This window comes from Neopsephotus bourkii, unplaced genomic scaffold, assembly GCF_033783945.1.
Source record: "Neopsephotus bourkii isolate Nb327-2 ecotype Australia unplaced genomic scaffold, CSIRO-AGI_Nbou_v1 NB_168, whole genome shotgun sequence".
NCBI lineage: Eukaryota > Metazoa > Chordata > Aves > Psittaciformes > Psittacidae > Neopsephotus > Neopsephotus bourkii.
The window spans coordinates 16,064,377-16,208,555 of NW_026900684.1; the positions used below are offsets into that span (position 1 = coordinate 16,064,377).

The following is a 144,179-nucleotide window of genomic DNA, read 5'->3' on the forward strand; positions in this document are numbered from 1 at the left end:
CTCCTTAGTAACTGAAGGCTTGAGAGGTCTTAGGTTAACTTAGAGAGATTTTTGCTCCGTTCTTTTTTATTAGTAATATCTGCTGGGACTTTCCCCCCCCATCACTATCACCAAATACACACACACTTGGAACAGCAGCTGTACAAAAAGGTCTATCTAACCCACTGTCATCCAAGACATATTTTTGCCAATGCAGAGGAAGAATGGAAAGAACACAGCAAACAAACTGCAATACTTCCTTAAAGATTTCTCCCAGCTTCAACAGTTTATAGCCGTGGATTTCTTAAATCAGAAGAAATTACGGGTTTGGAAGCTGGAATCAGGTATTATCTGGCTTGTGGATAAAAAGAAAAGCAGAGGAAAGATTAAACACAGTAATCCAGCATCCCTTGTATTTTAGAGATCAAAGTGGTTTGTGGCTATCAATCACAACAAGTTTTTTTCTTTTCTTCTACTAATAAAGACCACAAAAAAGAAAATTAGTATCATAAGGACTAAACGAAAGAAAGCTGGCGTCTACTCTGCTGTGTCAAAAGTTCAAGTGAAATGAAGCACAGAACATGCTAAAGAATGAGCAAAAAGACCCCAACAAGCCAAGAGTTCTCTGAAAGAGAAGGAACTTGCATCTTTACTTAGTTTAACAAGACTAAAATTACTTTTGCTTATTCCACTGACTTTAGACAAGGACAGCTGAAATCGCTGCTTGGTTACAGATTCTGCTAACATACATGGCAAAAGTAGCTCTGAAGAAAGCAGAACAAAGGCTGGTGTTCTGCCCAAGGTCAAGTGACAGACTCAGATGGCTTTTTTGCAACAATGGCTTGTGATGAGATTATATAAAGCAATTGATTCCCCAGCACAGCTAAATTTAGAAGTGTGCTGTGCAGCAGAGCAGAAGTAAGGGTGCTTTTGTACTTTGATGTATGACTGCTGCTCTATTAAGGCAACAGGATTTTTTAAAGTTTTCGGAAAATGTTCGGCGTTACTGTCTATGCAAAGATGACATACCTATAAGGACAGCAGAAGCAAGGTGTTTTAACAGTTCGATCAGATCATCTCCCAGCTTAGCATTACTTTGCTGTTTGTTTCCTTTTCCTTTTCACAAGTGCATGCCCAAGTAGAGATATCAGCAAGCTTTTTGCATCTTTATTGTTTGATTCTAAAATGTTAGTCCCAACAATGAAATTAGTGACATGATTTGGAAAGCCCCCCAGGCTCCTTCCAAATCCTTGTCTAATGTGCACAAAGAGATGAAACACGGAATTCTGTAGCTAGAAACGCGCCAGCCTGACGATGACACCCTCCGACTGGTCCAAAGTAGTGTTGCACAATAAAAATAAAATTGGGACATTTTAAAACGCATTCTGCAGAAGTTGTTAAATTTTATTTAATACTGTACAGAATACCATGCTGTTGCATACAACATTTTCTGAAGAACAGAGGAAGGTGTTTTTAGGTTGTGTGGATAATTACCTGTGTTTGGTTGCTCTGTATTTTATGATTGTATTGTTGCATTCTTTTATGCATTGTATTCATTTCCACATCCTTGGGCAGCATATCAGAGTATCACAAGTAGATCCTGGTACAAGGAAGACAGCTTTATGATCTACCAGACAGAGAACTTGTCCTGGTAGATTGGGATTGAGGGAAATTGGAGATTGTTAAAGACTTGCATCACATTTTTTGACAAGTTCCTTTAGCTCATTTCCTTTCTTCTTCTAACTAAGATATTTCACAAGTCTACTATTGCAATTTATGTGTCAGACATCTCTAAAGGAGTGCCAAAAAGTAAGGATTTATTCAAGGAGAAATTCATATTTTGGCCAAAGAGCTCAGGAAACAGGCTTGGCACTTGCTTATTTGGCAAAACAAAATGAACACAGAACAGCCTGTACAGGAGAAGTATTTGGATCAGACTTTTATGCTGTAGATTAATTCATTGCAGCAAATCGCCAGTAGATGCCCCACTAACTTTAGACTTCTGTTCCCCAGCCTTCTCATGGGTGGAGTTGATTTCTCAACAGCTTTTATGGAATTACTCAGTATAACTTCAAACCTTCTGATTAATGATCCATGAGTGAGGTAAATATTTCAAAAGGAGTGCTGGCAAACCTGACATTATTTAGCCTGAACTGACAACATCTTTGCTGCACAACGTTTAGATTCATTTCCAAGGTAAAACAGCAAAAATATACAGCCACCCCCATTCTGCATCAAAATAAGCTGATCAAAGTATCTCTCAAGGAGCTTATAGAAACCACCTGATCTACTGTTGCTTAAGAAATACTGCTTAGGTTAAAATAAGATTTCCACAAAATAATTTAAGCTGAAATTATACAGGAAAGCAGGAATTTCCCTATACACTCACTCAAGTTTGAAGGTAGCTAGCGGTGTCTACCCTCTCACCCTGATACAAGTGGTCACACCACGTGTGAATCTGTGCTAGCGAAACTTCAGGAAAGCAGTCTTCCTCAGCAGAGTAATACCCCATGGCAGCATGTTATAAGGCCTGGGTTTCTTATGGCTCCTTTCCACTTTAGCACTGCTCTGGGGTTTCTCTGTATTTTGGAAATCCAAGGGTAATCATGCGATTCTAAAAAATCCCAGACCTAGATAAACTATAATGGATCACTCATACTGCCTGTCAAAGTACATATCCCTTATTAAACTATAAACATTAGTACATCTAGTCACTGTAACTGTATCCCAAGTTAAACACATTCTCAGACTGAGACTTGATGTGCTATTAAACTTAGGATACAGGAAATATTGCCAAGCTCATATTGTAGCAATTGTTTACTGCAATGTTGAAACATGACAGGGTTATTAACAATAAGCTCTGCATGAATGGGGCAGAATGGGATACTGCTGTAGATCCACAGCTAGTATCGCATCTTGCTGATGCTGCTTATGACCATCCCTTGTCCTGTCAACCCACTGGCACTGTATGTCCCTCTATGCACCAGAAGCAGCTCAACTTCTGCTGACTCCTCACTAGAAACGAAGTGTCCACAAGAAGAAGGGAAGCTTTTTTAGAAGATAAAAAATCCCAAATGCCCTTCCCACTGCACACACAACCAGTGTCCAAACAGGGGCTTCCCTCCCTACCCATCTCCTATGCTCACAGTGATGATTTTTTGTTTGGTATTTTTTAAGCTGTTTTGGGGATCAGGAGTGCTTCTACAAAACTTCAGGAGTGCTTCTACAAAAGAGAGATAGAGATCCACATGTGTACCTTTTCTTTCCAGACTCAAATACTAAAACCCTTCTACCTCTAGCAAAGCATGTAATTTTGCTGTATGAAGCCTAATTAAATGCATATCTTGCTTTTGCCTTCATAATTGTGGGATTTTCAATTCGAAAAATGACCCTGAGCCTAGAAAATTTAGTAATACTTCCAGTACACTGCAGGGTCCTTGATGAAAAGAAGGTTTGTAGTCCACATTGTAATTGTTAGGATTCCTGCTTACTTTGCAACACTTTCAAAGCCACTCTCAAGTACCCAGAGTTAAAGTGACTAACACCTAGATTAACACAGGTTGTGGCCTTCCTGGGTCTCAATCTAAGCACAGCATTGGGTTTCTTTACCTACTTCTACCTATTTAAGATTTGGCAAGTAGGCATTCAAGGCAGGATTCATACGTATATATTTGACCATTGTGACGCATCATCACATAGTTAAAGGCTTCATTTAAGACTGTGAATGAACTAAAGATCAGAAATAGAGTTACAAGGAGGAAGACTTTTGTACACAAGCTGTGAAAAGCGTGGGCTTCGGAGCTGCACATGTGCCATGGAATACACAAAACGTGTTCATTAAAAAACAAAATTTGCTTCTGGTGTTGTTCAGCTCAACCCATGCCTCCCACCACAATGACTCAATTGTTAGTGCAGTTTCCATAACTGATACTCTCAACAACTTTAGCTAAGAATTTTAATATAACCTCTTTTCCTGGGGTAACCAACAGGTCTTCATATACAGTAGTTGCCGAAGAAAACATATTTAGAAAGACTATGACTCCTGGCTAATGGGACTAGCCCTGGTGCCCTGGAATATTTTCCTGTTGGTCACCTGGCCTGCTACATTTGTAAGCCTGAATGAATCCTTAATGCTTCCAGCCACCATCTGCAGGAACGGTATTATTTATCACAGACTTGATCCAGACTTCAATGGAAACTTTTCAATCCAAAACTGCCAAACAACTTCAGCCCATGCCCATGTAAACTCACAGTTCACTTACCGCTTATGCTCTAGTCTGGACGTATTACATCACACCTTGATCTTTTCCTGCAGCCTGAATAAATGGAATGGTTTTGAGCTGTTTTACTTCAAACTTCTGAGCAATGTAGGAATGAAAAAGGCAAATAATGCCCCACATGAAACAAACCAGGCTTGAGAAAAAACCCAACCATTTAACTGGAGAAACATCACAAAAAGAAGAGAAAGGGTTAGTTTTCAAAAGAACAGAGTATTTCTTGTGACACTTCCGATGAGAGGTATGGTCTGTATCTCTGAGCAAAATGAGGAGGGCTGAAGGTCCAAGCAGTTCCTGTGCTAAGGAAAACCATACACATTTGCCTTCTTTCCTAACCTCTGTGTCTTTTGTAACACCGAATAGGAAATATGCCTTCTAAACACAGAACCTGCTACTGAGTTTGCACTCAGCAATGGAGTTAGGCTTCGCTAATTAACCCTTACAGCAGCTTTCATCACACTCTCACAGTTTAAAGTCAATAAATATATTTCGGAACTCAACTGCATAATTCTGACATTGTTCCTTTCAACAGAGGAAAGAACATAAACACATTCACAAACTGATCAGTCATTTACATGATTTTAAGACCAGCCGCAGGGTGCCCTGTAAGGAAAACCTTCAACGTTCACTTATCAATGTGGATTTCATTTACAACAAAATCCTGTGCAACAGTGGTTAGAACTAGCCAGATTCTGGAGGGTTACATCAAGAATAAAATTTGGCTACTATTTTTCAGTCTCCCTATCTGCATTTATAAACACTAGGTTACCAAAGGCTCTCTACCTTCTAATAATCAGCTGAAAAAGGTTGGGAGTTTTTGAGACTGGTCAGCAATCAGCCATCAGGATGGCTGTCCTGCTGAGAAAGCTACAAGAGGAATGGATTTATAGCATGTATTCTGACTGCGTGACTTTGGCTATGTATTACTAACCACAGGTTAATGAAATAAAGCATATACAGGGCTTATTAATTAAAATAAACACATAGTTTACATGCATCAACAGATGAACTTTTGTGCTAAGAGTGTGAAGGATAACAGAACAGATACCAGATACCAGGCAGTACCCAGCCTCATAAAAACAATTCTTTTAGCCATACTTACAGAATCAGTGCCCAACATCCGACCCTTTCTTTCCTTGTTAAAAGTGAAAAAGCATCAATGTTTCTTCAGGTGCTGATGGGAAGAAAGTCCTCAGTAGGGACCAGAGCCTCCAGCACCTTACATACCAATCTTCCTTCCCCCAGTCCCTTGCAGCCAGAGCCATACCCCTGCTGCTACAGTCCAAGGCAGGTGCTGCTCAAGCAAATGCCCAGAAAATGAGAAGGACCCAAATGTGGCCTAATTCTCAGAAAACATCAGTTCTCCTTTGTCCTACAGATTTCCGATTATCTGTTCCACCTGCCTCTGTAGGGTCGAAATGGGCATCAATGAAAAAGCCACATAGTGCTTAAAGCTGTTCCCTGATGCAGCTGTGTGTCAGTGGGTGGGGGTTGTTCCTTTCATCACCTGATTTCCTGCTTAGGTCCCTATTCTCTGATTACTGAATTTTTTTCATCAAGCCATGCACTGGCAGAATTCACCCATACTCTTGCATATAAGGCAGAAGAAAGGTGGTTTTGTTTTTCCACAGGCAGGGAGTTTCCCAGGATGTGCTCCTTCGGAAGCAGGAGACATTCCATCCTGACCCAGCTACTGTGGTTAGTACCACTAGAGCCTTACAGATGTTCGCAAGTACACTGAGCAAGTAGAACTATTCTGATAAATACAACCCAAAGTTTCTATCTCCCCTATTGAGACACATGGCAGGGAAAAGGGATTGTTACAGAAACAGCTGAGGAAAGGAAACAAAGTCTCTAGCATCAGTCCATCGGGTTTATCCAGGTCCTCACAAATAAAGACTGTGCAGTAGTTTGAAGGTGGTAGAACTGTAGAACAAAAGCATCAGACTTAGGTGCTTTTGGCATACTCCAGTGTGAGCAACAGCCTGGAAATAATATGCCTTTTTTTCTTACAAGTGTTTTCAATCCTGTCTCCAAATCAGTAACGCTTAATGAAACTCTTTGTATATTCACCAGAGGACTGTGGTCAAAATGAACATAAGACGGAACAAATCAATGTGCAAAATCATAGAATGATAGAATCATAGAATAGTTAGGGTTGGAAAGGACCTTAAGATCATCAAGTTCCAAGCCCCCTGCCATGGGCAGGGACACCTCGCTCTAAATCATATCACCCAAGGCCCCGTCCAGCCTGGCCTTGAACCCTGCCAGGGATGGAGCATTCACAACCTCCTTGGGCAACCTATTCCCGTGCCTCACCAAAATGGACTACCCTGCATTGGGAGTAATACTGTTGGTCAGTAGAAACTGGAAACTCCTAGTAGAGAAGTGAGGACTTCACAAGAGAAGCCACTGCTGAGGTGCTGACAAGCTCTTTCAAACAACTAATTAAATTGACAGACTAGTTAAATGCATTGCAGTAATGCCCTAACATATGTTGTCTTGCAGCAATGTTGCAGTTGCTACAAGTCTCCAGGTTAAAAAGACAAAGAGGGCAATAAAATTGACAGTTATACAAGCAGAAATAACACAAAAAATCTTCTTTGAGGAACTGTCCATGAAATATGAAATGGAAAGTTTAGAAAGATGTGGCATTAAGTATCTTTGGCTTAGAAGTCTTAATTAAAACAAGCAATTGCCTCTTCAAATAGGATCTGTTTTGTAACAAGTTTTTGTTGTTTTTAGGACACTGCTAAAAGCTTCCTGTAAAGGGAGTTCTGGGAATGTTGTCTGCCGCTTGGGAAAAGTTTAACTCATTTATCTTGAACTGGGGTTGTTATGTAGCACTGCTGTTACATAATCCTTGCCAAAAAAGTTACCAAAAATGAATAGAATTTTAACCATCTCTTATGCAAATACTGGAATAATTTACCTTCATTCAGAACAGTAGGTTATACATCCTCTTACATGTGACAGCTGTTACAATGCAAAGTATTAACACATCCATCAGAATCAAAACATCTGGTTTGTATATTCCTGAAGTGAAATGTAATGAACCGCATGATGTATGTTTTTTAAATATCATTAACACCACCAGTATCAGATGAATAAACCACAAACATTAAACTGACGTCTGAAGTCCAAAGCAGTTATTAGTCAGTTAGAACTCAAGAAGGGAAAAACTTGCGATTTTCTTGGGGGGGGGGCAGTGAACCAAAAGGATGGACAATGTCCCTTGATAAGGGTACAGCATGGTTTGGGGCCCATTCCCCCAGGAAATAAGGTTGAAGTGAAAATTGAGGTTGAGCCTATCACAGAGGTAGAGATCTGATTCTTAAGCCAGCACTTTTGTCCACATAGCCTCTCTTTCAGGCGTTATAAAAGGAATGATGGAAATGAAGATAACAAATTTGACAAATCTTGGTGTGTTGAAGGAAGCAGTTGCTTTCAAAATTAAATACTTTCCTGCATAACAAAACTGACCTTTTCTCCCAGCAATTAAAGCAAAGCAGCTGTTATTTCCATGGTCTTCCTTAGGAGAACTGAGGATCTCAAAGAAGATAGATCTTCCAACATCTGTTGACTTCAGATTTTGCACTCTGTATGCGACTCTTACTATGAGCAAGGGTGTACAGGACACAAACAGGTGCAGTTCAAGGCACCTATTTGGTCAGGGATTAATTCCTCATCTTTCAAACAGGAATACTGCAGGCACAGCAAAGAGCTAATCGCCTGCTAGTCAGGAGAAAGCCAACAACTAGGAAAGTGGCCCTCTGCTGCTTCCCTAATACCTGCAAGATTCTGCTTGCTCTAACCAAAAGCAAGCCTCCAGCAGCCAAGGTAAGCACATTGTCTCCAGGCTATGGGCCAGCTGCTTCTCTGTACCCTTTTGCCAAGATGGCCATAGCAGGGGAGGTTGACAAGAACCTGGAGGTGCACAGTCCTGCACACACAGCGGGCTCTTTGCCCCTTCCCTGTCTGGCAGCAGGCTTGGGATTGCTCATCAGACTTCTGGGTGTCCCTTCTGGGTATCTTACACAGTGCTGGAACAAAACCACCCACCAGCACCAGGTCACCTCTTGAGGCCTTAGTCAACATCTGCTCATGAATCCACACCTCCAGAGGCACTGTCCTCATTCAGAAAGGGAAGAGATGTAGTGTGCCATCTGTGCTCGCCACTGATCCTATAGGGATCAACATATTTAAGTTGCGCACCTAGTAGGTATGTAGGTACAATCTCCTGCACCTCCTTTCTCCTTTTTCCAAGTGAGGGTATATCAAGGTTAGGCCATTTGGAATGTGAGAGGAAGGGTAATAGAACATTTGCAGCCAAAGCTACACTGTGTGCAGGTTCTCTGATGAATTTTGCCTTTTCTTCCTCCTCATTCCTGCAAAACATCTGCAACCTTATGAATCATCTCCAGCCATGCTCCATCTGTGGAAGTGAATTATTCTTGCAGCCTGTGTGTTTGTTTAATCCAGAATTTAGTGGCTGCCTTCACTAAGAGTTTTGCCTGGGTATTTGTTGCAAACTCTTACATGCTGTAACAGAGCTAATGAGGCTACAGTCCCCTCTCTTGGCAGATGTGATGGCCCAACACAGTGTCAGCCAGCCAGAAGGACACAGGAAAGTCAACCTCCACTCTACAGGAACATGGTGCAATGTTTGTACTCATGTCACAGCATAACAAACATAAAGTAACTCAGCACCAAACACACAGCTCATCAATTAGGTGCTCGTTTACAGGGAAAGCTTTATCTTCTAATTGTGTATAAACAGATAATAAACATCAAAACATGACAGGGTAAAACTATTCAGTTCACAGTAGCTTCTCCTACAGACTTCAATTTAAAAAAAAACACCCCACAAACAAAGGCATTTTTTCTTCAGGCAGCTTCTCTTCCACCCTTGTATGACCTTTTGGAGAGCATTGTCTTTTCTGTTGCGTCAGGGCAAAGCAAGGCCCTTCTGTTACATCTTCCCCAATGTTTTATAGCATATGATACTTTCCCTTTAGACAGTTTTGAGTTGCTGCCCCAGAAAAATGACTCTTCCCTGCTCTAACAAACCACCTCTACTAACTTCACTGCCACTACCTCAGGATGGCGCTGAAAGTCAGGTCTGAATCTGAGAGCTATAGGCAAGATCACACACAAAACAATCATGGCTTTGCCAGCCTTGCAGAGCTCTCAGAACCTGATACCGGTGTCTGTGATATCCATTTTGTTGGCTTCATGACTGTTGTAATGTTCGACACACAGATTGCCTGGTATTATTGGAGCAACAGGGAAGAAAATACTAGCACCCAGAAGCATTTAATTAGAAAACATGACATCATCGACACAGGCCAGGCTCCTCCATTAGCCAAGAAGGAACATAAAACTGGGACTGGCAGCTGCTCCAGTGGAGAGCAACCCCAACAGATTTATTGTTTGGCTACTGTGCAATCCCCCATGTTCCAGCAGCTCTTACTTTTGCAGGTTCTTTCTGAACAATTTATTGGAGACATTTTAGCCTGTTGGGGCCAGAAATGAAGATTATGAAAATAATGAAGATAATGAAAGATAATGAAAATAATGAAAAATGAATGAAGATAATGAAAAAAGGAATTAGTGGCTTTTTGAAGTGTTGGCTGAAGTGAAGGTTCATTTTGGGTTTTTTTAATAGTCTATGGCACTCAGTCAGAAAGCAGTGTTTCCTACTGCTGCAGTGCCATAGTGCCAGAAATATGTGGTCCTAAGATAAGTTAGTACTGCAGTTAAAATGTGACATACCTGGGAATGCAAGAGACAATGGAGGCTGTCTCCAGCTGTAGTAGTGTTTTCCAACATTTACCAAAGATACCACACCTGGAAAATGAATCATGTCCAGTAAGGAGACTGAGCAAAAAACCTAGGACAAGTATTTCTTAAACAAGATGATTTTTTCTTGGCATCTATATTATAAAACAACAATTAATCACAGCTTAAGAAAATATTGACATCTCCATTTTAGTGTACATAACCTTAAATTTACACTGTAGGAGGTGCAGACGAGAAAAAGTTTGCTAGCAATCTGAGACACTTTCTGGTCATTATAGTTGGAGCTCAGGTGTTCCCCTCCTGTGCCTAGCTGAACCCTTCCCCGACAATAATTATGCAATAAAACATGTTTTATGTTAAACAGAAGAAGGACTGCAAGGACAGGGACCTTGAAAGTAATTATAAAGCCGTTTGATTTTCCACACGGTGCATTACAACACTGTGCTCATACTGGTGTAGGATTCGAAACCATCAATACTGAACTCAGAGTTTTATTTCTCATCTGAAAACCATGGCCATGTAGTTTTTGTGTGCTGGTGCTTGTTTTTTTTCAAACGAAGGTCCAAGGACTACTGATCTAATTGGTCTTCACTTCTGCTTATGATTAACACCAGCTAGGAACTATGAACACTTCGTCTGCACTCAGCTAAGTTGTGTCATTTTAATCACAAGTCGGCTGTTTCAGCACTGGACAGGTTTACCACACTTATCAAAGTGTAAAATTAATTTTGGAAGGCTAAAATGACCCTGGGAACCTGCAATAGAAATAAACCACACAGGCTTCGAGCCAAAGGTGTCCAGCATATGAACAGCTGAAAACAAATGTGTGCTAGCACTAGGTGACTGCTGTGACTTCATAGACCCTCACCACATAAAATCACCTTCCTTGAAAGTACAACTGTACTGTAGCATAAAGTTTGCACTAGGTGCTTTTATATGTATTGAAATACCCATGATCATCTCCACAAAAAGGAAAAAAAACATTAACAAAGGCACAATAACAAAGGCAATGCTAACTTGACTGTTGGGTATTTGGAACAGTCTGGAACAAAACCTTTTATAACAGAGAACACACATCTTCATCCCAGAATAATAATCACAAAATTGTTCTTACATTCTCTGATTGTTATCTCCAAAATAGTCACACTGGCAGAAAGACCCATTGACCATTATGATGAAAACGAACATTAGCCTTTTCCTGCTCATAACAAACAAAGAGTGAATTAGTGGAGACAGCACGTATTGTTACAGTTTTTCCACAACTGTCTTCCAAAACAAGCCAGAAGACTCAGGGACAGTAGAGAAGAAAATAAATAACACCTTGTATGTGCTGCTCTGGATTGGGAAATGGAAACAACTGGGTTTTTTTTTATAGTTAAATTATCACAGCTCTGCTTACTGGCATATTATTTGCTTCCCCCTCCTTGCCAAATAGGTGCATAAAATGACACCATTTTCAGACTCTCCCCCAGTAAAAAAGAATCTTATTAAATGAAAAATAATAACACAGATCCTCTGTGTGTCTCTGGCAGTCAAACAAAATAGGGCTGTAAGTCCAGTAACATCACTTTACTTGGAGATGACACGCCAACACAGTAACTGACAGAATTCATATACAGTAGCCTATACGCTCCTATTTGTATCACTATGATGACTGCCTGCTGACTGGAGAGGATGAGTACCAAATTCTCTTCAAGTTCTCATCCTGCTAGAACATGATAAACCAACTTTTTTCTTCTTTTAAGCTCTGAAAATGCACTGAATAACCATTTTACAGTTTGTGACAATATACATATAGTATTGACCTATCTACATAGCGAATGAGAACCACATTAAGATACAGATGACTCAGGCCTTCCTCTGGCTCCATGGAGATAGGTGTTACTGACACAGCTATCAAAGCTTCAGAGTGCAAGTGTGTCTGTTGCACTACACAGCTTGGCTGCAACACAGTCAAATATTTATTAGCTTTAGGTTTTACTGGAGTTTTCTTCAATGAAAAGATTCAGAGCCTCAAGTTCCACCCAGCTCTTATTCATATCAGATGCCAGCATATCATTTCCTATCTCCTTGTGCATGTGATTGTCTTTCAAATGTGAGCTTATAACCATTATTAAGAAGGTGAAATATAAAGGCAAAGTGTTCTTTGAGCGTTCTTCCAGAGCTGGGAGTATTATACAGAAACTTCAGTTACTTCACAGCCATTTGCATGAATTATGTCAATGCACAAGCACAGCTGACACAAATCCTGTGTCTTTAGCAGTCACCATTAATGTTTTGGCAGCCTTGATTAACTTTAAGGGCAAATTGCTGTTGTGTAACTATGAGAACAAGGGCAATCTCTCACAGAGTGCTGGGATGCACTGCTGACAGTGAGATGATGGAAAGGAATGTATGTGGCTTTCTCTTCATTTCCCGTTCCTAAAACTTTGGTTGGTAATGTACATCCTGCTCAAAGTGGATGGCTAATAATTTTTCCTTGTTAAACATTGTCCAAGTTTCAAAGGAGTGTATGCATTTTTGTGACCTCATCTACTACTTTTGGAGCACTAATCTGCACATTTTGAACACTAATTTGAGGACGCAGACCATTAACCTGAATGTGGGAGAACCTTGGACATTGCAAACATTGGAACGATGACGTGATAAATTATTTACACTTGGACTTAAATTATAGGATGGAGATCATACTTCTTTTGTACAATCAACAAACCATCAACAAATGATCAACAACAATGAAATACAGCTTGCACCAAAAAGAAAGTCTCCAGATTTCTGTAAGTCAGTGGAAAAAATAATTTATTGCAATTTCTTTTGCACATTAACATGAAACATTTATACATATATATTCTGTGCTGATAAGGTATACTAGATATAGACAAATTTATACACAAAATAATTGCACTATTCTATTTTATAATGCAAATATTCAGAAATTATCAGTCAGATAAGAACAGGTACTATTCACATAAAAATGCACTGTATATTGAAGTTATGGAAGGTTCACGCATCTGAAACTGCCCACTTTTACTAAGCTGATAAAAGACACTATTTCCCCTTAGAAGATTTGCATCCTTTGATTATCCATGATGCCTAGAATATTATCAGGTCCTCCCAAGGTATAAAATAAGTTCTAAAAATGAGAGAGAACGAATCAAAGGGCAACCATGACTACCACAACCGGACAGCACACCTTTCGATTCTGAGGGCTCCATCAGAAAAGAATGAAAGCACTACAGGTGGTCTAAAATTGTCCAGCAATCTATTATTAACTTGACAACTTAATTAGTTAATAAAAATCAATGACAAATACATTGCAAGTGAACAGCATTTCAATAGAAGTACACTGGCACATGCTTCAAACGGCAATATCAGACAAACAACTGCCCCCTTTCAATACAGAAAATGTTTACATAGTGTAGACACAGGGAAAATATGAAGGATGATATCGAAAGGGGAACCTTTTTCTAACCAGGAACACGTCAAGTGTTACTCACAAAATGACCAGGAAGCATGGTAATAATAGAACTAAGTCTGAATAAACAATATTTATACAACAATTTTCATAATGCTGCTTTAGGTATTATTCTTTAAGATAGTTCTTCAGGTTCATTGTTCTGCCCAACAACTGAAATACGTATCTTTCCAGAAATGTCACTGACTGACGTAACCACAACACTTCAGAGATGAAGATGAAGATGTGAAGCATCACACTGAAGTGGTTAGTTGTAGCGTGCATACTACAAAATTGTATTCAATATTACTTGGCAGTAGGAAGGGCCACATGACTGACGTGCAAAAATGCATGTTAAAAAAAATAAAAGCTTGAAATACATGCTCATAGCAGAGATATAACAATACCAAACATCAAGGGAAAAAAAAAATCCATAGCAAGCAAGCCTGGAGAAAAATGGTATGATTCGGGAGGAGGGAAAAGACAGTGGTACTGCACATGGCAATGGGAGATATGATGTGAAATAACATCCATGACAATCTTACTGCCTGGCACCCTATCTGGAGACAGCATTGTACCCTATCCAGCGTCCTCTTCCTCTTCCCTCAGCTTAGAGAGCATCTTGATTTGTTTCCTTGAATGCATGCAAGTAGAATTTGAGAAGTAAGGGTTTTTTTTTGAAGCAACAACATGTTGGCTCAGTGCAGTGACAAAACATAGTTTACAACTTGCAATCAATAACAGTAAATAAAAAAAATAAAACACAGAATAGATAATACACATTTCTTTTGTATGTGTTGTAGCTCGGAATGTAATTATTTCCTGCGTTCCCTGATGAATTACCTGTTCTAACTGAGATACTTTAAACTTGTTCCCATCAGTAATGTAGGGACAGAGCAGAAGAGAGATATTTGCAAGTGAGGAATGATGGAAACTGCAGTCAAACAAGGGGAGCTTTCTGCAAGCTTTATTTTTCACAACAAATCTGTTTCTCAAGAGAGAAGCTGCAGCTGAACTTCTGTTAAAATAATAATGATAGTAATAATCTTATAACATGCAAACAAGTGGATGAAAAATTAACAATTGGTCACAGTTACTTTTGTTCTATGTGTATTTCTGATGCAAACCTAATTTTTGCTGTAACAGTATTATGGAAGAGATAAGTGGAAAAAAGTAAAGAAGCAGCAGTCCAAATCAACACTGATTCTTGTAAATTAGGTGTTTCTCAGAATTAACTACTGCTCATGGTGACTGATATTAGAGATGTCAATTTAGCAATCAAGTTTGAGCTATGCTGCGCTGCTCCAACCTTACTGTTTTCTAAAGGTTTAGCAGAAAGACACCATATTGTAAGCCTTGGTTTCACATCTCTATGCCAGCTCTAAGTATTTTATCCTCTTTCCTCACCATGTATTAATTACTAGGCTTAAGCATAAAATATTATGCTGATAGATCTGCAAATGCTGAGGTAATTACTCTCTAAGGGATATAATGGAGAATATATCACTAATGTGAATCTATTGTAGATTTAAAGACATTGGAGGTAGGAAGTGTCACAGTAAAAGAATGATTAGCAGAAATATCTTCAGGACAATTAAAGAAATATTTTCATGTTTACTACTATAAGCCACTTGCAATATTCTGGAGTGACTTTTCAGGAAATTTACCATATGGTTTCTGAATGTATGTTAGCAGGCCATATTTGTTGTTATGAACAGTCCCCCTGAAATTAATGGCACTACACATGATACATTAGCATGTGCATGTATTTGAAAAGTCAAGAGAGAATAAGGTTCTGAAAAGAAAAACAAGACTAGACCCTTGCCTAAAGAAAAGCAATTACTCTAAGGTAACCAAACATAAAAAATTGGTTAGCTGATTTCTGGTTTTGGATTACAACTATCATGTACAACCTATAAAGTGCCTGAAATAACATGGAGAGTACCTTCACAAGACAAACTGCAAACAGTTCAGAAAAACTTAAAGGATAAAACTCAGTGCATCTTTTTGTGTATGGACAGATGAAGTCGTGCAAGTGAAAAGAATTAAAATATGATAAGAGGATTACATTCTTTCACTTTTCAAACATGCATGAGGCTTAAACTAGGAAAATACCCATCTGACTTAGTACCCCTCTGAAAGTTTACATTTAAAATTACAATGTGCCCTGCTACAAATGATATGACATAATTTATAATGCAGAAAAAGTGAAAGGTATTTAATTAAAATATATTTTAAGCACAACTATAGACTTGAAAGAACAGGAGCCATGTGAGATTAGTTAATCTTGATTTAGAATAAAAAATGGAAATTATTATCAAAAGCAGCACTCAGAATATTACTGTAAGCAATATGTACTAAAATCCAGACTTCAGCAGTGTTAAAGTACAGGCTCTCCCCTGAAGTATGATACTGACAGTTACCATTAAAAAGTCAGCATTCAAATACTTGTGTATCAGTGGTAGTAAGTCTGGATTAGATCTACTGAAGAGCTCAAACACTTTAACAGCATAAATTTCATTTTCAGAAGCACATCATTACTCAGATGTGTAACTGATTCCCGTGACTTCACGAATTATTTCAGCCAAGGTAACTGATGACTTTCATTATTTTAGTAAAGTGTATTTTTAAGATTAAATACATTATCTTACAACTCTGCATTAATTTAGGGCAAAATTCAAGCTATGTAAATAACTTTTACCCCTTTTTTCTCCCTGTTGACAATGGGTAGGAATGTATGCACCTGCTCAGCTATGGTAAATCAGCTAGAATACTGTAACCTGATTAAATGTCTAAGTTTGTAGCACACTTATGAGTTTAGATCTCATTGGCTTTCATTGAGATTTTGGTTAATACATGCCCAGACTTCTGAAACTGAGGGATAAGCTTGAAGACCACTCAGTGCTTGAAGGGCTTTATCTTACATCATTTTGAGAAGATTTAGGCTCCTATGTAATTTAGAAGAAATAGTTTTCACCCTGTGTATTTCTAAAGCAAGACCTCTACTATGCAACAGTCTGAACAAGCAGATCCATCTGGAGTTAAATGACCACCATACTCATTAGGTGTGAACCTGCCTGCAAGCAGTTGCTGGACTATTGTCTAAATATTTGAAGGCAAATTTATTCACTCACTGTAAGAAAGCAAATGGTGAATTTTGAACTGCTGATAACCAGACATGTTAGCTAAACAGAAATTGACATTATACTGCAAAATCTAGTACAGTGAAGAAATACGTAAGAAAACGGAGATATAAATACTTGAACACTTGGCATTCTCTCAAGGAGTTTTTAAAGTACGAGAATATTTTTTCAGGGACTGCATAAACTGCAAAGACAAATAATCAAGAACTTTTATGTGCTGTCAAGATAGTAAACACATTAATGATACAGTGTTGTACAAAACATTTTTTCTAGGGAACATTTAGTTTTGTGAATGCAAATGGATCTCAGTGGTTTGGATTAAATTTGTCATGTTTATGGCTTGTTTAAAAAAAAAATAAAATTACATGGTGGTTAGTCATACCTCTGTCTCTGTACTTTTTCTGGACAAAAACCAAACCTGCATTGGTTCTTTTTTACCCTTCATAGAAACTGGACCCCTGTACTCCAGGTGGAACTGAGGATCTGAATTTTCTGGTGCCATAAGACACCTGAAATTAAGAGAAAACATGTAAATGCACGCACTCTGCATGCATGCCACGTACTATATAAAATATTAAACATGATACAGACATGTGAGCAACAGATTCAAAGCTATCTCCAGACCATTATTATATTTGCATACCAATAAAAATATACAGCAGTCTGCCATACAGTTTCATGAGAATTGATATGTTTAAATAACGTGTTGTAGGACTCCTATCACTTTCAATTTCAGAGACACTTTGATGTTATGCTGTCAAAGTGATTTCTTTTAAGACGTCAACACCAATAGAAATACTGCATTACTCACCTGTAAGTATATTCAGAGACATTGATCTTTCCCTTTTCTCCAGTAGTTTCTGTTCTGCTTGTTAGATTCACTGTATTTCCAAAGAGACAGTAACGTGGCATCCTTTGGCCTATGACACCTGTGACTACCTCCCCAGTATGGATACCTATTGTTATCTTTAGAGAGAAAAAAATAAAGTTTGAATATTCAAAATCAAAGCATCTAATCTGATACTTCTTACTAAATACAGGTATTATGCTATTTCTATCTACTACAGGGTTTTTTTCAAAGTGCTCCTCCTGCTTCTTCAAAGCCTTGCATTCCATGTTTTGTGTCACTTTTTTTTTTACTGGTGCAGTGTCATGGCTCTGCCTCCAACATGAAAGAACAAACAGTATTTTTCCAGCATGCAACAGCCCATCCTGCAATTATGCACTGTGAAAGCTAAAAAGTGGAAAAGAGGCATACTCTGCAGGTCTGTGTTTAATGAGTACTCAGAAGGTGCAGAAGTGGATGGTTTAGGTCAAGAAAAAAAGATGCTTCTCAGATGAAAACATCATAGTATTTTTTCAGTTAAAAGCTCAAGAGATAGGAGAGGGGTTTGAGGAAACTCATTCTTATAGCATGTTACAGTTATTGTAGGGCCCCAAATCAAACCTCGTTGCTTCTTTGCACGGTGACAAAGTGAAGCGCGCACAGATCTAAGCTAGGTGTTAAACCAGTAACATTCATGGAACTAGAAATAGGCATCACACTTATATTGCTCTCACAGCCTTCTGATGAGAATAGGTCAATGCAGCCTTCCCACTTCTGCATTAAGGCCACAGTATCTCCATAAAATCCCACAAGAAGTGAACTGCCACTAATATACATTGCTGCCACTAATCAGTGCCATAACTGCCTATGGAACTGTACTTTTTAATGCAGTATTTTCTCATACTGACATGAGAATCTGAAGCATGATCAAAAACACCACTGAAAGAATACTATAGTTCTGCTCATTGAGATGAAGAAGACTCAATGAATTGTACTTGATGCGTAATGGGAATTTCCTGATTGGGTTGAAATGATGGGAAAACAGATACAAATCATGCAAACCCAATTTAGTTCTTTAAAAGTTTAAGCACAATAATTCGATTTTAAGGTCTGGGAAACGAACGTGTCACATCTATGAGTAACTCTTCATAGTATTCGTAGATATCAGCCTCAAATTTTAACAATATCAAAGTTTGCATGAACTGAGACTTGAGCATTACCATATTTCAAAGCATTACCATTATATAAAAGAATGGGCTCTCATTCAAGCCCTCACATTTACTAACCTGTACAGGCTCACCATCTACTTGAACTTGGCCTGCTATTTCCATCATGTCCAATGCAAGGTGACAGATAGATCGAGCATGATGAATGCAAGGCTCTGGTAAACCACTCACTGTCATATACTTGTCCCCAACTGTTTCCACCTATCAAGATACATATTTTTCAATTACTTTATAATCATGAACTTGAGAGTATTAGAATGGAAGTAGTGCTTCCTGTAAGACTGCTTGTTCTTTCAAAAAGCTTCCCTTCACTTTCATTCAAATTACCCTAATCCTTGTCATCTCTCTCTACTTGTTATTGAAGAAAATGTAATGTCTGCCCACAGTGCAACCAGTTAAAATGACACTGTGACTGTGACTTGAGCCTCTCTTGGTTGACTTGGTACACAACAAAAAGCTGATTTCTAGTAAAAGCTAGGAATGAACCTTACATGTATAAAAACACAAGCATACACAGGTACATACACAATATATGTATTTCTTCCTCTACCTATCTACCTGCTACCAGCTGCATCTGCAACTACAACTCATTCCCAATGAAATTCACATTATGAATAGCTGAATAGTAAGTTATAATTTACAACCAGGAGGCTCAGGTATATGACTGAAAAATTTAAAAGCACGGGGTCAGCAGAACCACAAATTGCTTGTTCACATCTGCTAAATGTGGAAGATTTGCATATCCACCTACTGTGTGAGTGTCCAGAAATCCTGCTGGGAACTAAGCCCTTAATGTTCCTTCACACATTTAAACAACATATTCTTCTTTAGCTATGTAACAGCAATTTACACAGTTCAAAGACTGCAAACACAATTTCTTTTTTTCTTTTTTTAAAGCCTAAAATCCAAAGGATGGAAAAGAGTAGCATAATCATGAATTATTGAAAAGTCACAGATTAAAGACTCTGAAAATTTTCTGCTTACCTTATAAACAAATGGATTCCTTCGTGAGTCAGTCAGAATATCAAATCTCGTGTAAAGATCATTTAAAAGGTTAACAATCTTCATGGCTCCTTCTCCAGAGGCATGTTTACTACAGAAGGCATTGAACCCAACAATGCCACTGAACAGAATAGTCACATTGTCATATCGCTTAGCTGGAACAGGACGCTTGTGTCTCAGCTCATTTGCCACTGATGGTGGTAGAACAGAGTACAGTAATCTAAATGTATAAGAAGTGAAAGACACAAGCAAAACAGAATATAAAGGAAGGTCTTTACATCAGCATTCTTCAAATATTAACTTAGTATCTTTCACAGAGTTTATAAGACACATCAAAGAGCAACAGATGAGCAAAAGATGCTCACTAAATAATATGTTATTTGGGAAACAGGAACTGATATACAGCATACCTACAGCCATGCATTTCAAACACAAATTAATACATCTAAATTGCTAACAAAATGAGGCACATATTACTAATTCTGACATTATCTATTAATAGTGTCTTGCATCATTTCTGCTTATTGCTTACGCATTTCTGCTATATCCTCAGCTCATGTAATCTGGTTTTGCTCACAGAACCACAAAAATGGCAAAAAAAGGCCATGAAGAGATCAGTTTTCCACCTTTGATCAACTCCTGCATTGCTAAATGCTTCCTCTTCTGTTGAGAATGCCGCTTTTAGGGTTTATTGCATGCTTTTTTTAATTAATAGTCTACACGACCTATTAACACTTGTTTCAATTTCCAAATTATGCAAATAAAATCCAAATCACACACAAAGAGCTTTGCGCTACTCTCGTGTATTCCTTCAACTTTCTAACTGCCAAATGAAGGTGTATTTCCCTCCTTACACAGCTAAGTGGACAAGCTGAAGATTTCTGACTCTTTCGCATTGCTTTGTACACAGCCTCCTGCACAAAACCTCATCAGATTTTTTGGCAAGTTCACTACTGTATGCGTCATAGGTAGTGAATACTTTTGACACTGTCTGTTCCAGCAGCTGCCAAGAAGGCTAGAATTCCTTAAGATAAAATTACTTTATAAAGCAAAGCAACAGAAATGAATCTAAAAAATATTTTTTAGGCTTCTTTTATGACTTTTCTGTCCATCCCTTTCAGATCTTTTTACAATAATTTCCATGACTACAGAAAAAAAAAATCTGTCCATAGGATTCATAGCACAATGAATGTTAATTCTACTACTAAACAAGTATAATGCACAAGAAATTCTTCTATTACAGAGATGGGAGCTATATTTTAACAACAAGAGTCAACCATCAACGCCACAGTGCTTGCAACACAAACTTTCAACTTACCTGCCAGTAGTCCTTAAAATGAGCTGCCACAGACTAATAGTATGAATTTGATTTTGCAGTTACCTGTAGAAATGGATTTCGGGCCAAATGCATAAACTTTATTATTGTTATATACTTATATCTAGACAGTTGTGTTACCTAGATAGCCCCAAACTCACTTTTACAGGTAACTATAAAATAAAATTCACAGCATTAGCCTACTGCAAAACTTCACCTTTACGCAGACTATTTTTAAGGCTTCCAAAATGTGTTTTCCTCCTTTATTAACCTGTAAGCATGGCAGTTTAGATAGACAAAGTGGTCTACAGCAGATTTATTCTGCCAAATAATAGCGTATGGCCACTCACCAAATTCATTTTGGCTACAAGGACTGCATGTACACAAGTTTGTAAAACTACTGGTTTAGGTAACTCACAAAGCAAGAAGGATTGTCAGTTCATTTCTCATAGCTTTCCTTATCAGGGAGGGAGCACCTATGCATGTAACAGCCTAGACTGCAGATGACATTTGACAATCTAAATGAAGAAATACCCTATGAAGCGTTAAAGTAAAATGTTCTTTCTTGACTCCAAAATTAACAGCACTGAGTACCTCTTACTCCTTCCAAGATTCTGTTATTTTTTTAAGAAGACAGCTATAAATAATATATTGCTGTGACAGTTTCAGCTCAGAATCAGGATTTGGTTCTTACGTGTCTGTCTTTTTCTTTTCATCTTCCAGTGCACGCAGTGTGTGCTGCAGTCTGTCGGTGAGGATCTCAAGCTCTTGAGTCAGTTTATATTCCTCTCTGAACTGCTCTCCCAAAAGTACCAGATCACGGGTAGCATCATGCAATGGAATATCACTCAGATATAAACCTCTCCTGGTTAAATCATCCAAGTTCATCACACTGCAAAGTGAAGAAACATATAATACTATGGGTAAAATTTAACTTGCCAAAGGAGCATTTAAAAACCACATGAACAGCAGAGGCTGCTGAATAACAGAAGATGATGCTTCTGAACTTGTGATGAGGTGTGCAACATGTCTCTTCTATGAAATACCTTATTTATGTTCATCCATGTTAACAGATGGCTCCTGATTGTTCCATTTAAATACAGAATTCTCATGGGTAAGTTTCATGAATGTATCAAATGTACATACTTCAGTTCACAAATAAAACCAAGATTACACCAAAGTAGCCTCTTCCTCTTCTGTCTTCATCCACCCCCTCCCTTTCACACAGGAGATTAACATATCGTAACTGTAATCTGATGTGTTAGCTCAAGATGCTCTTAACTAAAGATGCCCTTCATTCAATCCCCCATTTCAACCACTTCTTTATAATTATCAAGGATCCATTACACTAGAACTACTGCAAAAATATATGAATCCACATAAGACATCAAATCATTGTGACACTTCTTAGCACTCTCAGAGTAAGAACCAGAGGACAAAATTTACCAAAAATCCTGGAACCATGAAAAATTCACATTTCTACAAACTGGACCAGGGCATCCCAATGTTTATACTGAATTATCTAATAATCAGTCAAGTTCTAGTATTTAAATTTTCCTCCCTCTTTTAGTATAAACACATTGAAATCAATGAAATCAATACCTGAAACAATTAATCTCTGTAGCACTTCTCTTGTAAATGTTCTTAAAATTAGTAACTGTAAAATGAAAATCAATATTGTAGAACTCTTAAGGTTTAAAGTACCTTGGCGAACAAAGAAAGAGAATGCTGTCTGCTTCAGGCAAGTAGATCATTTGCCCTTTCAGACGTAAACAGCTGATTTCTGTGCCAGTCAGTTCATCTTCACACTCCAGCTTTTCCACATCCAACAGCCCCTCCTGGTGATGAAAAGTCACAATTATATAAGGGCAATGGTACATGTGTTACACACCAGGCCACATATGCAAGTGGCTTTCACTATGAAGGCAGTCAGAATGTTTGGAATTGAGTTACACCCTACATTAAAACCCAATTAATTTCTCATTTGAAAACCATACACTACCTGTATTTCAATACTGTGATTTGCTACCTCAAAGATACAAAGCATGGTATCTTTCTTTACATTCATGCTTGTATCTTCTTTTCTTCTCTGTCATGTCTTCACAACAGCTTGACAAAAGTATTGTCTGTTCTATGAAGTTCTGTCTGTGCCTGGGAGCAATTCTAAGAAATCTTGTTGTGTTTCTCTCAGGTACATTTTTCTATAAATAAATAGGCTCCTTGACATAGTATACGCTACACTACAAGCTCTACATCAGCCACTTGCTCTCCTGCCCTCTCTAGGGAAAAGGACACACAACTGTGTATGAACATATGTATCCAAGCAAGAACACATTTCATATTTGTCTCTCATATTGTTATGAAGCAACAGTAAATGTAATTAGATTTCTACGTATACTTCAGTACAATGTCATATTATGGGTTGGCCCCTTGTAAAAAGAAAGCATCAGACATGACGTATACGTACTCCACCATGCCTATAAAGTGCTCTACTTGACATCCACACATGAATTCAGACCTGTGACTTTTTCTTGGCTTCCAACTCAAAAGGGATTACTACTGTGCAAAGAATTTTCTCTAAAGACTTCTGATCTTTCAGCACCTTTATGTATCTTTCAAAAGTATATTTACTTAAAGAAAAGCCACGTGAATATTCTCTAGTTACCTTGGTCCTCAGTACGAAGACTGTATTGATATGTGAGAGGATCCCATGGAAACTAATATCAATATGAGGCCGGACCAAGGAGAACACTGACAACAAACTGCAATTTCCTGGTTGCAGCTAGAATTGGGAAAAAAAAAAAAAAAAAGAAGGTTGTTATGTTTTATAATAAAACCAAACATGAAGTAATTATGTTCAATCTGCTTAGATGACAATACTGAATGGAAGAGAATATATTCTTTATGCATTTCTCCATTAAAATACAAGGGGTTTGAACTAAGGATTTTACATCAGAAATATATCAATTTCAAAGCACAATTCTAGTCAGCAAGATGGCTTTGTAAAATTGTGTTAGACTATCACATTCATTACCTGTCAAAACGTTTACATTCTACAGTAAAAGCTTTCCAGTGTTTTATTCCTAACTCACCTCCTTCAAACTACCTTTTCAATAAGCCATGTTCGCTAAAGCATCACCTCTGATAATAAGGATACTGACAGCTATCCTCAGTAGGCTGAACAGCTGTTCTGTGAATGACCCTGGGAAGAATCTGGCAAAGCTACTTATAAAGCTCTTCTTTAAAATTTTTCTGCACAATTCAGAGACAAATTATCGAAAAATTGCAGGAAAAAGCAAATAACATAAAATCACATTTAAAAGTATGTGCATTAGCCCACAAAATTGTAAAGATCATTTGACATTTTCATCATCCTACCTTTTGCTTTTCTCATATTATTCCTTTCACCTATTACTTATATTTTGAAACCTAGTCAGCTCTTTCAGGCAAGAACTGAGGTATCCTATCATATACAGAATACACAACATTACATGGACATAAACGGACCTCTGAGTACTCTTTTACTGTAAAAAACCGTACGAAATTGCAGTAGCTGCATTCAGTTCAGAACACACACATGTGCATATATATACATATATATATATATATATACACACACACACCTCACAGTTTGGCTCATCTTAGTTAATACTGATGCACAAGCCAAGAAAATTTCTGTTATTTTGCTCTGCAGTTATTGTGCACCTGACAGTTTACATATTTAAAGGCATTACTATCAAGTTAACATATATAGACTATGTTATCTGCTGCTACACTACACAGTAGCATGGGCAAGACCATGTCCTGAACCCCAGGCCAAGTTGCACTGACTGTATCATATCCACTTTAAAGAGTTATCTACCACTTTCACAGCAAATGTATCTTGGAGTGAGCTACAAGAAAGAACAGGGTATCAAGCTAACGTTTGACTTGTGGGGGTGACCAAATTTTCTCTGCTCAAGCTTATTCTCTTAACTGCATATGGATATGATCATAAGAGACAAGAGCTCTTGCAGAATTAGGGCTATTTTCACAGTCCTTTTTTCAAACAAGAGGAACACAACGTAGTAAATATTATACAGTTACACAGAAATGCAATTTAGACAGATAATCCTAAATCTGTTTCATTAATCTTTAAAATAAACCCTTGAAGCATCTACTATCAAGAATTTCTGCAACTATTCATGCATGAGAATCAGTCTAACCTGTGGAAGGACTCTGTATATAGCATTGCCACACTGCGTGACCACCAGATCTCTGTCAAATATTATGTGGAAAGGGAAGGCTTTGCAGAAAGTATAGGGACTGATGCGAGATTCTTGGGTACCATTTTCTTCAAATCTATCAAGGTCTTCATAGTAGTCCTCTTCTTTAGACTCTTTCTCTTCAATTAAAAATTGAATGTGGTCACACTCCTCATTTCTCTGTTGAATAACCTAGAAAATGAAGGAGAAAAAATGAAAAAATGAAAACTGCTACTCATTAATAATTGGAATGCTATCTTAAAGACATGAACACATTTAGAGCAAAAAATATTAATTCAAGAATGGGATTTGCATCTTGGAAGATATTGTTTTCAAGTAAGCATTTCTGGTTTTAGAGAGTCTTTATAATTTCAGGTGAATAATTATGCCTTTGTTTAGTCTAGTTGCTCTTTGCATTAACAATATATTGAATAGCACCCAAATATGATTTGTAAAGCCTAAGTAAAATGCACATCCTGAAATCAGGGGTCAAGGCTAAGGCTATGCTTGCTTTAACTGGCACTTGCTGGAAAACAGGACTCTCCCCTCCCGTTCTGGCAAATCTTGAATTACACAGGCCACTTGAATTCTTATTTTGATGAAATCTGTTTGCAAGGTCTATGTCACAACAGCAAGTAGTGCTGACCAGAGGATGGGCATGTCACAGTCAGCCAGAAGAAAGGTGGATGGAGTAGATACTTGAATATACAGTCCCTACACATTCAAGCTGATTGTTAGATGATCAACAGATAAAACTGAAAGCAATGACAATCTTCTCCAAGCTGCAATCCATATAAAATGAAATTACAGCAAAGCCTTAGTCATCTCTGTCAGTAGAATTTCAAATAACTGTGTTGAATATAGCATCTCACACTTCAGTAATTTTACTCAAAGTTAGTAAAAACCAGGAAATTAATAGGGATTATTTTGTCTGCAGTGAGAGTCATGTATTGCAGTATAATTACAGCTATTAACTAATAGAATAACATAATTTACCTTGAGAGGCCAAATTCACCTCTTCTGAAGCTTAATTAGATTTAATGACTGGAACAGAACAATTCTATTTACACAGTATTGTTTAGCGGCAACTTTCTGGAACATGTTGCACCTGATTCTACTTTCATGTAGAATTTGATCCTGAAGCCACTGAAGCAAAATAGACTTCTTAAAAGCACAAACACTGCACTGATCCCTCAGATGTTTAGTTTATTAAATATTTCTCCTCCACAACTGTCAGCCATGCCACTGATGGGTTGAGAAATTATGATACCTTTCTTTGTTCCTATAAAAATGGAGGAGTGGAAAACAACAAAACTGTAATTTTTTGCTAAATGATGCTTACTTAAGAAGGCAGTGTTGCCTGATCTCCTATTTGACTATTCATTTAAAGGAAAGAATGGCTTTTCTGGAAAACGGAGCAGGAACCTTGTTTATGTGCTCTATACCATATGCTGCATTAGTCTTCTCTTTCTATTGCATATGTAACTAAAAGAGAAAGACTGGGCTACTAAATTTACTCGTCCAAGTAGGCACCTAAGGCTGGATGTATGAACAAGTTCAAATGCTAATGTTGATTAAACCTAACTTCCTCAAGAAACTGTGCTGGTAAACCTATATGGCACTGCGTGGCAAAGACAATTGGGAAATTATAGCTAATAAAAGGTAAACCTCAGAAAAATTAAGTGGTGGTCATTTGAGGAAAACAAGTTATGTGGGTTTGTCTAGGAAAATGGAATATAGTAGATGGAGACCTAGTTTCCCTCTGAACTTAGGGTTTAAAGGTTCTCCATGTTCTTCCTCTTGTTTTAAATCATTATCCCTGAAATTGTGAGAGACTGTGGCCATACTGAGGATTGACAGAACATACTTAGAGTCTCAGTTCTTACTTTCTACCACTTGTGCATACTCCCGTACATTTTATTCTATACCTAATATTATTGTGGCCAAGGACAGCTGAGACACAGTAACCTTTCTCAAATTGTGTAGAATTATCACTAGAATTGATCTACGCTTCCAGATTATTTCCAGTCTTGGATCTTACTTCAAAGAGCTGCTGCTGCCACAGCTGAAAAAAACCAAAATGCTTATTTTGAATGAAAAGCTTCTTAATTCAGCAAAGCAGTCCTAAAATTAATTTTTTAGTATCTAATAATTATTATGGAAATGTTCATATTAACAGCACATCACCTTCCAGAAACAGTAATATTATAACCTACTGACCAGATAGTTACTGCTGCAAATTTCTCAGGCATCTTCAAGTTCATCTGCAACACTACTTTTGACCAGACTCCAGGGCATCAAGAAATGCCTGCTGTACTAGTGTATTAGTGCAGCAAATGAACAACAGGCCAAACACATGAAATGTGTCAGATCTAGAAGATAGCCACAGTGCCAGCTGCACACTCCTGGTAAACCTGATATGCTGTGGATATGGCTGGTTTACTGAATTTGATTCTGGTCATCCATTCACAGACCCTTCTTAACAAACACTACAATTATACCTCTCTCCAGGCTAAGAAAAATACTGATTCATAACATCCCATTGGGTATGCAATTTCATGATGTTTTTTCTGCTCACATCATTTATACACTATCTAACCTTAGACAGAATCTATCTCACCATGTCACCCACCTTATCAGCAAATTTAAAATGAGCATTTCTTGACATTAACAGAGTATGTTAAATTCTGTCCCTTTACCCTTGCACCTAAAGATCCAATCTAATTTGCCAAAGACCTGCCCTACATACTCTGCAGTAAGTTTAACTAGGATAGAACTTACCATTGTTTCATTCTCCAAGCAAAGTTTGTAAGCCATGGAATTTCACTGTCACTTAAATACTGTTGAAGAAGCCTCTGTTAAATGCTAGACAAATGAAAGTTCAGTGACAGAAGCAACAAAGCCAGGAATCAAATCTAATTCTTCCTCCTCTGCAGTCTTAGGTGGTGAAGTGACATCAGTTCACCATGTCGAAGAGCTCAATCACCATAGTAACTGCAGTTAAAAACTGAAGCGGAAAATCACTCTCCTGGTTTCAAAGAGAACATATAACAACTGCTACCACGCCTGTGCTTTCCAGAGGGTGTATCTTCAGCGTTTGTCCCTTCTTAGCCAAGTGAAAAGTCAAACCAACATTACAGAGAAGGACAATTAAAAGAACAGTTATTTTAAAACGATATTGTGGTTTAATCTATTTGGTGAGCTACACACAAGACATTAAACCCAGCAGTATCACTGTGATACAGCAGGTATAATGAACACGTGCTATCTCTTAAACTTCCATTGATGTACCTACAGGACAAAACTCAATTTTATAGATATGAGCACATCCCTGAGATACACTCATATCTCGGGACAGAGAGAAGGACAGACTGTCCTTCAACAGGGTCTTTTTCCATCAGATTGTGAAGATTAATATGAAGTAAGGAGTTTGCCATTTAAAGGTCAGTATAGGATGAAATTCTTGATGTCTTCTGATCAAAGCCAAGTGCGCAATGTTACCTGACAAATTTCACTGCAGCTGATTTGGGGTGATCCTGAGGCAAAGCAGTTCACTGTGTAAATGGTACCACCCTTAGCTTTGTACACCCAACATTAAAACTGTGGGAATGCCTCTAAGTTTCCAGCTGCACTTGTGTCAGAATTACAAATTGACCATGCTCCGTGACTGACATCTTCACACACAGCTAGCATTTTAACATGTGGTCAGTACTGCTTACTCTCCATAATTATCAAAGTAGTTTTTAGTCAGCTCTCCAGCTGATCACATCTTGGGTTCGATTTTTATATTGCCATTAGTAATGAGACAGTCTGAAATTACCATCTGGTCAAGGACTTCCCCTGATCTTTTTTCATTTTACATTGTAAACCATCTTCCCTGTCTAAAAGAAAGACACTGATAGTCTGCCCTCAGATAACAACAGAACTGCAAAAGTCTGTCTTGCCAACAGATTTCTGGGCTTTGCAGGATTATACAACATTCTTCGTTGACCCATCCCATTTGTAGCCTTGAGGGAATCCCTGTCCTGACTTCACCCTCCCAGGTTACCCTCATTTATATACAAACAACCTCTGACAAGTGAAGCAAGAGAAGACATAGCCAGAAGGCTTCTAAAAGAGATCTCATGCCAAAGCTGGTCACCAGCATCATGAAGATTTTTAGCTCTCATACTGATACTAGTGGAACTTAAATATTCTTAGCACGTTCTCAAAGTCAGCAACAATCCTTGGGACAATACCTGATGCAAACATTACATAGTCTTAGCTTGACTTAGATAAAAGTGAATTACCCTGTCAGGGAAGATAAAGCAAATTGGATCTGAACTAATTAATCAATCCATGTCAACCTGGGCTTTTGTGAACTACACAACTGCAGTTGTGAATCCAAGTGCAAATCAAATGGCCTTCCTTTCAATGCTAACAGCATTCAACAAACAGAGACCTTTTACCTTTTTCTCTTTTTCCTTGCCTTCAGCACACACATTCCCTAGGTGTTAAAAGAAAGGGCACATTTCTTGAGGGACACCATTCTGGAAAAGGAAGCCCTTCTGTATTTTAGAAGAACATGTATGTATTTATGTATATATGTATGTATGCTCCTTCCAACTTCTGCCATTCCGTGATTCTGCATAACCCATGAAACAAAATCTAATCATTTACTGAAATAAAAGCAGAATTACTGTAAACAATTAAGATTGCTACCACTTGCACAGAAGCTGGTAAGAAAAATTTAAGAGAATTCAAGCAGAATTGTATGAAAATAGAGACTTAGAAGCATGCATTCTCTCAAAAGGATTTATGTAAGCATTTGTTCTAAATAGCCAAAAAAGAAAAGTGATTAACAAAGTACTAAACATCAAACTGTAGATATCAACTTCACACTAATCAATATAAAGAGAACTGCAGAACTTACTAAAGCAGTCCTGTGTTGGATTGTTATGTAAATGCTTTGGATAGAGATCTGGAAGGACAACTTGTGAATCTCATCTCTGTTCTTGCACGTTGGTAGGCAACTCCCATAATAACATGAGAAACTTAGGGCTAGGCATTGAGGTTCTTACCAGTTAAAAATAATTCTTCCTTAAGCAAAATTCTAACTAAAGACCAAACCAAAAAATTTAGAGAAGAGGCACTGACTGGTCCACAAAAACAGGGAATGAAAATCAACTCCATTGTTTTTCTGTGCTGTGCTATTTCAAACAAAACATTGCAAACAGTCTGAAACATGAAAGCATTAATTGAATTATGAGGCAAGGGACTGAAATGAGAGAGGTCAGCCAATCTTTTTCTCCTGTTCTCATTTTTTTGAACAGTGTAAAACAAGCCAGGTACCACAATGGCAGGCTTACTCTGCTGTAATACCCCGACTATGTACCATTAATGATTAATAGTTGACCTGTTGAGTAATGGAGGGAGACTTTCATTGTCTGTGGGGATAAGCTGCAAATTTTGGCACTCTGACCTTGCAGAAACAAGTAACGATTATTCTCTGCATAACTACCAGTGGTACTTTGTGAGCACATGTGGAGTTAAGTACTATTTAATGTCATTAAAGGTGTCAAAAGCTAGGATTATTAACCAGCAGAGACAACAAAAGTTCAGGGTTGAGGGCACATGACTTTCTAGTACAGACAAGGGAAAAACCAGGGTAACAGACAAAATAAAATACAGACAATATGCACTTTCTTCAGTTTAGAGGTAACACTAATTTTTAGGCACCTATGTGCTCTCAGCCCAGACAGTCTGTAAGTATAGGCTGGATTTAAACTGAACTTTGTGCTGACTTACAATAGGTTTGACCACAAGTATTACATTTCTTTTTAATTACAGTACAACAATAAAATTTCCAGAAAAGCCTAAGAAAGTCACATGAAAATTAGAAGTAAATTTATAATTCTTATTTAAGCCTCCTCAGAACATATATTATTTCTCCGCTGCCTTGCTGACCACTTCTGTCTTTGCATGACTCCTTGACTATGCTGGCAGAACTCTCTCTGACACAAAGAACACCAGACCACATATAGGAATAGGTGCAATAAACCCAGAAAAAAATAAATGTTATTTAAATAACCCAGAAAAAAGAAAAATGTTATTTTGAACCCAGTTCACTTCCTCAGTCTAGCTTATTTTATAGCTCGACAACAGCTGGAGGGACACAGCTGAAGAAGATGTCATAGGACAAGCTTGAGCAGTAAGAGGAGGAGGACTGAATAAGTTGCCTGTGCTACCAGAAGAAATGCTTGTCAATCAACAGCTTCAACACTCTTGCAGCCAACTTTCCAACATGGCCCTCCTTGTCTGTCTCAACACTTTGAATAAACAGGGACCTAAGAAGAGGATTGTTTTGATTCTGTTGCATCCTTCCGTATTTGAGTACTAACACCTGCTGTAAATGTTTGAACTATGGATTTCTACAAAGTAGAATCTAAGCAAGGACATCAAGCAGATCACCATCACTACACATAACTAGCCATTCAATCTGAGATAACTTCACTTCTGATTTTCTTCATTTGACAGCAGCTTTGATGTGCACATCCCTTCAGACATTACCTTCATATCTATTTCTGTACCATGGATCTGTTGAGCTACTGTTTTGATGATGCCAATGACAATATCCTGGAGACCTTCCCTTTCCGAATAGTAATGCAGAATGAGTCCCTTCCCCTTCTCTGCATCAGTACATCTGAAGGAAGGGGCTCGCATGCCCGGGTAAATAGTAGCAAGGTGGTCATGCAAAGCATCCAGGTTCTGGAAGAAGAAATTAAAAACATGATTATAAGGCATTCACTTATTAGTTCTGAAGAAAGCTTGTACATATTCTGTCTAATTTGAACATCTGCTTTCTCCTGATGCTCACATTCTCTGTGCATTTGCCATACGTCATCATAGAAAGCTTTTCAGGTAGCTTGTGATGTTCTTTCCATCTACTGTGGCAATCAAAATTAACACTATTAAAAATTATTCCAGTTAGTATGAATTCATGCTTGACTATGCTGTATTTGGATACACTCTGATGATTAAAGACTCTGCGTTTCCTAAACCTGTAGCTTATCCATTTTTATGTCTTCTGATTATAGTCCCTATAATTTGCTCTTCAGATGTGAATTTCGGTGTCAAATACAAATAAGCATGTCTGAATAAACATGACTCTTTTTCCTTATTTTCAATGAAAAGCCCTAGTTCTGACATTTGTAACAGTCAACCCAAGTTTACAGGACCTGACAAAGTTTCAAATTTTAATGTAAATATAAAAATGACTGAAAGACCAACATCAAATACTTATTTTCTCTGAGAATAATTGAAAAAAAGCCCCACATAATACACAGCACAAATCACAGCTGCTGTAATCATGTTTCAGAAAAGATTATTCAGGAAAGGGAAGAAGTCCTCTATTTTTCTAGTTATGTCCTGGACATCTTATGCATTTAACTTTAAATCTTGACCAGAAAGAGGAGACCTAAATGATAAACTGATAGGCATACCTAGTAAGGACATTAACAAGAACAATGAGATCAATATCACACTTAGAACAGACTTGTTCTGACTTTGTGAAGGAATTTTCAAGGTTCCAGGTTGCTATTTACTGTATACCTAACACAGTAAGAGCAACTCAGTTTGTTGGATAGCGTTGCAACCCACATAATTATTCACTTATACTGTAAAATTCATACAACTCCTTAACATCTTAAGTTCAGAACATTACTGCATATTTTAAATGTTGCTCTCTTACCCTCCCAAGTAAGTGCTAGAACCAGGCTCTGCATATTGTTTTCTGCCAGCACAAGAAGAGAGGTGAAAATATTTTCAGTGCACTGTCTGGGACGTTCTCCACCTTTCATGAGCATCTGTCAATCATCAAATTTGTGGAAGCATACTGAACTCGATTTCATGTGAGCTGTGAAGTGCCTGGACAGCTGCCTCTCCTGGGAGGCCTCCAGAGGAAATGAGATGCTTAGAAATGAATTCCGTAGGATGTACTCAGCTTGGAACTTCCTCCTTCAGTTTTCTGGTTTGTTTCAAATCCATGTTTTTGTTGCTATATCAACACCTCCAAATTAAAACTTGAAGAGGCAACAATCTGAGAGTCAATTCATTCCAGCTGTTAGTGGGCACTCAATTGCAATTGCCTGAAGGCAAATTCTGCAAGGTCTTCACAGGGTTCAAGACAATGAAATGGGAAGAGACTGCTTTGGAAGTGTGGATGAGAAAAGACCAAGAGATCTGACTGGCTCTGAGGGAGTCCCCCACAATCTCCTTAATCAGGTACAGAAATGCTCTTTCAGTACATATGTCTCAGAAACAGCTGGGATATATTGACCTTTTGGAAAAAAAATGCCTAAGAGATACATGGGAAAAGACAACAATCTTTCAGTTACAGTCATCAACACTTAAAGAACTTCAAAAGCAGTCTGCTATGAGAAATGGCCAATATCAAGGCCAGACTTTTATTAAGATGGTTATGTAATTATTAACATTTAAGTCTGACACAAGCATTGCTAAAATCTGGCACTGGCCCCATTCTGCAAGACCACTTTGCCAGCCTGATACCCCACTTCTGCTTTGTCCAAGAAGTGTCAGGTGAGCCCATATGATATGCCCTTTAGTCTTTACTCTCTAATCATCCAGAGTGTGGACTTCCTCAGGATGTATTGCAGCTGCTTTCTAGTCCCCCATGTGTCTTTTCTCCCTGTGTATACAGATAAAGGGTTGAGCAAAGAGCTTACTGTATTCAGAACCTTGCTCCAACAAGAAACTGTAAGATGTGCTTCAGATCAAGGAGCTGAAATCACTCCCAGACCCTGCCAATTAGACATTGTCATTATGTCACTGTCATTGTTGTCACTCCCACTTTTTTTTGGTGTGTGCATGTTTTATTCATTCTAAATTGATATTGCAGCTTCTGGAAGAACAAATGTGTGTGTTTTTCTAGTTTGTTTCTGCTGTGGGCCAGAGGTGTGATCATGTACAGATAATAGGTTAAGCTCTCTGCATGAATTCTTGGCTCCTAGACTGCTTAGATATATGCCAGAGCTTGTGCTGGGACCAGAGATGCTAGTTCTAGCACTTTGGAGAGCAGTGATCAGCTCCATGGTAAAACACTAAGGGATCTCCAAGCAAGAATAAGCAGTGATACTAAATCAGGCAGATCCTGGCCTGTCTAAAAGCAAAAGAGTTGTCACTGGCATCTGAAATTCAAAGATATGCTGTTCAGTTCTGTGTGGTACAGAGCATCTGGAACCTTTCTATAAGAGGAATTAGTCCCCTGAAATTTATTGCACTGCCATTATGAACAATTAAACAGATATGTAAATGATTCCCTAAATGAGAGAACTAACCACTACTCCAGGGTTTCATTTTTATTCAGTAGAAAGCTACACACTAGGTTTCTTAGGAGGTACCTCTTTTCACACTGCTTCTCTTGGGCATGTATTTCAATATGATTTGCAATTCTTCCACGCCTGTGTTTTTCATAGAAAGTATAAATATTAGGTTTAGTTGCATCTTTTCTTTTTTTTTAACTCTTTCATGAAGTTTGAATTACCTGTGTTTCATCTACGAATAAACTCAATTTTCTCTGAGATGTCACAGCAAACAGAATGTAAAGATGAGACTTATTTTCACAGAAAATACATTTAAGCTGTTCACACTTTTATAAATGTTTGGTGTGCACTTCAAACGTGTCCAGTCTTTTCATCATCGCACATGATTAAGGAATGGAAGGAAGTACACTGTATGGAAAAGGGCATGAGGGAAAGGAATAGAGAAGGACTGGCCCATCCATGTATACCCACAGTGATGAAGCAGCAGGCCAGATACATCTTTTTTTTTCCTCCTTCCCTATTCTTGCTCAACCCTAACTGCAACTTCAGTACATGAGTCATCTTTAGAAATCACATTTACCTGAAAGCTTGCTTTGAGGGCGGCCTGTGAATGAAGCCATGAAATATAAAGGATGTCACACCCCACAGACAGACAATAGTACACAGATCACAAATGGTATGCACATGTTGGAGGCTACACATAAACTATCTGCCCAGCAATTACAGTCCTTGGGATCTGTACAAGAAGTCTGGGTTGACTACATCTAGGATGCTCTGTAATAACCCAAATTTTGGGGTAGGTAGTGAGACACAGAAGTAAGTATTCTGGTAATCCAGCAACCTGTGCACTCTGCTCTTTTCACTTAATATTGCTGGAGCCATTTTAAGGGAACAGATTCCAAAAGGCTGCCAAATTTCCAGTAAAAATCCACAGAGATTTGACACTCAGCTTTTGTGCAATGTCCTGTGAAATCTTAATGAGTGCTTTTAAACTCATTATAACACACAGTTCTCTCAAAAAGTGAAATATATGACAAATCTTGAATCCAAAGTGTTTTTCTGAAGTTAGCAATTTTCAAGTGACAAAAAAAGGAAGCCCATTTTTTTCTACACTTAGAAATCACACTTTAGAGAAGCAACTGTATTTCTTTCACGCCACTGAAAAACTGTTTTCATTTTGTTTTGGTTTACAGCACCGTATCACGCTCTTCTGCAGTCAGGAAAGCATGAAAATTTACTTCAATGCTGCTGCTCTATCCTACTCTTACTTCCAGGATGAAGGATAATGTCTTTGAGATGAGCTGTGTACTACCTCTAGCTCTGTACGTAACGTACAATTAGAAATAACCAGTAGGTATAGTTAGCCCAAGAGAAATTAGAAGAAATACCCTACAAATCTGAAGACTACATTTTCTGTTAGTATAAACAAAGTCTTTTTACTTAATATACATAGACAATGTGGGCTTGTGTTTTTTTCCATGTTACTTCTACTCCATACTTCTGTTATATATAAGAACTCCTGTTCAAAACTTTTCTTTGGAATTTCAAGTAAGATTTCAGACATAATGAATGCCTCTGCAACCCCATGTTACATGCCTTCTCACTCATTTATAAAACTGAACAGTCACAGATGCTATGGGAAAATTACTACTCTATCAGGTAACTGTATTAACTGAGAGGAAAAGAGAACATCACCGCTAAAACTGCTAAGCAGTGGGAAGCTTTATAAGGTACAAATACCAAGGCAGAAGGCTTCCAGACACCTCTTCACAAATAACTGGGAGATCACAGATTGCAACCTATATTTCCAAATCTCAATCTAATCTGCTGACTAGACCATACTTCCATCCGGTATCTGCAATAATTTGTCACAAAATTCTTACCTGCAAAAACTCTCTGACATTTGAGCCCAAGACACGTAGAATTGTATCATAACCAGATTCTTGGCAAAACACAAAAAACATCTTCCCAAACATTTGAAGAATTTCCCCGGCATTTAGATCTAGTTAAAACAGGAAAATACAATTAAGTCCAAACACTGTATTTCATGTGCTTTGTTTACCCCTTCAGTTTCATATTCATAAACAAGAAAGACAGTACCTGAACTTTACCCAGATCCAGTACGTCAAGAGTATGAGAAAAACAAGATTCAGGGTCCACATGGCACATAATAGGTATTAAATACAGGAATTTCATTAGGATTTACCAATTACCACTATAACTTTGTTGCACTGTGCATTTTATGCATTTATAGCATTTTAGATTTTGATTCAGTTTAGTAATCACTACTCGAAAATAAAGTAACTCAGTTGTTAGTAGGGAACACTCCTACCAACTGCTTGCAACACTGACCATGTTCTGTGGATAAGGTATATTACTACAGTTGAAGGTGTTCCTATGACCCGGTATACTTTGGAAGTAATAAAACTCAGTTAAAGGAATAAAAAGAATAAAAATATCTTAAATAGAATAAGTAAACACCTTTCTTTTGAGATTTAAAAAAAAAAAATAATTCTCCTTGACCACCACCCTGTTTTCATTTCCTCTGTGCTAAATCCCATTGCTCTCTGCTACACTGGTTTTTTGTTTTCAGGTTGTTTTTTTTTGGGGGGGGGGCGGACTTATATCTTTTTTTCTGTAATGAATGGGCAAAGAAGATATCCTTATTACTTACTAAGGACCTTGCTTGCAGCTGCAACCAGATCGTAGGTTTTGGAATCATCATAAATGATTCTGACCAGAAACTGTCCTTCTTCATCCAGCTGTGCCTCCTTCCTAAAAAGAAAATAGCATAAAATATTTTTGGCTGAGGGAGAAGCACCGTATTGATAAAACAATTGTATATTGTTTGGTACTAGCCTTTTAAATAAATAAGTTTGTAGGTTCTACCTTTAAGAAGTTACTTGAGATAGAAAATAACAAATAAATCTCTTCATTATCTCAGAGTCATTAAGGTACAACACAAGTATTTCAGACCATGCATGTTCTAAACCAATAATTAGCTGTGGGAAAATAAACATGATTTTTCAGTACAGAGCCTCACAACAACAACAGAATTTGCATTTTAAAGCAGGGGCCTATCCAATAATCCGGGCGAAGACGGGCTCTTCAAACACTTTTTAAATAAGTGTCTTCTTTCCTTCCAGTTTTGATTGTACTTTATTCACAAAAGGCATGGGATGTTTTTAACACCATTTGCACATATCTTCAAAGAGGAATCTAAAATGATGTAGGTACCTAATCAAATACTTTTTGCACATTCCCAGTAGACGGGGGGCTGGGGGGGAAGCATGCTAGGATTTTGTAAGAGCTTGTTCTTACACTGCACGCTATGCAAGCTTTCATGAGCGAAAGCACAATAAAAATACACATTTCTTCACTAAAGGAAACAATTCTCAACCCCAGGTTTAAGACAAGACTCATGCATATATCACATGCACTCTTACTACTGTTGATAAGTAAAAAAATGAAATGACTCCTTCGTTTTTCAGGATCATTTCTTATTCCTTGCAGTTTGAACACTGGGTCAGCAGCTTGGCCAAAAGGCAGCACAACTCTGTAAGCTTTTTTTCTTTTGTCTGAGATAAATGAGTTGCTATCCCTAGGGAACGAACCACTGTGCCTTCCAAGCCTTGCATCTGACAAAAGTGAGTTACTAGGGAGAGTCCACACGTGCTTTCATCCCTGTTTTACTCCCACAGCCCTAACAGAGGAACCAGGCCTCTGGTGCACAGGGGTGGCTGAGTCCCAGCTCTCAGGAGGAGGACAAGGACACCTTCATGGGCAGGCAAGACTCCAGGACACGGCTGTCCTAAGTCCGTGCACAGTGCATGACAACAGACATAGCCCCAACTCTTGTAGGTCATACTTTGTATTTGCTTCTCACCCCATCACATTCTCCTTCAGAAGAGAAATGTGACGTGCAGGGGGGCACACCGTGGTGTGTGATGAAGCCATGCTGTTTGTTAAAGCCCTCATCTGACAAAGAAGCATAGCCTCCTTTCTCAGTAAATTTTTTGTAACAGTTGTTCACCTTTTGTGGTCCACCTACAAGGATTCTCTGGAGAGACAATGCTCTTTGCAGAATAATGACAAAACAGGAGACATTTGTAGATACTCATGCTCTTCTTTATGCACTTAGAATGTATTTTGGCTGAGTAACACTAATATGATCATTGCATTAACAGTAGCTTTTCAGGTAGAGGGTAACAGCAACCTTGTTAAAAAGAAAAGATACCCTTTCATCTAAAGCAGCTTTATGCTGCAGAATACTTCAGAAAAACAAAAGAAAGGCAAAGAGGTAAGAAAGTCTAGAAGAGAATGACCGAATCATACCTCCTTATGTCACACCAAAAAAAACCAAATAGTACCAGGAGCTATAATTCAGAAAAAGCCTCAGAAATAGAAAAATGATCAAAAAGGCAGACAATGAGATAGCTTTTATAAAAGGACTAACTAAGCACATGTCATGCAAATCAGGACATTCATCAACTCAGGACCGGAATAGTTATTTTTCTAAAGTACAAATGAAAGTTTCATGAGTAAAAAACATATTTGCTAGTACCAGAAATGCTCCTTGATATAATGCTCAAACATACAGTTTAAGAGCCAACATTTCTAACTGTTCTAGATTTCTAACAGTCACCAGAGGAATCACAAACATATAAAAAAGTACATTCTAAATCTACTATGTAAAATTCTACAACCACTTTTACATCAAAATCTTTGTCTGTAATCATATCACTGTCAACCATCAAACAAAAAAAAGTCTCCAACTGAAACTCAGTTTTTAATTTTGTAGAGCAGGCATAACTTATTTTAAAAATACAAAATAATAATTCCTGCACAACCATTCAAGCATTTACCGCTGTAGAGAGTTATCCAGCCATACAAACAGAAACATCTTTTGTATTACTCAAAGAAGAGAAAGGTCTGCGAATTAAATACTCTTGTTAATCTTAAAACTGCTAGATGGCAAATGATACTGCTGATAAGGCCTGAATACAATCTCATATAGTAGCATTCTATTTACCTAAATGAAACTCCTTGTCAGTTAACTCTCCAGTTAGTAATCATCAGTCTTTAATAATCTGTTCACTTGTCAATGGAAGTCTAGAACTCACTATTTCCTTTTCATTTTCCTTTAATCTTATCATATTCTTACTGCTGACCAAAAATTATACAGTTTTTATGTCTAAAAAAATGTATCTACTTTTTTTTTAACAAGTTCATGAAGTCTTGGAACTGCTACTTAAAATACATTATTACACTCTATGAATGGGCATAAATTAAAAACAAGCTAAACAATTTTCCTAAATACAGCAAGGTAAGACTACATATTTCTACATAAAAGAAACATTCTCTAATCAATGGGATAAAAAACATTAATAAACGTAATGGGGCTGTTTATTTTCATACTCCAAAGTATTTTCAGACTCCACAATAGTACTTCTGGTCCTCTTCCCAAGCCATTCTCTGAAAACTTTAGATCAACTTGCAGGATATCAAAGTCTCACTGATTCTTGAAAACAGCTTCCATGCCACATATTTCTTCTTTTCCTAAGCATGAGGACAGCTGTAGTTATTAGTAGAAAACACCGTCTTGAAGCATAGGAGATCAGCCAGGGATGAGAGGGAAGCATTTACATATCCTAAGAACTGAACCAAAATTAACATGAGAAGAAAACCATCTTGATTGTTTGATTCTCATAACAGGAGATGTAACTAGAAATCAGATACAGTTTGGAGGGAAGTTTGCAAAGGGTGAACAAACTTTCCCACATCTTTGATACATACTGTGCTTTCTTTTAGTCTCTCTGATCTCAGCCAAACCACAAAGGATAACACACACATCTGGAAAAGCAATGAACATCCTCAAAAATTATGCATACTTGACCAATCCGGTAGACACAGTTTTTGTGTGTGAGAATTTTCTCTCTTAAAAATTGACCCAGTTTTATGACGCCTGGTATCTCCTTCAAAACTTCTTACATTTCTTTCCAATTACATTGACTGGAATTTTTCCTGTTTCCTTCTCTGTGCCAAGCCATGCTTCCTTTTTTTCTTATTTTGTCTTTAGTTTACTTTCTCAGAGCTCTTCTTCAATGCCTGCACTTTTTCAGAGTCACCACTTTTTAAAATAATCAGTGGTTATTTCAATGCCTATTCCATTATTTTAGCTATTTTGTTTTTCTTTTTTTTTTTTCCTAGGTCCTTCGGATCACTCAGCAGCCATCTCCTCTGCAGCCTTAATGCTGTATTTCCCACTAAAACAATTTTATTGATAAAGCTAAACAAAAAATAGTTCAATCAGCAATCATGTCTGCATTCCTTGGATATAATCTTCCACAGTGAAACTCACTGCTTTAAGGATTCACTATCCCCAGTATTAGAAGCCTTATTAGACATTCCTGCAACACAGGAAAAGGACCCAGTGCTTGTACTGCATGCTAATACTCCAAAACAACAACAAAAACATCCTGCTTTTCAGTTATTTTTACTTTAAAAAGACAGAGAAAAATATATATTTTTTAAATGTAATCCAACAAAAGCTAATTCACTTTGTGATTTTTTTTTCTAGAAAATTTGTCAGATTAAATATTTACTCCTGCAGGGGATTATGTTCCTCACTCACAATCATGTGGGCAAAAATCTCTTGCTTGTCCTACAAAGATGGTAAATCCCATGCCAGTGTCTGATCTAAATCTGTGTCAAAAGATAAACTGCCTTTTTAAAGCCTGTACTTAAAATTAATTTTTTCTTCCTTTCCAGGACAACTCCTTCTCCGTACCTCTAAACCCTCCTGTGCTGCTACATCCCAATCACTTAGCTAGCTGCTGAGCTGAAACGTAATTCAGTTATTTTCCTGGGTTATTTTTCTGCTGGATGGACTTCCCTGTCTGCTTCATCACCTGGTCACAGAAGATGCTGTGCATACAGAACAACATGTAGCCAGACGGAGCGGCTGGAGGACAGAACAGAAGATTCACTGAAGTCAGCTAAAGCCTTTGCTCTGCCTCCAGTGAGCTAGGTCTGTGGTTTCTGAGGCCTTTCTGCCTCCATATGTAATCTGACAACAGTGAGAACTTCTGAAAGTTTTTCTCTCTTAAGTATCTGATTAGCTTTAAAACTGAATGTGATGGGGAAATGCTGCTGTAAGCTTATCCAAAACGGTCAATGCAATGTGAAAACACTCCTATCTTTACAGAGGTGCTTGTCCTTCAGCAAGTCCACAAAACTGGTACATGATGTATCAAAGCTTGCCTGTATTTACACTAAGGATCTGGTTCTATAACAAGGATGATATGAAGAAACATATGATAGTGTTGTGAAAAGTGTTATAACCAATATTAAAAGTGAGCATGCTTTGTCAGGTTTCCAGAGCTGCTGTGGTTGGCTGTTCATCAACAGCATTCCTCCAGTGGGAGACAGATGTTTTTATCTCCATCATCTATGAGTACCACATATGAAAACAAACCTGCCTTTGTGGAACAACAAGGAATGGCTACAGACCTGAGTATGTGAACTTTAAAAAACCAGAAGACTGCAACTGTTCTCACCTGAACACTTGCTTCCCCCTCCTGGGTGAGAGATGGTTCATGAGCTGCAATTACAACTGCAACACTATACAGAATTCTTAGGTGCATTTGGCTGACCATATTTCAAAAAAATTTCATAATCCATAGTTTTATGAAAAACTGTGGCATTTCCCCTGAAATATTTTGCTGGTATTCCAGTTTTCGACCAGACAGAATTACGGGAATACATTAGCACTGCTCTAATGTTTTTTGCAGACCACAGTGTTTGATCACAAAGGCATTAACAGCAACAACATGTTGGTGGCTTTCTTAAAGGCTTGACTGGAAATGAGCCAAAAGCAACAAGCTCTGGCAAATTCCCAAACCCTGGTTAATTCTTTAGTGAAGTAGCAGCACTACAGTAGCAAACTTTTAACTTCTATATGGCCTTTCTTTCAAAGTACATTCTAATTCAAATAGAACAGAATTTACAATTAACGTCTCATTTACATTTCTAGAGACAAAGAAGGGTGTGCTTTTCTTCTAAAAAATCCATGATTTTAACACTCTTGCCCAAACTAACTCCTGTTATCAGCAGATGGGATGTGATACTTCATGGTTCAAAACTTACATCCTACGTTAGGCCTGTCCTAACCACTACGGTCTGGCAGCTCTTTTTACTTACTTTAGATTAATTCTGAATGATTGCACAGCTTCCAAAGATTCCAGGCCAGACTCTTCTAAAATGCCCTTTGTTTTCTTCCAGAATGTTTATATTATCCAGGTTAATGTGAGGCAGTTTACGGGGGGGGGGGGGGGGGGGATAAAATTAACCATTGCACCATGGAAAATAACACAGCTATAGAGAGGCATTTCTCATGTACAAGTTTGACCTCGAAATCAATGGAAAAATTCCTATTGAGTAGGTCAAAGCAGGATCAACTCTTAAAGCAGCCTTTCCTCCATCAGTCATGCTAACACCTCCCAAACTGCTGTTGGTCTAACAGCACAGAATAGTGTAACAGGTGATATACTACATGAGTCCAATGGACCCTTTGAAAATCTTTCCTATTGTGAAACCAGTTTAGTATTTGAAAACACACTACCAATGTTTAAAGGTAATGTTAATAATGCTGATTTTTAAATCACAGATTGCACACATTTTTGTTTCACATAGAGGAAGTATCTTCTCTATTTTAACGTAGTAAGGATATTCTTTGTCATCTTTAGAGATTTTACAGACAACACAGTTGAACAAGATGCCATACCAGGCTGGTCTTACTTATGCAGTCCATTGTGTACAAAGTGTTTTTTAATGTAGTTTTGTAGTTGGATTGTAGCATTCAAAGGGCATTTGAATAAACCATACTCAAGATGAAGGTTGCTGCTGTCAGAACTTTTTTGTTCCTGTGAAGTAGCACTCACTATCATGTCTCTGTAGTCCGTCATAAACTGGAATTAAACAATCTTACAGAAAAAGAACCCTTCCTGTTAGAGAGCTTTGCATTCACTAAACAGTGAGGAAATGCAAAGGATACAAACAGAAAAAAAAAAAAAACAAAAAAGAAAAAAGAAAAGATGGTACAAGACTGCATGGAACAATTACTTTTTATCCTGAAGATGTATAGGCTTCTCTGTGATGTAACAGCACTATTATTTAGAAGCTGTTGGTGTCACTTTAACAGATCATCTCTGCCCCAAAAGCACACTGGATCTCTTCCTATGAAAACTCCAGTCCACAGTGCATGTCCTGGGTGTGTCACCCTGAACACAACCACAACACCAGCTAGTGCCAAGACCACCTTTATGACTTCTTCCATGATAGGTATTGTTTCTGTTGGGACTTTTGCCACCATTGTGCTTAACTGTTCTTGGTGTACCAAGGATGGAAAAACTGCTCATTAAATTCAACAGACCAGTCAAAACAATCCTAATGACAAAATAACACTACTGCACTTACTTAGAAACCCAGCATGGTTCTGATCTCACCCACAGGAGCATGTCAAGTTTAATTCCATTCCAAGAGTAACACTATTAAATAGAATTACATGTGTCAGAACTGAAGATGGTATCAGTGAAATCAGAATCATCATCTTTGCATCTCTTTTACATTAAAATAGCAAACTCACTGCTCATTCTATTGTATCCACAGATGGTCTGTGTTTTCATCTTTTTTTTCATGTGTTTTCATCTTTTTTTCATGTATTTCATGAAGATGCTTTGTAAAAATTATTAAAAATATTGACCCACTCTCCTCACTCCTCCCAAAAGAAAAAAAAAACCTAGACATGTACATGTTGTGGATGGTCCAGAGATATTTTAAAACACCCAGCTGGGAAAAACATAAATTATATTAAGTTACACGATTAAATAAAAATGGGAATCTGTCCAGGAAAATTATGTTCTGGGTAAAGTAAATAGTTGTATTTATAGACTTCAGAGTTCTGAGTTATTTCCCAGTTTTACATGCTGGATATGAAAGTGTTTAATGTAGGTTTTCAAAACAAGATAGTCCTAAAAGATACAGTTAACAAGTGTAGAAGCTTTTTGCTACTATTCCAGAAACTGAAAATATAAAGCTAGTATTATTTTGCTTCCTTTTAAAAGGAATGACATTTACAAAACACTCTTTTAAGCATTTCATTTACATGAGTGAGTGACATGTTTATAAAACCTACTATCCTGACAGGTCTAAAAGCACTTCCCAATTCTGGGAGCGGTGTGAAGTACCTGAGAGATGCTACAAGAACACTCACCACGCTCTATAACATGCCACTATTTCCTTTTAGCCAAGTCTTTCCCAGATGAATTAAAGAATTTGGCATCCACACTGAACACTTGACCTCCAAGCAGGTCCTTCCCCTGTGAGGAACTGAAGGGGCAGGAAGTGTAGTGTCCTGACCCTATGAATCTTGTATTAATCACCAGACCCATGAAGAATCATCTATTCAGCATCAGTTTTAATAAAACTTAAAATATACTGTTTAGAACTTCAGAATAGCATGAAATAAAGACTTAGAAACATAAACAACAATAAATGTTCCTACTTACTGCCACTTTCTTGATAAACACTCATTAATGTTAAGAGTATATGGATTAAAAAAGTTAATCTTGAATTGTCCTTTCACTATTTGCTTTCCAAAGTCTCTTTTTGACACCTGTTTATAAGATGTCTTTATTGATATGAGACTGATTGAACGTAACACTCCATTCTCAGAAATGAGTAAACCTGCATGCTACTAAGGAGCAGTGAAAAACTAATTTTCATGTTTTTTCACAGACCGCTGCAATTCATTATAACTGAGTCCTAGGTGAGCTAATGTAAGTATGGGCTTCCGGTCTAAAACTCTAGTGAAGAGTCTATTTTTTCATCAGTGTTCATGGTGAACAGGTAATTAACACACTATGTTTGCAATGTTTTTGAGCACAAAAGAATTAGTAACTTTAGGCAAATTGTAAAGCAAGCATTCTTTATAATAAATGAGTTGTGGGCTGGGAAAGGTAAATACTGAGCAAGCTCAACAGCAGTTCAACAAAGCAGGAGAAATGATGCACATGGGACTGCAATATACAGTTATTCATGCCTATCTGGTAAAATTCAGAACTCATTACCTACCCAGACTTCTTCTACAGTCCAGGGAAAAGAAGTACATAAAAAAAAGGAATAGGAAAGCCAGCGTTTTCATGGTAGAAATGCCAAAGGCATTAATAGGATCAAAAAAAACCTGGAAATCCTCAGCATACCCAAACCTATGTTTTGATGTTGAAAAGGAGTTCGACACCAAGGTTCTCTTGCAAATCAGCCCTTGCTGAGAAATACAACAAATAACTTAAAGGCTTTTCACTCATTTCAGCTATCCACAATAACTAACTGAAATGCCATACCTCTTATTTTGTACAGATTTTTGATTCTTATCTCCTGTTTAGTTTGCATTTTTATTGCCCAGGCCACACTGTGTTTATGTAGACATAATATGCACACACACATATACATACACATATATATTTATATACATATGTATCTACATATACAAGTATAGTTTATCAAAAAACTTTACATTCTAAGCTGATAATTTCTCCCAGCAGAAATAATGCTGTTAACACTGCAGACAGATTGGTACAGACTATGGTACTGTTTTACATGGTTTTTAAAGGGTTGTCCTGTATAGAGATTACGGTCAGCTGAAAACTTAGAAAACATGTCATTTTCCAGAATGATTATGAAGAAAAAAAACAAGTGTCTCATAAAGAGCCATAAGCATTTGATTAACTTTTTTTGTTGTTTTGTGAAACCAGGAGAGATGCACTTGAGTACTGGTTGCAGCAACATTCACGAAGTTTGCTCCAAGCCATATTTCCCTGCCTCTCCCTAAGCCTTCATAACACAACCTACCAGTCACAACCTGTCCCTTTTTCTCCACCTACTGTCTGTTTCAGTACTGAGGGTAGATCCTACTCAGCTGGCATACAACTATTCTGTATTTTGTGTTACCCCATTCATTGCTATGTAACATCAGGCTTGATTTACATCACAGCTTTCAAATCTAGCTCTGAAGACAAAATCATTCCTATTGCTACAGCCTTCCTGTGGAATTCATCCCTATTGCTACAGCCTTCCTGTGGAATTCATCCCTATACTATTTGCACACACAAGAGTTAACTAGCTCTTGTAAGGCCGATTACACCATTTCCATTTTAAATGGGTAAGACTACCACACATAGAAAGTTTCATTAATATTGGGCACCCAGTTTGAGACAGGTGGACTTGTTTTTTCAAGGTACTTCATTTTTTATACTCAAAACACAGTTTACATGGACTTTACAAACTATCAGCATCAGACCAACATGCTATCTGAGTTCCAACGTCTCTTAAAAGATTATCGATGTAACTTGTAACAACAGTCTTTCATTACAGCTTCTGTGTATAGCTTTCTAGGTTTCTGAAAAGTTAAACTATGCTATAATATGAATTATTATTACATCTAAACATTGTGTTAAACAACAGTAATAGGCCAAGACCTTGATTTTTACAGGATTTGTCAACAAATGTAAATTGTGTTTTGCCATATTAGTAAGCAGGGAAAAAAAGTCTTTGACAAGGTGACATTCTGAACTCTGCATACGGACACAATAAGTGCCAATATTCTGCAGCTACAAAAGGTTTTTTATTATTAGTTTTGTTTAATATGCATAAAAATGGGCAGGTTTTGCTCTGCAAAAAATTCCAAGGAAACAATGACAGTTTAAAAAGAGAACCAATACTGTCCCCTGCAAAAAAAATAATCTGTAACACACATGCTTAAAGGCAGAGTTGAGTAGCCTTTCCATTTAATCTTTTATATTATTTACTGTTTTGGAATACAACTGCAAATAAAATTAGTGAGAATATCACATCCTGTCAAGGAGTTCATAAGTATCTAAATTCTAGTAAAAGTCAGTGGAGGACATTTTTAAATGCCTAAATGAATAAAAGCATCTACCTCTCCTAACTTAATTAGCCAACCTGCAACAACACCAATGTACTTAACTGCTAGGAATGTCTTTTAAAATGTATCCAATAAAAATGTATTCTTAAATCACATTTTACTGCAAAAGCCACAGTGAGCACCTAAGTCTGACCTTGTTAACCTTTTACCTATATGATGCATAAGTTTCTCTGCCTGTACAGTTTTCTACAGGCAATTGCTAGCTCTGCAGTTTATCTCACCCCCCCTAATTCTACAGTTTTCTGCCACTTCAACTGAACCCAATTTGAAACTGAGAAGAGAAGCTTTCCACTTATACTGCATGCGGATAATTTCTCAGCCCTCAACCTTCCACTGTTTTAACCATAACAGGACAGTTACAGAAAATAAATTCTGTAAAGTAAACTAGCCTGGAGCATTGGTAGGTGACAATGTGTGAAGTCTGGGGGAGAACAACAAAAAATTTCTTTTCTCAGAGGACAAGTGATAAACTTTGGCTCTTTCTTTGTGTGCACTTCCAGACCACTAGGTCCATGTAAAATTTGTGCTACACAGCAGGCTACCCAGACCTGGAGTGCTGGCATGTAGACAGCGCACATCTGTCTAACCCACAAAAGGAGGACAAAGGCAGGATGATACCTTAATTCTACATTAAGCATCGAGCACCAAGAAAATAAGACCATTACTTGCTTTTTGCATCCCATACTAAGGTACAGCCAACAAAGGATACATGGCTCTTGGGGCAGAAAATGACTGTTTTGCTACTGTGCAAATTTCAAAACAGGTATTATTTTCTAGAATCAATTAAAAAGTGGTTTGACCTTTAGGTAGTTACTTTTTGCAAAGACTGAGTATTCAACTTCAGTTCTAGTTTTTACATGCTCATCAGGCTACACCTGCATTTGTGGGGACAGCAGTTGACTAGTTGTGCCATTTGATTTCCCAAAACCAGATCTTTCATGTACCTCTGTGGAAAAAATACTAATTTATTCTACAGCCTTGTGATGAAGCATTTTAATGCATTTCTTAATAAGATATTTGAGTTCTTACTCCTTTTCTTGGCACTATATTTGAAAGTGTCACAGTTGAGCATCTAACCTGGCCTAAATTCAGATTTAGGAGCCTGTAAGAAAATCCTGTATTCATTTAATCAAACACAGAGAGATACTGTTGGGAAACACAAGATAAACGACTATGTACATATTCCCTGCTGACAGCACTGCTCTAGTTCCCACATACTGTCCTGGAGCTGTTTCAGTAAGACAATCCCTCTTAATGCTTGTTAAACAATTAAAACTTTATAGCTGCTGGAGTGCTCAGAATTTCACACATACTGCCTGTTCAGCTCAGCCAAATGTGACACCTGTTGCAGAAGAACTCAGATTTTATCATGACAGAATCCCCTTTTAAAAATACATAACCACACATGTATTTAAATACCAGAGAAGACAGAACTTCACAAACTTTGGATTACTTTTTTGTTTGCTTGTTTGTTTTTTTTAATGAAGCAATATCTGCTTTGTTTTTGGCAGGCACAGAGACAGTAATTCCATGCATACTACTATCACATTCACACACCGTATCACCCAGCAGTACAAATTTAGCTTTGATCAGACATGAGCGCACAACTGCATGTATGTGAGAACAGTTAGGCCTGATATTTTTTAGTTTATGCTAGTGTCATGGTTTAAGCCCAGCTGGTAACTCAGAACCACGCAGCTGTTCGCTCACACCCCCCCTTTATCTCCCCCTCTAGCTCTGGGCAGGATGAGGAGAATTGAAAGATTGTCAACCCCACAGGCTGACACAAGAACAGTTTAATAACTAAAGTATAATATAAAACTACTATTACTACTGTAATAAGGGAAATAACAAGCAGAGAGAATATAAAACTAAAAAGGGAAAAAAATACAACAAACACAAGTGATGCACAATACAATTGCTCACCACCCGCCAACCGATACCCAGCCCAACCTCAGCAGTGATCTGGGCCTTCCAGGTAACTCCCCCTAGTTTATGTACTGGGCATGATGTGCTGTGGGATGGAATACCCCTTTGGCTAGTTTGGGTTAGGTGTCCTGTCTCTCCTTCCTCCCAGCTTCTTTTGCCCCTCCTCACTGGCAGAACATGAGACTGAAAAGTACTTGATTAAGAGTAAGCATTAGTTAGCAACAACTAAAACAATGGTTTATCATCAGAACTGTTCTCAAACTGAAACACAGCACTGTATAGCTACTAAGGAGAAGAAAATGAACTATCACCACCGAACCCAGGACAGTACTGGTGTGTTGGCCGGGAATCGAACCCTGGTCAACTGCTTGGAAGGCAGCTATGCTCACCACTATACCACCAATGCAGATTTATTTATGTTGGCTAGCATTTATGTTAGCTGCAGAGGAACTGAAGATATCTAATGCCAAAAGAATCTTAAGCACCATCTTTTCAAGCCATTGCAATTGTGGCCACACAATCTGAAACAGCCCTGAAATGACATAATAAGGGATTTGAGAGAGCTTTTCTCTTAGCCAGAGAAGGGACAAATCAAAAGTGTCTTCTTAGCAAAAATGTGATTACCACCTCTAAGTAAAAGTTTATTTACTAATAACTTTTTGCACAGTTAGTACAGTGCTGATCAAAGCAGCATATCTCCATGTATTCCAGGACCTAAGTCCTCCTTTTCAAAGACTAAATGAGTGAACTACAATGACAAGTGTATATGCAGCTTACAACTGCCGATAAGCAAAAGAAATGATGATGCTAGATCATCTTCACTTCCCAAGAAGAAAAATCTGCTACTGCAGAATTCAGCAACTGCAGAAGAATTCTTTCCAAGCAGCTCGCACTCCCCCTCTCATCCAGCTTTGCTAAATCCCTGTAATCCTTCCAGGGCTTCATCATGAAAAAACTGTCCACAAGCCCAAATTCTCAGTTCTATGACTGGCAGCCAAAGAAAAACTTAAGGAGAAATTAATTTTTGAGACTTTGCAGTTGAGAAAAGGAATAAAGGCTCCATAAATGAAGATTACCTCTCATCACTCATATACTGGCTTTCTTCATCTTGTTTTGAATTCATCCTATTCAGGATCAACAATGTTGATTCAGAAACAGATGGCTTTAAGTTGTTTGGGGTTTAAAGCTTTTTAGTTCCAGTTCTTTATGAAAACCAAGCCGTATTTCCATTGAGCTGACAAAATTGATATTCAGTTGTTTAGTTATGCTCTGTTTTAAAAGTGGATTAAAAAAACATGGAGTCTAACTTTCCCAAGAATACGACTCTGGGTTATTTAAAAACAGAACCAATACGTATGTTTTCTAGATAGACTGTGGTTTGATAAGAATGTTGAAAAATGAATGAAATAGCAGAAGCAGAGACTTGAAATCATCATCCTGACTCAATTAATGCTAAGTCATGTCAACGAAAACACCACTCTTCCAAAAGCATCAAATTAAACTATTTGGTCTCCCAAATTCTATATATAATAACTTCATTCAATGTCGCTTTGGACTGAAGAAGCCACAGGAGACAAAAGTTTTCATGCTTCAGATGGAGCATACCCTTTAAATTCAATATTTAACTTTTCTGAATGTACTTTTTTGAAAAATGAATTGTTTCCATTCCTTAAGTTTATTCCGTTCTATGTTTTCTTTTCACTTCTATCAATATTAAGTTCAAATTCACTCACTGGCACTTGAGAATCCCTCAGCAATCACAACCCACCACTCTGCAATGCTGATTCACAGCTTCTGCAGTGACTTCAGGGAGAACAAAATAGCAGCATGTGATTAGCTCAACACAAAAAATAAAGCTTAGATGTCAAATTTTGTACCAAACTACCCAGAGGGCTTTCTGCTTGACAGAAACGCTTAAAACTGTTGCAAATGTAGCAAGTTCAACCATACTAGCAGTGCGAAGTTCCTCTCATTTTTTAAAAACAGCCACAACACAGCCAAAGATTGTTAACTTCAACAATTACTCCTCCAATTCAATCATCACTGATTCAGCTGATTCAACCCAGCATGCCACAGCACTGGTCTGTATCTTCCCATTGTTTGCTGCATGATTTACACTTCTAACAAAACCTCTGCAATAAGTCTGTATTTACATAAGCTAAAATGCCTAACCTCTTCCACATCTCCTCTGCAAGTGCACCACAGGAACCTGCAGTACCTAAAAGTACCTAAATCAACAAGCATTTAGCGGCTACCAGTTGAACCTGTACCATCCCCTAAATAAGCACCACCATAATTTTTTTGCAGTGATATATATACAGGGGTTTGTTTGCTAGTTTCTAAACTCTAGGATATTCTACTTGTTAAGCTAAATCCTGCTGAGTAACTACCCTGTTGCAAACGCCTTTTGCATCAGGAGGTATGGCAGCTATTTCATATACATTGGCTCTTTCTTGGAGATCATGTTCCATTCTTCTGTTTGGATGGTGGTGTGGTACAGTTTCCTTCCAGAAAGCCATCTTCTCTGCAAGCTAATAGCAGGGCCTAGCTGTTGTGCTGCTACAAGACAGAAATGTTTCTCCACTGAAAACCAGAAACAGGATGTAAGAGCTTCCTGAATTTCCACAACTGATCTTAGCAAAGTATTTCATATCTTTCTACTCGGTTTTTTTTCAAAACATTAAATAAGTAGTATTCCTCATAGGCTTTAGTTATCTTCAGTAATCTACCAGGTGCATATAAAATCTTAAAAGACAGGATGCATCAGGAACCATGACTAGGTTCTGACAGACTGCAGCATGACCTCGTACTAGAAGATGAGATGTATCTTTTCAGATAGATTAATCTTAAACACAAACTCAATTCTGCATGAAAGTAGACCGTAACACTGACAGGCATCCTGGTAAGTGATGGCATGCCCCGGAACAGTGAACATGATTTTAATTTATACATTTGTTGTTATCATTTTCAATGTATGATGTATGTATTGCTATTTTTTTAATTAAGTTTCTTAATTAAAAAACTTAATGCATCATATAAAACCAGTATCAAGAACTAAAAATAGAGCAGTGTGTTTAGACAACGCATGTAAGAAAAATAAACTTACATAGGTCACATACCCTACAACACAAAACTGTTGACATTCACTGAATACTCATCTGTGCAATCCATAGAACTGTATTTGCCAGGAGTAACTTATGGACTGTCAGGGATCACTGGAACAGTGAATGTCTGCCAAACCAGAATTGAGACTCTCCATTTCTGGTGATTTTAAAGACTCAGCTAGACAAAAGTCATAGCTAGGCACTGATCTAGTGCCGGTTAACAGTCCTGGTTAGAACAGACGGACTAAATAACCTCCAGAGGTCCCTTCCAACCAACATTTCTATGACTCCCTGATTTCATGGTACTGTGTCAGATTACTACATTCTTAATGAATGGATTAATGAAAAAAAAAGTGTCATGGTCACAAAAATCTCAGTCAAGAACAGTCCTTTAACTCCAAAAACTGTATTACAACAATGGCAAAACTGTTACATCGACATATTAAAATTGGCCCAAAATAAATGGGAAAGAGGAGTACAGAAGAAGGTATCCAGTTGAAAGAAGACCACTTTCTCCAACTTGGATAATCTATTTCTTCTTTAAAACATATGATACCAAGAAATCAAACTGAACCCTTTCTTCAAAGTACAGCTACCTGATGCTTTAAAAAGTAAGCTTAAAATTCTATGAGCATTTATGTCTTCTTAAAAAATATTTCTTGTAGTTTGGCCAAAGTATCAATACCACCATAATTATGGTAAATAGAATTTTGTTTGCACTACCCATTTCAAGCTTTCTGTGCAACCTCACTATTCATCAAAAGTTTAAAGACAGTCATCTCCTTGGAAAAATGCTATATTGCCAGACTAGTAGAGGCGTGATACAAGAAACCAGAGAGTTCAAGAGCAGAAAACCAAAACTCATTCTTACACATACATTCTTATACATATTGCTATATAGCAGTGACTTTTTCTAATTTCAAGCTAATCAAGTTACCAACATTTCACACTTGTTTTTGATGAGAGTTTACTAGCTAAACACTGCAGTTTCAGTTCCTTTAGGAATGCAAAGAGATGCAACTGTTGCATGGTTCATCTGGTAGCCTGACTCACGGAAGGGCTCCCATGGTTTCTGGGACATTTTGCCCACATATTATTTCTGCTATGTACTTTTTATAACCAAAGGAACCGCATGTATCAATGCCATCTCCGCTGCAGCTCCTAAACAGCAGTAACGACGGGACAAGGTGCATCTCTGCGGCGTGAAGAAAGGCCCCGAGCAGGACCAAAAGCAGCAAGAACCGTGTTGGTCTTGTGACGGACGACAGCTACATCCTGGGGTCCGCTGACACACTACAGACGTTTATACAGACCTGCCAGTACCGGTTGCAAACGGGGCACCGCTGGGCTGCGGCCACCCGGCCTGGTACCTACATTCGCGGGCGACCCCGAACCCCGGCTCCGCCCGCCCGGGGCGGAGGGACATGCATACAACCACGCATACAGACACACGCACACTTACTTGATGTCCTCCCAGACGGCAGGCCCGTAGTTGCGGATGACGAGCAGCTCCAGGGCGTGATTGACGAAGCCGTACTGCGGGGCAGACCAAGACAGCGGCACGGTCAGGCGCCAGGCGGGGCAGCCCCTTCCACCGCCCGCAGCATCCCGTCCCGGTGCCGGTCACCCCGGCGGGAGCCAACCACCCCAAAACACCACACCACCCACCACCCCATCTCCCTTCAGAAAACAAAGGGCTAGGGCCTGGCTCCTCTCACAGTTCCCTCTTCCCAAGCAGATTTGGCCTCTTTCCTCCCACCGGCCAGCCCAGCCCAGCCCAGCCCAGCCCAGCCCAGCCCAGCCCAGCCCAGCCATCCTCCGCCGTTGCCAGTCTCCTGGCGGAGCTCACCATGGTGCCGCCGCCGCCACGGAGCACAAGACCGGTCCCGGTTGCCTCACAACCTCCCCCGGCCGCCACCGCCCCGAGTGGCATCCACAGAGAGCCAATGGCGAGCGCGGCAGAGGAGCTGTCCTCCAATCAGAGGCTGAGGCGGGACTGCGGGTGGCTTGGGTTTGGGGATGCGGCGGCGCGGGGGGGGTTGGGCGCGGGGCAGTGAGAGTGGCTGGGGTGAAGGGCGGCGGGCCGCTGACGGGCCCGGGGGTGTTTGGCGGGGTGGGATTAGCCCTCGGGTGCTGAGGGCGGTGGGATAACGGCATTAGGTGTCGCCTGGGGCAGGTGTGTGTGGGAGAGGGAAGGAGGGACAGGCCTAGGGAATACGCACATCCCTCTCGGCTATTTTTTCCTGATGCTCGCCTCAGAGGGGAACCCTCTGAACATCTGACTTAGAGTTTCCTAGCATCAAAAGGATTTCCCAGATGCTTTTCTCCAGCTGGAGTCGTTGGGAGTCGGCTGACACTGAAGCAGAAAATTGATCAAAATGCAGGTTCATAGTGGTTAGCTAGGTATGTGTAGGGCAACGTGTGTTCTGGTGTCAGTGCCCTTTGCAGTGGTTGTGTTTGCAGGAACAGATAATGCTTCCTCAGTTGACATATCCCAGTGCAACCGCTTAGCTTTTGGGGAAATAAATGCACCCTAAAAAGTGAAGAATCTGGGAGGCAAAAGATTGGCTGAACAGGTTGCTGGGCCGCCTAGACTAAATCATGGTTTGCCTAGAAAAGTTAAAGCAAATGATCCTCTGGGTCCCTCCCAACCTGGTATTCTGTGAATCAATGACAATTATTTCAGGCATTCTGTTTCTGTGCATTCATTTCTTCAAATGTGGATGAAGTTAAAAGCATAACAAGTGTTTTCATTAATATTTGGTGGGTGGGGTTGCGTTGTTGACTCCTTGTCAGTAGCCATTGTGAATAAATGCTGCATTATCAATAACTCACTCTGTATGGATTCTGAAAGGGTTCTCCAAGTAATGTATGACCCTTACAACATTTGAGCAGAGGATTGCAGGCAACATGCCAAAGACAATTCAGAAATAACCCACTGTCATCATATGTTATCATATACACAGAACAAAAAAGATAACCTCCTGTATGAAGATAGGCTGAGAAAGCTGTGGCTGTTCAGCCTAGAGAAGACTGCATGGAGACCTCATAGCAGCCTTCCAGTATCTGAAGGAGGCCTAATAGGGATGCTGGGGATGGACTCTTCATTAGGGACTGTAGTGATAGGACAAGGGCTAACGGGATAAAACTTAAACAGGGGAAGTTTAGATTGGATATAAGGAAGAAGTTCTTTACTGTAAGGGTGGTGAGGCACTGGAACGGGTTGCCCAGGGAAGTTATGAATGCTTCATGCCTGGCAGTGTTCGAGGCTAGGTTGGATGAAGCCTTGGGTGAGACAGTTTAGCGTGAGGTGTCCCTGCCCATGGCAGGGGGGTTAGAACTAGATGATTTTAAGGTCCTTTGCAACCCTGACTATTCTATAATGCAGCATTTGAAGAGCCCATTTAGTTTAGAGCCCTTTGTACCATCCGAAGACTGTACCTCAGTGCATGAAATAAAAATACTATGGAGACTGCTGATTTATTTTTTTTAATAACTTAAAAGAATCAAAATGTGTTCAAGAGGTAATGACATTATCTAGAAGCATTATAAGATAAATATGTGATGGGCTACTACTGAATTAGCTCTTGGGCAGAGAACTTGGTATATCAAGTCAGTAGAACCATAGATGCTAATCAATCCAGATGGATTCTAGGTATAAGTAAAATTGCAGAAGTTCAGTCTTTACTAACATAGTGCAAAATAATTTTAAAATTTGAACTGTTGACATAGTTCATGGAAAAAAAAAGTAAAAATGTGAAGATGGAGTATGCGTGTTGGAACGTCCCTGTAAATAAGTTAACAAATGACAGCTTTTAAAATCTTTTAAAATCTCATGTATCGCTCGGTGAACTTTAAAATCTGTGTCGAGGTCTGCTAAAATTGCTCATAAGTGAGGAGACAGATTATGGGTGGATAACCATTAGAAATTAGGCAAACATCATTTCCAAGAACAGTAGTGGGAAACCCTGCTTTTGGGTCACATACATATAATAATCAATTCTACTGAGTTTAACACATTCCCAATCTACTGGGAAAACCAATTCAACATGTTTTAAAGAATGACCCAGAACAAAAGTTTCAATGTAACCAGTTAAAACCATACAAATAGTGTGCTGATTTTGAAAGGAGGAAAGAAAATTTTTAGGAAAGAATAACCAAATGACTGGTTGAAGATGCCTGCATAGAAAATCAAACAAAAGCTAAGAGATGAAATCTCTAAGAATCTTAAATCTCCAAGAAATTGGCAACAGATATGATATAATAAATCATGTTGCTGTAAGCAGGCAAAAGGCTATGTTTCCCCATAGCTGAGAAGGGGTCAGCTAGTCACCAATTAACTTGGGTTCAAGTACATTAGGTTTCCGTCTGCTTTTCTGATTTGGTAGCAAGGAAGTTTTGGAAAAGTGGGAAAACATATAATACAAATGTTGTAGTTACATGTACCTTGTAATCTTTGTGTGCCTACTGGTGGTAGTGGATCTACACTACTGGAAGGATTAAGACAATGCCTGGGAGTTTTGCCCTCTGATTTTGTGTAGTCTTCCTCTTCACATACCTATAAAACAGTTTTGAGAACACATTGTCAAGGAAGTCCTGACAGCACATCCCAGGCAGGAAACAAAAAGACTGGATTGAGAATCAGTGTTAACATTTCCATTCTTCCTAAGTTTCAAGGGGATCCACTTGTTTAGTCTGTGTATGGGGTAAATCCTCATGCTCATATAATACTAGAGAGATTACATAAAATAATTTCGGGGTACAGTTTTCAGAAAGTGGATTATCCTGACAAGTGATACTTTGAAAAAGTGCTGATATCTGCAAAGGTTAATTGTGAAATTCCCTTTCTTCCTCTATTTTGGTTCAGGCTTGGTGTGTTGCCTTTGCAGGTTGCTGTTGCCATTAAACCGTTGCAATACAAGTGGAAGTTATAGCATCCAGGTGAGATCTGTGAAATGTGAACTGAAACCAGCATGGGCAGAATTAATGCAGACAATGATTGATTTATTTTCTAAAACAGGGATCCCCTTAAAACATTTGGAAGATGGTGAATTAAAGAATTTTGCCGAGAGGGGCTTGCCTCCTTTCCAGATGCCTGTGAATCAAGACTATCTGGTAGGTCTTAGGCAAGATTTTGTTTCAGCTGAAGGAAAGGATCTAAGTCAACAAGATAAACTACATATGGGCTATGTTTTTCAAGGCCTAACCCTGTCGTTATCAGTACTGCTAGGTCACATGCATCATGCACATAATGCAGCCATTGGGACTCTATCTGATGCACTTCCATAAAGCATGCAGCTTGTTCATTATAGCACACGGTCTCATTTCCATTTGGGGGCCCGCATACACTAGGTACAGCTTCTGATCTTGCTGCTCAGATTCTTTTTGGTATTCAGGAGTGCAAGTAGCCATGACACTAGCCACAGCTGGGATGTGTATGAGATGGAAAGGAGCCTTTTAGAAAGTGATTTTTGTAACTAAAATCCTACCAGGCAGCTTCACCACTGTGTCTTCCTGAACATGTTTCTCATGAGGAGTTACCTGCACTGGCCATCAGAAAGCCAAAAGAGTTGCAGTCACTGATTACAGGAAGAAAACAACTGCTGTACTTTTTAAGTGGTGGTATACATGTTTTTTCCTGATTTGAGTTGCTAGCTTCATCTGGAAATTCTTGGTGAGATCCATGAAAACAAAAAGTAGCATAAGATCCTTTTATTGTGTATGAAAGAGCAGTTGCTGAGACAATGAATTCGGGAAAACAACTAGCTGGCCAAGAACATCTACATTCAGTTTAATATGGTTTGCATTAATACACGAGCACTATAAAACAAAGTATTGTAATAAGATGCATTTTTTACTTTGGACTTTGCTTTTACAGTTTATATTGTTACCGTAATCCTGAATAAAAATGCTGCCTCACATGGTATTGCTGGATTTCACTTACTGAAGATGGAGTTACTTTACTGACATCAAACGGAACTATGGGTATTTTCTAGTTATCTGTTTCAAATCGTAATGATCTGAGACTTCACATTTGGTATTGTAATAATAATACTTCTCAGGTACAGAGAAATTCTCTTAAGAACTCTTCAGCAAGATTCATTACTTCTACTGTACCACTACACACTATTTCACTCTGCCGTTACATTCATCATCTAATGCTGATATTGACAAGCTTTGACTGAATCCTCAATATGTCAGTGCTGTTCTGTAATGCCATAACCTGTGCAGACTTGAGAAACTCTGTGGGCTGTGCCCATTCCTGTAAGGTGAATGTAATCTTAGCAATGTAGAGCCAACTAATCATATATCCAAATCTTCCCTAATACCTTCTGCAATCAGTGAAAAGACTTGTGTTGATTTTTCTAGGCTTGTACTCCAAAGCTCCTGGGAATGTTACTGTCCTTGATATTTTCTGTGGCAGGTTTTGTTCAGGCTGAAAAATTGAGAAGAGTGTATCTATGACTTAATCTGCCCCCTTTCACATCCTTGGGATGTTACAGCATGTGTTCCTCTAGGTTATTTCCTATTACATGCTTTCAGGATAATCATATACACATGGCAGTTCTCGGTGTAGGGGCACAAGAATTTGTAACTTTTTACTGCTTAGAAGATGGGAAATAATTTCAGCACAGATCTTTGAAGGAGGCTTGTAAAGGTGCTACAAAGCACTGTGGTTATTTCCATTTATATTAGGAAACAACTGGCTAAACTTGACTTCACTTTAACCACCAAGAGCAGATGAGACACAAAACCTTGTAAGGTTCTTTGAGATTTTTTCACAGTTTATTATTTCTTCAACTGGCTCTGCAGTTTCATGTTCTAGCCTAACTGCATGTTTAACATTCAGATAATACTGTTTGTTTTCGGGAGAGTATGTATCTTTAAACCACTGCACCTCAATGTAGCAGAAGTTCTGGAACCGCTGACTATCTTCCATCTTATGCTTCATAATCAGAACAATGTGAGTAATGTAAGACAGTGAGTTTTGCTCCCTGCCTTTACTTTGCAGAAAAGAAGTGTGATTTAACTCATATGAATGGATTAGGAAATCTAAAAAAAAAAAAAGTTTGTATCTGATTATTTCCTTTGTATGTATTTGTGAGCAGCCATAACATGGGAGACAGTTTTAGAGGTCTCTAAAGACTGTTGTCACACACATCTTACAGACTTCTTTAAGAGGTAGAAAAGAAAGCCCTAGCTTTCACTTCAGAAACAGCCTCAAAGTCTGGTTCCTGCCAAGTTGACTTCTGATAAACTGGAGCAGGGCTTTGACAGCAACATGGTTCTTTGCTATAGGGCAAATAGCCACAAAAAATTATTGCTGTAGCAGGAAACAAAAACTTCCCTTCCACTGCTTTTGCAGAACAATGAGCAGGCATAAATACTGGTAGGAGCTACAGCCTGCTAGGTTGTAGGATGGGTGGGGTTTGAAAAATGGTCCTCTTGCCAAGATTCAAGATAAATTCCCCTTAATTATGGTGGCCTTCAGCTGGAAATACTGATTTGACCTCCTGTACTATCTGTTGCAGCCATTTCTGCAGAGAATGCAGAAGAAAATGATGGGAGAAATAAACTGGATTTTGGGTAAGGTCTGAATTTTTCCTTTGTAAGATTTTACAGGAAAATGTAGATCTGTCCTGGGGCTCTATTATCTGTCTACTTCACTGTTCTGCCAGTTTCTGTGACTGTTTACTTTGGTTTTACACGGTAGTTCAGAAAGAAACCATCAGCTCCACAGTAATTGCACTTCCTCAGACACCAGCAATGGGAGTTTTTTTTCAACGTCTCCCTGAAATCTTATCAGGACTTGCCTGCTAAAATAAATGAAATAAATTCATTTGAATTCTTTTGCTATAGCTTTTACTTTCACTATGTCACTGTAAGATTCAATGGTCCCACTTGTTATTTCTTTCAAGGGCCATGAACACCTTTGGCAAAGAAACTGCACTATGATAAAACCTATCTTCCATCACATAGTGATGGAATCAGCCCCTCAGAATCTTCATGAACTAATAAAAAAAGGTAAAATAAAAATTCATATAGTAACAAAACTGCTTCTGGGCATAATAATACTTATATAAACAGCATTGCATCTGAAGATTTTCACAATAATGTACAACACACTATTATACATCAGTTGAAAAACAACTGGTTTATTTCCTTGCAAAATCTCCCAGTACAGTAGAAGTTAGATTGCCTTACTTTTCTTTATCTCAGAGATTTTCTTACTGGCTGATTCCTTTTTTTTCCACTGACTTTAAGTGAAAAGATTAGTTAAAAAGTGAAAGGACTATTGAAGATCCAAGTGAAAAGATTAGTTGAAAATAATTGTCCCTTATTAGATACATATTCATTCAGCAAAAAACTTTAAACAGAGGAACAGCTTCAGTGAGACTTACATTCTAAAGTTATGCTTAAAGCTAAACATAGACTTGTGGGTTTTTTGCAGAACGAGTCTGATCACAAGTACATTTTAAAGCACTTTTTTTGAATCATTGCCTTAAATCCGTGCCTAAATCCTACTTACTTCATTGAGATTCAAGTAAGTTGCTTTATGTGTACACGTAAGTGTTTTATCCAGTTCTTCTCTGAACTAAGGCTGAAGTAGTAGACATGGGAACATTCTGAACTTTTCAGAAAAACAAAAAAAGTAAATTAAAAAGGATTTCTACAGCAATTCTATCCTAGCTTAGGAAGGTGTCAAGGACATCCTACTGAATGACAAAGGAACATCATCCAGTCCAGCAATATTCTTTCCTAGGGACAGAAGGAAATTCACCACTAAGAGTCCCTCCCATTCAGTAGATATGAAGAAATGTTGTTTTTTTATTTATTTAAAAGCCTATTTGCTTTTTAGCATTCAACCGTTGATGGGGATGGATAAATTCCTACTGACTTCAGTCATTACTGGCTTAACATAAGAGCTTAACGAAGAGTCAGTACTCAAATACTCTGACATTTTAAAATCCAGGCGTAGCCCCATGGGACTGCTACTAGCCCCTGGGTATTTATGTCAATAGAACAGGATTTTCCAACCAAAATAATATTGCAAAGATCAGTTGCCAAGATTTGCATAGTTCTTGTTTCCTTGAAACACTGCTCTTAAAAATGTTACAAATACATCTGCTTGTATAAGTGCATGCACATGTATGTTGTGTGCAAGAGAGAGATGGGTATATATATAATATATAGACTTTCAGGTTCCATTTTTGTGTCACAGAATTATTTCTGAGCGTGTTGGATGGATATAGGAGACCTCAGGCAATAGCAGGATTCAATGTTTCAAGTTTTGTTCAATGCTGATTACAGGAAATCTGAATTAAAATCTTCTTTTGAAATGTTCTTTGTGCTAGTTCATTATCAGAATTTTTCCCAAGCCTCTGATGGTACCTGTTCTGTATGAGATGGTACATGATCTGTATGAGTTTCTACTCAGATAAACACTCAAATAAGAAACTGACACAAAACAGCATATTGAGCTTCAGAATGAACCAGACAAGTTCAGAAAACGAACAGAACAGCACCTTAGTCTAATGTAATTGCTCCCTGTAAATATGCAGAGAGCAAAATCTGATTAAGTGGCAACTAGCTTGAAGAAAGACTTTTATGGCTTGATATGTCTGAACCCAAGAGTTTAAGAGGTTAGAATAATAGCTAATAATATTTGAAACTACTGGGAATATTTGTATGTATGTAAGCAGTGCAGTTCCTCACACTGCAGCTGGGATCAGAGACATTTCTGTGCATATGTATCTGCTAGTCTGAGAGGCAGAATCCTAAACTCAGAACTCGCAACTAACTCTACTCTGCCTGTTCTTGAGGCAGACCCTTGAGAGTTCTCCACTCATGTTCCAAGTCTGCAGTACGTATTCATATGTTTTAAAGCATTTTTGTTTACGCGTAGATTTCCTCGGCATCTTTAAAGTAAGTATACCATAGGCATTTCACTAACAAGTCATACCCACATTGCCGTCCTTGAATAAGGCTCATAGCTTTAAACTAGTGTGCTTCTGTTCCTTTTTATACAGTCCCACTGAAATTTCCTTTCAAAGTAAACACTCCAAAGCACGTTTTATTACCTGTCTTTTTAAGCATTTCAAATTTAAATTACAACAAAAAGAAACCATTTATTGCTCTAATACATAATAGCAAGTGGATATTATTTTTTAAAGTAATTTAAAAACCCCAAGAACTAAAATATTGTTTGATGATTACAGAAACTTTAGTATGATTATACAGTGTTTTAATCTATATTCATTTTATACACAAAGTTCATGAAACAGTAAGCAGCAACTCTGCTATGTATGTATATATATATATATATGAGCTACAATTAGCAGCCTGATCCAGAAGATGCTGAGCACCCTCAACGTATTGACTCTGATCAGTGTTAGATGTCAGCAGCTTCTAGGATGGGGCCCAAAAGATGCACTGGAAGGAGTATGTAGTAGCAATGACAATATTTTAATGGATATTTCCTTATGGAATCACTAAGAAAATACATTTGAATAGTCATTGATAAGCACCAGCTCACAACACTGCATTTGGCTGCATCACTTGTACATTACATTTCCTGACACACTGCATGTACAATACATCTAGAATCCTCAGCACAGAGAAAACCAATAGAGTTGTTACACAGCACTTACAAATTACCACAGGGAAAATGTAGTTTTTAGTAGCACTTTCAACAGTGAAGTTGCAATATTATTTCAGTGACTATCTTCCTTATGCAAAGGAAAAATAAAAAGTAGTCAGTGACATACTTCCTGAAATTTTAATACTGGCTTTCAGGTGTTAACAACCTAAAGTGCTTTCATGTTTCATACATTTTTTAAAATTTTCAATTTATAAAAAAAAAATCAAAATATTTATAAATTTATTTTATACACTTGCGAATATACAATTTAGTCTATTCCTGTTTCCTCACCCAAAAAATTGGCATTGCCATCTCCCATATCTCTTTTTGGAAACCAAGTCTGTGAGCTTGCTTCTTGAATATACGCATCCAGAAAATAGCAAATTCCAGGGATATCACTGGGAAAATTAGGTGGAAGCTCTTCTCTTGAGCGAGGCGTGAAGACAAAACCTGGATATTCCTTTAACAACCTAGAATAAAGACAAATCCTCCTGATTAAAAATGAATCAGTCAATAACTATTACTACAAGTACAGACATTCAGTAATCCTTCATGAAAGGGCAGAATCTCATTTAATATTTCTATGTTACTTACTGGAAATATAACACCACCACCACCACCCCCCGCCCTGTTTACTTGATGATCTTGATAGCCTATTGACTTATGTACCAGCACACACAGGAATATTGCCTCTTCTTTTTGTCTTCTCAATGCTTTCCACATAGGTGCTGTCTGTTGTAAATATTTTCAAAAATTATTTGGTACTGAAAGCTAGCTCACATTTGCACATAAACTGGCACCCTAATTAATGTTTCAACTAATTAAATACTGAAAAGCTGATTAACTAAACTATTCAGATCCTCTTGCCAGTTCTAATAACTGCTTTTAAACACATGCATCCAGTAAACCCAGTGGTATCCTATATCTGAAACACAAATTGTTAATCTGTAGGGATAAATACCCATGACTGGTATCTAAGTTACCCACAACTTATATAACATACCCACAACATAAGTTGCCCGTATCTGGTATCTAAGTTTCCAAACAATTACTGCAATATACAGGAGCTGTGCAAGGTGCCATAATGTTTTCAATATGTGTTTAGAACTGGTGAAGGAATCAAAATGAAAAAAAAAAACAACCTGCTAAACAAGAAGGAGGTTAATGCACCATTTGCTCAGGGAAAAATCCCAAACATAGCACAATAATAATAGTTTAACCAAATTTTCTATTTTCTAGGGACTCAGAGGATGAATTTCAACAGTACACTAATTTCAAATATTCTCTTGAGATGAATATGCAGCCATGCAGAAACCTACTTATGCCACAAGTTACAGGCATGTTATGTGTGGACAAAGTGTCTAAAGGAAAGATGCTGTATTTCCCATGGGAGAGCCTGCTAGCTGTCTGCATAATTACGTAGTACACATTGCTAAAAGTTTCTGATCTCAGTGGGCATGTAGTGACAGGACAAGGGAGAATGGCTTTAAACTGAAAGGTTTAGATAACATATTAGGAAGTTCTTCACTATGAGGGTGGTGAGTCACTGGAGTAGTTGTGTCTGCCACAACTGGCAGAAGTTGTTGCTTCCCCATCCCTAGAAGTGTTCAAGGACACACTGGATTGGGGCTCTGAGCAACCTGGTTTAGTGGAGGGTGTCCTTGCTCATGGCAGGGTATTTGGAACTAGATGATCTTTAAGGTCCCTTCCAATCCAAACCATTCTCTGATTCTATGATAAACAGTAGAGCTGAAGGTCCATACTAAAAAGTTTAAACTCAGCTGAGATCAAGACCCTTATAAACTAAGCCATGGCATGGTTGATTCATTGCAACCTATTAATTCATCTTCCTTGACTAAAAGAGAATGAAAATGTGTGGGGTTATGTTTAACAATTCTTCAGCTAGGTTGTAGTCTCAAGGGCACTTGCTGCTAGTTTGGCTTCCAGTTCACATTGAAAGCGACAGAGCTCAAAAAGGAGCCAACTATATGAGAAGGAGGAAAAAAAAAAGGCAAGAGGTATGCAGCTGCAGCGTAAGAAGAAAAACTGGCCCAGACAACCCATTTATCTTAAATATAACGTCAAAAATAAAGAAATATCAGCTTTTGTTTCACCTTTTTTCTTGGTGCTGCTGACTGGATTCTGACTGCAAATAATCATGGTGTATTCATGAGCAATCAGAGAAAAAGGAAAACAGCAGTACTTTGCCGGGGGGGGGGGGGGGGGGGGGGAGTTGGAGAAGAGCAGGAACATAATGAACTATTACAGTAACAACTTCAGATGGACATTTTACAGATATGAAGCACTGTACCTGTAAGTTGTTGGGCTAACATTTATTTTTCTAGGTATACTGCAAGATTCAAACTTATTGGCAAGGGTTACATTGTTTCCAAAAAGGCAATAACGGGGCATTTTAACCCCAACAACTCCAGCAAAGACAGATCCGGAATGAAGGCCAATGCGCATCTTTAAATAAAAGACACAAAATAGCATTATTAAGCAAAACAAAATGGTTAAAGTCAGTTTTATAAATCCATCCTCTATTAAAAAAGTATAATGAGCTACTAATATACATTGAGCTAGTACAGTCTCCTTAAAATGCCTGTATTCTGGTCACCACTGCTTGTGGAGAGGAAACAGCTTGAAGTTTACCTTGCTTTTTGCATTTATATTATGTAATCCTTCACCTGATATGACTGTGATAATGCTGGTCTCTGTGGCAGTATATTGATCTGGAAACATCAGTAGGAATACCCTAATACTTGAATGCTTTCCTGGGAGGAATTACATGATACAATGTTGTTAAACTGGCGACAGTTAATGAATAGAACTTGCTTCACTGTTAAGGTCAGAAAGGCAAATCTTAGGGAATAGTAAAGACAACATATATATGCTGTAGTTCCAACTGAACTCTATTGACAAGCTCACACAAACAGTAAATCCCAATCCCTGAGTATGGACTTTTGATAATTAATCAATTATACAGTAGCTGAAACATTTTGATACCTCTTCACTGTAACTCATACTCAGATTTTTGAGTTTTGCTTAGCTGGTGCTACTTTCTGTGGTTTTAGGTTCCTTTTTTTTGAGATGTGCTCCTTTTCTTACGTGCATTATACGGATGTAGACATGTTTTTTTCAGAATAGCACTCTGACACAATAATGGGGAGATGTCAGGAAGCTTGCACATATACTACCTGTGCTACATTTACATACTAAGAGACTATCATATCATTATGAAGAATTCACAATTTCTAATTTTAAGTGGAAAAGCAGAAAAGCCTGCAACAAAAGCAAAATCCACCCACATAGCAAAGATAGCTGAAATAATGTACATCGATATACAAGTCTGATTTAAAGTAAGCGGTTTGCAGTCACGCCTTTTTCTTTGACAACTGATACATAAAATGACAGTAGACTGTGTGATGTATTTTGTGGTCTGCAAAACAACTAATACTTTCATAATGCATTTCATTAAAATAGATGCATGCTTTTGTAAAAAGAAAGATTCAGTTTTCTTTACGAAGCTTCCAGTAGCTGCTTATACAATTTTTTTCTCCCTATTTTATTAAAAAATGTAATAGCATTCCTCATTCAAAATTACAGAGGTAGCTTTTGCATGGAAATTATAAACATATTATAATATTGTCAAGATGTTTCCAGATTTCTTAAGCTTAACTTAATTTGATATTGTGAAATATAGAAAGAACAACTTTTATTTATAATATATTACTGCTGTTCTCTGTGATAGATGTAGAGTGTGTAATCATCTTAATAATCATTTTCTTTGTCTTGGAATACAAATACTCCTTAACCTAAAGTCAAAGAAGCCTGAAGTTTTCTAAAGGAACAAATGAACGGATAATGTTAAAAATGAGCAAATGAAAGAAAGACATAATGAATGGAGACACCTGTATTAAAAATAATAGGACCCTATTGCAGGATATTTTAACTTAGAAGAATGTCCACATCATTTATTACGCATATAGGCTTTTCTCTTTCTCAGTGAGAGGCAAACCTACATCAAAAGTTCAGTAGATGTGTATGTCTTCATTGAAAGGAAGCCACAAATATAACTACCACTGAAACTAACACTTGCTTTGACAGCACTAACACCATTACCTTATAGTAGTGGCTCAGTATCTGACTGTAAAACAAGAACAGCAACAGAATCCTTTAAAGACGTGTGGATTAGTGCAATCAGAACAGGTCTTTGATGATTCAGCTTTATACCTGTTACCTCAAGACTTAGATGTTCTCATTGGGTCTAATTCTGAGAGAGGATTAGCCTCCTCATTAGAAAATGTAACAGAATATTCCATTCCACTCGAAAACTTACTGCTAATGAGAGAAAAACTGCAGCATGTCAGTGTGCACCTGTTAATTTCACTGCATTCAAGTTTTTTGGATTGATTTTCACATCTTTGTTTCATCTTTACCTTTCCACAAAACTTTAATTCATGTAACTGAAAAGATCAGCTTTTCCAGTCGTACACACTTGATTCCCAAATGTGTCTGAGTTAATGCCATGACAAGAAATTTCCTCAAGACAAAAACCCGAATAGCAACTAAACAAACAAAAATGCCCACTTTAACCATATAAAATAGAATAAAATATATTACCTTGATAGGCTCTCCATGGGGAGACACCACCTCATCTGACAGCTCCATCATCTTCAGGGCCATCAGCGCTATTTGAACAGCGTGTGTTTCACTTTCTTTGTGTAAACCTCCAGCCACACAGTAGGCATCTCCAATAGTCTCAACCTAAAACAGGCATAGAATCATAGAACCATAGAATAGTTAGGGTTGGAAAGGACCTTAAGATCATCTAGTTCCAACCCCCTACCATGGGCAGGGACACCTCCCACTAAACCATGCCACCCAAGGCTCCTTGTTCCTTACTGTTTAAGACTGTGACATGTAATGGAATAGTCTGTGGCTTCAGTAAGAATTGTACCTACATATTGACTGGGTCTTATTTTTTCTGCTGATTTAAGTCCTGCCCAAATCCTGCAATATCATTCAAAAGGAAAAACTGCACAACTTGTATTTATTGTTTGCTAAAATACTTTCCTTTAACAGCTGATTCTCTTGATTACTTTTTTTATTATATCTCTTAAATGTCTTTTTTATAATGAAGGTTAGGGGAAATAATTTTTGGACTTCTGTTGTCCTTTGTCCAATTTAGTCTTCCATTTCCCTTTCTGCCCTAGAACCCCATAGAAATGAAATAAATTGTGTACCTTGTAGACATCTAGCTCTCCACATTGGTAATCAAAGCGAGTATACAGCTCATTAAGCATGGTGATAACCTGCATAGGTGAGCACTGGGAACAAATTGCAGTGAATCCCACAATGTCAGAGAAAAGCATTGTGACATTACTAAATTTCTTGGCTTGCACAACTTGTCCCTGCCACAGCTGCTGAGCAACCTCTCCAGGAAAAATTGAAAACAGAAGATCTACAGTCTTCTTCTTTTCTTCTTCAAGGGCTTGATGGGCCTGCTCAAGGGTTGCCTTTAGCTTTCCTAACCTCTTCTTCAGTCCATCCTGAGCTCTGGCCTGCTCCCCTATCAGAACAACATCTCTCAATGCATTGTGAATGGGAATATCTGAGAGGTACAATCCACGTCCTGTAAAATCTTCTAGTCTATCCACACAAGGAGATCCCAAGAACAGGATGGCACTGGATTCAAAAATATAGATCATCTGGCCTTTAAGATCCATTACCTGAAATAGTTAAAGAAACAAGAATTCATGCAAAACATGCATGGCAGTGGTTTAGAAACAAGACTTTTAGAAGAAATACATTTGTCTTAAACCTAGGAAAATGAGACTGGTCCATAGTCCCTATATTTTCAGTTAGTTGCTTAAGAGAAAACATAGGGTGCTAAATCATAGGACTATCAAATAGGTTTAATTTGCTTGAGCCTTCTGGTACAAAAGTTAAGACCACAACTTAAACATCTAATTGTGTTTGCGTATCAGTATCAGTTTTAGCTTAGGAAGGAAAGAAAAACAAAAAGAATTTTGTGCATTTTCATCAACTGATAAACTGTTAATGACTATAGTGGCCTCTCAATTTCTGCTAATAGCTCTAGTAGTTTTTACTCTTACCTGAAGAAACCAAATTTCTCACAGAAGTAATGATTATAAAAAGTCTCTTACCATGGAGGATTTCATATCAGTATTATCCCATCTTCTGACTCGTACAGTAAACTGCATATTTAGCATTGTCATTATTCCACTAAAAGTGCAGCTTACTTTTGGGGTAAGAATTTCAAAATACTCTTCAAAATTGGGCTTAGCTTGAAGTTCTCGCCTGGTCAAAAGTCTTTTTATCCCATTTCCAATCTGAAGAACTGACATATCCTTGTCGAACATAAAATGAAATGGGAAAGTCTTACAGAACATAGAGGCAGGAATCACAAGTGAAGACTGTGGTTTACATGGAGATAAGGAAGGTTTTGTACTTTTGACTTGTATAGAGTACAGCAAGTAAGGCTGATTAGCAAACTCAGTGCAGTCATTGTGGAAACAAGGAGGCATGAGCATCACTTCCACCTCAGATTCATATAAAACATGAGCTGCCGCTTTAATAATACCGGATAGAATAAGACTTGTGATTTTCTTAGGAAAGAAATAATACACATTTAAGAAGTCCTGATCTTTCTCCAGGCATAGTATAGAAGCATCTTCAAGTCTGTCCTTTTTTCCTGCTTCTTGGCTGTGGCCACTCTGCTTCAGCAGAGTGGTGAAACTGTTCAAGAAGTCCTTAAGGGTTCCTCCAATAACACCTAATATGTGTTCATCCTCTTCATAGCATATTTTGAATAGCTCTTCACCAAGGGATTCCCGTAAAGTCTCCACAGGAACACCTGCATGGAATCACATTTTAGTCAGAACTGCACTCATCACACTGAATCGCAGGCTAACCTCCACTAGACCAAATCAAATTAGCAATATCCTTCCCTGATCCAGCAAGGTCACCTGAGGGCCCTCTCATTTAGGAGTCCTGCTGTAACGAAAGACATACTCATGGTGTCCAGACAACAGGGAGACAATAGGCTGTAGCTTGGAAAGATCCAAGACTCATGTTCTTTGTTGAGATGTACCCAGAATGAATGCATATTTTGGCACAGGATTTAACCCAGTTCCCTTAGCTCAATATAAAAAGTAAAATAAGAATTTAAAAACTTAAAATAAGAACACAAAGTAAGAACAAAATAGGATCTGTGCACCCACACAGATGTAAGTACTATGCCTGATCCAATAAATTAAATGACCCCTGGAATACTCCGGGACACTGAGGCCAGTTGGCACAGCACAGCTCACATTTTTGCTAGAAAACTTGTTTTAACAGCACAGCTGCAAGCAGACTGATGGTTGGGAATGTTCCAACTCCCCAACTGTTACTGGGAATCATTTGGAAAAGTGTTATCTGCCACAGGCCAACTGCATGCCAGGACCAGCTTAACAGTTCAAGTGTACAAAAAAACACGTTTCCGTTTCCTGGAAATGTTAATTTACTATTACAGATGTAGCCAGAGAGTTCCATATTGCAAATTACAGCAGTTCTCTTCCAGCAGACTACAGTCCTTCAGAAGAAAAGGATAAGTGTAAGACTGTAACTTATTACTGAACATATGTTTCAACTCCCTCTAGATCTTGGGTTTTAGGGGTAGATGATTCTGTGACATCTCAAACTTGAGAAACTCATCTCTTTAGCTCAAATTTTGACACTCTGAACTGTTAGTTGCAGAGATCCCAGTTTAGCCTCTGTGTTGCCAGCATCACTGAAGCCCTTACATGGAGGAAATTATTTCTTAGTAGCAACCCTAATTTATATATACATACGTATTTTACATACATAAGAGCTGAAACCAGGACACTTATGTTTTTATATAAATTATTAAATGAGCTTGTATTACCTGCTGCATTAGCATGATCACTGATTATTTTTTCAAAATCTTCTCTATCCCCAGTTTTTCTGTAAAGATCATAAAAGTATAAATAAATACTATGAAAAGTCAAGACGAACCTTGTAAAAGATAGGAAGTAATGGCAGTTACCTACCTTGTCTTTAATGTGTATCAACTAAGCCTTGCTGAACAAATAGGCAGTTATTCATTAATTCAAAATAAGGTCTTGGTAGGGTCTTAGATTATCCTGTGTATTTGTAATAAGTTAAAGTCTTAGTGGTTTGAGCTCAGATACGGATTGAGGCCAAATGCTATGGCCCATCACTGATTAAAAACTCTTAGGTTGCAACAGCCCTGTTTTTTCATTTGGTTAAGGTTTTTTAGTTGAAGCCACAACTAAATTTCATAACACATTTTATAATATAAATGGAATTTATATTCAAGCATTTATTTTAATTACATTGTATTCAATTCAAAAGAGATGAGAGGTCATTTCTGTTTTGAGAGGAAATACCAGTAATATCTATAAACTGCAAAATTATTTGTTCATTGGTAGTAATTCAGATTCTGTGATACAAAACTGCAGCCCTCTGAGGTCATAAACATCTACCTGAATACCCAACCCACAATAATGAGAAGAACATTAGATTAACCTGCATATAAGCAATAAGCTTTTGGTACATGCTTTCTGGATTTCTTCATTTGAAATATTGTTCATGTATTTATGTGCAAAAGCAATACAGATATTTAGATCTGTTTTACATTTGCATTATTACATCATTCAGAATAGTACAATACTTTTAGGTTTCAAACTAATACACCAGGAAGCAACACATTATTAACGATAGGGAAAACATTCATAACAATATGCTAGTCAGCAATTGCAATGTACATATGACCAGCTATCTTTGGTTCAGTCTATGCATGTAAACTGCTTTGAAAATATCAAGTATAATTTACGATACATTGCAATTATCTGTTCTTATCATGGGGAACAATAGTGTAGTTTTCAGCTTTGTTTTTTTCTCCACTTCTTATTTTTTGCATTCAATAAATTGAATCCCCAGTGTGTAACAAGATGCTAAGAAATTCTCACTCCCTGAGAGGCTCAGATGATTAATACTGAGTTAGCACTAAGGAGTGCTGAAAATAAGCTGAGTTCCCCAGAGACAGAAACAAGAAGCCAAGCGAGCCCAACGAAAACACGTATGTCAGTATGTGTAGCATATCATTGTTCAGAAGCCAATTTTTATTTTTTTTTACTATTAACTGTTTGCATTTAAAAATCTTTTTCTGGGATCTTAGAAGCATTGGGATAGATCGATATAAAAGTGCATCTGCCTTTCCATTTATGCCTGAGTAGTCTCTGACTTCCTCCAAAACACTTGCTCATTTTTCACAGTTGTTGCCTGTCTCCCTGCACAAATGGCTAAATTTGCTCATTAACTTTATGAGTGATATAAATGTTTGTCAATATTTTAAAAATAAAATCATTATTAACTTACATTACATGAAATGTTACACACCAGTAGGACACGATAACTGGAAAGAGATTCCAGAATCCCAATTCCCAATTACCACTCCAGCCCTTATGAACTGTCTGCAAAACAATTTTGTAGTGAAGTGAATTGCAAACCCATTACACATACATACCTGGTTTCTTTTATTTTGTGTTTTGCAAGTGTCCTCTGAAGTGCAAGATTTAGTCTTTCAAACTGGGGAATAAAAAAAAGTATGTTGATCAAATGTAATTGCTGAAAATTTCATCATAACATTTTCATACAGAGAAGAATTACTTCACTGTCCTTGGGACTAATATCCCAAGTTCTCTACTGTGAGGGTTGTGAGACACTAGAACAGGTTGCCCAGTGAAGTCATGAATGCTCTATCCCGGGGAGTGTTCAAGGCCAGGTTGGACAGAGTCTTAGGTGACACAGTTTAGTGTGTGGTGTCCCTGCCCATGGCAGGGGGGGTTGGATCTAGATGACCTTAAGGTCCTTTCCAACCCTAACTATTCTATGATTCTATGATTCTAACAGAAAAGATAGTCATATTCTGCATTATGCCCAGAACAAAACAGTAAAAAGTAGCTCTTCTACATAGTAACTTTTCTTGGAATATTAAGGGTTAGTTTATTTTTTCAGGACAATTTTCAGAAGTGCAAAGATTGAAAACTACAAAAGGTAACAGTTTCAAATGCAGCTATAAAAGATCAATACAGCATTCTGTGCTTCAGATTACCTCCTTTTCATATTTCAAGACTACAGCATTTCAAGACAATGTTAGAATAATTTATTTTACATTTGTACAAAAAGAATAATTTTGGCTATGTGTGCTGCAAAACTAAATATCCTCGAGATGAAAATCTAGTCACTGTAGATAACTTTTGTAAAAGGATTCCATAATAAAAGACCCTTAAGAGTACCATGAAGATTTATTTATCTTAATTTACCTCAATCCCATGGTTCCATATTCTTCCTGTAGCTCCTAATTGGAAAAGATAGAATACTTTCCAAACATGCATATTTCAAACTGCTGGGGCCAGTAAAGCTGCCTTATGTGTGTAGTTTCTGATCACTTGAAATTCAAACTTCCATAAAGACAGGGTCGTAGACTAGTGCCATGACACAATTTGGCTGTGGGGCTTGCTGTGGTCTGTTTTTCCTTTGGTTCTCATTCCCTGAAGAAACTAGCATTTTCTATTCCATCCTTTACTTTCTGTATTTTGAAAAGGAAAGTCTGCACACTCAAAGAAAATACCATGTGAAAGAAAGGCAGTATATTTGTGAGACTTTTTTCCAAGCAAAAATCTAAACTGAGTAACTGTTCTACCATGTATATGAACACAATGTACACTATGTCTGCGTATAAGCTGGTACAGTAAGTGGAATACCTTCCAATTCATTACTTACCAATGTCATCTGTATTTCTGTAAACACCCAAAGAAGCAAATTAAACAATAACACATACTACACTTTCTCAGATTTGATCAAAAGTTATTCTGGATGTCCTATGTCCTGGACTTCCACGCACAACTCAGCTTTTTCATGGGGAGTTCCTGAATCAACTGGGGCCATAACGTGGCCCCCTCTTTTAAAGTTTCCAATTAGAAAGATTATGTTAATTACTGATGGTTAAGTAAGGCACTATAAGGTATCAAAGCAATGAAAAGTATGTTCTGAAATAAGCAAAACCCTTCTACAGAGAACTGGGACTGGCAAGATGATCAGGACTCCAAATCAGCATGAGAACAGATTACTATACTTGGACAAAGTTCCAATGAATATGACTGGAATAACTGGAAATAGCAGTGACAGTAATCTTGAACTTCAGTAGCTCCTGGAGTAAACGGTCATAACATTCTTGACATTGCCAAGCTTTTGTCACAGCTGATGAACTAGCTTATTGGGATTATGTAATAAACAGCTGCATATATCTATACTACTCTTTAAATTAAAAAAAACCCCATGGTTATTTCATTAAGAAACCCAACAACAACTACATACTAAACAAGCAATACAGCAACACTGACACCACAGAAAGGGTTCTTTGCCAGTTCATTCTTGAGTTAAAAGTCTTTTCCTTTATGTAGGAAAGGTCAGTTTAAAGGGATGAATTCCTTCTGTAAATGCAGCAGGGGTGAAAGGGAGTCTATAAAAAAATGTATGTAGAGTTTTAGTGAAAGAGTAATAGATGAAGAGTTGTGAAAACAGATCTGAAAACAGATTTAACAAAACTCCAGCACTTTTAGTAAGGAGCACTGAACATACGAACAATAGAATTGTAATTAAATGAGTATACAGACTTGGCCATTTGCCATTTGTAGCCCCAATATATCACAGACAGTTCCTTCACACTTTCAACAAAATTTGAGGCAAGCCCAAGTGTTGAATGTTATGAGGCTGCATTTTTTCATATTCTTTTTACAGAGATAAACCATATTTATATCCACTCAAGCAAACCACTGTGCATGCACTGTATTTGCTTTCAGTTGAGTTGAGCAGAGACAAAAGAATACCTTTGTGGTAAACACGGAGGTTTTTAAAAATAGTATGGCAGGAGGTTAGCATCACAGCACATGAAAACATCTATTTTAATTTTAATGTACTTAGCAGTATGGATTCACTTAGTTGAATTGATGAGGTGACCACATAATTTACATAATTAGGTAACAAGGCAGAGTTTCTCTAATTCCATCTCTAAAGCAAAATAAATTGCTAAAGAAATACATGGATTTTAAAGGAATAATTAAAATGATGAATGGAATGTTGCCAATACAAGGCAAAGCTATAGGGAAATACAGTGGAAGGGATGGTATGTACAAAACTGATTGCGGCAAAATCGTATCCAGAAGGAATGGAAGAGGATGAAATGAGGATTTAAACTATACAGAACTACATAAGAACAGAAACTCTGTAGTGAAAAGACTTCCTAAAGGCTCGCATAAAATGCTTTTTTAGTATTTATAATTGAATGCTATTACAGTATTATTATGCAGTATCTGTTTACCTCAGGAAAGATTAGTTTGCAGATGCTTTCAGTTAATGTGTGCAGGTACACTCTACTTCTGCTTGTTTTCCTTTGTGGAAGGTTTCCATGAGCATCTTTTTCATGGACTTCTTTGCAGATGGGCAAAGCTGCTCTAGAGCTGTTTTCTGCACAGTCCTTGTCACACTCCTCAGTAATGTGACTTTGGGTCAGTAAGGAGAAAGGACATTCCCCTGTGATCTTCAAGTCTTTCAGTTTTGTACAGAACATACTGTATGAAGTGTCTCCTTTGGGATTGAGTACTTGGCTTTCTGTTTAATGGTTCTCTTCTGTTACCGACAAGTGCAGAAGATGCCAGAATAGTAGATAAGGCAACTGCTGTGGAAGATTATTGGTAGCTATAAATCACCACAGGAACAAATGTATGCCCCTGCAAAACAAAAGGAAAGAAAAATTAAAAACATTTATTTTCTCTTTTAAATTCCCATGATGTGCTAGTTTTATCCTATGTGCATTACAACAATGGCTTTTTATAGGACCTTGCTCAGGAAAGCACTTAAGCTTATGTGGCATTTTAAGTATATAATCCCTACTGACTTCAGTGATTCAGGTAATTAAAGTTGAGTGCATGGATAAGTTCTTGGCTGAATTTGGGCTCTAGTGATTAAGGCAGAGAAGTTGTTTTACTTGATGTATCTTTCATCACATTGATGGATGAAGCTTCTGAAACAGGAGAGAATGAAATTCTAATGAGAAAACCTTTTAAATTCTTCATAAGCAGCTATTAAAAACTACATGATATGGCACAATGAAAATGATTTGTTATGGATACTTAAATTTCAATTTACTTGATGCGCAAGACAGCCTTTTTGTATCAGAGAGATGTATAACTAAATTTAGTACTTGTGCTTCTGGAACAGAAAACCATCCAAGACCAAAGGTTAGCACATTCGGTAAAAGCCACTGACTGGTGACAACTACCCTAATGGGAATTTGACCACATAACTGAAGTGGCTTGGAAACACCAAGGGATTTTTGTGCTTTTGAAGGTAATACCTTTCAAACAACACATTATTAAAAAAAAAAAAAAAAGGTGAATTTTAATAATTTTAATAATAAATGTTTGTTACACGTATTTCAGGCTGAATATTAAAAATGTTCTTCCATTAAGGGCTTTATTTTATATTAAGTGTATTTGATTGAATCAGATCCTCTCATCCTCATATAATACTCGAACATGAGAGCTTTTGGCTGCTCTGGGAGCAGCTGATTTGTCTCTCTGGAGATATGGTACGATAACTCTTTCCTGCAGAGGCACTATGGCTTTAATCAGCCTGTGAACCACACTGCTTATTTCTGCCCCTGAGACACCCAAAGGGCTTTTAGGGTCACACAGCAACTGTACCAGGGTTAAAAATAACTAATTCCCTGATACAGGTTATGAGCTGCTTCTTTTGTAACAGCAGGAATGAATGGCACAGCAGGGGAGTGCTGCAGACCCAGCACAAGTGGCATGAATACAAGGAGAAACAGGAAGAAGCTATTTGACTGGACCTCATGCTGCAGAAAAATATTTGGCAGAAAAGGCTCTTTTAAAGTACACTGTAATACTAATGGTGTTAGTCCAGCTTCTAGTGGACATCTGTCAGAATTATTAAAGTATTATTTTAAGAATCAATAAACACAATGCTAAGAACAAGAGGTTGAAAAATGTTTACATAACATTCTATAGTTCTGATTTCAGTTTTTTCATAGAAACTAATTTCTTTCCACTGCATGGACATTAGTAATGCTTTATTTTTTATTACTGAATACTGCTGGGCAGCAAATGAGGCAGTGGAACATTTCCAGCAAGAACCACACTTTCAATACATAAATACATATAATACTTTTTCTTTATAACGTAAGCACATTATATACATGTAAAAGTACTTTTATTCAGGAGCCATTATTTAACCTTGTATTACTTTATATTATTTAACCTTTGTATTACTAAACAAGAAAACTATTTTCCTGTTTCTAGAAGACAATAATCTGGAATTATTTGGGGGTTCAATTCCATGATAGCATGTTGCATTTTAATTAAATTATATTTGATGTGGTAGCTAGAATCTGAAGGAAGCAATGCCATTATTTTACACCTGGAAAACCTGAAAACTTCACAAGCTGCCAAGTGGGAAGGAGAGGTTCCAGAAGAAGATTTTGTGCCAGGACTTCTGTTCAGGGGCAAAATGGGCACTAATGTCCAGTCAAAGCTGATGGACATGTACCTACTGTGTCTGCAGTTTCTTTTTGCAGTAGGGCCTGCCACGCTTTGCGCCACAGGACACTCGCATTCAACCTCTTCCAGCCCTGGAGGGGACTAGAACTTATGCCCTTGCTCTGAACACGACCCTGCGCCCCTTCCAATTGCAGTTTACGACAAAATCATCACTGATGTGCAAGAAAGTGGCAACCCCTTATGTTTCTAGTAATAATACTGTTGTACAAAACCAGCAGCATTAACGTACGGATCTTTAAATTCCAAATAATGATGACACAGTTCATGAGGAAAGCTTCCTACAGAACCATTTTTCTAAGTACCCTGATGTTCTTGTTTTCCCAGAAACAAATGGGATGGTCCTTTGTGAACATTTATCCCACTTCAAAACCAGTATCAACAATTTTCAAGCAGTGAGCAATTCAAAACTCTTGCTGAGCTCTGCAATGCCAAGACCCCCTTAATCACATCTTTAGAGAAACAAACTGGAAAACCTAATTCCATGACCTTCAGAGGATTCAAATACTGAAAAAAAAACCTCAAAACCAAAAAAACCCAAACCAAACCAAACCAAACCAAAACTCTCCTGCATGTACTAGGTCTTCCTTTATTAAAACATCAAGTTTGCATCTGGTATCCTAAGTGCATCTTGCCCTTAATTTATTAACTAAAACTCAGAAAAAAATCTACTGTGTTACAGGGAGACCTGTCTCACTCAAACAGTAATTAGATAGTGTTTTTTAAGGTCCAACAGGAGAAAGACAATGAATCACCAGTGTAGAGTCTACAGAAGGAATTCCAACAGTGTAATAGACCTTAAAAAGATAGAAGAAAAATGGCACACATCACAGGTTAAGTCTGACATTTGCAGCTGTGTTTCAAGAATGCGGAACAGCAGCCCTCCCTTTGTTCACAGTGTTTAAAGACATTTTCTAATCATAACAAAAAAACATCAGGAAACATGGGAAAAGTTTCTGGGTTTAATTCCTCTCCAAATATGCTTTGAGAGAGCTCATCCCAGGGGAGCAGCAGTGTTTCATGTGAATTCTCCATCACTGCCATATTAATTGATGTCATATTTACCTTGGGAAGCAAATTTAAAATTAAAATTAAATAATCTCCTGTGAGATCAAACTACAAGCGACCAATTTATTCAGTGCCTGGCTGAATGCAACATGGCACTGTGCCACTCAGAAAAATGAAGATGACTTTTACATAGTATAGTCATAGCAGCAGAATAACTTGAGTGCTCAAAATGCTTTGTGCAAACATTTCATTGTACGTTTCCATCTATACTTGTCATAAGGCCAAAATGCCTTCCTGCATGCTTATTTTTACTAGTTGCTTTTGAATATTTACCTCTGCTGGAACATTTCCTTGGCAGGGCCATGAAATACAGTGCAATTAATCAACCATACAATAACCCCCCCTAATATTAATACAGCCATTTATAAGAATTACCACTTGCTAACAGTAGCTAACAATGGTTTATAATCTTAACTTATGGACATGGCACAAAAATCAGAAGCAATATTAAATACTTTTTACTTCAGAGTCCCTTGCTTGAGGGAACAGAATATGGTATGCTACAATGTCACTTCTTGGTTTTAATCACACGTATCACTTTGGTAGTTGAACTGCTGCATGTTGAGCAAGAATTAAGAAAAAAAGTTTGTTTTGCAGCAGTCAGAAGATACCACTGACTGGATCTACCTTTCTTCAGCACAAGTGTGACTGCAGTGCTTGCAGGAGCTCAATGTGGTCTGGGAGTCATTGCCTCAATAGAAGCAGCAGTTAATTTCTAGCTTGCCCTTATGGAAAACAGATTCTTGCAATTCCGTCTCAGCTCCAATCATTATGGGATGCAGAAATCCCTGCCTTTTGCCCCTTGCTAGTCATTAGGCCTCTGCACAGAGAAAGGCAGGAGCTTCTACTCACAGGCAAAACACAATAAGCTTCTAGCAAGACAGGTTAGTACCCATCCTCCTATCAGTATCAGCTCATTGTGGATTCAGTAGTTGTGCCTCTCAGCACACAAATACAGGGAAAATAACTAAATCCTATAATTTTGTCTTATTAATCTAAAGTGCAATATCCACACTTTATTTTTTCTACTTCAAGTGCTGTGTGTAGCAACAGAATCAAAGCCCTTGTGATTTGTCTGTTTCCAAGGATTTTAAGGAGGCTTCTAAAATACTCAGACAACTGCACAAGTCCGCATCAGTAAGTTAATGTTTTAAGAAGTCAAAGTAAGTATTTCTTAGGCTTATTAAATTCTGTACAGATAAGAAGCTTTCACTGGCTGCTTCACTGTTAAACACATTCGGAGGACACACACCTTCAAAGCATTAATTTGTTTGGGTATTGCTGCTTTAGAGAGCACAAGATGTAAGTAGCTGGAGCAGACAGGCAAATCTGATTTTAAATTTCCTAGTGGTAGCAGGTGACACCTACCAGAAAAGTTCAGTTGTTGACTTAGGTTGAGGACATCTTGGAAAAAAATGTGTCCTTGTGAAGAGGAGTGAAATGTTTTCCTGCATCTCCCCAGTCAGCAACTAACCCATCAAGTGAAATGTGAGGATGCCTCATTTACCTCTTTCCAGTAATTTGGTCCTGTCATTAACACAGTAAGTACATTTGCTAACCTACCACGGGATAACCGTGTCATTACACAAGAATAATTTAAAAGCCGTATCGTGTATAACTTGTATATTAGGGAAAGCGCACAGTAGGGACAGATTTCTAAATCTGCAGCAGCAACATAAATGTAATTAAAATATTAATCAAACTGTATCACATAAAGAACACGACTATAGAAAGAAATTGAGAAGAAGAAAACTTCTTCTCAGTGAGGGTGACAGAACACTGGAACAGGCTGCCCAGGGAGGTTGTGGAGTCTCCTTCTCTGGAGACATTCAAAACCCACCTGGACACGTTCCTGTGTAACCTTATCTAGGTGTTCCTGCTCCGGCAGGGGGATTGGACTAGATGATCTTTAGAGGTCCCTTCCAATCTCTAGCATACTGTGATACTGTGATACTGTGAAATTGCAAAGCTGGGGAGTTGAGCTCTAGGAGATCCCAAATACAGGTGACCATTCAATCCTAAATCATGACCACCCTTGTGTAAACACTGGCATTACTTATACTACAAAGTAGTACCCTTTTTCCAGCAAGATGTAGCCTCTTTCACAGCACTGACATTTGCTACTTGAGCAAAGCAATTAACTGATGAAAAGGCTATTATCCTCTCTATACATCAGGATGAGATATAATATTGGACAGTAGACTTCACGGTAATTTACTGCTACCCAAGAAATTGCTAGATTCAGCAAATTCCACTCTAGCTCTCAAAATATGCTTTATCAGGCATCAACTTTTCTGCTTGTTCCCGCAAAGTTCCACCCTTCTTTATGACAAGTCATCCCTAGTGCTGATCCGTCAATATCCCAGAGCCCTTTGGAGTACCTACCATTTTTTCTCCAAAGCACTAATTGCCATTGTGCGCTGTGCAAGCCCATTTTCAGTGTCCTTACAGCCAAATGTAGCTCTACCTGGGGCTATTTCTAAGATAAGTATACTCAAAAGTTTTCTGTAAATCACAACATACTTTTGATAGTAAAGAAATACGGCAGGACACCACAGCACTTCCTGAACTATCTAATGGAATTGCACTGATAACTAAGCTAAGTACTTATTATTTTAACAGTCCAAACATTTTAGTAAATCCAAACTCATCCCAGTGCCTGTCCTTCATGACTGCTTAAGGCAAGCTAAAAATCTAGCCCTTGCTTGCAAGAAAGACTTTCTCCCAACATAATGTGGAATTTCTTCACCTTTCCAACTTTTTTTTCTTTATCAAGTGTTTTAATAAACAGAGAAACAATCAAGTGCTTCCTCTGTACTCCAGGTTGGATGAATTGTGACCTGTGTTGCTGCAATATTAGATAGCTACAAAGCCAGGAGATGAAGAAAATAATTACCTTTGTTTTCAGAGAAGAAAATAAGTTATCTCCTTTTCCACCTTGTCCCTATTGTAATCAGCATAAAATAAGTTTCAAGGAATACATAAGTGAACTTCAAAACTGCTACTATGTCTCATTTTAAGGTCATTACAAGACAGACATTTCTGCTGCAAGTGACAGGACAAGGAAATGGCCTTAAGTTGTGCCAGGGGAGGGTTAGACTAGGTATTAGGAAACATTTCTTTACTGAAAGGGCTGTCAAGCACTGGAACAGGCAGTCCTGGGAAGTGGTTGAGACTTTCCCTGGAGGTATTTAAAAGATGTGTAGATGTGGCACTTAAGGATATGGTTTAGTGATGGACTTGGCAGTGGTAGCTAATGTTTGGATGTTCTTTAAGGTCTTTTCCAACCTATATGATACTGTGTTACTATAATTCTATGATTTGTGTAATACGATGTGTAATAAGGTACCTTGATATTGAAAACAGTGTTCTTAAAGACAGGGGAAAATCCTAAAGTGTCACTGAATTTCTGATACTAATTTTGTGACTGACTCATTTCTCTCTAATGGTCTGAAGCAAATCCCTGGACCCAAATATATCCCTGGGAGAAGCCCAGACTCCAGATGTGAAAGTTATATTGCAGACACATCTCTGCTTTCAATTAAAGGCACAGGGGGGAGTCCTAATTACTGCACCCATGTTTTGGCATGTAGCTAAAGGAAGGACTGATTCCCAAATGTTGTTTATAAAATATATATTTGTCATTTTAAGTATCACATGTACTTTGATAGGGTAAATATTTTTCCTACACCAGGACCAAATAACAGGGAGGCATGCTGAGAAGATGGCGTGGGAAAAATACTCTCTTCCTGTGAGTCAAAACCTGTCTGTGAAAACATTCCATAGCAAGCCCAGCAGGCAGCCTCACAGCACCTGATTCTCTGCTTCCCTGCTCACACGCTCAGGCAGAGACAGCAGCCTTTGGTTGTGGCACATCTTCGGACCCTCACGTCAGTTCAAAGCATGGCTTGTACCACCAGATAGATAAGCATCTTATGATGGAGATGCTACCCCTGAAAACCCCAACCTGCTTACACTGTGGGAGCTCTTGAAGGTGATTGCTCATGGGCATTTTTCCTGAGTAGGAGTCAATGATACCTCACAAACACTAAAAATAACCTGCTGTGTGTAACCATAACACATTAGTTAGGTTGTTTGGTTTTTTTAATGAGAAATCCTACTATTGAACTGACATAACTGTTGACACCTCAAGTGACCCAGATGAGGAAACTATTGAAACAGAGAAGGTGCTGCAGTGAGGACAGGCAAAATCAAAAGCAACCCACAGTGTCTGGAAATGATTCTCACAGTTTAAATTAATATATTTTAAATATAGCATTTAATCTACATTTGCAGTCCATGAAAGTGTAATACTTTCATAAAAATCATAAGAAGAAAAATAAGAAATAATGTCTTCAGAAGTATTTCGTTTCAAGAATTAAAACTTGTCCTGAGGACATGTATTTATGACAGTTATCAGGAGTTAGATGTAAAGACATAAGTCTTGCCTACAGCAAATAGAATGTAAATTAGAATCCACAAAAGGAGAAGGGCTGTGTTTCTACAATATGAAGTAATTATCAACAGTTGTTCTTACTGATTCTTTACAAATACCTACTTAAAACTGCATCTCTCAAACTTACTGATGCATAAAACTTCTCTCATATAACTGGACTTCAAATGACCACAAAATCTGATTTTTACTTAATTCATAGATCAAACTTTTTTTTTTTTTTTTAGGAGCAGGGAAAGTAAAAAAATACTTGCAATTATTCAAATAAGAGTAAAATCAAGTAAGTTTTTATCTCACACTACTTTTTTACTGAAATTTTTAGCTAGCATTCATGATTTAGCCAGGATTGCTGCATCATGTAGCATAAACTACTTAAAAAAACCAAATTTCCAATGCATTAAGTAACTTCTCATTTGAGAACTACGGTCTGGATTAACTGTGAAGCATGATGATAAAATAATTATCCTACTTCTTCAAAGACACTTATCTTGCTGAGACTCCTACATGCATGCATTCATCTGATTGAAATTCAGTGTGGGGAACTGCTTCCACAACTGACACACAGGTTTGCATAAACACCATTATTGTTGTTGTTTTCCCAAAGATACTGAAGCATTGTCAAGTAATACAAAACATTGACTGTAGTGTGGTATGACGGTGCTTATGGTTAAACATTCCCTTTGTGTTCACAACCTGAAATTATAATGAAGAGCAAGTTTTATAAATAAAGGTCCCTGCACTCTGTATTTCTTAAAGAACTGTTTGAAAACTAGGTCTGTAGAAAGCAAAGTGTTTCATTAGTAGATTTCAATTGCAGAGTTTTCTGACTGAATATCTGCCACCTGCCACTTCTGTTTACAATGTCGACACAATCATTTTTGCACTGAAAATCACTGACAACTACATTTCAGATTTATTTTTAGTTAAGCACTCATGACAACTACCGTTGAAGTCAATAGGTGGTTTCTGGACATAGCAGAAATAAGATTAACCTAACAGGTCTGTGACTTTTATCACAGAAATACTGATTTGCATCTCTCTTATTTTTGAAGCCAAATAAAGCCCAGGCTTTTTTTGTTTTGTGCTTTCACAGGTTGGTGGGCAGATGTGATGGTAAATGCCGAACTGAGGTATTCGAGATTCTGGAGAAGTCAAAAACTATGCATGAAAACCGAACAACAGGAACTTCTAATTAGTGAAAATCATTTATCACACACCAGCAAGGTTATGTCCTTGTCACTTTTTCTGACAGAGAAAAATATATTGACTGAAGAAGAGTATTCAGCCGGAATAGATGAGTGAAGAGCTGTTTTCACAGCCATCATGCAGCTACTGATTCTGTTTTAGGTAAAGCCCATGGCAAAGAAAGAAGCTCTGAAGAAGAGGAGAAATCAGCTACTTTCCCAATTGTTCTCTTCCATGGTATCGTCAAGGCAGGACCAGCAGGCATCTCCTTTTTTATTAAATGCTTACAAAGTTTCTGCTAGAAAACAGGTTTAAAATCGTTTAGATTGCTGATTTGGGCATGTGCATTGTAAATGAGTACCTTAATTTTTTATTTCCCTGACTGGCCTGTCATTTTTCTCAAAAATGTAAGGGCAGCTACAGCTATTCACAGCCCATCCCTTTCAAAATCTGCCAATTTAAATAAAGATATGAGCAGTGGATCTTACCTTTGAAAACCACAGTTGCAAAGCCTATCAGCCCATCCTCTGAGACTGAATGCTCTAGGAATAAATTACAATTCCAATTTCCCTGTTGAGCAGATCACTTAGTTGCTTTCTAATACAGCAGCTATGCATTTAAAGCAGAGAAAGGTAGGTAATTATGGTAAATATATAAATGTATATTATCTTTGAAAACACTGGCTTCTTTTTCACTAAAATTATGAAGCAAAGTAAAGATGAGAAGTTTTGTGAAATACTGGGCTTGCACATGTGTCATTACGAGAAATTAACGCTGTTAATTAAGCACAGTAAATATGCCCTCAATGACTAAGGCTAGACTGATGTTAGTGTATACCACCTCTATAACAAAACTAAATATTATAGAAATCAAGATGCAGATTTTGGCTTCCTGTAGACTGTTCAATCTGTGATGCTTGTTATTGCCTCCAGTGCAATTGCTGGGAGTTATCAGAGTTACTGATCCTTCAAATCCTTCCGTTCAATTTATTCTACTTCTCTTTTAAGCATGTGAAAGAAATCAAATTGCACAGATTTCTCAGATTACTTTTGCACAGGAAACGTCAGCAAATGCAAATGACAGCAGCAGGGAGAATAAGCCATGCAAACATAACTCAGAGATAATGCCATGTTTGCCACATACTCTGTAAGTGGAACTTCCCCTTGGCCTTGATGGCAGTTTCATGTAGAGGTTGAGGTGAAAATGTGGCCCTGCAGAAAAGTAAGCTGAAAATATTTATGGGTCATTCAGCTTTGACACATCTATTTAAAAGTTAAAGGACTGTATAGGACAGACTATAGCAAAAATCTAGGTTATTCAGATCTAGAAATGTGAGATCCTTTATAAGGGAATTTCTTGTTTAAATAATACTTTCATTGAAAATCAGAGGATTATTGAGGCATTAACACAAAAAAATTGCATGACATATATGCTACTTCTCCAAACTTCCAGTGGTGCTAAACAATGAAGATCTATCCTTATGTCTAAAAAAATACTATCAATTTGAATCATAGAATAGTAGAAGTCTCAATCAGCGCTGCTTCCCCAATTATAATAGATGCATTTAGAAAGACTTATCATGTCTTAAACCATGCATTATACTGATTCAAGTGCATTAACTGTTGAATTGCAGCTTCTTGTAACAGTATCAAAGATGAATATTAAATCCCACAAAAATAAAAATAATGTCATCCATCTTTTTGGAAGTTTAGTGCCTGCTTCAGTTCCGGTTATTTCAGTGATGGAGTGCTGAGCACAAACAGGCACAGAAACATATGCCTGGCTTGAAATACTTGTAAATTCCATTGATATTCACTCATTTCTGTGGCAGACATTTCAAATTAACAGAGATTAAAGAGATTAAGAGATTTGGAGGAATGAAAGTCCAAGAAAGGGTTAACAACACACTGCAGAATCTCTTATCAGATGTACAATCACTGGCCTCTAATTTGAGGCAAAAATTCAGGGTTTAAATATATAATAAAAGTAAATTAGATGTATTTAAGCCTTAAGGATTCTCCTGCTACTTTTCCCACAGCCTTTTGTGACTTTTGGGGAAAGACCCTCATGTCTTTGTCTCACTGGGACAATGCAGGTAATTTTTCCATAAAAGAACAGGGATGATTTCACCAGAGGACTTGGATTTTCCAAAAGACTAGAATCACATGAAAAACTTTTACAAAAAAATATGTTTGTCATGCAAACTAATAAACTTCCATAATACACAACATGAACTTTGTACATTGTAGGAATAATGGGGTAATCGTCCTGGAGTTATTACGGATACATGGTGGACAGCTGTCCATAGTTTTTCTTTTCACAACCTGTGTAACTGCATTGACTGTAACAATGTTAACATCACAGATTCTGCCATTTCAGAACAGAGTCTGAAAGATCAAAACTTTGCTCCAGTCCTCAGATAGCAGTTTTTCTCATTTATCATAGCACTGTTTTGCAATACCTACTGTCTTTCATTAAGCCAGAGAGAAAAAGGAGAGAAGGGAGATACAGATGATTTTGTTTTAAATGGCACTGATTTAAAGGCCAGATACACATAGTTACTGATTTAAGATTTCATAGTTTTGCATTTTTTTTCTTAAAGATATTTCACTTCTCTTTTGTAATATGTTTATAAGGAGGCTCTTTTCTTTCTCCATCAGGCCTTCTGAAACACCAGTTAGCGCTGCACAGGCATCTGAGATCCTGGGATGGAAGCACTACTTACCTAGCTTACTTGAAAGCCCTGACCTGCAGTCCAGTGAGGAAGCACAGAAGTGCACTAATGTCACTAATCACCAAGAGCTGCAAGCCAGGCTCTCCTTGCACTGTGCCACCACAGAAGGTAAGGAACTGTAAGGGCACTCAGTTTCCTAGTTCAAGGAGTGGCAATTTATGCTTCAGTGCTGGCAGCCTTTGGGTTTCAGTGCTCAGGAAAAATGAGCACAGAGCACAGCTTGAGAGTCTTGCTCTAGAGGGTAGGGCTTCAAATGCAAGCATCAGCTAAGCAGAAGTAGCAGCAGATAGGTTTGTGGAAATAACAGCTGACCAATGGACATTGCCAGTCATCCTTGAAGGTTGAAATCTGAACACTCAAGTGACAGGCAATGACTGTGTAGGATCTTGGCTGCATTGACTTTGTTGAGGTAATGGAGTCATCTCAGTTGTACTTCACTGAGGACCAAAATTAATATCAAATGTAACTTATAAACATCTTTATCTCAACACTTCAGCTGGTGCAATGATAGATATCATTACCCAGGTATCCTGAAGCTCAGTTTTAACGTAGGACCTATCCTACACAAAAGGTCCTTCAAGTACTTTTTCCCATCAAAATGTAGAACAACCACCACTCTGTATGTGCTGTTTTCTAAACCTGTAAAATGAGCATCTACCACTGAATACCTGTTTTTTTCATTATATTAAGAAACCACATTTATTTCAAAAATGGAGCCAGGTTACAAGATATATCCAACATGCCATGTCACATACTGGCACTGTGAATAATAGCTCAAGCTAATACAGAAAACACTTCATCTGTTTCAGAGGTGAAAGGAGAGACAGACTGGACAGTGAACTGTGGATAAAAATCTAAAAATTAACCAAAATCAAATTCTGGCCCTGACAAGTCCATATGTACTCAGAGGAGTACTTCAAATGGGTTTTGAATGGCATTGAAATAGAGTACCCTGTAAAGAAATGCTCCTTTGACTGGAAAGTTAAGGGTTTTTGTTTACTGGGTTCTCGATAAAAGAAAACATCTAACAGATAACAAGTTTTACCTCTATATTTGTGTATGTGCACAGACAGAGGATGCTACATAGCCAGTTAACCCTTCTTCTAGAAATATATGAAATTCCATGATGAAAAGGCTGAGGGACCATGTGTATAGTTAAGCAGGTGGGAGAGATTGAGAGGCATGAGTTTCTAGAGGATATAACTACAAACTAAGTTTAAGGATAAAGAATGGTAGCATCTCCTTCATGAAGAAATTCTTGCCAAGATGCAGACATTATTTTTTTAAGCTTTTTGGCATTCTGGAGCATCCAGAAGCACCATGAATCTCGTGGAGTGTATGCTCTCGACAGGTAAAAACAAAACAGGAAAGAAAGTTTGCAGCACTGTGTATAATCTTTCTTTACATGGGGCCAGAAACCTTTGACATTTCCGCTTTCAGTTTAGGTGATGTTGAAAATTCAAAACATTGTTTTAAATATTTGTACCTGGCAAGTTCCAGTGAGACAAAAGCACTACCTTTACAAGGATCCTGTAACAATGGAGAAATTACGTTCTCACAGTATCACACATATCTCTGCATCATATTCATGTTGTAAAACCCTGCTCTAGGTTTTTAACTCTGTAACAGGCATCTAAATCCCACACTGACCATACTATATTAAACTGACAACAGGATTCCATTCCTAATTAATGCAGCTTCTTTGTTAAAAGACAGTACCAAATCTAAGTTTATCATTAAAGATCTAAATGCATTTATTAATATTTTACTAAAGATTATGAGTGTTTTTCATGGTTGCAGAGTAACAGCCAGAAAAGAAAACACTGAGCATATGTTATAGAAAATCTTGCATAAACCGTCTTATTTTTGTGTATTTATTCCAGCATTAGACAGATCAGCCATTTACAATACAGTACATTACAGAAGCTGCAATAAAATACAACTATTTTTTTAAATACTTCAACCCCATTAGATGCTTTTCTGCCACTGCTACTCTCATTTCAGTTTCTTATCTCATTTTTTCCATATTCCACTTTATTGCTAACAAAAATCTGCCCACAACATGGGCAGGGATGGATGTTATTTTTTAGCTTTTACTGCATGTAAATCATAATCCTGTATTCCATCAGTACTCCTTGCTCTTCACCACTTCAAAGCCTATTTGAAAAAATACCTCTACCTTTTAATTCCCCTCTACCTTTCAAACCTAATTTTGCTTAGAACTTAGTATTACTTATGACTGCAAAAAAGGGACAGAAGATATCATGAAACCACATTTCATATATTACATTAATCAAGCATTAAAAACATTTTTAATGGTATTTGATGGTGCCAGTCTCTAATCTTCTAAGAGAAAGAATATTCTATGATGATGCCCACCACTATCTCACACATGATAGAGTTGCACACTTCAAACTTGTGACTAAGCTGCGGTGTTATGTTTGGTGTTGTTATGGTCAGTGACCTCTTCTGACTATTACTGCATTTTCCACAAAGATTTGGAGCATGTAACATGCAGAGTAAGTGCAGAGGTGATTTAAGTTGATACCAATTTTCAGATCAGCTGTAGACTCCATGTCCTACTACAAACATAGTCTCTGCCTCTTTGAGCCTACCAAAATGTTTTGCAAGCCATGCCTAACTTACGAGTGGAAGACTGCTCTCTATGCTGCTTCATTGCCACCACACTTCCAAATGTTTTTTCTCTGGGAAGGGAAATATTACCTTTTAGAATTCATGTAGGCTGCCGTTCAGTCAGTGAGATCAATACTTGGTCAGCATGTGAAAGTTCTTATGGAGGTTTTGCTTAAACCTAAATAATGGTATTTAACCTTCTGTCTGGTGAGTTCATCCTTGGGCAGGTTGCTCAGCAGACAAATTGTGCCAGTTATTTTGTGTTCTGCTTCTTCTCTATTGCTGTTGCTAGGTGTATTATTTGTTTACCTTAACCTCCCAGCAGGTCCAAATTAAGATCAAGGCAATACCCAAATACAGAGTAAAAGATGATGTCTGACCTGAAGGGTTTGCCCTCTGAATAGTTAAGATAGAAAAATGGGATGTGAAAAGAAGGGGTCAGATGCCTCTTTTGGAAGTGGGGAAATAAGGCATGCTGGAGATCACAAAAGAAAGGCTGCTGCTGAGCTAAGTAGTGAATGTAGACCTCTTGAACCGAGTTGCACAAGTTTTTTTGGCCAGGAGTTTAGTAGATCTGAGTGATTTACAAAAATCAGGTCAAAGCTGATAAAAATTTGAAGTCAGATTTTAAAAATAAATATGAGAATACTGCACATTTCTACAAGTGAAGGTAGGATTTGTAAAAGGGTGTAGTTGCTATATATAAAAGCAGAACAAGAAAGCTGTCCTAACCCTATAGGTTCATGGCTAACACACACTTGGTTTAACTTCACTTTCTCATTTCTAAAGGCTCTGTAATTACTTATAGGAAAGGCATTTCCTCTTGGCTGGTTTTATTAGTACTATGCAACCTGCTTGAGAACCTTTAACTGCAATAAAATAAGGAATAGCTTTAAACTGAAAGAGGGGAGATTTAGATTAGACATTAGGAAATAATTCTTCACTATGAGTGCATCACAGGTTGCCCAGAAAAGCTGTGGATGCCCCATCTCTGGCAGTGCTCAGGGGCAGGTTGGATGGGGATTTTAGAAGGTGTCACTGCCCATGGCAGGAGGGTTGGAACTGGATGATCTTTAAGGTCCTTTCCAACTCCAACCATTCTATGATTCTATGATAAAATTAACTGTAATTATTTCCATTATGATTTCCTCAAGATTTTGAGGGGAAGAAATGAAAAAAATCAGTTCCACACTGACCAAAAGCCTTGAGAAGCTTCACAAGACAATCCCTCCCTTCATACCATTCTTCCCATGTGGAAATTCTAAAACCCTACCTCTAAATAAGCTTTATGAGTTCTACAGCCTAATGGCTATATTTTCACCAAAATTTGAACAGTTTATCAATGCACCAAATATTTTTTCTCAGCATGAGGCAAGTGGCTTTGCACTCTCAGCTTGCAAGTGCAAATCGACAACTATGAAGACTGGCAAAAGAAAAAGGTAAGTTAATTTAAAGTTAGATTGATGCATGTTTTCTCCAAAGACAGGGAAATTTTAGCAGTGCTATTTAAAACAGGATCTGCAATGAGTATTTTAGGCTCCAGGGTGCCTGCAGTCAGGACTAGGGAGCCACACAGCTATTAATATAAGCAGACACCCCTCCCTGTTAACCAGAAGGCAGCAACTGGGTATATTTCAAATCACAGAAATAATTATGAGCAATTGCAAAATCACAGTTTTTCCAAGCACCAAACTGGAACTCTTTCTGAGGTGTTCCTTCATTGTAGTCAGGCCTTTACTATTGCTTTTTTGTGTGTGAAGGGTTTCTGTATTTGCCGAGGAAATAAATCAGCTTTCCCTTAAGAACTTTTGTCAGTCTCCATCTGTATCAAGTGCCAAGTGAAAGGTGAGGTTAAAATTAAATGAAAGACATCTTTACCTCAGTCAGCATTAGAAAGGCAGTCATCATTATGTAACACACTACTATTTAATATACTATAGAGAAACTTGCTATTCATTAAAAATAGGGAGTTTAGCAGCAACTACTGTATGTGGCATCACAGAAACCATAAGTTTTACTGCACCCTCTGGAATTGATGACATTCCAGAGTTAAACCAGAAAGATTCCCACAAAATATATTTTCTCCACAAGAGCAGGGAAATACATTTTTGTTCTGAATACCTTAGAATGGAGCTGGGGAAGAGATTCACTTCATAAATGTATGTTTCTTTCAATTTCCTTTTGTGGAAGAGAAAATAATCAAAGGATTTTAGCACACTGCTTTCTAGTAAGAAATTTTTACTCACTGAAAAAACAATTGGATGACTTGCATGGGATATTGCCTGAAGCTCTCTAATACAAATAACTGTCAAGGGCTCAATTCCACAACGTCTTTGATAACATCTTTGGAACTGGTTCCAGCCTCCTCCATGATGATGCACACACCCTGCTTTCTCGATTACAAGCCACATAATTAAAGCTCTCTTCCTGAGCCACTGCATAGCTGACCTATTTTCTATATCGACTTGTCCAAAACAATCAATGGACACAGCCATGCATAAAGTGCAAGACATAGCTGAACAGTAACCAGAGAGGGTTTCAGACAGCCCTGTGGCCCATAGTCCCATGCTGGGATGCAAGTCTTCAGGCATTTTTCCCCTTGCGCTAGGGCACAGAAAAAGTGGCCCTGGCAGTGAATGAGGGACAGCATAGCATTCCCTTCACATTCAGGCAGATACAAATAATAGGAGGTACAGACAGCGGGTCTCATGAAAAAAAATAACCTCTCAGAACTTATATGTAGGGTCACAACTTGGTTATCATCTAGGGTTAGTGTGCTGCCTGTAAGAAATTAACCTAATGGTGCAGACTTGCATGAGAAGGTGGCTACTTCTAATAGCAGGGCACCATTCTCTTGGAACGGCTACTTCTAGCATGAACATGCAAGAAGAAAATCAATTCACAATGCTAGGGCATTTAGTGCACTTTAAAAAACTATCATGTAATAGGAAATATGAATGAAAAATAAGTGGAAGTTGAGTATCACAAAAGACTATGCTCTGATAGGGTGAGAATGTCCCAAAGGCTGAAGGCCTGTGGAAGCCCTAAAGCTCAAATTTACCTAGCGTCTGAAGCAATGAACAGGTCTTGGTGAGGTACCTCTACAGTGAAGTAAAATTAATCTGTAAAGGATGTATTTGTTCTGACTTAGGCCATGAAGCAACAGAGCAACTGATAGCACTGAAACCTGCATTCCTATGAAAAGGGAGTAGATGTCAGCTTGCTCCGGACTCTGCATCTGCAAAACGTAAGTGAGCATCCTGTGTGAGCTCTTATAAATGAGGAGGCAAAATGATAAGGAAGCATTAACACTGAGCTAAGAGTAGCATTACCTGAGTAAGACAACAAAACAATGGGAAGAACAGCATATTACCAAATGAGTAGCAATCAGTACCTGTGTTACAATTAAAATGCTTCGTTAGAGATATTAACATGGTCTATTCAATTGTTTCATACCAGGTGGATATATAACAAAAAAAACTATAAAAATATCCCTTCTCTAGCAAATTTTGCTGCATTTATTCAAAAATAGAAAAATAAAATTCTTTGTTTACGCCCTAGCTAGAAGCCCTGGTCAGGAGCCCAAGTCCATTTATGCACATGATCAAATTCTACAGGAATTTTAAAATTAAGTAGATACTAATATTCGGTCCAGAACAGTGATGCTTTCTTGATCAAAGACTTATGCCCTGAACACTGACTGAAAAATACAGTATCTGTTCAATGATAATCTTGAATCTTTGTTCTACTCCTGGTATAACCGGTCACACAAGACTTCCTGAATAAATCTCATATGCATTAGAGGCATAACTCAGATGCTGAAAACATGCTGAATAGAATATTTAACATGACGTAAATGTGAGATTTGGCTTAATTTAAATTCAAGTGCTAAAAATCTTAATGGCAACACTAAGCATCTAAATAAATGCAGTGAATTTTAATAAACATATAGACAATAAAGGTCTTTAAAAAGGAAATAGTACAAAATGTGCAAGGAATTCCAGCACAGGAAATCTAATGGCAGCTCTCCACTGCTCAGTTTTCATTTGCTAATAAAATGTGCAAGCTGAAACACAGTGATTTCTAAATATCATTACAACAAAATTTCTTAGAACATGTCCTGTAGTTTCCCATTAACTGTTTTAAAGACTTATTTTTACCTCTGTTGAACTCTTCTTAAATGAGTAAGTTTGTATAAAAAAGGGAAACTGGCTGCTTGTCTACAGAGTAGATGCAAAATGCCTCCAGTATCTTCTAATACCTATTTCCTTGTTGATAATTTAGAATATTTCGTCAGTTTCCTTAGATCACTGAGGTGCCTTTTTTTTTAACGAAGTTATAATTTATAACATCTCTTGGTTAACAACTCATTTCAGTTATCAGGAAAATAGCTGCATTTGCTACAAACTCAACTTCGACTTCCTGGATTGCTTATTTTGAGTCTCGGTATTTTTTTTAGACTTGCAAACATATGGCATTTATCTTCATAAAGGCTGTGGTATTTTATGTTGCATTATGTGACATAACCTGTTTTTGACTGCTACTGCTGTTTTGAGTATTATATTTTATTACAAACTCTTACTTATGTTTTTATTTCACTACGGAATCTGTTTTGCAACAGCCTGTCATAGAATGGTTAAATACAGGTTTCTTAAAGAAAGCATTAATCAGGATAAGACACATACACAAGACTTCTGTACTTATTCTTATGGACACAATATTAAAGACCACCCTTGACTTCTCATTTTTAACAGTTCATCAAAAAATTAATTGAATAATGTAAGTGAATACTCAGCAAGTGAACCAGTTGAGAGAGGGGATGGTGAGCCATTTTATTGATAATGTCAAAAAAAGGCTAAAAAACCCACTGCAGAACTAAATTTCTTACTTTCTTCTTCAGAATTTGCCTCATGATCTTGCACTGTCATGACTACCAATAGCTGCAAGCTACAGGATTCCACCGGAAAAAATACAACCAGGAGATCTCAAGATGTGATTTTCTTCTTTCTTCCTTACATTTCCTGTCTGCTTTAAATCAGCACGATTTCAGCAATTGCTTTTCTCTTCTGAGAATTTGCGGTGTAGTCTTTTGTACCACCATTACGGTATTCCTCATGCTTTCTTACAATCATCTAGTTCATTTAAGGTTCTTGCTATTGGCAAAGCAAAGAGAACAGTCATCAGCACTGCAGAATGTACTGCCATATGTAGCACCCCAGAGCAACACAATCCAAGCAAGACACTTCGCTACTATAAGGAGAACTTCCCATGCTTGCATGTGTAACACATCAGCACACATTCTCTGGTTGCTTAAATGGCTTAACTTCTCTGACTGAGTAACTGTGTAAACGGTCTGTTACTGGAATCTCTTTCCAGCATGGGCTGGTACCACCTTTTGTTCCTAACCCTGGAAAAGCAGCCGACCCATTTATGTGATTGAAAGTGTATCCTGCCCTGTGCCTGCTTTCTGTAGTATGGAAACAAATCCTCTTAATCATAACTACACGAAAAGGGAGTGGCTCCATTGGGAGTCTTAGGAAAAACTGTAGGATTAGACCATTTCCAAATAAGTAAAACACTCTGTTCTATTCATAGAAAAATAATTAAACTCTACACTTGTTATGAAAACATGCAGTTACATTTTTCTGTAACTCTGTATTCTGAGCCTTCACAGTGGAAAATCTGACTGAATAAAAATGTCTTTTTTCCTACTAGTATTTCAACTACCAGAACTCTTACCAGTTCTCTTTAGACCAACCCATATGCAGGCCAGTGTAACCTGCAGTCCAGTGAAAGTGCAGAACCCAAATCAAGCATTGCAAACAGTTAATTTCAGCGTAGTACTCATTGTTAGCAGTACTGAATCCTTGCTTAGGAATTTTTTCCGGTTAATTCATCCTTCGAACTTAGAAAGCCATCTCCCTATATACACAAAGTGACCAGCTCTGAAAACAGAGCCATTTTAGGAGGAGCATTAGATCGGGCTTGAGAGAGCACATACAATGTGTAAAAGTACTCCTTTACAGTGGAAAGAAAACTTTTCAAGTGTCGCATGTTCATACATAGAGATAATTTTATACAAGGACTACTAGGCCTAGGCTAGTAATGGCCACTGAACTTCAGCCACAGAAACAACTCTTATCCACTCAGAAAAGGAATCAGAAGTGTAAAGTCTTGACAAAAACAGAAAGAATGGTGGAGCAAAGAAAATCGACTGAAAACGTAAACTGCCAATCTTAATGAATACAACAGTCTAGGGTTTCATTTTTCCTTCCTAGAATTAAAATAAATGAAATAACAAATGCACAAAATGCAGTTATTATTAAAATGTCGAGTATGTGATTAAATACCAGGTTTGTGTCTAATTCATGAAATGCAATGATATGAATTACTCTGAAAACCAGATAAGAAACCTTACCCAAGTACAATGCAGTAACACTAGCTTGAATAGGTCTGAGTCGCTTGACGGGCAGCAGCAGTTAGCAAATTCTTAAGAGAGCCTCACAATGCACAAAGGCAGCCAAGCACCCCTCCTGGCTGGAGACCTCTGAGAGCTCCCAGATGGCTTCCAACTCCAAATCGCGACATTACGCCGCTCAAGACCACCCCTGGCTCAAGGCAGGCTGCACAGGGGGCTCGGGGCGCTGAGAGGAGGGGGCTTCCGCGCCCCACTCCCAATCACGGGGCTCAGCCCCACACCGTGAGCCAGCCGAGAAAACCGGCCCCGGCCCTGCCCCGAGCTAGCCCTCTCCCAGCGGGCACGGCCCACCGCCCCGTCCCAGCGCTGTCCAGGGTCCCCGCCGCGCCGCCCCGCTCCGCTCCGCGCCCCGTCCGCGCCGCTCACTCACCATGTCGTGGGGGCTACCCGCGGACGCGCAGCCCCGCGGAAGGGCTGTGTGAAGGGCACCGCTGCCGATCCCTGCCACCGCAAAGGTGTATTTGGGGAGCGGGCGCGGCGCGGCGGCGGGGCCGCCCCGGCGGGCGGGCGGGGGCCCGGCGGGAGGGGCCTCCCTGCCGGCCCAATCAGGGCCGGGGCGGGCGGCCGCGGGCCGCGGCGGGGGTGGTGGCGGCCCGGGGAGGGTTTGTCGCTGCCCCCTGGGCACCCACGGCAGCGCGGCCCGGCCCCCAACAGGCGCGCCCGCGGAGCTCTGGCGGCAGGGCGCGGGGCTGGCGCAGCGGTTGCTGTGCGCGGGGCTGCAGCGGGGCTTCGGGGAGCGCGTATGAGCCCGGCTTCGTGCAGCGCCGCACGGAGCTGGGTGTCGAGAAATGTCACTTGCGCAGTCAGGAGGTTCTGCCTGCGGCTCCCGCGCGGGTAGGAGCCGGTGGCTGCAGGGGTGGCAGGGCGTGGTGGTGGCTGCTGTGTTTTGCACACAAGCATCCTTCCAAACGCTCTTTGGTTTGAAAATCGTGTGCTAGCGTATTCGTTTCGTTTGCACTTCCCCTACCACGGCTTCGATGTACTCGTTGCTGGTGATGACACTGTGCAAGCCATAATATATACGTTTTCATTCTAGCTTTGGATTGTGACTGTTGAAACTTAACAGCCAAGCGATGACAGAAAAGAAACGATACCTGTCCAAATAAGCACAGAAAACAAGAATCATTCAAAATACCGGATAGCCAGGTTCAATTTAGAATACAGATTCATGAAACACTTTATTTATAGAGTTGCCCAGGTCTGAAATTATACTCTTAATTCTTGCATGTCACCGCTGAAGCACAATGACAACTCCACACTCCTTAAGTCTTCACAAATGCCATAGCGCATTTATAGCATTTTCATCACGAAAATATCAGACAGTTTTTGGAAGCCCAAGGTCAAAAATAGTTATTTTGTTGGAGCTGGAAACCCAGAAGTGACTGACCTCACAGTAGTGTTAGTTGCCTTAACAAATCTCGTGGAAACAAACAAGATTCACCAAGAAAAATGGCTGCTGTAAGCTGAAGGGTACGTTTAGAGCAGCAACATACCTACACGGCAAGAGAAGAAGGGGTGTCATTTCTAGTAGCTCACTGCTGTGCCTTATCAAGCTAGTATGAAAGAGAGAGTTGAAATCAACCAAGCCAAAAGCAGCCCATCTCCAAGTGGTTTTGGAGATGGTGTGCATCAGATTTTCACACAGACCAGTTTTACACAGAGAGTATCAAAGCTCAAGGTGCGAATGTGTTGTTGCTTCTTTGACTGTCAGAACTGAAAAATGGTTTAACAAATGTGTCTGCTGCGCACCATGCTTCCCTTACTGCAGTGTTAAAAGGAGAGAAACCTGTCAGCTGGAGTATGGAACTGATGAATTTCTGCAATCACCGGTTCGTCAGTTGAAAATGATCTGCCAAAGCCCATTTTATTGCCATTTCTGAAGTTATTGACAAGCGAAGTGAAACTTAATTGAGTGCTAAATGGTCTAGGAGATTGTGTACCTTATAAAATTACTCTATTAATGGATAATGTATCGATGCAGTCTGTTGCTTTCAGAAACAAAAGATTAGTCCCAGGGCAAGGTTTAGTCTTGCTAATGTTTGCCTTTACCTGCAAACCACCCTAATTCTTGCTGTTCTCTGTTTTCTTGCCTCAGGGAACCCCCTTTTTCTGTAAAAAATAAAGTGGAACCAGCTTTTGAGCAACTGATATAAATAAATTCCATTACAAAGTCTCTGTTTCTAAAAGGAGCAAGAATTCCTATTTCAGGGTGTACTGTGCAGATTTAGATGTGCTGAACACTTCAGTGTAAACCTGCTGTGCCCAGTGTGGCAAATTGATGTTAAGTGAGAAAGGTGAATTTGGACATTTGGGAGGTAACTGGATCATCAGCACCCAGAGGTCTCTCACAGTTCTTGAAAAGCCGTCATTCAATTGCTGTTCATACTTGTAATGGCTTGCAAACTGGCACCAAGTAAAAACCAAAGAAAATGCTTATAAGTAAGCATTTGGAAGAAGAAAGTAGTATTTCAACTTCTGTTAATTGAAACATTTATGTAAAGCAGTATTCATTTTACTTTAGCGATTGAAAAATTAGTTCTCGAAACAAAAATAGCTGAATTTCTTCCATAAAATCCTACAAATACCAAAAAGACCATGTTTCTATCAAGAAACACTTATGTCACACTTAAAAATGGCTGCATTTTCTTCAGCTTCTTTAAATTAAAGGTCTCTTTTTGACAGATAAAATAGAAAGATTATATTATATGTAACACTCTGAGATATATGTATAATCAAGTATAAGGGCATCATATTTCAGAGTATAATTAGCACTCCTAAACTGTCATTTACTGGCATCTGCTGTATTTAAATCAAGTTCTCAAAATCAGATGTCTTCAAAGAAGCACCTCTCAAATTTATCATCTCCCCCGTGGCAACTGAAGTTTCTGAGGATACAGAAAGATGCAGCCCAAAGCTGTGGTGCTAGGCAGCTGATGGCTCAGCTTTGGTGGCTTCAGGCACCAGCAACACTATGGGACTGGAGATGCTGGCAGATCACAGAACTGCAGAAAGACTGAGGTTGGAAGTCATCTCTGGACATCAGCTAGTCCAACCGTGCTGCTCAAAGCAGGGGCGGCCAAAGTACGTTGTTCAGGGCAGTGGCTGGTCAGGTTTTTAGCAGATAACCTCTGTAGGCAATGTGTTGAGTGTTTGACAGCCCTCACAGCAAAAAGGTTTTTTCTTCTATTTAAAAGGGATTTCCTGTTTTTGCCCACAGCCTCCGGTCTTTCCACAGGATGCCACTGAGAACAGTCCAGCTCTGTATTCTTTTCTCTCCCATCAAATATTTATGCAAGTGGATAAGTCACCCGGAGCCTCCCCTTCTCTAGGCTGAACAGTCACAGCTGTCTGCACCTCTCGTCATGTCAGGTGCTGTTGTCCCTTAAATATCTTAGCAGCCCTTTTCTAGACTTACGGAAGTGAATCCATGTCTCTCTTGTACTGGGGAGCCCAGACCTAGACCTAGCATTCCAAGTGTGTTTCACCAGAGCTGAGTAGAAGGGAAGCATTATTTCCCTCCACCTGCTGACTGTACTCATCCTAAGACAGGCCATATGCTGCTTATTGCAGCCCAATTGATGTGATTTGCGTTTATCACCGACAGTACAAATAGCATTGTTGCAACTGTGCAGTGCCCCACTTCAGCTAGTAGTCCATTTGGCTGTAGTACTATGCATATTTAGGTTTTCAGCTCTTGAATTTTATTTGCTCAGAGTCCTTCTTGTGGTCTCCCTGGCTCAGTTCACCTCTAGCTGGTGAACCCGGGGATGATGTGGCTATTCTTTTTTCAAGGTGTGGCCAAACTTAATTCTTGCCTTAACTGTAATGCTTGGCTTTGTAGGCTTGACCGATTTTTATATATTCTTCAGGTCATGTTTCTCGTTTGTTGTTGTAATTTCTGCTCCATTCTATAATGGTACATTTTCAGTATTGTCATTCAACGACATTTATTGGAGACTAACATGAAGAACACATTAGCTTTTCATTCCAGCGCAGAGGTGGTGCACATGACACAGAAAGGTGACAGACACCTGCCCCATGGCACTAGTAATCAAATTAGGTTTTACAGAACAAAAAAAAGATAATTTTCCCTGAAGGCAAAGGAGAATTTGAAAAGCTAAAAAAACCCCAAACTGTATCATGTATCTTTTCAGAAACCTTCTAAGATCAATCTAAGTGCCAAGGGTGTGCTGCCAACTGAGGAGTTAATTTAATTTTGCAGTATCTAAAATACAACTGTACTGAGGTTACACGTGGGTTTTGGATACCTCTGCCACCTGCTTAGTATCCTTTTATGCTTCAATTGTTCTTGCTATACGGAGTTGAAAACACCGTAGAAAACATACTACCACTGATGTGCCTGAAGGCATCTACTGGACTTTTTATTAAAATTAGATAAAATTCAGAGGAGGCTTCGGTGACTTATCCACATCTAGCTTCATTTGTCCTTTTCTGGACAATGTAAAATCATCTCAGTTTGAAGTTACTTGTCCTTAAGTCTCATAAATACTTTCGTCAATATTAAAATGCTTTCCCTTCACCCTCTTCCACAGAAGGACTCCTTTTCAAATAGTACATGTCATATTCTTACAGCTTTGGTCAGTCAAACCTGAGTATTTGTCTACCTTTTCACCAAGGAAAGTTTTGTGCAGAGTTTCAAGTCTGCCTTGAAGAAGGGGTTTGTTTTGGTGAATGAATAAAAGCACAGGTTCTCCATTCTTTCATAGACTTCATGCACATGCAAGCAAGCTGGCCTGGAACATGAGCTTTCTGAGGCTCAAAAGCAATTTTGTTGCTGTTGCAGGTTTTCTTGGTGAATTGCTGTTTCCTGAAGGGCAGGCTGGATTTGTTTTGTGTCCTCTGACAACGTCTGTCTGTAGACAGACGATTTTGTGAAGTTCTTATGGTATCACCATGGAAAGTCACAGAAATATTATAAAAGTTCTAACAGCAACATCAGATAAATAAGATTTTCAGCTTTCACCTTCACTGGAAGTTACAGGTAGTCAGACTTCCTGTGGAAACATCTTTCTGCCAGTTGAATTTGCTTTCTTGCCCAATATTCTTTTTTTTCAGTTGGAAGATGGATATAATTCTTGGTTGTACTGATTGAATATTAGTACCTCTTTTTAGACAAGGAAGTAGTGCTACTTGGCCAAAGGATAAATTTATTTCATTTCTTAAGCCATATTTAGGAAACTCTCAACTTTAAATACAAGTTCCAGCTTGAGTAATTGAAAACTCTTTGCATCCTCCTCTAATTGTTATGGCATCCTTCCTGTTGCAAGTGGATTGTTATGAAAACTTTGTCATGTGTTCTACTAAATACCAGCTATGCCTATGTGGTGTGATCCTGAATAATATTTTAGCTCCCTGCTCCAGGTGCATACCCAGACAACGACCTAACTTTGTCTTGGATGAGCTCTGCGAATACATTCATTTCCATTGTGCATTGATTTCCACCCAAACGAAGCCCAAGCAGGCAGGAAAGCAGCTGCAGAGTGCTCCCAAAGAGAACACAGAGCCTAGGGAATTAGGAGTACAGGGAGCAAACACCATAAAGTGCTTCTAAGCTGCAACAAGTTTCAGCCTTTTTCACATTTTATCTTCATATTAGTGAATTGATTCCTCAAGGCACAGGAATTCAAGTTTACCAAACTTTTGGTATTTCTTCATATGCAAGAAACGTCATATAGATTTCATATAGATTAGATTATTCATCTATACAATGCATTTGTTACAGTTAGGAAAGACACAGCTATACTAAGCAGTGGTGGAAAACTTGTCCTGAGACAATTTCAAACCAGTTTCCCTGCTATTTAACAGCCTTTTACTGATGCTGTATGCCAGTTATTATATATATAAAAAAAAAAAAAGAAATTCTAAGCTACTCACTTTTGAGAAATGTTTATGTACTGTAGCCCACTGCTGTAATGCCACCCTTTTTTCACAGTCTCCCAGTATCAGCTTAATTCAGCTGTTAAAATTATGTGGGAAATAAAAAACCTGTGCACAAGTTGGCAATCACATCTGAGGTATTCTCCTCTTATCTGCTTAGTATTATTGAAAATAGGATGAAGTATTATTCTTGAGCATAACAGTAGTTCCCATTCAATATTTCAATCTTTGGTATTCTAAATTAGATGAAGTTGCATAACTACATCGTTATAAAGATTACTCATTCGCTTTTTGTTAAGGAGATTCTGTTTGCATTGTGTCAAGTACAATGGGTTCCAGTAATTTCTTTACGTTTGGATATTGTGAGAGTACAAACGTATGCAAAGATCCAACTTCCTATACACATAATCTCTCAATTTTCTATAGATATAATTGCTCATGAAAACATTCTTGAGTGACTTCATGAAGCTTCCCTTTTGCAGACTGTTTTGCAAACATCTGGATCCGTTACTGATTTTGTGGGAAACTGTCATGAGCAGTTAAGGAGACTTTGTTCCAGAAATCCTTTTTTGTCAAAAGAAAATGGAACACAGTACTGAATCATCACCACTGAGAACACAGAGCATTATTTGCAAATAAAATTAGGTTGACTTCAGTTTTGCAAATGCTGGTTAGTATAGATAAGGGTGTCTCTTTTATTCTTACTAAATACCATGGCAAATGCCTACTGACCACACTGTAAGAAGGTAGGGTTTCTTGTTTTCAGTGTTTGTTCCAGGATCATTTTAGTCTGAAACCTCTTAGCTTGGTTTACACAGAGTTAAAATGAATGGCAAAGGTATTATCATCAACAGAATCTAGCTCTCAGCAGTTGCTACTGAAATCTGGAAATTTTGAATAGGCTTATCATACTACTGATGGGAGTAGGCTTTCTAACTCATCAGAAAAAGCCTGCAAACACCCTCCCCCCTCACCCCTGCTTCCCCCCCCCCCCTTTAAACTGTGTTGTTTAATTTTGGTTAATGCAAATAAACACTGAGCTACAGTGACCTCATTAATCTCAATTTGTCTAGTCAAAGAAATCATGGCTAGATAATGCAAACCTATCTCAAAATTCATATGGAGGAAAAAACAGTAATTCAGCCTTTTTTCAGGTTGTTCTTTTGGAGAAAAACAGAAAATAAAACACAGAAGGAACATCTTTCTCACAGGACTTCTCATGTGGACTACTCACATGCAGGCAGTCTTACTGTTTTTTTCTCTGGGATCAGTCAAGCAAATGGGAACTGCATTTTCAAGGAGCTTCCTGCAGTTTTCCTTCTCCTGCTTGCCAGATCTTTCCTTTTTTTCCCCTTCTACTTCCCTGCTCCCTGCACCCCTTCAATTCATCAATCCCCTTTTTTTCCTTTTTTATTTCCCAGCAATAGTGCAGGCTGCTGTCCAGTAACTTTCCTCTTCTTTCATTGCTTCTTCCTTTTCATTTTCCTCATCTGGTAAGAGTAACACATATATTAAAGCAAGACAGAAATGGAATGTCTTACAGAGAACTGAGAAAGGAACTGCCTCCTGTTGCTTTCTGTAGCAGCAGAGTACTTACAGGAAAAAGTTATTCCAATAATTTTGATGATGCTCAATGCATAGTGTCAGCTGAGCATTGATAGTGTAAGAATTATCACATATTAATTAGTTCAAGAGGGATGAAAGCATATTCTCACAAAATGTTGCTTTCTCCCCCCACCCCAATATATGTGTATCTTTCCCTCACTCTAAAACTTTCCAAAGTATTTTTTAATACATCCCACACCTTGGTAGAAACCTTCTGTTTTATATTAGGCATGAACATCTGTCATTTTCCCTTTACCTCACACTTTATTAATCACAAAGAATTAGCTCTTTGCAGTGAACATTGTCCTATAATGAGCCTGACACTCCTTTTGTTCTATAGACCTTTCCATGGAATAAGTCTATGAGTAGATTCTTTGTATTAAGTCAGTACAAAGTAACACTTATGCTCTCAGTTTTGAATAACTAAATATGATAATAAGACAACAAAAGAAGGAAATCTGAAATTGACTTAATATAATGACTAGAACCAGAATAAGAAAAAGAGAAAAGATGCCAAGTTCTGAAAAGCCTGAAGAAGTGCTACCTGGCAAAAGATAAAATTACAGGTAAGAAGAAGAAAAAAAGGTTATTATTAATAAGAGAGCATCACTTGAATGATTTTATTCTTTTGCCTCTGAATTTCAAATTCTATACACATTATCTGTTCTATGAACATTTCCACTGCTAGGTTACAGCAAATGCCACAGCACCTGCTGCAAGACAGTCAGTAGTAAAAGTATGTCCCTGCACTTCCTTGGCTTGTAGTGTCCAAACTACTGCTCACAAAGTGAATGGGGAGAAATTCAAAAGCTTCGGAAGTATGTGTGTTTGGTATGAAAAAAGTCCTGATAGTCAGAGCTCTCTTTTAGAAGTGTTTTGCACAGCTGGATCATGCATCCTCAAAATTGAAGTAAAACAAGTCCTTCAGCCAGCAGACTAAAAGGTGTGTTTCCTCAGATAAAGTTCATATTCACCTGTTAGCCCCATCACTTCCCCTACTACTTATTTAGTATCATTAGGTTTAACGTGATTTTCCTGAGACAGCTCCTTAGGTGAAAAGTATTAAGAAAGTGATGTGAAAGTACATTTTATTATGTTTGTGATATTTTCAAATTATGTACTATACACTGCCAACCAGGAAAACATAAAGCACATACATGGTCTTACAGACACATGCACCTATGCTCACTTCCCTCCTGCACACCCAGATGCTGCCACCAGGACCACCCTCTGACATTTCTTGTAACAGAACCGTAGCTCCTTTACCTTGAATCTGAATTTAAAATCCTTCATTTTAAAATCTGGTTTTTAAGTGAAAACATGAAGGATGGAAAGACCTTCTATTGAGTATTCTGTAAGGATTTGTTCTGTTTACAGTGGGTTTAGGAGCATGGGTAGGTAAACAAGGCTTCAAAGTTGGCTAATCTTTCCCCTAAGGAAAGGAGCTATCACAGGCATCATCACCACGGACTAAGTTATTTACAAAGCTATAGATCTTCTCAGTTAGCAAGGCACTATATAAATACCATTGCAGCTTAATTAGTATCATTTGTAGGTGGTATGTGAAAGCTTGTCATTTTATAAATGCTTTCCTAACCTCAGAAGTATACTTAGTTATCTTTCCTGATTAGGAAAAAACATGAACACACCACAAAACAAACAATCAGAAGCCATGGCAAAAATTAACAAAGTGTTGATGAAGTTAAAGATAGTTTTATGATCCTGGTCTGTCCTAGTCTTCCATTTGATTTTTTTTTCCAGTGAAAAGACTTCTTAACAGACCTTTCCAGCAAATACCCAAACAAGGAAAAATGGTTCAGGATGAAAGAAAAAAAGATTCAATAAAATTGTTTACCTGTCATTCTTTCTAAGAAAAAATGATTAATTCAGTAAGCCTTAGAATGAAGAATTGCTTCACAGTTTCTGGATGTGGTGTTTCATCTATTTGAATAATGAAGATAGGAGCAGGAATGTGACCTTGGCAGTAATTTAAGTTTTATATTTTCAGTTTTTAATATGTAATTTAACTTCAAATATAAGTAAACCAGAAAAGTTTTCATTTTATTCAACTCTAGAAATGCACATCTTGAATGCCATTTGCCTAAAAAAGAAAATAATTCTGCAATTTCTAAAAAAGTAATTCTGATAAAGTGTGAGCTGCTGAAGCATATGAGAAGGGATAATGGGCAGGCAACATACCGTGAACTGGATTCTAACCTTTCCAAATGAGAAGCACTGACTTTACAAATCTACTGGTTTTCACTTCTTTTGAAATCTCCTCAAGTAACTCCTTGATGAGTATAGATTTTTGTATCACAGACCAATAGTAATTTACAAAGTACAAAGCACAAAGCACTGTAACTTCCTGAAAGTCAATATATAGAGCCTAAAGGTTGCTTTAAATTATACTCAATACAAAACACCCTATTACAAAATTATAGGAATCAGGGAAGTGTCAGAACTGCCACATTGAAATTGTTTTTTTACAGTTGGTCTATGCTGGCTGAGCACAAAATTTGCTCCTGTTGGTATACAGAGTGGCCACACCTTATGCTTAAATCTGTTTGGAGCTGGTGTTGTTAGAAGACAGGTTTTTGTGTTGATGGGTCTTAATGCTAAAATAACTAATACCAAACCTGTGCTAGAATATGTTGAAAATTTTCATCCACTTTTTTTTTTCACCATATATTCTATGCTTAATTTGTACCAACTTTAAATACAAATTTTTAAGTTCTTTATAACTACTATGTGAGTTTTTCTAAGATGAGATTGAACTATGCAAACTTATAAGCCAGCCCTCTTGTGTGGTAGAAACCCATCTAGAATCAGATTATCATTTAAATACTAAATTCTCAATCCTTTCCAATATGCATAAAAAAACCTGTCAAAATCTGCTTTTGCTGTTCATATAATGCATACTTCCAGTAGACAGCTTTTTGTTCCTTTACTCAGCTGTACAGATAGGCAATCCAGTTTTCTGACCAAGTCCATAGTGAATGGATTTTTTGTAACTGCTTATAATTGTCAACTGATAAAAAAAAAACCAAAAACAACAAAACTGCTTGCTGCTTCAGGAATAAGCTGAAAAATTAAAAATTCACTGTAATTTTTTTTCTCCTAGCAGCCACAGTTTTAGGACTGTCAAAACTAGGATGTTATTGCATTGCTTCCTCTCTTTTAATCTTAACGTTGTCACAGAGCTCACAATAACAGATCTCAAGATGAGACAATTCATATTCGTAAGACATTCGAAGCAGGGGTCAGGTTTCCTCCGTCTGCTTTAATTCTATTTCAGTTATGTTTCACCTCAATGTATAAACTGCTGCCATCCCACAGGTGGTTTTGTCATTTGTGATGCAAACCAGTCTCTTTAAATATCTGTCTAACAGTGCTAGAATAACAGGTGATGGTGGCCTGTTGTAGAAACCCATATGTGGGAAACTCCTGAAATAGATTACAAAACTAGACTATGGTGTGCAGTTTTGTACTTACCTCTCCATGAAGGTGGGAGTCTGTAAAGCAACAGCTGAAATGACTAATTGACTTCAGCAGGAATCTCAAAGCATCTGACTGAATATCCTTCCATGAGTTCAAGCATGACACTGACTTGTTCTTGCACTTGTCAGTGGCTAAATGTTTTGGGACCAAAAGTCACAAAACAGCTTGACACACAAGAGACACCACTTTAAAAAGTTACAGAGAATTCTTCCTAATTCTATTAACAAATAGCTTTCACATGGGTGAGTTATTTAAACCAGACCTTCCCGCAAATTGCGTGTGCTGTTCCTCCAACAGACATCTTCTCATCTGTAGCTGCGTCAGGTTTTTGTGACAGCAACACAGCAGTTGTTTTCATAGCAGATCAGCTTTAGAAAAGCATTCTTTGTACTTCAAGACATCTTGTAATGCAACTCAGTTGCTAGAAAACAGGACTGGCCAACATAATTGAGCTGAATTTTTGCAAACCACCATTAAGTACTCTGTGGAGCCGCAGTATAGGCTATTCTTTTTGAGATCCTGGTCTATGAAAAATCTAGTGGCCTGCCTACATGTTTTGGTGGCAATATTTGTTTGCATTCAATAGGAAGTCTAGCTTTGGTTTTGAGAAGGTATTCCTTACTGTGATGAGTGGAGGAATCCTTGCTGAAGATTGTGCAAAGTAAACTGTACGTGTAGGAGACACCGACCAGTCCTGCCAAGTCATTTTTTGCTATGATCACTTCATTGTTTTATTTTGGTGAAAGACTATTGCTCTTCTCCATTGTTTCCCCTAAAAAAGGATACAAAACATCAGCACCAAATTGCATTGCACCACCTTACAGCATATTTCATCTCAAGTTCCAGTTTATTTCATGTAATCTCTATTTTCCAGAAGGTAATTTACTGTGTCCTACTCTCACATGCATACACTTGGAGCAATGTTTACATTTCTTTTATGGATGAGAATGAATATGCTCATTGTAATGTTCATAATGAATGATTTTTTTTCTATGTAGAGTATTTCATATAATTGAATGCAGTTTGCTTCATACAAGGGGCTGACAGACACTGAATAAAGCTATTAAACTTTCCTGTCCCTGGATCATATCAGAACAATGGATTTATTTGTTATTGCAAAGGAAATATTTTTAATTCTGTGTTCCTTAATGTAGGTAGACCATTGAGTTTATCATATAAAATGGTAACTACTTGAACCATATTTGAAGTACTTATGTTCATATTTCTCAGTACTTTGTTAAATGGACTGTATAAATGAAGTGCTTTGATAATCCCCATACGATGTGTAGGTTTGGATATTTACAACTATGACACATGCAGAGTCATTTCACAACTAAAAGCTAACCTTGGCTGATGAGCCTTAGATCATGGAAGACTATAAAGCCCCAGTTCAGAAATGTTCACCTGCTTTCCTGCCACTTACTTCTTTTAACAAGGAGAACATGTGACCATTATTAATCAGTCAGCATAAACTGTAATGCCATAATTATCTCATAAGACCTCCTCTGTATTCACTGCATCATACTCTGAGAGCCAGATACTCTTAAGAAAGAAATACACTTATAGAGTTTGTCTCATAATGTACTCCTTTGGTCTGGATTAAATGTTTTTCCAACGTTTTTCTCATGGATTTTTTTTGAGAAAAAAATGCAACAAAGACAGTTGTTCCATTTCTGCAGTTTCAGGTCATTACTTATGAACTTTGCATCTGTTTTTCTGGCCTCAGCTCAAGTAACAAAGAGTGACAAAAGCTGTTTGACACCATTCATTTGCATTGTCTTGTGTTAGGCAGCTGTTCTGGGCGTTGCAGGTGCACACAAAATACAGTGTATAGAGCATATCACTTCCATCTGGCTTTTTGCAAAAAATGAAATTTCTGGTAGATTAAGAGGGCTACTAGGCTACTACTTATGGACTAATTTCATGCTTACATACCATTACCATTACATCCAAAAAAGACTGCCCTAAGGAACTGAAGAACAGAGTTCACAGTACTGAAATGCTAGGTTCAAGGCCAGTTATGGCAAATAGAGATAAGGCAAAGATGTAAGGCAACATATAGGTTCAATATCTGCTCTCACTATTTTATTTCTGGTGAATGCCATTCTTTATTGAATTCAGTATTCTACCGGTGTAGAAATTTTAACTACTGAAATGAGAAGCATAGACTGCCAGAGACCCAGGATCTGTTGTAGACGAAAGTAACTTGTATGCCATGTCAGGCATGCAGCCAGGTCTGCAAGCTCATAGGCTGTCTGCTTTTTCCTGAAGGGGAAAGAATGCCTCTAGGGCTGCAATGTGGGAAACTCTCGACCTCATTGTAATATACCCTAAATAGTGAGCATCCATCCAAAGCCACTATTTGATTTTTTCTTTTCTTCTGTATTTCAATAGCTGGCAAGAGCTAAAGTTGACAGACAAAACAAATCTGTAATTGTTGGTGGTTTTCTGTGCCTGTGAGCACAAGACACCCAATTATGATCACCACAGATCTTTTAGCATAGAAGCATAGAAGCATCGAATAGTTTGGGTGGCAAGAGACCTTAAAGGTCATCTAGTCCAACTCCCCTGCTGTGAACACCTTCCACTAGACCAGGTTGCTCAGAGTCCCGTCTAACTTGGCTTTATTATATGCTTTCCTTATAAAGACCATTTGCTAAACAAAAGCTTGATGCTTTCTCTCCCTTTGCTCCCAATACCTTCCTTTAACAGTTCAAATTTTTAATTTCATTTCTAATTTCACTTCAGCAGAGCAGTATTTTCACAGCTGCTAAGGAAATTCTAATAAAAAATTTATACTGTGTGCTAACAGAGGAAACACCTGTTAGCCTTATGTTGCAAGCCTTAGTATGTAGCCTTTCTCTCTAAGACCCAACAAATGGGACTCTGATTATACAGCAGACCCTTGGCATTTATCTTTCAGACAGTACCTATGTATTTATTCACTAGCTGTTTTTAGGTGTTTGCTTTAACTGTTGTTTAAGAAGAAAGGTCTGTAAATTAACTAGAGAAACTACCTTTGTTACAAAGCAAAATTGAATATTAATTATCTTTTCTGTTTGATACATTCCCTTTATGCAAACATGTGCACACAATTAAATTTGTGCAATCAAAACTTCATTATACCCATTTTCTCTTTTCAGATTTATTTCTCTTAACTGATTTATTATTACATTAATTAATCTGCATTGTGATGATTGTAGGATTGTTGACAAGTATAGAGACATTAGCCTATAAATCCCATAGGTCTTATCTAGGGTGAGGATTTCTGAGATTTACCCTTCTTTCTGCTAGTCTCTATCTGCTCCTCCCTGTCTCAGGAGCTCATAGAATCCTCTCTTCATGCTGTTCCACCACAAAACATGACCCGATATTGAAGGAATATCCCCATCATGTTGCTTGATTCAAAGCTTCAAGAGGCCTATTTGTAACACACAATGTGATTATGGCTATACACCATTACAACCAAAGAAGGGCACATTTTTCAGATATTTATAACTTACAGTAACCAAAATTATTTCCATTGTAGCTAAAATACATAGTGCATATCTTCTTGCTCATCAGCAAGATAGATTATATTCAATTTTAGAATAAAATTGTGTATAGAAAATCTATGGAAAATACAGCCTTGGTGCTATCTCTGTAAGTCCAAGATGTGGTACTATGCGTATTTTCTCAAGACAAGAGCCTTTGTGAAGAATGCCCAACCTGCTACTGCTTTCCTCCTGTGAGAAGCTGTGTAGATTCTCTCCATAAGGGCTCAAACAGACGAAAAACGATGTTTTTCCTACCCATTTCTTTATGAGGCCACACTAGACTAGGTATAGCTTTTTTCCCTCACAAAAACTTTGGGCTTTTGTGTTTCAGGTCTGAAGAAGCCTTTGGATCTTCCATATAAAAACCTTCCCATATAAGCAAGGAGTATGTAATTATATCAAGGTTTGCATTAAAAGAGAGAAACAAAAAAAGGTAAGAAGGCACAGAAGTAAAGATGTAGAAAACCATCCTGTAATGCAGCTGCTGAAGAAAAAAATCTCAGGATCTAATGCTTGACTTCTTGACCTGTTTTGTAAGAGGAAGGGGACATCCTGCCAGCACCAGATGCTAATATGGCTCCATCAGTATGAATGACTGTTGGCCCCACTTGGTGACACTGCTTGAGGTTGTTGGTTTCAGTTCTGTACAAATTTGCAGTCACCTGGAGTTTATTCATTTGCCATGTTTGAATGGCTTCAAGGTTGTAATCCAAGCCCTGCTGAAACTGGTTTTAGTGAGACCAGGTCAAACCAATGTATACTAGCTACACTTAGACAACATCAGTAAAAGGTGGACAAAAAGGAAGGAGAAAACTCAAGAATCTGTAATAACTTTAGATACCAGGAAATCAGGAATATGCATTTTCCTTTTATTTGGTAGCTCAGTAAAATCTGAATAGTTTAATGATTATTTAGTGCAATCTCACCAATTCTAATGAGATGATTTGGCATTTGTACAGGTACCACATGTTTCCAAGTCCCATCGACTAATTGCCCTTGCATAGAGGACCCAACATAAACATTTTCCAGCTTCAAATTAGATTTGGCAGCTGTGACACACACATTACTATGATTTCTATCCCTTCTAGGAGGCAAGGGGAGTTATGAACCCCTAATTGCTGCTCTGAGAAAAATCTCAGCCCTGCCAACAGGGAAAGCCAAAAGCTTGCTTCAGCCAAAATCTTGTCGTTGACAGCTAACTGTCTTCACATAGCTTATCTTCATATATTGTGCTAGGTAAAATAAGTGACAATAAGTTAGATAAACTTCCAGTTTACTTGAACTGTGAAACCTGACGATAAAGGGTTTGATCACCAGTTTTCAGGTTCCCTGTCTAGAAGGTGATAAGTTCACCTTGTTTCCAAAATAGGTTTTTAAGGCTGCCTACAAATGGCAGACGAACCCAGTACACACCAAGCCCAAAGAGACTGTCAGTCTGGACTGCTGGGTCCTAAGGACTGTGCTGGCTTGAAAGGCTGTATTACCCTCTGCTTCCTCATTACACTTGTGCTTCTCTCCCTTTCTCCAGGAGAGGAAACAGATTAGGGAGAGGAATGAATGCTTTGTGTGGGAAAAAAATGCAAAATGAGAAAAAGCTCTCACATAAAAATTCTAAAGGCTAAGTTGCCACCAGTATTATTTTCTCCTCCTTTTTAAGCATTTGAAGCTATTAGCTAGAAAACATTTATAAAAAGTATCCCAGTTATTTGTAAGAAAGCAGGAAAAGGGTAAAAGAGATGAAATACTATATTAATGTCTGTTATGCATTCTATAAGGCTTCAAGGAGGCTGAGTTAAAAATGGAGGGATTTATTTCCTTCCTTCAGAACAATGGAAACATCTTTTGCCTTTTAGTTTATACTATACAAAAATGGTATAGATTACATAATAGAAATATTTTAGTTCACACGATTCCTTTTTTTTTGCTTTTCTATGAATAACATGCATGTTGCAAAGCATAAAAAAAGAAAGGCAATAGTTCAATAGTTTAGATTTCCTTATATGCTTCAGTGACACATTGAAATAAACCTTACAGTTTATTCTTTGTACATCCTTCTCAAGCAAATATTTATTAATTCTCTGTTTAAAATAGCACACATTATGTGTCTTCATAATGGTCGAGATCCTGCTATCAATATTTTAACAGATCCCCTATGGACCGTAATGTGGAATCTGCTAAAAAATTGATGGCACCATTATGTTCAACTGCAAGTATATTTATAATTAAATTATTTTTCTTTGTATTCATTCAGATTTCTGTTCATGAGAAACAGAAGTGCCCTGATTAATTAATTGCAAACACATTGTGTTTTGTTTATTCTGGTAATGTTTGTTTCAGTCTGAAAACCTGTCAAAGATGTTCATGATTTCTTGCTATGGATTAGCACACAAAAGTTCAGCAGCTTAATACGGATTCAGAAAATGTTGCAAAAGACATTTACCGTAATTATAGGAAGCAATTGTTGCAATAAAGTGTAATATATGTACACATAGTGCCTTGCTGAATAAAGCTCCATAATAGAGAAGAAGGAAGGCTAGAAACTGTGAAACAGTAAATCTATGATAAAAACTGAAATAGAAGAATTTATGAAAAAGTCCTATTTTTTGCTTGCTGACTTTCATCAGGTTTGACAGAGCTGTGGAAAACAGTCCATAAAGTATCAGCAAATGCCTATGAAATCTTCACTCAAGAGCTAATTTGCTTTAGGAAAAAAAAAAAAACCAACAAAAAATCCATGCCATTCAAATTAAGCACACAGTTATTGTGAAAAATACACTGAGCAATTTATTTAAGGGAAATACTTTCCAGTGTAAGAGAATTAGGGTAAATTTCTGGGTTGTATTACATTGGAATAAGCCTTTTCACTACTGTTTTCCTTTACTGACCACCTTAAATTCTTATTTCTGATTATTTCCACTGAGAGATGGAATTAATGTGTTGCTAGCTGGATTTGAGCCTGTTCTGGCTTCCTCTTTTGTTTCTCTGTTTCTCTTGGTAGCTTTTTGAGTTTTATTTTCCTTCTCTCTCTAGGGCTCTGCAGTTTCTGAGCTCTCAAAAATCTTTTAATGTACTAATTTTCAGAAACCATCTGGAGGATAAGGTAAGACTGGGTAACTATCAATGCATAAGATGATCAAAAGCTTTGTGAATACAATGTTTGGAATTTTCTTTTTTCGTCATTTACGGTAAATATAACTAAGGTTTCTAGCCTTTCATGCTTCAGAAATACATATATGTCTTTTTCCAACTGTTTGGTTGTTGTTTTGTTTTTGCTTGTTTTTTCTCAAGTGTTGAGAAACAATGTAGCATTATAATAGGTTTCTATGCTACGTATGGGCTTTATATGTACATTTTTTTCAAGCACCAAACTTTGAGTGGCTAGATTATTATGTGTCTCTCAGACAGTTTTTTTCAGCCAGTAATAGAAAGTAGGATAAGCCAACTGAGCAAAATTGGAGAACAGAAAGAACATATTGCTTCACCCTTCTGCAGTCTTTTAAAGAATATGGGAAGCATTGGGCTAGGCTCTCTGAAATGCAGAGTACCTCTCACACAAATGTGAGACAGTGGAGGGTTGTGGGCATCTTGATTTTAAACAGAAAATCTGTTCTTTCCTACCAAGTTTCTGACAGGATTGGAAAATGAAATTTATGAATGACAGTTACTGAAATGAGAATGTAAACCAGCTCTACCATAGCTACCTCTCGTCACCACATTAAAGCCGAGCTTTTGTATTCCTTCTTGGATGCAGCAGGAGGACACATATAATATTCCTTTTTATGCTGAAGTTCCTTCAAATCATTATTCAGTAAATACACTGCAAGGATCTGTTGCAACAACAACATGCAATTTCATTGTTGATCATCCGTAACGTGAGTCAGTCTATGCACACGGATCCATTTGGCAAGTGTTTTGCAGATATACTTGCTCCCAGAATCAGACCTTACCTTTGTGTGGTGACTAACTTAGTAATTTATGACACAACAGGAGACAAGCAAAATTTTCTCATCTTCTTATGAGTTAATCAGAATAAACATGCAAGTTTATGAACTGTTTTCCTTGCTTTATACAGTACTACAGGATAAATATAGTCCAAATCAGTTGCTTCATGAATTCTTTGGTCTTGCCAAGCAGAGAAGACACTCAGGAGTTTAAACAATTTTCGTGTGTATGGCTAAAAGTAAATTTATAAATGTGTGTATACGTGGTTTTGTATAGAAAATCAACTAATCTGCTTATTCCGTTGTTGGTGTTCAACCAACCCTGTTTCACCAGATTAAAGAACCCAGAATCCCATAGTAGAGGAAGGCTCCCACTTTTTACAACTGCACAAAAGAGTTGCTTGAAATGGACAGAGTGAAGAAAGGATAATCCTTCCCTGTTCCACGTGCATGAAAAGTGCTGCAATGTGGGTGGTGTACTCTTGCCATGTATTTTTGGGCCACCAGTATGAGACGTATCTCAGAAGGTTACAAAAATAATTGCAGCAAGGTCTTTTTCTGGAGTCCCTATCTTTACACAGCTCTTTCAGTCTGCTAGTTGGTGTAAAACTGCAGTATGATAAAATAACTTGAAAAATCTCAGAAAAACTATATACAAAATGAAACTTATAAAACACAGTGTAAGTGGACATGCCCAATTTGGTTTGCTTATAGTTGCTTTCAGCAGGTCTGCTTAAAAGTGCTGTAGGCTGATATGTCTTACAGGTAAGAGGCAGGACAGTAATAATCAGTATATGCAGGGTTTTTTATGATTATCAGAGGCTTGAACTCAGCATTTTCCTATTTCTACTTACAACTTAAAGATTAAGTTGGTGTTTATGCTGTAAAAAATGTTAAGCAAATAGCTCAAAAAGCTTAGTTACGATTCCAAGGCAGATGCACCAGTGTGTGTTATTTTTGAGATGCAGATTTTGTGCATGTGCAGATTTTGCACTAAACTATACAACAGACGAAGGATGATCTTTAGTGCAATTAAGGAACATTATACGTTTCACATAAATCATTAGAGGTCCTAATTTTAATAAAAGCACTATATTTCTGTGATACATCTGATTCTACTAGCTACATGATGATAAGCCTTACTTCAGTTTATTTAAATAAACCATAACTGAATCCCAACACCTACTACCTTAGTTGATTACAACACAAAATCAACAAATAAGTATGGCTTCAAAGGAATAAAACTAAACCTCTATCACCTACCAAATCCCTATGACTATTCCAGCAAAGCTCAGGGAAAGAGTTTTAAAATAGCTTTGAGATACATTGTGAAACAGATGATGTAATATTCCTTTTGTATTACATAGAAGCTTTAAAGCTCATAATTGACAGTTCAGCTAGTGTGGAATTGCTCTTGCCTGGAGTAAAGCCAAGTGAACAGATTCTGCATCTTACTTAGTCCTCTATCCCAAACATGTACAGGTAGCCATATGCTATACTCTTCTGATAACATCACCTGAAGGACATTCAGAGTTAGAAGAGGGCACAAATAAAGCCTCTGAGTTTTAGGTATTTACCACTTATCTGTGGTAAGGATCCTGAGATTGATTTTTGTCACTTTAAAAGAAAATTACATTCTCCAGATAAGGGTAATGTAGAGAAATTCTAATCACCAGTCTAGTAATGGTTGTAAGAGAGCTAACACTAGTGTTATCTAGCACATAATGCTAACTTATCAATAGCAGTATGCACTTATGCTTTCAATACATTGCTCTAGGAAGTACTGCAGATTTTAACAGGACAGGACTTCTTTTGTAACAATCTGATGCAGATTTTATATATCAATCATGGCTTAAAAATGGATCCACCTAATCAAAGGCTTACATTTACCTTGTCATCTCTTACTCCAAACTTAGCATTCAAGCAATGCAGCAAAACCACCTTTGTTCTGAACTCAGTGGGATGTGAAATGCCAGCATAGCAAGAAAACACCATTTCTCCATGTAGAAACAGACCATCAGAGATGTCAGGATTAATTATAAAGTGAGCTGTCAGAAGTACTATCTACATTGAAAAAACAGATACCAAACAGATTTCAAAATGGAAGCAAAATGCTGCTTTCCCCCCTTCCCCTTTTATGCATTAAAGACTAGTTATGAGTTCATTTCTGTGTCATGAGTCAAATCTATCCCATCTGGCAGGAGAAGGAACCTCTTTGGGTTCTAGTCACAGTGAATGCAGTTGGTTCAGCTGAAGGCTGTGTCTATACTGCACATTGCAGTACAACGTAGAATTGTCAAAGTTATGTATAAATGAATACTGGGAATAATAAAACCAAATTAGTGAATATTTCTGTTTGGATTAATATGTATTTCTTGTCATCATAGGACTGGTGCATTAAAATTCCAGTTGAATTAGCTTCAGTGGAAACATTGCTATATTTCTTCTAGTATCCACTCTAGTGCCAGCGTGACTTTATGTAAAACAGCTGGGATATCCTGAAACAGATTTTGTAGGCACAGTTAATATAGAACACTATCTTAAGTATGAGTGCTTCTCCACTTATATAAGAGTCAATTTACCCCTACACAAGTAATCTCAAGAAGTCTGTTGCTTGCCACGAGAACAGACAAGGATATTGCAGAAGAATTGCCAAGGCAGTATCTCATGGGAACCACTAACCTTTGCTGCTCACAAAAAAATGTGGTGAGCACTCTCAGGAAGATAACAAATGGCACTAAGCTGGGGTATCAATTTTTATGCTGTAGTGTACCTGTCCAATTTTGTGCTTCCAAAGACAAAGTGGAGTGAGTCTAGAGAAAAGCCACCAGGATGTTTGGCAGGCTGAAGCACATAATGCACAAGAAGCTGAAAGACCTACATTTGTTCAGTTTGAAGAAGAGGAAGCTCAGGAGGTGTCTTTATTATTTTATGGAAGGCTACAGAGAAGAGGGACCCAGAATCTTCACAGTGTGCACAGCAAAAGGAGTTGATATAGCAGACACAAACTGCATCTAAGGAGATTCTGACTAATGAAAGGAAAAAAATCTCACAGTAAGGGTAGTCAACCACTGCAGCAGGTGGTCCAGAGATGTTGCAGAGTCTCCAACTTTGGAGATATGTCAAACTCAAGTGAACAGTGGCTTCAGTAATGATCTAACTGAAGTTAGCCTTACAGTGGTCAGGGGATTGGACCAGATAATGACCAGGGATGCCTTCAAACTGATTTTTTTTTTTCTATGTTTCTGTGATTATTAATGGACTATGGAGTCCTCTCTGGTCATGAGACATACATACTCATGTCTATGCCCCTTAACTCTTGCCCTCAGAAGGTGATCACATGGAGACTGGCTACTGGGAACAGTCCCTGGCCCATGCTGTCAGCTGAACTGTTTGGGAAATGTTAGCTCTACCAGGTCAAAGTCGCACCAGGCAGTTTGGTAACATTTGAAATTATGAAAGTTGATCACCCATTGATCAACCTTGTGGTCTGATTGTCCTCTTTGGTTATTAGCTTGTGTATAACTGTATTAAGGAAGATAAATAATGTAGTTTATAATCAGGTGTGATCATCTAAGTAAATTCATGTTTTATATATAAAATATTTAAATAGTTGCTGTAGTGTCCGAATACCATTAAAAGGCTTTCTGCTGTCAGAATGTGAAGAGGAATTAATAAAGCGCCCTATAAATATAATTAATTCCTATCTTGCTGAAAATATCTATGTAGGTCACGGATGTTTAGAATTCTTCTCATTTGAAAAAAAAAAGAAAAAGTATTTTAATACAAATATGTGCTTTTGTGGTTTTCCTAAGGCTGTTTTGGTTTGAAAAAGTATTGTCTAAACAGAAAGTAAGTGTGGCGATTCATTTTCATTGAAATACAAAGGCCTTTGGTACAAAGTATTTATCCACAAATTGGTTTGAAAGACTTCTTTCTGTTTTTAAGTTGTCATAGAGCCAAAATCTGCTTTCAGAAAGAAGCATGTGGCTAACCTGCAGTCAGCAGATACCAAGTCACTGGAAGCTGTGTGTAAACTTATAATGGTACAGTTTGGCTCAAACTTTCTAATATTTATGCTTTATCTTTTCCAGAAAAGTATTGAATAATATCAATGCAAAGCTTTATTCAAAATGCTTTTTGATAGATTTTGTGCAGCTGACTGAGCAAGTAACAGTAATGAGTTACGGTTTCAGCTCCACCAACTTGGTCAACATATACTTGATATTAAATGTCTGAGTCAGCTCACAGGAATAATAAGGTTGCTCTTGTATTCAAAGATAAACACACACTAAAATGCTTCTCTGGGTACAGCACAGGTCTTTCTATCACATGTGCTTATGCATAAACATCAACTTGGCTGCTACCCTAGAGAATTATAGCGTTGCTCTTATCAGAATGGCTGAGAGTGCTTGGGAAATAAGGATTATAGTTCTCATCAAGAATTTATATTACTGTTTGTTAAGTAAATGAAAAAGGTCATAACCGCAATGGATACTGATGTACAGGCACAATCAATTGTCTACACTGTAAATTCCTACAGCAATGAGGGCACTTCCTGTAGGTTAATAGCTAGCTGGTAGTCCAAGCACATTTACAGTTATAATGAGAAAGATAAAGTAAGTTTGATTTCAATAGTGCTGCAGCTACAGTGCAATGCTAGAAAATAGAAACTGGTTGAATTCTTTGTCCTAGTTGAAGAGGGAAGACTGCTTGCTGTTCAGTGAAGATGTAGTCAGATCCTTTTTCCAGGGATACATATAAAAGCCATGAGTTTTGGAGATTTTCCAATGCTGCAAGTTATCTTCCCCTGTTTTTTGTTTTATTTAGGAGATGCAAAATTTTGCATCAGACCCAGACTACTTAGTAACTAAAGTAACATAACAGCATTCACTTTGTCTTATTTACCGACCTTATTGCAAGCTTTAAACATGAACCACATCATTGCTTCTCATCAGAGTCGTTTATTTGATAAACCAGCCACAGCTTCATGTACAATGAAATTCAAGTAACCAGGCAAAACCTGCTTTTTTATTAGGCCTTTTCAACCGGCAGTGAGAAGATTTAGATCATTTTACTGATTTGCTTTGAAATCCATGTAGCGAATGATAAATAGATTTGGGAGCAGCTTCAGTGCAGGGTGCCTCTCTTGTCATCTTCTGCAGGGGCTGCCTGGATGTCCTACAGTAAAGGTTAGGTTATTGTATTTACTCCTCTGTTAACGCATGGCTGGCAAATTGGCCAAGGGACACTTCCTGAGGGTATATTATAAATGCATTTTGGAATGTAAAGAGCATAATGATAAATTAGCATATACACTACCAAAGAGGTTGCTGACTGAAAATTAGCAAGTCACAGACCTTTACTGCTAATGCCGTCATCCATTAAGAAAACGCTTGATCTCGCTCTCTCTCTCCCTCTTTCTCTCTGTCATTTCAGAGTACTCTGTGGGAAAGAGACGTTCCAATTGAAATTCAAGCCAAGTAAAACAGAGAAGAAAAATGTTGTTTTCTGTGAACTGAAAACTGGGTTACAAGTTTGCGTAGATGGAAGGAGCTCCAAAGGGTCACGCTTTTGGCATCCTTTGTACTGTTTGACAAATACCTAAAAATACCAGTGAACTTAAGGTTTCCATTTATTTTATGTATTTTTTTTTTTTTATGCTACAGTTTGGGGTATTTGCTACTGATTCAAATAAAGAACTTGTCCATAATACGGTTTTTAAAGAAAAAAACACACATCAAAGCACTTTAAATATGTTAAGATATAGGTGCATTTACTCAATTCAGTGAGTAAATGTAATTTTATGTTCTTTTTTGAACATGTGCATTCCTGTGCCCACATCTACTATTAGTGGGTGCTGATGACAGTGCTTGAGAACAATTACGAGTATAGCCCAGCTTAGCTGGAATGCACATGCTAAGGGGTCTGAGACAAGCTACTATACTGAATAGATCTGTAGAAAATTTGATGCAGGCTACTAAAAAAACTGTGAGAGAAATGCTTTAGCACATTAGTGGTAATGTGACATAGGGTGATGGACACTCAGGACATTTCTCCTGTGACTTGCAGCCTTTAATTACACTGACTAGTTGCATAGCTGGCTTGAGGAACAGGAAAAGTTAAAAAAGATACTGTTAGATTCTCTGGTAATACTGCTGACGGACAGCATGCATAAACATTAAGAAATAGGACTTCTATGATTAATGTAACTTCTTTATATACTAAATGTAAACTAGGAAATGTGGCTGGGCAAGAAATTCGGAATCTGCTAGAATCTTGCATTTAGGAATGCAAGGGAAGGGCAGTACGATGGGCTTATTCTTAATTTGCCAGGAAAGGTTGGACCAAATGATCCTTGAGGTCCCTCCCAACCTCGCATTCTATGACTCTATGATATGATTGCCAGAAGACCCCATGCCTAGTAATTCACTGATATTTATTTACATAGCTATGTAAATAAATAGCTATGCAAATAAATAATAGCTATGGCTGATTTTCAGATCTTCCTCAAATCCATACTCAATGATCATTAGGATTGTGTGGTCGCCCCCTCAGTGCCCCTGGAAAACCAGTTTATCTTCTGGTCTCAGGTAAACAATGGTCCTTTTTGGCAAGTTTTTTGAATTTGTGTGTAAGAATTTACTTTAGTGAAGAAAGTTATTAAGCATTAATATAAAAGTTCAGTGCTCTTCACTTGCAGCACTTCCCTCCCCCTTCCCTTGAGTGTTTTAAGTAGAGACAACTCAGAAAGAGAGAGAAGTGACCCACAGACTGGTTACTTGAAAGTGTCTTACTATAAGGAGCAAATGCAAAAACAATTTATATAAGCGTGTTTGCATACATTCCTGTTCACTCATATGCATGAACAATGCAACTTAAAATGGTTTCAGATACTGATGGGCAGTTAAAAGTAATACTTCTTGGGAAAACCCAGAGAGCACAATATTGAAATCGTACTCAGAAAGACTGCTTTTTCTGTCTATTTTTTTATTATTATTTATTTTTCATTAGGAATATCAAACCACTGCATTCCTTTTCAGGCTGGTTGACCTGAATCAGTATACTCTATTTCATTTAACTGTCTCCAAACTTTTCACTTTGTGTTATTTCAGTACTTTCATGGTGATGGGGTGGAAGGAGGTTTGTAATGGTGCCCACAGGTTTTGTATTTTGGAGGGCAATGTCTCTTCCTTTTTTTTCTCTACACTGACATTCCTGGTTGAACTACATCTGTCTTCAATAAATCTAAGGCAAATTACTTTCTGCCTGAGCATCAGAGTGCACAGGAGGGTCAGCACAGCTGACTGTGAGTCCTGAAAGATGTTTCTTTGACGTTAGCCTTGACTGCTTACGGGGCTGTAGCTGAGTTGGTACTAACCTAACTGTCTTAGGTACTGATAAAATGTGGCTGTGGCAGCAAGTAATTCACTGCATGTTGGCATCACCTCACAAATTCAGTAAATATCTGGGAGGCGAGTATACACCGAGTTCTCTGTTGCCATGGCTACACACACTGCCATCTTCTACTCCAGTGTCATTATTTTGGTCATTTGTTAACGCCTGAAATTGAACAAAGCTAAAAATAATAGCACAAAGTAAAATTCATTTCACATGCTGCTTGTACTCTAGATTATGGGAAGTTATGAAAGTATAATTTGTTTTAAAAAAGAAAAATCCCCACACAAGGGACTAAAATGCCAGAGTTGATTTCCACTTTTGCTTACATTGTATAAATGGATTTTTTTTCAAGATTTGCAGACACTGCATCTTGAGAACAACTGGCTTTTTCACTTACAGCTATTCAAACATGACATGATTGTATGTAATAGGAGTAGTATTTAACCCATATACAAATAATAATAATCTGACGAAGTGCTAAGTAAACTTTATTAGTCCTCTTGGCAGAGGAAGTGAGACTATCCAGAAATTTCCTTAAGATATTGCATTTTAAAGAAAAAATTTACTGAAGCTTATGTGGCAATATGTAGCCAGAGAATGACATAAAATTTTGGGGGTGACATAAGGTGAAAAAAAAAAATATATGTAAAAATATGTAAAAATATGTAAAAATTACTATAAAAATGTGGTAGAGGAACCACTTTTTTGGTTCTTTCCGAAGTGGCAAGCTAAACCAGTTCTTAAGTACATGGCTGGAAAGCAACTAAAGGAGTATAAAATCTTATTACTTCTACTGGACAGCTATTATCATTGGTCTGCATATTTTGTAGCTAATGGATTATTATATCCCCAAACCTGTGGACTAGCTAGCAGAGCAAGAATTGATGACCAGAACACAGACAAGGAGCCCAGTGCAATAATGGTTTTGCCTTCCTGGAAGTACTGTCAAGCTGAGACATCCCTTCTCCTACAGCAATAGTACAATGCAGAAGAGAGAATACATTATTACCCAAATATATCCTTTTTAATATTAGCACTAGTCTATGAAATTCAATTGTAATCATTCAGAACAAAAAATTAGAAATAAGAAAATAGGATTTTTTCAAAGTAAAAACAGCTCAAAACTTCTCCTAGAGCTGATCAGTTGCCTTATTTGCTGCTTTTGTGACTGTCCATCTCTTAATTAAAAGTATCAAGACTCAATTATATGAAGGACTATTTAACTACATAAACTCCTGGGAAATTTGTGCTTATATAAAAAGAAAAGTTTAACCCTATGATTTACTGGGGTATAGAAGGAAAATATTTATAATGTTTTTGAAGGGTACTGCCTCAGAATTCAATAGGTAAAAGAAAATATTCTTTATTAAAACAGTGAAGAACATCCATAATTTATACCTACATTTTCTTTGATACACTTCTCATTATTTCATAACTTTTGATTTATCATGCAAAGAACTTGAAAAGTCAGGGTAATATGCAATATAGAAAACACACTAATAGCAATTAATTACACATTAAGACAAATGCATTTCCTCTGCTGATTTCACATCTAAGTCTAGCACTAAAACTTGAATTTCATACCCTATCCATAGTGTGAAGCACTTCAATACACTTAGTCTCAGCAGAGAAAAAAATGTCTGAGGAGTCAGGTTTTGCTCTGACTTAGACACTGTCAGTGTAAAACTTGTCTCAAGAAAGTTCCAAGTGTCACTTAGGGAGCTTAGAATAACTGTAGTTAAATCAAAGAAGAGCTCTGATGGCAGCTATTATGACAAGTTATTTAAGTAAAAAATTACTGGTGTGAACCGAGGAAAGGTTCTCACGATAATTAGATGTAATAATAGAAGTAGCTGGCAGAGCAACATAGCATTTTAATTTAGCTAGTTATTTTTGGACTTAACTCCCCCCGCCCAGCTGATAATAGTCACATCCAAAAGCAAACAGTGTGCCCCTTCAGAGGCAAAGATATAAAATTGGCTGGTTTAAATCCACAGCTCATGATACTGCCCCATTCCTGCAGCATTGTTTAAAGTACAATGCTAGGCACTGGGTCAAAGACAGCTGAGACCAAATCCACTGTTTCATGTAAAACTGACGTTGCCTGCTCCTATGTGAATAAGCTTGCTGTGATCAAGGATCAAATATGAGACTTACTTTATGCTTCCAGTTATTAATCAAATATAGCTGGAAATATGAATCCCATGAGTATTTGTGGTTAAAATGTAATGTTTTCAGTCTAGCAAAACTGTTAGTCAGAGACAGCAAATCCACTTTTAATGTACAGATTAATGATACTGGCTGGAGCTCCATTCAAAAAACACAGATCCTGTGTGACTCTTCCAGACAGTAAAGGTTGCATATACACACATAGGCATACAAGCAATAAGTAAGCTACCAGTGAGAATTAAAAGATACATACGACAAGTTGGAATGGCTAAGAATTTAAAATGTTACCATCCAGTGTGGAAATGAATTAAGCAGGCTTAACCTACATAACCATTTGTTTTCCTTTGGTTCAGGCAAGAGATATGATTTTTATTTATAGAAAAGTTGATTTTAGTGAATTTTAGTGAAAGAATTTTAGTGAAATACATTTGGTAAATTTGGGGAGATGGGGCTCATCAGTTACTATTACACACAGGGTGGAACACTTTCTCCTTCCTTCTCCCTGGGGTTGTTGGGTAATGCTAGAAATACAGTGATAATATTCCAGAGGACAAGTCTTGGAAATGGGGTAATGGGAATATACCTAGTTCTGTTTCTGTTGCCCGTGCAAACACCCTTACTGAAGCTCATAGCAGAAGACGCATAGAGTAACTTTGATGATCATGCCATGCATCTGTCTATCTGCGACATTTCTCTGTTAGAGGGTCAAACGATTATACTCCACAAAACTGTGAGATACCTATTTTCATATCTATATTGAAGAACATGTACCAATGCACACCAGGATTTCTGTTTTTATTTCTTGTTTTGAAATCAGCAAGAAAAAGTGGGTGTCTTGCACCACCATATGATAAGCAACAGATGATATTGCATGGTCACTGTGGAAACTGCATTGCTGAAAAAGAGGTTCGTACTTGTACTTTTGTAATGAAGATAAACCATACTATTTTTTCACATGTAACTATTATTACTTTGATGTCAGATTGTCAAGAGATACAAGTGAAAACAAGGTGTAAGATATATCTGTGATACTTTTCCCTTTTTTTTTTGGGGGGGGGAAGGGGGCTGAAGTCATTAACAATTCAAAGTTTCAAATATGTAATATTCTACGTGGAAGAAACAGATTTTACAGGAAGAAGGTTGCAGTTCACAGATCTTGGTAAAAGTCCATTGAAGACAACAGAAAGTACTCATCGCTTTTGATAGGAAGTGCTCATCTGATCTAGGAAGCAGATTCAAAAATAGAAGTGTTTTCTTTCATTCTGAATTAAGTAGGTATTGATTCAGCGAAGGTGTACAGACAGGCCTACAACTGTAAAAGAGACTGACGATGTACTTACAGAGTAGGGTGTTCACTGTACAGTGAAGTTCAGTCACATTATTATAAAGGCATGAAACTGAAGTGGAAAACATTCTCCACACTGGCCAAGGAAGTGTTAACAGGCTGCTGTAGATTAAATTAGCCCTGTCCTAATTTACACGTGAAAGTTATTGCAGAGGAGAAGTGTCAGTTCATCTGATAGAGGCTGGAAGGAGGTCTGGTTCTCCTTATCTGATGCTTTTGTGGAAGTCTGGGGTGTGGTGAGCATAGCTCAGTCTTCTTATCAGCCAGCTACTGCCAGCCTATACTGCCTACAACCATAACAACAGTTATGGTTGCATAGGTATATAGTGTTTCTGTCGCAGCGTGGGACTGCTCTTTTTGATACATCAGAGTTGTGGTGATGCAATTATGCAGGTCCACTTCAAAGAACTGAAAAAAGTAGATGTAAATAATAGACTTGGAAGAGGTTGTCTGTGGAGCAGCCTGCAATTATGTTTTACAAAGTGATGTGACCACCTCCACTGTTGTCAGGTGTTTTATTTTTCCCCCTTTCAGTGAGTCTTATTATCACATTCAGTCGCATCACACCAGAGCCCTGTTGTATGAAAGCTGCTCCTGTGCTGTTGAATGTGATGCTGAGCTGGTGGTTCTGGAAGGAAAGAAGTGGTGTCAGTCGGGTGTGCCACTTACCTGGGCAATCCTCTGAGAAGTGGGAATACTTGGTCTGGGTACAGTGGTGTGCTAATGCAGGCCTGTACTGTCTGAGATAACAGCTCCTTGCAGCAATGCATGGTTGTACAGGTATGCATTGAGGAATATTTGAAGCATGGATTTCTAATTTTCTTTGGTGCTTGCAGGAGGAAAACCACTCTTATTTAAGTGATGAGACTTCTTTTATAATGCACAGAGATTGCTGTGGGCTCTTCAAACAAAAACAAAAAAGTCCACCCCAAAACCTGGAAGTGCCCTAACCTGCCCTGGTGGGAACATTGGTGGCTGAATTGTGGCTTAAGTACCTAAAACACTTTTCCTGTTTGTTGTTCAGTCTTCAGCTGCTGCCAAGCCTGTGGGAAGTCTGTGCATTCTGAGACCTGGGTGCTTTGGTACTAAATTTCTTGTTGCACCTGCAGTAGTGTTTCTGGATATGCAGGAAGTATCTTAGTGTGTCTGTGGGTGCTGCTTAACCTCTAGATTCATAAAACATTAGAGTAATGCACTTAGATTGCATTGTATGGACTAATTTATGGCCTAATAGGGCTGGTTGGCATCGAGTCCTTAATGTCTGTACTACACAATTCTCAAGGGGTTTTGCTTCAGACATGATCCTGTGGATTGAATGGTCAATTGTGGTCAAAGCCCACTAGGTGAGTTTCTAGAGTCCACCTTCAGCTTTCATTTCATCCAGAAGGAATCCATTCATGTACTTCAAGACTATTTTGTGATATATAAGCAGTAAGTGGGAGCAATTAGAAGATTTACTTTAGAAGTGCACTTCTGGTTTGAACTAAATATGTGGATGCACCTTTGAGTAACAAAAAGTGTCCATATCCAAAAGTGGATGAATTAATCTGCAAAATGTATACAAGTTGCTGCAAGATGATGGAGACTTGGATGAGAAGACAAGGCTTTTGTATCATGAAGAATTTATCAAACTAATAAAATAAAGCATGCTTTATATTGTTGAGTTGTTTGGGTTTTTTTGTTTTGAAAAAGTTGGTTGACTTTTCTGGACAGCGAGAGATATACTCAATTTCCTGCTGTTATAGGAAATAAAACTGTTCTGTGGAAAAATACAAATATATTAAATGAGTCTTCCATTTTCTAGTTGTGCAACTTTTTTTTCCAAGTCAGCTAACTAATAAAATTATTTAAATATGACCAAAATATTCTTTAATTTATTAATGGAAGTTTCTGCCATTAACCTGGACAGGAATGACTGTTCTTTTCTTGTAAGGAAGAGTTCAGATATAAATCAAAATGGAGGGAGCACTGGTTAAGCTGTCTCCTTAGTGCAGGGATGAAGAGATGGGGAGTGTCCTGTGTAATACGTCTTGAAGAAAAATCTCCTATCAGAGAATAATGAAACTGGACTTGTAGGGCTTCTCAAATTCAGAACTCATTTGTTTTAATCTACAGTGGAAATATTCAGATGTTTTGTGTGATAGCAACAATGAAGCCATAGAACAAAGGTGCGGAAGGTACAAAGTGCCATTTCTTCATGTAAAGACCATTTCCAGAGATTAATTAAATACAGTTTCTTTGCCCAGCAAATGAAGATTTGAGTTGACCTCAACTGTAATACATAAATTCCAGTTTCCTTATGTTCTACAGATACTTGTCTGGTGTATAGCCAAGTATTTTGCAAATAATTTGAACAAAACAGCCTTTTGGCAGTGCACCTGGTCTCTTATGCAAAGACCTAAATGAAGAAAAGATCACACACAGCTGTCAGTTTAAGTCCAAAACCTTAATACTTGAAGCCTCAGGCACTTCTTAAAAAACAATTCTGCCATGTTTCAGCAAGGATTTAAGTAAACTCAAACTTCACTAAAAAGGATCAGGAGGCAGTTTGTAGTAGTCATGAACTCTTGCAGCTAGTACCCTATGCTGCCTTTTATTATGAAGCATTCTTCACATTATGTGTGGAACTTGCTGCAGATTTTTTTCATTGATTTGGTGGCAGAGCTTCCACAGCATCTTCAGAAAATGAATCTGTATGAAAAGTGGCTCCACAAGGTTTCAGGCAGGTATTAGCACTATAGAAAGGGACTTTTATTGTTGGATATTGTTGGAAAAAAAACACCATTTGGTAATGCAGTGTGAGCTTTTCCTATTGGTAGAGATACTTAACACAGCTACAATAAGGTAGTTGTTCAAAGAATCCAACATTTCATCGGGGTGTGACTTTGACCTTGTTCGCAAGCCATTGGTGTCTTAGAATCTGTTTGCCAAAACCAACAAACAAAAGGAAGGATTACCCCATTTTAACCCTCAATAACGGTGTGGGGAGCTAGAGGAGATAAAGATATTTAAGGCTTTAACTTGACAAATTATGCTCCCACCACTTCATGTTGAATGTTAAGCAGCAGCTCTGAAAATGGCCTTTCATTAAGGTTGTTTTTACTTGGTAAATATTTGCTGTGTGCCATCATAGAGGGTGTTGTTCACTGTAAATTTCCTTTGTTTCCTGTGGGCTATGAGGCTAAATAGCCTTAACAGTTATTTTAAACATAGCTCCGTTACCTCAGCCTTGCTCAAGATTCAGTTTGCCAAGGATGGGAAAGAGCATGGTGGAATGTAGCAGCTAACAGATCTGAAGCAAATCCAGGGCAGACCAGGCATTGTATATTTTTAGTGAGTACCACAGGGCACATAAGAGTTAGATAATAAAACCCAGGGATAGGGGAGTTGATCTGAAGTGGAACTAGGAATATAAATTCTATTTAAATCCTTAACTGTTATTTTCAGGCAAGTTGCTCCGTCCCTCAAGTCCATTGCATATTACATTTGACCTTAAGATCCTTGCAATCACAGCAATGCTCCAATAGTACAGATCTATCCTGATTTTTAGCCTTTTCTCCAGCCACTACTCTAATGTATCATGTGACTGATGATAACCCTCCTTTTCATAGCCAAGGGGCTAGACCAGAAAGCTGATCGAGTGTCAGATCTTCCTGAGCCTGGAGGAGTTCTAACTCAAATGTTCCACCTTGCATAAGAGTTCTATTCCACAAGCTTCATGCTATCTTATTCTGAGACAGACCCTTTTTACCCCTGGTTGAACTGTGCCTCAGTGCAGGAAACTCCATTGGATCAGAGTCCTAAGATGATGGCTGTTTCACATTAAGCAGTTCACTAATGTGGACTGCTGTGAGAGCAGAGGCCAATAACTTAGACTGGACTGTATTTTAATCACAAGTCATTGCTACAGGTATGTGAACTTTTTTTTCTGGACCTGGGGTATTTATTTAGCTCTTAACATTTGTAGATCCCAATTTGTCTCAGTACAAAACTGGTGTTAACATCACTTGCAGCCTACTTCCACTAGAATAACAGGTAATTATTCATGAAAGTTTCTGGTATAACAGCATTTCATATTTGATGTGCCTTGTGCACTTTAATGGCAGGCAAATTTGATCTTGTCACATAGCTGACCAGAGGAGAATTTGATTTGAAATTTACTGCAGAGATTTCAAAAATGATTTTTTCATCACACTGTAATGGAGATGATTGCAAGTTTGTACACAACACAAAAGGGTTTTATAAATTGCTATTTCCCTACAGAAAACAAGAGATTTCCTGTTCTAGTTAGGGTGGCTTTGGCAGTCCCAAATTTCAAACTTTATTTAAAAGCATCTTTGAAACCAAAAATTTTGGCTTAAGTGAGGTTGCAACATTTGAAAGACCACAAGAATGTCATTTCCTGAAAAAATCCATCATTAGTGACAATCCAGATGTGGTTCCTTATGTTCAAGTACAGATAGAGGATATGGAAGTGTGGGAGAAAGAAGCAGTTTGGTTTCTATTATATATGATAGGCCTCTCAATTACGACTATAGTATAGATATGCTTATGCAACTGTAGTTGTGTCCTGGTTTAGCTATAAAAAGTCTGCTTTTGCTTGTGGACATATTGATTCACTCTGAGTCATTTCTTCTCTGTCAGAGTTGCCAACAGCGATAATTACTCTGAAAACAAACAAAACTAAGATCAAGGCTTCCACATTTGTTTTATTCTGTGGTTTCTGAGACAGTCAATCAGATACAAGGAGATAAATACCAGTCTGGGTAGTTTGGATACTAGCTCTGATTCTCCTGGGGGAGGCTTGGCTACAGATGCCACAATGGCACTTCTAATGCTTCTGATCCTTGCTAACACACTCCCAAAGGAGCCCAGAGCTGTAAGAGGAGTAGGGATCTGGAACTACACTATTGTAAGCAACATGCTTTTATAATTTGTCTTAACTTGATTTGCTTTATGAGTCTTGAAACCAATTAAGGGTTTATTTTTTTTTGCCTGGCACAACTCTGAGGACTGTTCCTTACCCTTGATGCTCTAATGGGAGGAAACTTCCTTCTGATTTCCAGCCTGAAGTTATGCAGAGCAAGTTTTGGCTCTTTTGATTTTCCTTTGCTGTTAACATAATCCTCATCTAGCTTCAGTAGTTCTTTTCTTTCCTGGTATCACATAAAATACGTCAGGCAGTACGTGTATAAAGAGCACTTGGCTTTTGTCTTGCAGTCAAGTGATCGAATCCAGACTATGCTCCTCTAGATATTTTCCCCCACCCCATCACTAATTCTAGCACTAATTCTGCATACATATTCTAATTAAAACTCAATGAGTCTCAAAAACTGGTTTTTTATCTTGGTACGTGAAGGAGTTGAGTCCCAGTGGTGGACAGTTGTCCATATGTATCTGTTGTTTCACAAGCTTGCTCTCACACACATCATATACCAAACTCCCTGACTATGCAGCCATTTGGAAACTGTTGTGCTCACGCTCAGAGGGAAACTGAGGCACATATGGAACATTATTTCAAGCTCTATTGTATGCATAATGATCTTTCATAGCCACTTCAAAATAATACATCCAGGATTTTTTCATTGCACGAAAGAAGCATTTTAGCTTTGCAGAAGAAATGTTTGTTAGGATGAAAAACTATGTGTTTGGGACCTATGTTGCTGAATTTCACTCTGAATCTATTAATTTACTTCCAGGGTGCCTGGATGATAGTTAGGTACTCCTGCTGCTTTAAGAGTCTTCAGATATTGTCTCACTCGATTAATCTCTTTCTTTTGTTGCTTATCATCTTACCATTCAGATTCAGTGCTTAATTTCCTTTAAGTTGAATAAAAAAGAAAAAGAAAAAAAGTATCAATATTGGAGAATGTTGCTGAAAATGCATTTCAAAAAATGACATTGTTTTGCCCTCCTTGGGGAATACATGTTCTAAAATGATCATCAGTAGAAAACTGCACTTTCCAGCTGCACTGTGTGTGAGATTTAAATTAAAAGAAGGCAACAAAGTATCTTTTTATCCTTACACACAAGTAAAAATAGATATTTACTGTATATGTCAATAGAAAAAAGTAAGTGCGTGACCACCATGAGAGCATATCGTCTTACAAGATGCTCCACCTCATGGAAAAATCCTAAGGGATCTGGGAAAGGAAAGTTAGTACTTATCTTCATGTTGTATGAGTCTTTTCAGATTTGCTCCAACATCCCCTGAGTCCAGTAGATTGTCACCTCATGTGCACATCTTTGCACATCTTTGTACTAAAATGAATGGAGTTCAGTCAGTACCCCCTCTACAAAAATAATTGCACTGTACTGCAGCCAAACTTGAGTTGAATAGTGGCATTTTATCAAGTTATATATTCAGCATAATGAAATTCAGTGAAAAATGCAAGTTGCTGTCTTTGACAGGATGGATGAGATTCAAAGCCTATGAAAAGAAGTTAATGTGAAAGCCTTGATTCTAGATATTGCAGCTAACTTGGAAATTTGGGCAAAGCAATGTGAAAAGGAGCTATTGCCTGACTATTTTGTAGTGAGTTGAGCACATAAATGGTTATGGACTATAATCCCATATTTCACACATATTTTTGTTACAACTCAGGGTAAATGCAGAAATCCAAAGCAAAGCTGTTAAGTACAGGCTGGCAGAGGAAATGCTTGCTAGTGTGACTGGTGAAAAGGCTGAATCTTATCTGGCTAAAGCACCAACTTTTCAGTTTCTCATTTCTTACTGAGGAGTTGCAAAATTCTGCCTCAAAATATGAAGCTTGAAAGTTACAGAAAATACCAGTGCTTTATTATCAATACTAGCTAGAAACTAATATTCAGGAAGAGAGCAAAACATCAAGGTGAATGGAGATAATGTTATATCAGTACTGATTTTTAAAGAATTTTATTATGTCTAGCAGCATAAATAGAACAAAGACTCTGCAGAAACTGAGTCAGTGGAGGAGGGTCAGATAGAAAAGGGAAGGTCTTCGATATGTATTAAGGCTAATATTGGATGTGGTCATGTATTTCTCTTTTGCTTGAGAGGAGCCTGAATTGCATAATTCAACGCGAATAAGACAAATACATATTAAGATCTATTCCTGTGGCAGTGAGGGTTGTGTTTAGGACATTATGGTAAAGATAGATACAATCTTTTTCCTACTTACAGTTAGTTTTCTAGACCAAAGTCACTATATTCAGTTAGTAATAGCTCAACTATAGCATAACTTGTGTAATCAGATGAAAGTAGTAAGTTCGTACAGAGGTTAAACAATGTAGCAGATCAGCTTGTACGGTGTTAATAAGCAGACTGTATGCATTTATAAAATCTTTATAAAAATAATATATGCATTTATAAAAATATTATTATGAGCATATAGCAGTTTTGCTAGCTTAGATCTGAGTATCTTTGATTCTATGCAGTAAAATACCACTAGCTGCTCTGTGAAATGGAAAACTTGTACCATTGCTGTCTTTCCTGTAGCTTACTATGAACAGCCAGAATGTTTTGTCCTGCCAACGATGTAGTGTTTTTCATAGTTTAAACCCCTCCACAAATGCTGGCAACCTGATATATAAGCATTAGGAACTTTTTAAGGAAAAGAAAAAGGAAAAAGTCCAGACAATCGCACGCTTGGAAAGCAGTGCAGACAAGGATACAAAAAAAAAGTACTGGTTTTAGAACAACTTTCAGTTAAGCCTGGCATGCAAGCCACAGGCAGTTCTTTAACTTCATGCAATAGGCTTTGGATCAATGCTGTTTATTAGTGCTATTGTTACATTCTTCTCAAATTGACACTGTAAATACACATGATTCATTGCACAGGGAATTTGATTTTATTTTTTCTGATGAGAATATACGACAACTCATCTTCACTATTAGGTGCTACTAGATTTTCTCTTTTGTTTTTCTTTTAGAGGTATCAATAATGCTCCTGCATAATGATGCATTCTCCATTCTGCCATTTCAGCATTGCTTGTCCTGCTATCATCCACAGAAATTCCCAAATTGGCACCTTAGGTTAATTACTGACTTTCATTTTCAAAGGTATTCTGGCATAGTCCAGAATAAAACTATGGAAACATATAGGAAAATTGCCACTTGTGAAGCTGTATTGTATTGTATACTATTACTGTTGCTTCTGCAGTGTGGAAAAATAATCTGTTTCAGGGATCATGTGACTATATTCAATAACTTGATATGTCCTAATGTCCTTTAGCCAGTAAACATTCTCAAACATGATAAAATTACTGCAACAGTTTCTGTTAATCACTGTTGAGAGTGTACTTGTGCATAAGTGTTAATCATAGAAACTGCTTGCAAGTTTTACTTTGACAGACTTTTTCACATGTAAAAGTGGAAAAAGGAGCATTGCTCATATAACAAGCCAAATAGCTTGAGTGACTAGCAGATTGTATATTGGGTTTAGATCAATTTGGATTTACTCCCAAAGGAATACTTAAGTATTCTGGAAAGTTACATACTTCATGCGTGATAGACTGATACCCTATATAACAGAGTATCTATTTGTACACAAATGCAATAAAATGGAACCAGTGTACATTAGAACGAAATAATAGGAAGAGGGACCATTTCTTAGTTCGCTTGAATTATATAGCATCCAGTATGTATTGACATCATCGTTCTAGGACATACATATTCCTGTCTCCAAGCTTTCCACCTAAATGAGGAACGAATTCAAACATTCAGGGACAATAAAAGAATAAAAGTTTTAGGTAAGCTTGTCCTAACAATGCAGTATTAACATATATTCACATATCTAAAATATTACTAGTGATGCATCAATAGGTACTTTCTTAAGCAGTAAGCAACAAGATGGCAAATATATGGAGCAGATATTTGTAAATAATTGGAGAAATAAGAGATATTTTCATTTTCTGTGCAACATTAAACTCCTTTTCTAGATAATCTTACATGGTTGGGATTGGAAAACCCTGTCTCCAAGCATTTTACATCTTCAGAAGCAGACAACAGAGGTTCTCAAAAATATTGTAAATACCAGATTTTTCCACACTTCAGTGACTTTAATTGTAGATTGAGCCTTGTGCACATATTATGGCTTGCTGTCCTTTTCATATGGAAACAGTCATAAAGGAGGGACAATCAAGGAAGGGATTGCTAGTATAAACCCATTGCACTTCACCAACACCCTGTACACTTTAGGGCATGCATGTGGACTCTGCATCTGGTGCTTGGTAGAGCACTGAGGTTAAATCATAACTTCTGTGGTGCTAATGAAAGTGCAAAGCATCTCTTTACATATGTAGGAGCCAAACACTTTTTAAAATCTGCAACAAAGTACTTGTCAAAGAGAATTTGATTGACCTGTAGATCTTGACTTTTTAAAATGAATTTTGAAGGGCTGTGAAAAGAGAGTGGGTAAGGCTCCGTTCTGCTACACTCAGTATTTTTTGGCACTTCCTGCCCACTACATGTTTGAAGTTGGAAAAGGGTGTTATCTTTCCTACCAGATATCTCTTCCTAAAATTCATAACCTTATAAACAACATGCCTAATGATAACAGGCTGTGTCTTTAGAAAGAAAAGTCAGCTTTCATCTGTGAAAAATCTACAACATTGACTAAAGAATTCTTCTGGCACATTACAAGAAGGTCCTCTTATTTCTGAGGTATGGGAGAGTCTGTAGAGACTCTTAACACTACCTTCACAGGGGCAATACCTAGAAGAGAGGTCTGCAATACCATCTCCAAGTGAGCTGAGCTGTGTTCACACAGCCCTTGGGATAGTGTGGGATGACTATCCATCTAGCCAGCAGGAAGTGCTGAAGTTGACCATAAATAAAATCATTTTTCTGGGATACCAGTGCCCTATATGCTGTACTCAGGGGCCTCAGGGCCCCACTTAACTTCAGACTCCAGGAGAAAGGCTAGGTCCCTAAGAAAACTAGGGTATTTAAATATCAGAGTAAAACTAGGGTATTTAAATATCAGAGCTAAATGTTCAACTTGTAAATAGTTTGTGAGACTGGTGGTGGATCACAGTATGTTCTGTGTGAGGTACCAGAAACCAGTCAGAAGACAACACTGTTTGTAGTTGAATCTTTTTTGCTTGTACACAGCTGATAAGTACTTGGTGTGATGTTGTTTCTTTCTGGGATGCAAGAGAAGTTTGTTATCATTTTTGTAAAGAGAGATGCTACAAAACTAATAAATGTTTACAGACAAATTTTCACCAGTTAAAGTAAACTGCCTCACCATTGCATCTTTCATCAGGTTGATGCAGCTCCTCTGTATACAAGTTCCCAGTCAGGTATTTGTAGGAAACTGAAGATTCACTATAAAATTAATTCTCTTCACAGCTCCACATAAACATGTAATTGAGAAATAAGAAGAAGCCATTATTGTGGTCAAATTACCCTGTGAGTAAAGCACTATTTCGTCAAAGGGAAAATTAAGAGGGTATTCCATTATTATCCCTTTAAACATATTCTAAAATTGTCTCAACAGAATTTAATTGTTAGAGAAGTTGATGACAATCAACTGCCTTCAGAGCAGCGTGAACCATTCAGCAAATACTCATTTACTTTAAAATTCCAAACCCTTGTTGAAGCCGTGTTCCAGACCACCCTTAAAAGCCTGTTATTTTTCACTTCATTTCTTATTACTTGTATTTTATTGACACGGATGTCAAGCCTAATCTGATTTTAATTCTGTTATGTCGATACCCTTCTTGCAAATAATTAGTGAATGGACAGGCGTCAATAATTTAGCAAGTGTCTGAGAGAAATATGTAGGAATATGTCAATATTACTCATTGTTCAAAGTCCTTAAAAATCCTTGAGGGCAGGGTAGATCTGATTTATGTGAAGACTGAGGTGAAGAGAGTTATGACACCTAAGCTAATGATGTTTGTTACAAGCAAATTATAGTTATTGTATTTCAAACATTCATCCACAGAATAATTTTGTGGCCACTTGGGCTATGAAGGCAGGACTGCTGCTGCTTCACCGTAGTTCCATATCCTGTTTCCAGTGATATCCAGGCAATTTTATGTCTAATTATTAGAATTGTTAACAATTTTCCTTGTAAGTACTTTAACATTCCTTGTGGTAACAACTGAAAATAGGCTACCAATAGAGTTTGAATCACTATAACAGTATGGCATTTTTCTGGCAAGATTTTTTAAGCATATCAGCCTTAGCTTTGAATGAGAAAAACATTTAAAAATTAGGGTACAATCTACTGTGTACAACAGTACAACAAAAATACGAATCAACAGCAAACAAAAATTAGAGCCAGCACATCCGTTAGTTTGATCTTTTACAGTAATGTGCGAAGAAGGTTGAGGAGTCAGTGCTGAAAATTACATTGCAGGCTGACTGTACAAAGGCAGTTAAAGGACAGTTCTCCTTCTTTACCAAGCCAAACCAATTCCATTTTGTATTGTTAGTAGATCCATCTTTGGAAGAACCTTAGAATCATGATGTTCACGGTGGATCAAAATAAGAGCAAATTCAAATGCAACTAAATATATATCAGCTCGCCAAAACATGAACAAGTTAAGTGATGCCTTAGTACTTAGTACTGTGCTTTCATAATTCAGAGAATTTTGGAAACCCGTAAACAGATAGACTTTTTTACTTGATGGTTATTTTCATGGCTATTATTTGTGCAATGCAGCCTTAGCTTTCAATGTTAATAGGCACCTGTGACATTATTTGTTGCATTACTTCCCATGTCCCTACCACTCTCTCAGACTTCACCCTCCTCACTGAACAGGATTTTTATTATTCATCAAAAGACAGTGGGTGTAACGTGACTTTCCTCCCCACTTTGGTTAGCCCTCTCTTCTTTCTTATTTCTCTGTTACAGATGTGTATATTTTACCTGTTCTATGCCCAGCTGCAAATCCCTTACTCGCCTAGCTTTGTTTGGCTCTTTATTATACAAGCTATGCTTAATATTGCCTTCCTTTAAAAAAAAAAACAAAAAACCAAAATGTCTTAACTCTCTTTTGTCTTCCTGCCCAGGATAGAAATGTTTCTTCACAAGGACCAATCTAAACAAGTTTGGGCTACTATGAGCAATTAAAAATCAGCAGCTTAATTGAATTCTTATTTTTATTTTGTAATTTCTGTATTTACCAACTATTACTCATTGATTGTTTTTTTCTCCTATCATACCCCTTGAATGCTCAGTAGTATTCTAAGTAGTACTCTGTTCAGCTACTGCCTTTCCATTTCAGTTAAAGCAGCTTTTGCTGCTTTTGACAAAATCTCTAATATCTCCCAACAGAAGTACTAAGAAAGTGTAATTTTCTTGGTCATTATTATCTTGGCATATAGACACTTAAAATATTCTGTCGGATACTAATTCAGACCCCACATAACCTTCTTCTTTGCTTCTCTGTCCTTGCATATTCTGATCCTTCTTTTCCCCTTGGAGGCCACCCATGATCTTCAGCATGGTCAGAGACAATTACATTGTTTTATTAAATCTGACTGATTATCAGAGGAATTGGAAGTCTTCTATAGTTATACCAAAATTATAAGACCCAGGAGTACTGCTTTTTCCCTGGTGTACACTTCATATGTGTTTCAAGACTGTCAAAAGTAGTATCCTGGCATGGGGAAGCCATCCTTTCCTTCCCCATTCTGTATGCTCCGCTTTTTGCCAGAAAGAAGTGTGTGGACTGGAAGGATGCGACAGTCCATGTCAGCCTGCTGCCTGTGCAGATAAATAATGGTAAAGGCCTCTGTAACTCATCACAGTGCTGATGTCCTGGGTCTAACCCATTGATTAATGTCCTACCTACTAGCCTTGTTTTGGAGCATGTTGTGCTGTGATTCAACTACCCATCAAGGAAGCCACAAAACTGCAAGGTTGGTTCTTTGCTGTTAGGTCAGTCAAATTCCTCTGTAGACTCACCTTCCTTTGCCTTCCCTGCATCAAAACATGCTGCCCACATAATCCGTTTCTGTATGAACACCAGAAGAAAATGTCTGTTGTTATCCCTGAAGCTAATGAACTGTGGAAAGTAACCACATAAATGTAGAACTATCCAATCTTAGGAACTGCAGTACCTTTTTCCTTTCCTTTTGGTATAGAGTCCCACTATAACAGAAAGATGTTCAATTTCTCCTGCTTTTTGTGCATTTCCAACATTTCAGTGTTGAGACCTAAAACTTTCCAATTTCTTCTCAGTGTATTTATTCCTTGTTCCCTTTTTCTGCTTGTGCTGAGGACTTATGTGTTGAACAACTAGGGAGTATGTGCCTTGTGCTGAAAAGTCAGTTTATTTTGCCAGTTATCAGAGGGCTGTGCATAACAGGAACCATTAGATGCCTTTCTCAGTTCCTTGCTTTAAAGGGTTAGTCCCCAGTTTCACACTGTCTGCAATAGTACAATCACATAACAAGAAGCATAGAAGATTGCCTTAGATATAGCTTAGAAAAATGATAAATCTGGTTTGCTGTTTAAATGTTTTGTTGGTTTAAAGCTTAGCAAGCAGCAAAATTTGAAGCATTTCAACAGCTTTCTAACATAACCCCCCCACTTTAATCTAAACTAGATATTATTGCATAAATTTGTTGAAAATGTCTGTTTAGTCTGAGATTAATTCTTACCAAAGCACAGAACTCCTAGCAGCATTACAGAATATTTCCACTCATCTGCTTTTTGGAGGTGCTTAGCTTCTGCACTCATTGTCAACTGCTAACAGCTCCACCCAGCATAAGTAGAGTCCAGAATTTGGAAGTTTTCCTTGGAAATTTTCAGATCGTGTACTTAGCCCTGCATGGGAAGAAGATGTTACCTTGGCCTTGAGTAGGACCATGGTTCCTCAGCATTCAGGGGCTGATAGTCAGGAGCCCTGACACACCAGGACCAGAAACTGTTCAGTTAGCCTGGCCCACACAAAGTTTGAAAGAGCTCATGCATCATTTGGTGGCTTCTGCAGAAGGCAGTACCTCCCTCTGTGCTCCTGTGTTTGAGAGTGACCATCTCACGTTCAAAAGTAGAAGTGGCAGAATATTAAGTTTAAAAAGTGGTGTCTTGCTTTTAGATGCTTAAAATGAAGCAGATGCTATACATCAGGGGAGAGGGAAAGAATTTTATCAGAAGCTAGAGCTATTGCTTGCCCATTATGAGCTTTCATAAGTTCCCCTGGCTAGTAAAAAATTTCCAGGGAGAGCTTTCTTGCCTGGATTAGCAGCCTAAACTGATCTGAACTTGCAGGAATGTACAGTTTCCAGTGAGGTACCCACAGTGCCTATGAGTAAAATAATGTGCTCTTATTAAATGCACAAACACCACCATCATCTTTGACATGTGACAGCATCCATTATAGTCAGTTCTAAAGCCACATGGATATTGGTAGGAAGAATCAACACTTCTATTTGTTGATGGTGCTTTATTTTCTAGAGCTCCAGTATATATTTCTTCATTCTAAAGATATTTTTCCCACAATAAATTGTCTATATATGACTTTTTGTGGAATTTCTTCTACAGCAACCATTGTTTTTCAGAAATAAACTAAACAGAATTTAACCCCCCCCAAGCAAATAAACAAAGGAGCAGACCAGAGACACTTGGGTTCTTCAGTCTGATGATTAGCTGCTCAAGTTTATGCTTAACTGCTGTAAGTTGCCTTGGCAATAAGGCGTGATTGTTGAATTCGGCTGCTACTGGACCAAACCTGGTACCTTGCCAATTTATATCAACAGAGATTTCAGCCTAATATCCTCAAATGATTCTTTTCACAGTTTGACTTCCATTTACTTAACACAGAGAAAAGCAGGACAATTTAATAAACACATAGAACACCAATGTTATGAATAAAATAATTCGATTTTGTATTAAAACTCATGTAATTGAATTATGCCTGTACTAGGTTTCGGCCAAAAGCCATCAGTCAGCAGGATGCTTTGCAGTAACACAAACATAGCAGTTTGAAGTTGTCAAGCTTTTTGATGCAGTTACTCCATGGGGATATTTGCAGAAATTAATTATGTGATGCAATTTTTGCTACTAAAAAAAAATTATAAACTGCAGACAAAAGCTATTTCCTCCACTTGTGGATTCATTATTAAAGCCGAAAAGCAATTTAGTCTCCATTTCTTAGCTATGATGAACATTTAGGGGAGGGAGGTAATTTTTTGAGGAGACAAAGACAGCAGAACAGTGAACAATAAAAATCCATGTTCTTATTTATAATGCAGCTTCCTCCCCTGCACATGCCCTTAATTTGCATCTTGATATAGTCAGGAATAAAGTAACATTGCTGACAGCTTTGTCTTCAAAACCAGACTTTTACAGGAGGGTAACAGAGAAAAGAACCTTGCCAGGTTTCCATGTACCTTGCAGCAGTGGAAACACCATGCTGGACTCCATGTTAGCAGTCAGAAGCTGGAGAAATTATGGTGGATGAGTGGCATTGAGAAGATTGTGTTAAAGCAAAGGCTCTGTTAAAATAGTAACATTCTTGAACTCTTAAAGAAGAACATATCAGCCTGATATAAAAGCAGATTTAAAGCTCTTATCCATTTAAATTGTGGTTTACCACACTGAAGTCTTCTGCTTAATCAAGAGGACGTACTGCTTTAATTGTTAGGCCACAGAATCACTGAGCCTCTTGCTCGAGTATCCAAGCACTTGATGAAACCTTTATCATCAACCTTTCTGTTTCTGTTCCCAATTCTAGCCATGGATCATTAACTAATACAGCTTTATTTTGTATTGGAAAATGTCCATCTGTCTAAATGGGGAAAAAGGAACTGAAGGTCCACATACCTGAACACTTTTTTTAATCTCAAATCACTTATTAATTTCCCATAACACTGTCATGTGTCCTAATCCATATGGAACTTGATAGCTATACAGTATTTAAGATACTAAGATACCTGCTTTGTTTTGTCTGTGTCTGTACAAAGCAGTTGCTTTATGAAGTGGTAAAATGTTGCTGTGAATCTCTTTAGAAGTGCTATTTTCACCAGTTCAACCCTACTCAAACAAATTTCCCAGACATACTCATTCTTTACTGATGCAATTCTTAGCCGAGTGTTATTACAGACTGTGTCTTTCAGGGCTTGGCTTCGCAGTTTGTGAACTTCTACTGAAAAATCAGTCCAGCCAGATTTTCTTTCCTACTTATGCTTGTATAATACTCCAACCCATTTTCTCTGACTGCAAGACAGCCTTTGAGGCTGTCAGATAAACCCTTCGTTTTCCATAGAATTTAGTAAACTGATTGCAATGCTTGATACAGATTTCTAGAACTTCCACTAGGTAATATTTAAACATCAAAGTGGAGCCATTACTTACCCTTGACAACCTGTAACAAACAATCAATAGGTCATCCTGACACTGTACACCTCCATTAGAAAAGATAAACTGTTCCAGAGTATTGTGTGGAGGGTCTGCTTCTACTCTCAACTATTTTACACCAATGAAATTGGCTAGAGACTTTACTATCAGTTCTTGTAATCTCCCTTTAGTACATACATAGAAGCCATAATTACTATTGCAGTATCAGGGGTTATTCCCTAATCTCTGTCCAAATAGAATTTTCTCCCAGTCTTTTCTTCAGGGTGTTTTGTTGGTGTTTTTTAGCAACCAATTTCTAGATCTCATTTCTGTCTCACTAGCTAAATTATTTAAATTACATAAATATTTATTCTTATCTCATGTGATATTTGTCCATTTATCTGTTGCTTAACCTTAAAGTGTTTGCTTTTGTCAAAACTCTTATTTACTTCAGTCATTGGCTGTGCAATACAGCTGTCCCATCTGGTTTGTGCTGTTTCTAAATTGTATGTTGCTGATTCAACAAAGAGAATGCTTTGTCTGGTAGATGTTTCCCATTAAAACAGTAGGAATAATGTCACTGTCAGGTATGTATTGATATCATGACGGCTGAGAAAAGAAAGCGATGCATTTTTTTCACCATTTTAATCATTTAAAATATATTGTTTTAAAAGTAATTGTACCATTCTGTTTCTTTACATCAATTATAGCTCCTTCTGTTTTGCTAGTAAAACTGCTCAAGATAAGAGCCTCTCTTTTTTTTTCAAACAAATATTACATTATTCTCATGATCTTTGCCCCCCACTTCCCAGTTTTACTAATTGGAACATGGTCAGAATTTAGCTCCTGAGCTTCAATGCATTTGTAACCCAACCATTTATCTTATGTGTATCCAATTTTCTAGTGTTAAGAACAGCTATTACTACTTTTTAGTATTTACCCTGCTACATGCCAGCAGAGGAACCAAGTGTGCCACCTTTACTTGCTGGTTCAGAATGATAGTAAGGTTTCTTCCTAGACTAGTTAAAAGTCTCTGCTCCAACACTTTTCTGTTGTTTCTGCCTGCTCACACACCATGGCTGAAATAACTATATTTCTTTGCTCATTCCTGAAAAGAATTGCTATTTCTCCTATATACAGGATTCCTGTTTAGCTACAGTGACTTGCAGGATTTAGCTATACTTTTACTTGATTTCCCTACCTTACTAGCAAATGGACTTTGTTGGAAGAAATGTGAGTACTAGTTTAGTCAAATGAACAGAGATTTTTGAAGCTATGAAATGTGGGGAGTTTCTGTAAGTCTGAGAGAGCCAGGAGCTGCCAATTATTCATTTCCACAGGACTCCTACTTCAAACAAGATGTGAAGGTTAATCCATTATTAAACTTTTTTCTCCTTACTTTTCTAAAGACGAAAATGATCATCAGTAACTCATTTTGTGTGGGTAGTAGAGGAGGAGATTTTTTTTTTTTAAAGTCAGGCATAAACTCCTACATGTAGTGTTATTAGGAAGGTTAAATACATAGTGACTTTCCAGGTGCAAGTAACCGTAAGAAGGAAAATGGAATGTCATTTCAGAATATGCATTTGCCTTCATTTAAGGGAGTGAGCTTTTTCAAAGTCATAAAACAAGAAGTAACGTGCTTTTCAGCTTCTCAGAAAAGATCAGAAAAAGCCCAACTTTTAATTGTGCATAAGGCTTTTACATTTTCTGCATTGCATTGAGAACAATTGCCTCACACTTGCCTTGCACATAAGTTTGTCTTGATGCTGCTAATAACTGTACAGCAGGTTGAATTTCCATTGAGGGCTACTGTTCAATTCCCTGAAGTAAAGACTTGCCAACAATCATGGTTGATCCCACTATCTGTACTGAATTGCCATAAAACTCTAATTTGCCTCTGTTGTTGTTTGGTCTCCTTGTGGGACAGTCATTCCAATGAATTGTCTGTTTAAAAGAAAAAAGCCTTTTCTTGTCCTTAAAGGAAAAGGAACCCAGGGT

General features: G+C 37.9%; 2 protein-coding genes and 1 non-coding gene across 4 annotated transcripts; all 3 read right to left on the bottom strand.

Moving 5' to 3' along the window:
- Positions 1 to 13,546: 13,546 nt before the first annotated feature.
- GUCY1B1 (guanylate cyclase 1 soluble subunit beta 1) lies at positions 13,547 to 54,497 on the bottom strand. Its single transcript, XM_061373724.1, has 14 exons — positions 54,474 to 54,497; positions 54,087 to 54,160; positions 37,263 to 37,363; positions 36,472 to 36,590; positions 31,818 to 32,015; positions 25,230 to 25,460; positions 23,690 to 23,806; positions 22,729 to 22,862; positions 21,719 to 21,916; positions 19,692 to 19,929; positions 18,768 to 18,908; positions 17,467 to 17,621; positions 17,038 to 17,164; positions 13,547 to 14,146 (listed from the first exon to the last, which is right to left on the bottom strand). Exons 1-14 carry the CDS (start codon positions 54,474 to 54,476, stop codon positions 14,123 to 14,125), a joined length of 1,860 nt encoding a protein of 619 aa, XP_061229708.1. The 5' UTR covers positions 54,477 to 54,497; the 3' UTR covers positions 13,547 to 14,122.
- Positions 49,855 to 49,926, bottom strand: TRNAG-UCC (transfer RNA glycine (anticodon UCC)). The gene has a single exon. It is a non-coding gene; the product is annotated as a tRNA-Gly (tRNA).
- Positions 54,498 to 62,701: 8,204 nt separating the features above from the next.
- Positions 62,702 to 97,038, bottom strand: GUCY1A1 (guanylate cyclase 1 soluble subunit alpha 1). Of its 2 annotated transcripts, none has more exons than XM_061373664.1 (9): positions 96,879 to 97,038; positions 75,700 to 76,108; positions 72,844 to 72,905; positions 71,200 to 71,258; positions 69,437 to 70,146; positions 68,513 to 68,998; positions 67,890 to 68,033; positions 65,578 to 65,732; positions 62,702 to 63,736 (listed from the first exon to the last, which is right to left on the bottom strand). In XM_061373664.1, the coding sequence occupies exons 2-9, from the start codon at positions 75,946 to 75,948 to the stop codon at positions 63,535 to 63,537; spliced, it is 2,067 nt and encodes a 688-aa protein (XP_061229648.1). In that variant the 5' UTR covers positions 75,949 to 76,108; positions 96,879 to 97,038; the 3' UTR covers positions 62,702 to 63,534. The 2 variants fall into 2 exon arrangements, with proteins under 2 accessions (XP_061229648.1, XP_061229658.1); XM_061373674.1 differs by lacking the exon at positions 96,879 to 97,038 and adding an exon at positions 85,151 to 85,273.
- Between the last annotated feature and the right edge of the window lie 47,141 nt (positions 97,039 to 144,179).

Coding starts and splice junctions, on each gene's coding strand:
- GUCY1B1 (XM_061373724.1), bottom strand. Junction 18,909..19,691: donor GGAATCCATTTGTTTATAAG/GTAAGCAGAAAA, acceptor GTATCTTGATAG/GTGGAAACAGTTGGGGACAA. Junction 17,165..17,466: donor GTCTCTGAATATACTTACAG/GTGAGTAATGCA, acceptor TCTTAATTTCAG/GTGTCTTATGGCACCAGAAA.
- GUCY1A1 (XM_061373664.1), bottom strand. CDS start 75,948: ATGTTCTGTACAAAACTGAAAGACTTGAAGATCACAGGGGAATGTCCT. Junction 72,906..75,699: donor GCAAACTAATCTTTCCTGAG/GTAAACAGATAC, acceptor TTTATTCCCCAG/TTTGAAAGACTAAATCTTGC. Junction 68,034..68,512: donor GAGAGCTAGATGTCTACAAG/GTACACAATTTA, acceptor TGCCTGTTTTAG/GTTGAGACTATTGGAGATGC.